The 144179-nt window shown below is 39.3% G+C and overlaps 3 protein-coding genes across 6 annotated transcripts; all 3 read right to left on the bottom strand.

The window, feature by feature from the left end:
• Window positions 1-20386: 20386 nt before the first annotated feature.
• GTF2A1L (general transcription factor IIA subunit 1 like) lies at window positions 20387-39713 on the bottom strand. 3 transcript variants are annotated; one of them, XM_070734718.1, is made up of 9 exons: window positions 39580-39713; window positions 35701-35802; window positions 34735-34852; window positions 32994-33061; window positions 28586-28682; window positions 26507-27054; window positions 24848-25135; window positions 22353-22442; window positions 20387-20698 (listed from the first exon to the last, which is right to left on the bottom strand). In XM_070734718.1, exons 1-9 carry the CDS (start codon window positions 39673-39675, stop codon window positions 20591-20593), a joined length of 1515 nt encoding a protein of 504 aa, XP_070590819.1. In that variant the 5' UTR covers window positions 39676-39713; the 3' UTR covers window positions 20387-20590. The 3 variants fall into 3 exon arrangements, with proteins under 3 accessions (XP_070590819.1, XP_070590822.1, XP_070590820.1); XM_070734721.1 differs by having other exon boundaries at window positions 26765-27054; XM_070734719.1 differs by lacking the exon at window positions 39580-39713 and adding an exon at window positions 38910-39089.
• A 34877-nt stretch (window positions 39714-74590) lies between these two features.
• STON1 (stonin 1) lies at window positions 74591-95830 on the bottom strand. 2 transcript variants are annotated; one of them, XM_070734716.1, is made up of 4 exons: window positions 95342-95830; window positions 79170-81108; window positions 77810-78012; window positions 74591-76279 (listed from the first exon to the last, which is right to left on the bottom strand). In XM_070734716.1, exons 2-4 carry the CDS (start codon window positions 81055-81057, stop codon window positions 76205-76207), a joined length of 2166 nt encoding a protein of 721 aa, XP_070590817.1. In that variant the 5' UTR covers window positions 81058-81108; window positions 95342-95830; the 3' UTR covers window positions 74591-76204. The 2 variants fall into 2 exon arrangements, with proteins under 2 accessions (XP_070590817.1, XP_070590818.1); XM_070734717.1 differs by having other exon boundaries at window positions 95235-95369.
• A 5898-nt stretch (window positions 95831-101728) lies between these two features.
• PPP1R21 (protein phosphatase 1 regulatory subunit 21) lies at window positions 101729-138770 on the bottom strand. The gene is made up of 22 exons (XM_070734690.1): window positions 138550-138770; window positions 137305-137373; window positions 136321-136467; window positions 136067-136168; window positions 134140-134304; window positions 133082-133140; window positions 130827-130921; window positions 130358-130410; window positions 129004-129153; window positions 127227-127328; window positions 127043-127131; window positions 124855-124991; window positions 123372-123464; window positions 122564-122691; window positions 118858-119010; window positions 115336-115428; window positions 113268-113516; window positions 112826-112861; window positions 112177-112293; window positions 107061-107159; window positions 105039-105167; window positions 101729-103223 (listed from the first exon to the last, which is right to left on the bottom strand). Exons 1-22 carry the CDS (start codon window positions 138607-138609, stop codon window positions 103194-103196), a joined length of 2355 nt encoding a protein of 784 aa, XP_070590791.1. The 5' UTR covers window positions 138610-138770; the 3' UTR covers window positions 101729-103193.
• Between the last annotated feature and the right edge of the window lie 5409 nt (window positions 138771-144179).

Below are 144179 nucleotides of genomic sequence, written 5' to 3'. Positions count from 1 at the left end.
TCCTGCCCCAATAATAGTCGCTCTAGAAAAGTGGTGCAGAAAAACATAGCAAGTGTGGAGAAAGTTGCTAGGGCTTCTGTGGCTATCATCTCCTCCTCTTTTTCTCCTACTCCTCTGTGCCCTTCCCATCCTGTTTCCATTAACCAGTTGTCTGAAATGGTATAGGGCGGTGATGATGTTCTGTCGGGCTCTCTGGTACACTCCTCCCAAAAAGTCGCAGGTACAAATTTTAGACACACACACGTTTGAAAATTCAAAACAATGTTCTTTATCATGAAAAGTCACTTAAACTAAGCCCTCTTTTGGTATAGCAAAGAGCACTTGTCTCCAAACAAACTGGTAATTTGTACAAATCCCTTATCAGTCCTGTGATACTTAGCTTGCAGCTGTGAGGCAATTCACAGTCCTTCTTCTTTCACAAAGTTTGCTCTGGTTTAGTTTCAAAGCGGGGAAAAATCAGCACACAAAAGGTCAAAGTCAGTAAAGCAGTCACGAAACACAACAATCAGATTATCCTCCACAATGGCCAAACCCACAGGCTGCTATTTATAGCAGCCTCACTAATTACCACACTCCCACCCAACCACAGGTGGCCTCATTTTCTTTGATAATAATCTCTCAGTTGTTGTTGCCTATGCATCGCTCTCCGCACGTATGGCTGTATCATTAACTCTTGTTCTGAATCCAAGGAGGAGCTAGATAATTGATCTCCTTCTGAGCTGTCTGCCACACTCTCCTCCTCCCTGTCACTCATGTCTTCTTGGTCAGAGGAGCCTTCATCATCAGATTCCACCGGGGGCAAAACAGGCCTGCAGCATGTGGATGTCTCCCCCACATCGACAGTCCTTGGGGCAGGAGCTGGGGCAGAGCTAACCACAACAGATGATGAACCTTTTTTTGCTTGGGTGCCAAAAGGGCAGTGATGGGCTCCTACGGGAATGGTCAGGAACGCAGTTCCAGTAGCAAAATTTGGAGCTCCACCCCAGAGCACCCAATTTGCACTGAAAGATGTTGAAACAAAATGCATAAGCCACACCCATAGTGTGGTAGTAAAAATTTTGGTAGCCCGTCACTGCAAAAGAGCATACACATGTGCAATAGTGTGCTCATGTGTGCCCACACCCATAATGCCATGCCTTCCCCTTGCACATGCACACACAGCATGCTGCCCTCCTGCGCATGCACACAGGCCTCACTGAAGCCTCCAGACTTCAAGCAGGCCCGTTGGATCCATTTTTTGCCATCCACAGGTCCCAGAGGTTTTCCTAAAGCCTGAGGAGGGTGAAAATGGCCTTCATCCTCCAGAAGGCCAAAAATCAGCAGGCCAGCATGTACATGCACGCTGGAGCTGACATAGGGCAACACCTCACGTGCCCTCAGATATGGCTCCACATGCCACCTGTGGCACATGTGCCATAGGTTTGCCATCAGGGTATAGGGCTTCCTGTCTGAAAAGGGGGTTAGACTAGAAGACCTTCAAGGTCCCTTCCAACTCTGTTATTCTGCTTCTATTCTCCCTTCTGCCTCTAGTTGCCACAGATTTGGTGGGATTCACATATAGTCTCTTTCATAATTGAGAACCCCATCTGAGTCCTGAGCAATATTTCAGTCTTATTCACTCAGATGTTAGTTCTGCATTATATTCAATATTCTTCTACGTCCCTCCTTTATTTTAATTATGAAGAAAATAAAATAAATAAATGTAGATGACAAGCAAGAATAGCAACTAATTCCACATATCCGGGCAGAAATTGTGTTTCAAGAAGCTCCTTTAGCTTCTTAAATAGCTGAAGTAATTCACATTTTACTGCCAAAGGATTAATCCAGAATATTTGGAAGTGAGTTACATTAACTTCTGTGGAATTAGCATCTGGAGTCGCTTTGGAGAGTGAGATGGACAATATATAAATTAAATCAATACATTTAATAATTAAATCTGAATAAAATGTGCCAAGGAAGGCAGCTGAAATGCAGTTAAATCTTATTTGCTCAGTAGCTACAGAATCTCTCACCAGACTGAATCACACGATGTTTATTTGTTTTATAGATTTTTGTATAAAAATACAAAATAAGGTAGAGAACTGAGAATAGAACAGAAACAAAAACAGTAGTGACTTCTGACTATTTTTTCAGTGCAATAAGATACCCCAAAAAAACCCTTAAAAACTCAACTTTTTCCTTTACATTTAAAAACATTCCAGGCCATTTGCATAATGATAAAATAACCCCAAATTTCAAAATCTAAAATCAAAATTTTAGTTTTTTCAGTTTTGAGCAAAATGTCCAGAAGCAGTTTCCAAATAGAAGCAGAACTCAATATATTCTTTTCTGTGAGCCAGTCTTTCACATCTTGAAGTGAGCTACTAACAGCACAGTGGAAGGAAATCAACAAAGGCTTATTTGCCATATAAGAAAAATGGCTTAAAAGAATCCATCACTTTTAAATAAGTGATAGCACTGCATAAGAACAATACACCACCAAGGTATAAATAGCCTTTAGTCGGTGTATGGGTTCATAGAGTAATAAGCAAACCCATTTTTAATTCTTTGGAATTGCTCATTTCAAAATAATAGTCCTGGTTTGCTAGTGTGCTTATGATAGAATTTGGAGATTTTAAGAAGATCTGGTTTGAAATAGGAAGATACATTGGCTTACCATAGAAACATGGAAGATTGACGGCAGAAAAAGTCCTCATGGTCCATCTAGTCTGCCTTATACTAATTCCTGTATTTTATCTTAGGGTGGACATATGTTTATCCCAGGCATGTTTAAATTCAGTTACTGTGGATTTACCAACCGCTTCTGCTGGAAGTTTGTTCCAAGCATCTACTACTCTTTCAGTAAAATAATATTTTCTCACGTTGCTTCTAATCTTTTCCCCAACTTACCTCAGATTGTGCTGCCTTGTTCTTGTCTTCACTTTCCCATTAAAAACACTTCCCTCCTGAACCTTAACATATTTAAATGTTTCGATCATATCCCCCCTTTCCCTTCTGTCCTCCAGACTATACAGATTGAATTCATTAAATCTTTCCTGGTAACCATGCTTAGAATTAGTGACTAACCGAGTGGCATGTCTCCATCCACCTCCAATAACTTTCATATGTTAATTACACCACCTGTCCTTGCTCAAAATTATTCACTAAAGTTGGGCCGGGGGATTTTTCAACAAGAGCTTCCAAATGGAACAAGCTATGACATCTCTGCATCTACCAAGATATCCCATTTGGGAGAAACTTTCTACTTATAGCAAAGGACACTTGATAGGGCATATCTTTGTCCTACAGATAACAGCACTTTCATACTGACTAAAATGCCTAGGATTTCAAAAGAAAAATAGAATCAAGCCCGAAAGAACATGCTAAATGGAATTATATAGGACATCCATCAGATTAGCACAGCAGTAATGGGAGAAAGAGGGGAGGAGAGAAATATACCAAGCAGAACACAGAGAAAGCATTACTGTTCACAACCATTGCAAGGTCAGAAAAAAGTTAATTTCTAAACATATTAAAATAGAGTGGGTGATTTTTAAAAAAGGGGGGGGAGCAAGAGAATGTAACGAGTGAAACTCAGAAGTATTGTAAAAATTTAATATGATCCTTTTGTTAAGACTACCTTGGGCAATTTATGACCCATCAAATTAAACACAGCTCACAGGTGGGTTCAGGAATCTCTGCTTGAATTGCTATGGGACAGCAATCCCCAACCTTTTTGGCTTTGCGGCCGGGTGGAGTAGCAGGAGAGAGGGAGGAAGGCATGATTTCATATGTGCAATTTAATCCCACGCATGCACAAATAAAGCTTTTGGACACTTGCCTGTCACTTACACAACCCATTGGGCTGCAGACCAGTACCAGTCTGTGGCAGGGGTGGGCTGCTGCCCAGACAGGGGGGGGAATGCAATGGGGTAGCGAAAATGGAACTCCATCCCAGAGCACCCAATTAGCACTGAAAGATGTTGAAAGAAAATGCAGGGCGTCTTGCATAAGCCACGCCCACAGTGTAGTAAAAATTTTGGTAGCCCTTCACTGGTCTGTGGCCCAGGAATTAGGGACCCCTCAGTGAAGGGCTACCAACATTTTTACTACCACACTGTGGGGGTGGCTTGTTTTGTGGGGGTGGCTTGGTGGTGATGTGACTGAGTAAGAGTGGCTTGCCGGCCATGTGGCCAGGTGGGAGTGGCTTGACAATCATGTGACTTGACCAAGGATTTTTCAAGAACCTCAAAACAATACCCATATCAATGAACTCAAAACAAGCAGGTCATCAAATTCACCCACATCCTAGAAGTGAGCAGTGAAATGACAGAAACATCTCCCTTAGAATTTTGAAAGCACATTTGGAGCATTGTCATAAAGGTGCCTGCCTGATTAAAATGGCCACTCACAAAATAATCACTTACTCAAAAGTGATTCTTGCTACTTTCACAGCCTAAGTGAACATCACAAAATGCTCCATTCTACATAACAGCCTTAACCCTCCTTCCTACCGTCTACCAAACAAAATCAAGGTTTTTGGCAAAACATTAGGTTTCAAGCATTATTCATTTATTTTTCTAGAGCAGGGGTCCCCAAACTTGGCAACTTTAAGACTTGCAGATTTCAACTCCCAGAGTTCTCCAGCCAGCTATGAAGACCTCTGTTCTAGAGAATACCATAGCCATTTGGAAAGGAGGGGGAGGCAGAAACCCAGATCACATAGATACTATCGTTTGTAGCAGAATTATCGGTTTTGGGGTTTTAAAACGCTTTCGGGAAGAACACAGAGGCTTCCCCAAGAGGACACCCTGGATTTTCTTTCAACATCTTTTGGTGTAAATTGGGTGCTCTGGGGTGGAGCTCCATTTTCACTACCCCACTGCGTTTCCCCACCCCACCCCGTCCAGGCAGTAGCCCACCCCTGAGCCCCCTGCTCTAAGAGGCTGTTGATCTAGATTCATCTTGATTGTCCATCAAATGTTCAAGCTGGAGTTTGGAAAACCAAGCTCTACGTTTAAAGCTTTTGGGGAAGTTACAGTATACATATATAGTAGCTGTCTCAATGGTAAGGGCAGTTTGACAGTGAAACCAATTTTCTAGATGCTTGGCATGCTCTTTTTGCTGGAAATATTTTCTGGATGCCATTATTCCATTTAGAGCCTAGTGACCCTTTCCAATTCTTTGCTTTAATTATTTAGAAGAGAAGAATTTTATATAGAAATATGCACAGAGGCTCTTGCAGCTGACTTTAGCTATCCTGCACCATAGGTACATTATCAAATACCGGGGGGGGGGGGACAAAACTAACACCAGCCCAAATTCTAAATATAACAAAGTATTCTATGACATAGACCAAGGAGACACTGAAAAGCTCAACCTTTTACCACTGACAGAAGTCTGATCTATATAGCACATTTACCAGTAAGTGCCTACAAAAATGTTATTCATCCAATATTCTTACAATTTGAAATTTCACCGCAGGGACATGGAGGGATGCCTGTTTTATATTGTTAGCAAATGAAAGGAACAGAATTGTGATGCTTGGAAAAATATTGGCTAGAACCACCCAGAATAAATGGCTCACATTATTTCTCTTGAGCAATTACAAGTTTAAGTTCGTAATCATAGAAGAAAATAAGGGTTTTGTTTTTGCCCTGCAATATAATTTAAATGGTCACTTTGGGTGGGGGGATCCAGAAAATTGTCTAATTAGCAAATAGATTTCTGAAAAACTTGGGAGCACCTTATATTAAGGGCTTCAGGATGCCTGTGAGTGGTTAGATCAGCATACATTTATATTGCATGCACAGAAGCAAAAAATAGCCTAAATCTTTCACGGGCGCACGTCCTCTTGTGAGATTTTGCTTCCTGCGCATGCGCAGAAACAAAAACATGCTGGGACATGTGTTATGTTTGCAAGTTGTTAGAATAAATGTGATCGCTGATTGGAGCAGGCGCGACCAATAAGAAGCCCGCTAGCGCAACCAATGGGAAGCCGAGGCTCGACCAATAAGGAGCCTCCGGGTGCAACCAATAGGAAGCCCCGGCGCGAAGTCTTGAAACACTGTCACCAATCCCAGCACTAGTAACAAAGTATATAAGGTGCGGTTTTGGCCGCTTGTTTTTTAAGTCACTACCTGCCTGCGAGCTGGTCACTTTAGATATTCCTGATTATTAAATAAAGAGCTGTTATCCTCTTCATCGGCCTCCAGCCTCTGATTTAACAGTGGCGACGAGGGGTTCGAGCCTTCGCATTCCAGAGATGGCTTCAGCAATGCTGCACGCTTTGCCTTTATTCAACCCCGACGAGGATACGTGGACAGTATACATGTCCAAATTTCGCTATCAGTAGCTGTCCTTTACGGCAGTGTTTCCCAACCTTTTTTGAGCCACGGCACATTATTCATATTTTCAAAATCCTGGGGAACACTGAACGGGGGGGCGGGGGGGCCGCGCGGGGGGGGGCTAAAGAAAAGTTTGGACAAAAAAAAATCTCTTCCTCCATTTCACTCTATTTCTCCCTCCCTCTTTCTCTCTTCCTTCCTTCCTTTCTTTCTCTCTCTCCATCCCTCTTTCTTTCTTTCTCTCTTTTTTGCTCTTTCTCTCTCCCTCCTTCCCTCCCTCTATGTCTTTCTCTCTCCCTTACTCTCTCTCTGCCTCTCTTGCTATCTCTTTCATTCTCTCTCTTTCTATCTCTCTTGCTATGTCTTTCTTTCTCTCTCTCTCTTTCTCTCTCTGTCTCTGTCTCTCTCTCTGTCTCTCTTTCTATCTCTTTCTCTCTCTCTCTTTCTCTGTCTCTCTTGCTATCTCTTTCTTTCTCTCTCTCTGTCTCTTTCTCTCTCTTTCTCTATCCCTTTCTCTCTCTTTCTCTGTCTCTCTGTCCCTCTTGCTATCTCTTTCTCTCTCTCTTGCTATCTCTTTCTTTTTCTCTCTCTTTCTTGCTATGTCTCTCTTTCTCTCTCTCTCTGTCTGCCTCCCTCTTTCCTTTCTATCTCTCCCTCCCTCTTTCCTTTCTATCCCTCCCTCTTTCCTCCCTCCCTCTTTCCTTTCTATCTCTTTTCTTTCTATCTCTCCCTCCCTCTTTCCTTTTTATCTTTCTCTCCGTCCCTCAGCGGCGGCAAAGAAGAAGGAAGGCACGCTGCAGAGGGCAACGAGGACAAGAGCGCTCGCTCGCTCCCTCGCCCTCTGACTTCCCTCCCTCACTGCTGAAGAGACGAGCGTGAGGGTTTTTTTGCTTTTTTTTTCCTTCCCCCACCTCACGGGAAAGAGAGAGAGAGAAAGAGCAGCAAACTGCGGGATGCGGCAAAGGACTCCTTGCCAACCCAAAAAGGGGTGGGGGTGGCAAAGGCAAAGTCTGGGAGGCGGGGAAGGGAAGAGCGGGAGACCCCCAGACAGAACGGCTGAGGGGAAGGAAAGACAGAAGGAGGGAGGGATTGAGAAGCGAAGCCAGGGAGGGCTGAGAGAAAAGGGGAGCGGCGCGCGAGAGAGAGGGGGGCGGGCATTACTGAAACGAACGGAGAAAGCCCTCTCTCGCAGCGAAAGCGCTCCCAGCCAGGGGGCTGCGAGAGAGGGCTTTCTTCATCCGTTTCTTTCCCGAAACGGACGGAGAAAGCCCTCTCTCGCAGCCCCCTGGCTGGGAGCGCTTTCGCTGCGAGAGAGGGCTTTCTCCGTTCGTTTCAGTAATGCCCGCCCCCCCCTCTCGCGCGCGCGCCGCTCCCCTTTTCTCTCAGCCCTCCCTGGCTTCGCTTCTCAATCCCTCCCTCCTTCTGTCTTTCCTTCCCCTCAGCCGTTCTGTCTGGGGGTCTCGCGCTCTTCCCTTCCCCGCCCCGTCCCTCTCGCAGCCCCCTGGCTGGGAGCGCTTTTGTCCCGAGGAGCTGAAGCCGCAGCCGCCGCGAGAGAAGTCGCGCCCCAAGGCAGGTTGCGGCAGAGGAGGAGAGGGGGCAGATCGGGCGGGGAGCGTCACGGCACACCTGACCATGTCTCGCGGCACACCAGTGTGCCGCGGCACACCGGTTGGGAAACGCTGCTTTACGGTACTGGTAGCAACCCACTACTGTTGCTAGGCAGCAATTTGCTGTGAGTGTGCCTACTTTTATTGAACATTAATAAAAACAATAATAAACCAATGTCTATCACTTTATTATAACTATACTCTTTAGTAATGTGTCAACTTGAAAAGCTTTCAAGTTGCTGTAATCAGGCGGGGGGGAGGAGTTGACGGAGTGGCTCATTGTATTAACTGAAACTGCATTCCAGAAATGTTTCTTTTACTGATTGTGTCCTGGGTTACCGGAGTCAGCAGGAAGGGGTGTGAGTTTCACATCCCACCAATGTTTTTATTTATTTATTTATTCTTTGTCCAAAATACAATACATATGGAAGAGAATAGACATTAAGTAATATATATAACGATAGAAAGTAAAAAGAAGAGAAGTAGATGGGAGGGAGAGAATATATATGATATAAGAGATAAGGAGAGAATATATATGATATATATATAGATAAGAAGAGAATATATATGATATATGAGATAAGGAAAGACAATTGGACAGGGGACGATAGGCACATCAGTGCACTTATATACGCCCCTTACTGGCCTCTTAGGAACCTGGAGAGGTCAATCGTGGAGAGTCTAAGGGAGAAGTGTTGGGGGTTGGGAGTTGACACTATCGAGTCCAGTAATGAGTTCCACGCTTCGACAACTCGATTGTTAAAGTCATATTTTTTACAGTTAAGTTTGGAGCAGTTAATATTAAGTTTGAATCTGTTGTGTGCTCTTGTGTTGTTGCTTTTGAAGCTGAAGTAGTCGTTGACCAGAAGGACGTTGCAGCATATGATCTTTTGGGCAATACTTAAATTGTGTTTTAGGCGCTGCAGTTCTAAGCTTTCAAGACCCAGGGTTCATTGTAGAATGTCATTTATGACATGGCCAGTGAGGAGGGGGAAAACAGGGTCATGAGGTCATAATCTCTGTGAACTCAGTTCTGACTGCTCAGAGTATTGCCGAAATGTCGCTCCTAATAAATTGTTATATTTCTTTTGAAGTTTGGCTCATAGCTCATGAATTAATCAGGGCATCACACAATGCAGAAGGAAAGTATGCTTTTTGAAGCATGACATTTAGTCCACTTGTTACAAATACAATACTTGCAGGTAAAAAACATAAAGTACACTGCAAAAGAACACCTCAAGTCAGGAGAGGAAAAGCTCTGGCTTAGTAAAAAGTTTGGTAGCCCTTCACTGCCCTTAACCATTGCTTCTTTAATCCATCCCTTGTTTTCCATCCCAAACAGCAAAATCCCAGTCCTTCCCAGTTTGGTAACTCAACTGTATTAGTAATCAATCTATCAGTCAATTGGTCAAAACAGAAACAGTACATTTCTGTTTTATGTATTTCATTGAAATTTACACTGCACATTGCCAGAACTCCATCATTACCATACTTACTTTTTAAAGCAGAAATAGGTGTGGGTATTTGCCTGTCTTCTGTTTCAGCATTTATTTGTTTAAGCCCAGCTGGACCTGAAGGCTTGCACATTATGTTAACTCATAAAATCCTTTGTCTTTGGCCTTGCATGTTTTAGAAACTTAGCCAATTGTGGCTAAATTCAGTAAACACAACAAATTAATTCATGCCTTCACCCAAAGTGTGAACACAGCTTAAGAGTTGTTTGATGGGAGGAAAGTAGTTTGCCAATTAAGCTCTTGATTTGCATCCCCCCCAAAAAAATCCCAACTTCAGTCCACAAATTGCCATTGAATCCTGGTAAAAAAAGCATACTGATCTAGATCAATCATTGCTCTGACTAGACAGTTTCCTTAGAAAAGAAAGAAAGAAATTTAAATGCTCTGCCCCATGAAAAGCTTCAACTGCATATAAAATTCTCATGCAACAAGAGGATGGAATCTCTGCCCCACCCCATGGAAAGTCCAGGAACATGCCCCATCCTCCATTACCACTGCATTCTGATTGATTGATTGATTGATTGATTGATTGATTGATTGGATTTGTATGCCGCCCCTCTCTGTAGACTGGGGGCGGCTCACAGCAACAATAAAACAATGTACAACAAATCTAACTGAGGTTTGAAAATTAACAATTTATGGAGAATTGAACATCCCCCAAACCTGGTTACTTTTTTAGGCCAGTTGGAAATCCTGAACAAAATTCAACTTAAGTATTTTTCTATTTATTAAAAGGCAATACTGCCTGCCATTTTACAGGCTGGAAACAATAAATAAACACTTTTGTTTTTGAGAACTTGTTGGAGCTGAGGTGTTACCCCTAGGGAAATTCCTGCAATTTTTATTTCCTTGTCTTTCTCTCATTATATTATATTATATTATTGAACGAAATCTCTAAATGATTATACTTCAGACACATGAAGAATGATGTGTTTTATACTTACCTACATTGATCACAATTCCCTTTTCTCTCTTTTGGCTCAGGTTTTTAATTTAGATGCTGCACAAGCAATTTAAAGGGTCTATTACCCTGAGAACAATTGGACAGCATTTGGCAACAATAAAAAACAGAAAACCTAGATCCTGTCAGGATGCCGTCAGGAAGTCCTATATCTATATTGGGTATAAATGTGCTTCTATACATAAAACAAGAGTATTCTTTAAAAAAATAATTTTATTGAATTTTTTTTTTAAGTAATAAAAGACAAGACAAACTAAATGCAAAAATGAAAAGAAAACTAAATGGAGAACAGAAAGTACAAGATAAAAGAAAAAAGGAGAGAAAAAATAAGAAAAAGAGAAAAATATTTAAAGGAATTAATTTTACTTTGTATCATTACAAATATAAACAAATGTAATAATTCCTTACCCTCTGTAAAGTTACATGACATACAAATAGCATTTGCAAACATTTCAAAACCTTATAAATTCTTCCCTGCAAAATGTTAATGACCTCTACCCTTAAAAATGTGTTCTTTTCTTAACCTAAGCATAGCCCTCTAGTACCTTTAAGGATAGGAAAATACCTTACAGCAGGGCTGTCAAATTCATGGCCTATGGGCCAGTTGTGTCACATCTTGGCCACACCCAGGGCCCTTTAACAAAGGGAGGGAGTACCAATATGTCACATGACACTGCAAGCTTGACACCCCTGCCTTATAGGGATCGTCACTGAGTCCTTCAGCTGAGAATTACCTATCCATCAAAAGCCAGACACAAATCAGTCAAGAAAAGGCAGGAATCTTTGCTAGAATCAAGCTATATTGAAGATCGTTCTCCTCCATGCAGCAATAAAATATAGGGAATTGGTGAGTTGTGTGCATCCATACCAATGGAGGTGTATATACGTAGATAAAATGATGTAAGGAGGAAAATGGGTGAGTAGCTCCAATTACTAACTGTTTTGACCTTGCCAGTTGCTATCAGTCAGAATTCAGAAGATTATTTGTATCAGAATGGCTGGGGAAAGATATGGGCAGCTCTGCCTTAGCAGCTCCGTAAATTGCTAAGTAAAGGGACTTTCCTCATCCTGATATCTGGTAACTAAATCTGTTATTCTTAAATATGAATTATGTTCCCAGTTTGAACCTTTTCCAAGGGCTGTCAACGAATTGTTGATATTGCAACTTATCTTGCAAAGAGAACAATGGGGCTAAAAGGCAACCAGATGACAGGTAAGCTAATCAAAGGGTAAGTTCTTATTTTTCATTTTAAAAACAATATGACTAGAACTACTGGAATAAAACTAGGCTTTGTTTAGTTCGTCATCTCTTGATCTTCCTTGCTTGATGGACTTTTGGACCAATTTATTTTATTTTTTTATTTTTTTATTTTTTTATTTTGTCCAATACACAATGAGGGGTTTAGTGGGTATATATCTATATATACATAGTAAAATACACGATGAAGGTTATAGAGGAGATACTCATAGTAAAATATATCTATGAAAGAATAGAAAAGAAGATATAGTAATAGAACATATCAATGAAAGAATAGAAGAAGAGATATAGGAATAGAAGAAAGGTATCGGAGATATAGGAGAGCAATAGGACAGGGGATGGAAAACACTCTACTGCACTTGTACTCGCCCCTTACTGACCTCTTAGGAATCTGGATAGGTCAACTGAAGATAATCTAAGGGTAAAGTGTTGGAGGTTTGGGGATGACACTATGGAGTCCGGTAATGAGTTCCACGCTTCGACAACTCGGTTACTGAAGTCATATTTTTTACAGTCAAATTTGGAGCGGTTAATATTAATTTTAAATCTGTTGTGTGCTCTTGTGTTGTTGTGGTTGAAGCTGAAGTAGTCGCCGACAGGCAGGACATTGCAGCATATGATCTTGTAGGCAATATTTAGATCTTGTTTAAGGCGTCTTAGTTCTAGGCTTTCTATGCCCAGGATTGAAAGTCTAGTTTCGTAGGGTATTCTGTTTCGAGTGGAGGAGTGAAGGGCTTTTCTGGTAAAGTATCTTTGGACATTTTCAAGGGTGTTAATGAAATGTGATATGTGGTCTGAGATGTGATATGGGTTCCAAACAGATGAGCTGTATTCAAGGATGGGTCTGGCAAAAGTTTTGTAAGCTCTTGTAAGCAGTGTGAGATTGCCAGAGCAGAAGCTACGTAGGATTAGGTTTACAATGTTTGGGAATGAAATGGCTTTGGATATCCTGGTGGGAGTCCTGAGCAATATTCAACACCATTAATCATGGTAGCCTTCTGGCATCCTGGGATAAGTGGGTTTTTGGAAATCTTGCCTGGCATTTATTTTGTTCCACCTGATAGTGTGAGACTAAAGATAAATGTGCCACTTTATCTAGTATAGCAGATGTATCAAATTCACGGTGTCACATTGTCATCATGTGATGTAATGTGACTTTTCTCCTTCACTAAACTGGGGTGGGCGTGGCCAGCATGTGATGCATCTGGCCCGTGGGCCGTGAGTTGGATATCCCGTAGTATAGTGTGATGTGGAGGATGGATGGGTTGCATGTTTTTTCGTGGCTTATTCCTGACAAGCACTGTCTAAGCTAAACTTTGTCATGTCCCCAACAGATCCCAACAGATTCAGAGGAAGTGGAGTTAGAACCGGGGCCATCCAACAGGAATGGCACCAATATTGAATTCCTACCGGAATGATAGGGGACAATGTACCACTAGTAAAACTGGAGCTGTGCACGTAGCTTCCATTCTCTGGCGTGCGGGCGCATCCCAGCATAATTTTGCTTCTGCACATGCACAGAAAGCAAAATCTCACAAGGAGACACATATGAGAGTTTTTGAAAAGTGTGCGGAAGCTTCAGATCGTGCAGAATGCAGCTGCGAGAGCTATCATGGGCTTTCCTAAATATGCCCATGTCACACCAACATTCCGCAGTCTGCATTGGTTGCCGATCAGTTTCCGGTCACAATTCAAAGTGTTGGTTATGACCTATAAAGCCCTTCATGGCACCGGACCAGAATATCTCCGGGACCGCTTCTGCCGCACGAATCCCAGCAACCAGTTAGGTCCCACACAGTTGGCCTTCTCTGGGTCCCGTCAACTAAACAATGTCGTTTGGCGGGACCCAGGGGAAGAGCCTTCTCTGTGGCAGCCCCAACCCTTTGGAACCAACTCCCTCCAGATATCAGAGTTGCCCCCACCCTCCTTGCCTTTCGTAAAGTTCTTAAGACCCATCTCTGTCGTCAGGCATGGGGGAACTGACACATCTCCCCCGGGCCTATACAGTTTATACATGGAATGTTTGTGTGTGTTTGCTTTTAATAATGGGGTTTTCAGTGTTTTTTAAATTATTAGATTTGTTTTTTACATTGTTCTTGTTATTGTTGTGAGCCACCCCGAGTCTACGGATAGGGGCGGCATATAAATCGAATTAATAATAATAATAATAATAATAATAATAATAATAATAATAATTTGGTGGTTTATTGCTTCTACGCATGCGCGGAAACAGAAAAATCGCTGAAATCTCTCTCATGCGTATGTCCCCTCCCAAAATTTTGCTCCCTGTGCATGCACAGAAGCAACAACTCACTGGGATGCACGCACACACCAGAAACCCAAAGTTGCACGCACAGCGCACCGGTAGCAGCAATAGTGGCAATCCCCCTGTATGAAATATCTTGCCTGGAGTATCTTGGAGAGTCCACACACTCTAGGGAAGTTGGTTAACCAGATGGCGAGCTGCCTCCCCTCACAGACACATGGGAGGATCAGCCGCAGATAGGCAGTGGTGATGAGAGGCAGCAGATCCTCTGTGATGCAGATTAGCTGCTTCCCCCTCTAAATCTGAGGGCACAGAGAGTGGAGCACAGGAAGTTCAAAGGCATGAGAGGCTGCTGACCAGGAGGTTGTTCCACCCCTCCTCACAAGAAACACCTTGAGTCACACTTGAGTCACACACAGTCTTGGAAAAAACTGCTTTGGATCGTGTTTCTGCCTTGTGGACTCTTAACCTTGCCTTGTGGGCTCTGAGCCTTGTTTAGACTTATGGATCTTGCCTTGTAGGCTTGCACCTTGCTTTTGGACTATGGACTTCCTCCCTGCCTTGTGAATAGGCCCTGATGACTTGGCTTTTGTTTGTGGAACTATGTTGCACTGACTGTAAGTGGCTGCCTTTGGGAAAGTTCAGGGTGGAACTTTAGTGGCTGTTGTAGGGACATTTGTCACAGACGGCAGAGACTTTACGGAAGCCTGCCTAGGTGCCCTGCTCATAACCGGCATCTAGTGTAGTTTGCATTTCTACTCAGACCTGTTAACATGCAAGCAAGAGCAGGTAAAAAAGAAAACTAGGAATTGATAAAGCCCACCAATGTTTTGTTCATACGCAGGCACAGTTTGATCATAGCTTAATGGTCAGTAAAGTTTGATAGTGTTTCTCATGCCCTTTTAGATCTATTCTTCAAACTGCTACTTAAATTGGTGCTTCCCAATGAACTGCAAAAGCATCAGTCATGTATAAGAATGAAACTCCAACATTTGCCAATACTGTACTGTAAAATGATAAGGCCCCTTCACTGAAGGTATATTCATAATGTATACCTTCCATGATATATAATGTTGGTTCATTGTGGATTGGCTAGTACTGCAGTGGATGTTGGGACTCTTGGGCCTGAGATGATGATGATGATGATGATTATTATTATTATTATTATTATTATTATTATTATTAATTAGATTTGTATGCCGCCCCTCTCCGAAGACTCAGATAAAGTGACTCAGCCAGCATTTATGCCTAAGGGAAGACTGGAAACTGGCTTAGATGAGCACCTTAACCAGTACATACTGGTCCTCTTATTCTCATACATATACATACAAATATGAATGAATAAGTACCTAAAATAACTCCATGAGGACTTGACATACTGACCATGGAATTATGGCTGATCTTCTTGGTAGGGGATATGGAAAATTAGGAGTGACGGCAGGGAAAATATAGTAGAACCCATGGCCTTTTGCTATAGCTAGATCCCTGTATTGGGTACTCTCTCCTGGTAATAGTCTGTTGCAGGTTCCATTGTATATCCACAAACAAAAAGAATAAGCTCATTTCTGTTCATTTCGCATCTAAGGAAAATAATACATGGTAGAGCGGTTCCAGAATTTGTCAACTGAAGGAATACGTAACAAGATATCTATTTCTTTACAGAAATTCTAATAAAAATATAGATCTCAGTTTGTCATTTAAAAACCAAATGTGAATTGTGTTTCTAACACATCCTTCTTGTTGCCAAGCCTTAAGCTTTCTTTGTGAAATTCATGTATAATCTCATTACAGTGTTATTACACTTTCAGTTTTGATTAGGAATTTTTCAGTTCAGTCGGTCTGCAAGCCTGCAAACATGCTTGTGGAAGAAATTAGCAAGCAATTTCTTCCAAATCCAGAATGATGCATTGCACCAATACACTCTCAGTTTATAACTATAGAAAAGGGGAAATTAGCAAGACACTTTGCATGGATTTACTGGCGAATGAATCGACACTTCTGTAGATAACATAATGGAACATGTCCTTAATGCAAGAATACAAATGCCTTTAAAACGTAAATCAGAGTTAATTATGCTTCCATTGATTTCTTAACTGGGAACTTAAAAAGTTTTAATGCCACAGTTAAAAAACTGCCAATAAGATCCGACTGGTTTGTGACAACCTGCTGCAACAGCAGAATGATGATACATTTGAATGCTTTGCAACTGCCCACCATAACACATGTTTGTGTTGTAATTTGAGAATATAAAAGTTCTTTAGCAAAAGATCAGGTGAAATACTCTCGGTTCGCTCCTGCCTGTCAGTTGTCGGAGAGCTAGTCGTGAAGGCAGCGCAAGGCTCCGCCTACCCACCCATACACCTTCATCTGGGTACTTTTATCCTCTGCGCATGCGCAAAACATTCTATGCAGGCGCAGAGGGTAAAAGAACCCAAATGGTGGCGTCTGGGCAGATAGGTGGAGTCTTGCACTGCATTTGCAACCAGCTCTCCGTCAACTGACAGGCACGAGTGAACAGGAGTGAACCAACTAATCCCTGGATAGTTCAGTGGATTTCAAGCTGGCTGAAGCATAGACATCAGAGAGTTATTGTTAATGGCGAGTATTCTGAGCAGAGACAGGTTACAAGCGGTGTGCCACAAGGGTCTGTTCTGGGTCCTACTCTTTTTAATATGTTTGTGAGTGACATAGGGGGAGGTTTGGTAGGGAAGGCTTGCCTATTTGCCAATGACTCTAAAGTGTGCAATAGGGTTGATATTCCTGGAGGGGTCTGTAATATGGTAAATGATTTAGCTTTACTAGATAAATGGTCAAAGCAATGGAAACTGCAGTTTAATGTTTCCAAATATAAAATAATGCACTTGGGGAAAAGGAATCCTCAATCTGAGTATTGCATTGGCAGTTCTGTGTTAGCAAAAACTTCAGAAGAGAAGGATTTAGGGGTAGTGATTTCTGACAGTCTCAAAATGGGTGAGCAGTGTGGTCAGGCAGTAGGAAAAGCAAGTAGGATGCTTGGCTGCATAGCTAGAGGTATAACAAGCAGGAAGAGGGAGATAGTGATCCCCTTATATAGAGCGCTGGTGAGACCACATTTGGAATACTGTGTTCAGTTCTGGAGACCTCACCTACAAAAAGATATTGACAAAATTGAACGGGTCCAAAGACGGGCTACAAGAATGGTGGAAGGTCTTAAGCATAAAACGTATCAGGAAAGACTTAATGAACTCAATCTGTATAGTCTGGAGGACAGAAGGAAAAGGGGGGACATGATAGAAACATTTAAATATGTTAAAGGGTTAAATAAGGTTCAGGAGGGAAGTGTTTTTAATAGGAAAGTGAACACAAGAACAAAGGGATACAATCTGAAATTAGTTGGGGGAAAGATCAAAAGCAACATGAGAAAATATTATTTTACTGAAAGAGTAGTAGATCCTTGGAACAAACTTCCAGCAAACGTGGTTGGTAAATCCACAGTAACTGAATTTAAACATGCCTGGGATAAACATATATCCATTGTAAGATAAAATACAGGAAACAGTATAAAGGCAGACTAGATGGACCATGTGATCTTTTTCTGCCGTCAGTCTTCTATGTTTCTATGTTTCTATGAGTATTTCACCCCTGGAAATTCTGTTTTGAAAATTCTAAAAAAAACTTTTTCCACTTAGGTCAGAATAAGCTACCCCTCCTTGGAGTCAATCATTGCATCAAAGTCACAATTACGCTAAGATGTGACCTTAGACTGCCAGAAACCTTACATGATTTTAGACAGGGCATTTCCAGTCCTACCTAGGAGTGCCAAGCACTGAAATTGAATGTAGACTTATGAATTCTGTATCTCGGCAGGAATCATTTCATTTCTATCGCTCTGTGGTAGAGACCATTTCTTGGTGTTATCATCCTCTTTTATTCACTGCTAAGCAGCTACACCTGAATTAGACCATTCAAAAGTCATAGAAACTTTAGCATTCTTGCTCTGCGTGGTGCAGCTTTATGGTGCATGTTCTCTTCCCTCCAGGCAGATCCTTGATCTCATCATTTTCACCACAATCGCTCTCTCTCGCTCTCACTCTCTTTTTACCATGCCCCTACTTTCCCTTTCTTTCTTGTATTTCCCTACTAGCAAATTTACTGAATTTTCTACAATGTTTCTCGACCTTAGCAGCTGGCTGGGGAATATTGGAATTCGAGATCCACACCTGTTAAAGTTACTGAAGAAACGTAGATACAAATGTGAATGCAAGGCATGAAAGGAATATATTGACAATGGTTTGTTTATATAGGAAGAGTGAATAAATGACTGAATTGCTAAACTAATACTATGGAGGAAGAGTCAAGAGGTCAACAAGAGGAACAAACTTCCAGCAGACGTGGTTGGTAAATCCACAGTAACCGAATTTAAACATGCCTGGGATAAACATATATCCATTGTAAGATAAAATACAGGAAATAGTAAAAGGGCAGACTAGATGGACCATGGGGTCTTTTTCTGCCGTCAGTCTTCTATGTTTCTATGTTTCTATGTCAATAGAGAGGGAAAGAGTGAGAGAGCTTTTCTTGTATAGAGCTGAACTCTATACATTTTAAAACTGCTAAAGTTGGGAAACACTCACTTAGAGCTCAGCTGCTTCCATCCTACTTGTAACCAGACCTAATCTTGCTTAACTTCCAAGCCCAGACAAGGTCAGCTAGGCGTTAGCTGGTCTGTAGGTCTAGTATTCAAATATGGAAAGTAGTGATCCACAATATTTTTGAATATGAAGTAAGCATCTTACCTTTGCACCAAACAATCCAAATTTATAGTTACACTAAAAATGCTACACACAGAGACCTATCATTTGATGCCCCAAATTTTTAAAAAACAGCATTTTTCCAAAGGGAATTGTATGTATTGTATGCTGCATCCACAATCACCTTCTACACTGATAGCTTGCTATAACAACTGATCTTTTCAGCTTTGCTCCCTGTATTTTTTACCAACTAAGAAATGTGTTTACACAAAAACTGGGTGACAGCTACCAACTTAAAAGTCTTCAGACTTGCTCTAAATGGAGTTGGGTATATTGATGGTCATAGAACTATCTCCCAGCAATTATGGTATACTTCCATAATAGTCAAATAATTTACTAAAACTGTATTACTATCATTATTCTTTTCCTTACTAGTATCTATCTCTTTCCAGTTATTACTATAACCATCTGTTTTTATCTTTCAATTTATATTGTTTTTACTTTTTCCTAGTATAATTTGATAGCTTGTAAGTAACCATGATTATCACTAAGTGTTGTATCCTTTTATTCTTGATTAATATATTTATTATCCTTATGTACACTGAGAGCATGCACCAAAGACAAATTCCTTCTGTGTCCAATCACACTTGGCCAATAAAGAATTATATTAAGCAGATAATCATTTTAGTTCAGGGTCTATGCCATCTGAAAATAGATTGTCCACACTGCTTATGAAGGAAGAAGCATGAGAAATGCACTTTTAGATAGCCATATATAGTATATATTACATTTTGGTTTGGGGAGGGGGGGGGAATAGAATATTTTAAAACAAAAATATGTTTTTCCTATAATTATAAACCAATCCTTTGTACCACCCTCAAATGTAAATCACTTTTTTTTAATGGAAGGATAAATAATGAAAGATGACTACAGAGACCAAGCTCAGCTTTGTTGGTCTCTGAACCTCATTGGTGCAAAAGATACATTGGTGTATGTGGTATATCCTCCATACCAGGGGTAGGCAAAGTTGGCTCTTCTATGACATGTGGACTTCAACTTCCGGAATTCCTGAGCTAGCATGATTGGCTCAGGAATTCTGGGAATTGTAGTTCACAAGTCATAAAAGAGCCAACTTTGCCTACCCTTGCTCCATATTAACCTACCCAGGCTTCATGCTCTGGAGAACCAGAGCATGATGCTATGGTCTTTTGAGACTGGAAGATGCCAATGCAATATGTGGCATATGAAGCTGGCTCACACCAGCCTGTGAGAGCAGACTAATATTTTTGAAATGTTTGCAAGCCGGTTGAAGCTCAGACACCCAGCGCACTATCATCAGCATGGCGGTTAACAGCAGCAATGGAGCTGGAAGAGCTAATGAAATAGTTTTCAGCACACTATTGCATGTCCATCTCTTTTTATGAGCATGCCAAAAGTCTCTGGTGAGCCATTGCAAGAAGCAAAATACTTGCTTCAGACTGGCCCTTAGCAGCAGAGGTATTCTTGGGTTTTTATGTGCCACCTCTCTAGAGATAATATCACCAGAGATAATGTAAAAGTTTCTTGTCTTTGCCCACTAAGATTTACTAGATATGTTTTCCATTTTTTGTCTTCAAAATGTTTTCAGCTTTTTATATTGATTCCAATTGCTGTAAGCCAACCTGAAAGACCTATGTGCATTTGGAGGAAAGAAGAAGTGTGTGAGAGAGAGAAAGAGAGAGAGATGGAGAGGGATACAGTCTTTACTTATTTATACAAATTAAATGGAGCTTAATCAATACACACAATAACTGTCAATGCTGGATTTTTTTATACGGTCACATACTTTCTTTATGTGATTTTTTTTTTCAGAACACAAAAATTTCAAGATTCCCTTACTGAATTTTACAAACAGTTTTGAAAAATACTGCAGATATTTCTGAAAAGTTTCACCACTCTGCATCTCCAATGGCTTTGGAAAAAATGTAGTCCTTTCCCCCAAAGCACATCACACCATCTTTCAAGTAGAATTTCCATCTGTTCTTACTTCGCTGAACCTAATGAAAGACAAAATATCAGCTCCCTTAGTCATGGCTTTGAAAACATTTGCATCCTGGTGATTAGAAAGTCCACTAAAAGAAAAGATGCTTTCTTTCATAAGCAATGAGAAAGTTACTTGACATACCAGTCTAATATTAGAACCAAAACCCAGGGGTCCAAGTCAGCAATGTAAACCTTACAGTAATTTAGAAGCAGGAAAAACACTGCAGAAAGAAACCACCTGTTAGAATTCAAGTCATGATACCTTCTGGGATACTCTATTAATACATCCTCCATTTTGATCCCTGATTATGTTCATTTAGGTTTATGGAGATGAGAAAAACCCTCAAACGTTTCCACTGGGTAGCAAATCTGATACTTCCTCTCAATTTGCTGCTCTCTCTCACTCTCTGCCTCTGTCTCTCTCATAATGTAAGGGATAGCACTTGCATGATTTTTATGACAAGACCTTGAAAAAGTACTGAGAAATCACATTAAAGATGCTTTCTGCCTTTCTCACAGTCATCAAGCTACTATTCTCAAGATCTCCTGGGCAACTGAGAAAAGTGTTAGATCAGTTTACCTCGGTGTGCATAGATTTGTTTGAACATCACTTGGGCCTTTTATGAGTTACTTTTTTCCTCTCTCACTTAATCAGAATTGTCCCAAGCAAGCTTTTGGAAATAAGCCTTGCCAGCTCTGAAGCAGAGAGAAATGAATCACCAACACCTGTTCAAGCACCTGTTCATCTCCATTATGCCAAGATCTGTTTTCCATTTATCTAATTCTTATCTCCTCAGTCCCGTATTATTATTATTAGTGTGTCTAAAGGCACATGCCCATGATAACCAGTTATCTATTATGGAAAAATTCACACTTAAGATGATTAGAATTCTTAATGAATCAAAAGGTTCATTTCTTTTAAAGAATGGCAACATTTAACCAGGGGTAGGTTCTGGATTCTCCCGCTGCCAAATCGCTCAGGGATGCATCTCGTGGGTGCATGTTCAGTACTTTTTTAAAAAGCATGCACAGAAGCAAAGAACAAGATGTTACCACCTAAGGAGGCTCAGGGGCGTGGCAGGCCTGGGTCAATGCCAGTTCCAGTGACCCAGGCTGCCAAGTTACAACCAGTTCTATAGAACCGGTCCAAACCAGGAGGAACCGACCGCTGCATTTAACCACATGGTTCTACCCAGTTTTCATTCTATTTGCGTGGCTTTGTGAAACCTCAGCAAGCATATAAGAGATTTCAGCTGCATAATTCCATAAAAAGATAACATGTGACTGAATAGGTCATCATTCACCATAGACTTGTCACGTTTTTTGCTGTAATTCTTCACCAGCTCATTGGCATGGAAATTAATAAGCATGCTGTTCAATTATATAAATACAAAAGAGGAATTAAGCAAGCATGTTATTTGCTTACTTCTGTGTCAGTTCTTATATACAACATATATTTGGGCACAGAACCCAAGAACCAATTTTTAACTATATGCCTAAAAATATAAATGTATTGGAGCCCTGCCCCAATCTGGCACTATGGAGCTATATCTGTATCGTCTCAAATTTCCCATCACCATGAGAGGAGTACTCCTGGCATATTTGATATTAAGGAAGGTTGACTTGAAGTCTCAGGGGTCATTTAAAAATAAAAATACTTAAACATACCTTGTCATATTGGCATACAATTATATTATCAGTGTCAAAAACATCAGGTGTTTCTTGTTCACTAACATCATCACCGGAATTTAGAGGATCCTGCAAAGAAACAAATGCCCCAGAGGTTTAACCTAAAGAGTTTTCACAAACATTTAACTATTTTATTAAAATAAGCTGCACCTAAAATTTAGCTATTCTATTAAAATAGGCTGCACTGTCATTACAGTGTACTGCAGTACAGGAATAGAGAGAGCTGTTATATAGAGTATTTTTGGTTTTTGACTCTACACCAAGGATCAAAACAAATTCACAGGGTTCTTTTGTCCACTTTGGTACCTGATGCAGAATCTGCGAAGCAGGGAGCCACTCAGACGGCATCCCAAATGGTTGCCAGACTCTAAAAATATAGCTGGTGCCAAACAGAACACATCACTTCCTCAAGGGCTCTGTTGTGCTTTTTCAAGTAAAAGTTCAGGAAACTGCCCTGCATCAGTACTATACTGACAGCAGCTATGTTGCAACTTGCACCTTCCTGATGGCACATTACTGAACATTGTATCTTTTCCTTCAATTTTGCAGATATTAGACAGAGCTCTAATATGCTTCCCCAAAAGAGCTGCTGTCTGCTTTCTTTCTATTAAAAAAAAAAAAGAACCTTCTGGAGGGTTTAGCACTAAATGACTTTAGATTACTTTTTCTGCTAATACAGTCAGTTCAGCTCGCCTCACTTTCATCCTTCAAAAGATGCATGTCCTGTCTCAATTACTTCTCCACTCCCCTTTTTGCCTTCCGGAAGGTAAATTCTGCACACTTCATGTTTATTAATCAGGCGTTTGCACATTTTTCCCAATTAAATATTTTTCAGCACCAATACTCAATATTTTTGAAAAGAAAATGCAAAATTATTTTGGAGGAACCAGGACAAGGAGCAGCTTCGGGATTTGCAGGGGCCAAATTCATCTATGTTGTGCACAAACAAATGCCAGAAGCAATAAGGAACAAGTTATTTCCAGGAAGTTGGAAATCTAATTAAAAGAGAGCATAAAATGAGTTAGTATCTTGCCCAGAGATGAACACTGCAAATTTATAATCTCCCCTCAAGATAGATGATGTATAAACAATACATGTAGATTTCCCATCATTGTAACACAGGTAGTCAACTTATGACCATAACTGAGACCAAAATTTATGTTGCCCACAATTGATGTCTCACTTAGTTTTGCCCAATTTTATGACCTTTCTTGCCATACTTGTTGAGTGAATTATTGCAGTTGTTGTGTTAATAACATGGTTGTTAGTAAAACAGGCTTCCCCTTTGACTTTGCTTGTCAGAAGGTCACAAAAGGTGATCACATGACCTTGGGACACTGTAACCATCATAAATATGAGCCATATGTCAAGCATCTGAATTTTAATCACATGACTATGGGGATACTTCAATGGCCAAAAGTACGAAAAATTGTCATGAGTCAATTTTTCAGGGTTGTTGTAACTCTGAGTAGCCATTAAGCAAACTGTTGTAAGTCAATGACTATCTATAAACTATCTGCACTACATGTGTATTCAATTGTGAGTGTTAGATTTGAATGGGGAGAACTGAGTTCTCCTCAAATTATTATTATTATTTATTAGATTTGTATGCCGCCCCTCTCCGAAGACTCGGGGCAGCTCACTACAATAATAAAAACAATATAACAGTGAAACAAATCTAATATTAAAAAATAAAACATATCTAAAACCCCAGCAATTAAAACCATACAACACATACATACCAATCATAAAATATAGAAGCCTGGGAGAGGATGTCTCAATTCCCCCAAACCTGGCGATAAAGGTGGGTCTTGAGTAATTTGCAAAAGACAAGGAGGGTGGGGGCCATTCTAATCTCTGGGGGGAATTGATTCCAGAGGGCCAGGGCCGCCACAGGGAAGGCTCTTCCCCTGGGGCCCGCCAAACATTTGGTCGACAGGACCCGGAGAAGGCCAACTCTGTGAGACCTTATCGGCCGCTGGGATTCGTGCGGTAGGGAACCTTAAAGGAATTATATGAATTTAATCTACAGGATGGATGTTTTAAGATGTGACCTGATAGCCATGTTCAAATAATAATGAAGAACTTCACAGAGATGACATGCCAAACTGGTGCTCTACGGCTACAGAGAAAAGGCAGCTATCTAGTGCTGGACTCCGACACCCATTAAGGCCCAAGCAGTATAATCAAAGCACCATCGAAATTATAGTCAAAAATATCTGGAGGGCTCTAGGTTAACTAATAGGTTTAGATTACAAGAAAGGAGATCTGCACTTAACATTAAAAATGATGCCCTATTCATTAGTGGAAAAGAACACCTTCATTAGAGTCTTTATAGCTGAAGTAAGGATTTAGTAATTCATCAGTGGAGGAGCTGGACAGCTGTAAAAGTCCATTCTAATTCTGTTTTCTTAATGGAAATTAAGACTACACTGCAAAAGTGAAAGCAAATCATTATAAATATTAAGTTTTACCTCCTCAACAATATCGACTGAAGAGTCATCAGCATCGCTGGTACTGTTGAGAGACTGATTGTCTGAAGTGCTGTTTTCACCTTCCTCCTCTTCTTCCTCATCCAGGACTTTTAAATCTTCAGCATCAATTATACCCACAAGCTCCTCATCTTCTCCATCTCTTGGAATTTCTATCTCTACTTTGGGTGAGAGATCACTTGTCCCATCTAGTTGAATGATTTCTTCGATGTCATTGGAAATATTTTTCTGGGCCAGCAGATCTGATTCCATTTGCACACTGGTATCTAACTAAAAAGGAAGTGAGGATATGAAAGGCTATAGAGAAGCACACAATCAAGAGATAACATCTTTTTAAAATTATAGAATACTTCCTTCCCCCACAACACATTAAAAATATCAAGTTTGTTCAATTTTACAGTGGTACCTCTACTTAAGAACTTAATTCATTCCATGACCAGGTTCTTAAGTAGAACAGTTTGAAAGTAGAAGCAATTTTTCCCATAGGAATTAATGTAAAATCAAATAATGCGTGCAAACCCATTAGGAAAGAAATAAAAGCTAGGAATTTGGGTGGGGGGGAAGAGGAGGAAGAAGAGGAGGAGGAGGACAGTCATTGCCAAAGGAAGAACGTGAGGTGAGGGGGATCCAAAAAAATGCAAAACTTTAAGGCTTAAATAAAAAAAGAGGGACTCTGAGGCGGTGAAGAGGAGATGTGCCTCCCATATACCCGGCGGAGGCTGCCTTCCATACACTGCGCCAGAGAAACAAACCCAGGGGGGATGGCAGGAAACTGGCCGGGCCTTCGTGCCGTTCTCAAATTTCTTAGGAAATATTTCCGGGCTCAGGTTCTTAAGTAGAAAATGGTTCTTAAGAAGAGGCAAAAATATCTAGAAACGTTCTTAAGTAGAGGCGTTCTTAAGTAGAGGTACCATAGTTCCCTCTAAGCTGAGCAGTGAGCAATCGCTCACTTAAAAATCATCATCAACTCAGAGTTTTCCAAACCTGCCCAGAAGCCGAGAGGGAAAGAGTGAGAGGGAAGGAGAGAGAGAAGAAGAGAGGAAGAGAGAGAAACAGATAGAAAAAAGAGAGGAAGGAAAAGAGAAAGAAAAAGAATGGGAGTAAGGAAGAGAGAAAGAAAATCAAAATCTAGTTTGAAACTAGCTCAACTATTTAAGTGGCATTTTGATATTGATAGAGTTGCCCTATTATGAGCTCACTGTTATAGACACACAGTACAGTATTTTATTTTGAAATTCTCTGAGGCAAAACAGGGTGGGTTTTTTATTTGTTTGTTTGTTTGTTTGTTTATTTATTTATTTATTTATTATTTCTGTGCCGCCCAGTCCCGAAGGGACTGCCGCTCAGACACCATACTTTTCCTCCCACCCCCCAAAAAAATTAGAGGGAACACTGAGAGGTACTGTAATTAAATCAACAGGTATTTTGCTATTGCTTTTAAATGGAGATGGATTTTTTAAATTCATTTATTACCTTTATAAGCCACCCATCTCACTCTACAAAGCAGCTCTATGATGAAGCTCATTCCACATTTCTATTCAAGCTGCATATAAATACATTCTTAAAATTACATCTACAAGCTCTCTTCAAGAAGTTATATTAAAAATCCTTTGTTTATTTATTTTTTTAAAGCAGAGTTACCTCTTCAACAAAAGAGAGGCTGGTTTCATCAGAGAGAAGGGAGGGGTCATCCAAGTCACTGCCCATAATTATCAGCTCAATTATATCATCAGGTTCTGGAGGCGGATCAACATTCACAGACAATTGTCCCCCACCAGATGAAATGCCTTCTCTTGCTTCTCTAGACCTGGGGTTGTCTACTCCAGTTGACTTTGCAACAGGAACAGCTGTAATGGCTATCTGGGGAGTCTGCAAAGAACCTGAGGGCTGCAGGCTTACCAGGGTCCCTAGCGCAACTTCCCCCTGACTTCTGGTTGCTTCTAGTATGGCAGCAGTAGCCCCAAGCAAGTCTTTATCCCCCATCTTTAGGGGCACAGGCGGCTTTGAGGTCAGCAAGCTACCATTGCTGGTTTCTTGAAGAGAAGACATGTTTGCCTGTATAATATTGACTGGGGATGGTTGAGGCATCAAGGATTGCTTCCCAACTTGCTGGAAAATTTGCTGAAGTGGAGTTCCTCCACCAGTAGCTTGAGTGACAACCACAGGCATGTTGACTTTATATAAGTGGCCTACAAGAAGAAAAAAGCAGAAATTGTGAAGTATACGACTATGCAGCATTTTCAGATTTAGCCCATAAAGGTCGTTCAAAGCATGCAGGAGTGAAAACACACCAACTTTTCAGGGGTGACAAACTCTCATTGCTACAGCATCATCAAAGCAGTGGAAGTGATGTGCCGGTGCCTGGAGGCTGTTGGGGCCTGGATGGGTGTCAACAAACTCAAACTCAACCCAGAGAAGACGGAGTGGCTGTGGGTCTTGCCTCCCAAGGACAATTCCATCTGTCCGTCCATCATCCTTGGGGGGGAATTATTGACCCCCTCAGAGAGGGTACGCAACTTGGGCATCCTCCTCGATCCACAGCTGATATTGGAACATCATCTTTCAGCTGTGGCAAGGAGGGCATTTGCCCAGGTTCGCCTGGTGCACCAGTTGCGGCCCTATTTGGACAGGGAGTCACTACTCACAGTCACTCATGCCCTCATCACCTCGAGGTTCGATTACTGCAATGCTCTCTACATGGGGCTACCTTTGAAAAGTGTTCAGAAACTCCAGATCGTGCAGAATGCGACCGCGAGAGCTATCGTGGGGCTTCCAAGATTCGCCCACGTTTCTTCAACACTCCATGGTTTGCATTGGCTGCCGATCAGTTTCCGGTCACAATTCAAAGTGTTGGTCATAACCTTTAAAGCCCTAAATGGCATTGGACCAGATTACCTCCGGAACCACCTGCTACCGCACAAATCCCAGTGACCGATAAGGTCCCACAGAGTTGGCCTTCTCCGGGTCCCGTCGACTAAACAATGTTGTTTGGTGGGCCCCAGGGGAAGAGCCTTCTCTGTGGCAGTCCCGGCCCTCTGGAACCAACTCCCCCTGGAGATTAGAACTGCCCCCACACTGCCTGCCTTTCGTAAAATACTCAAGACTCACTTATGCCGCCAGGCATGGGGGATTTAAGATATTTCTTCCCCCTAGGCCATTACAAGTTATGCATGGTATGTTTGTGTGTATGTTTGGTTTTATAATAATGGTTTTTAGTTGTTTTATTAATTGGATTGTTCCATGTTGTTTTTTATCATTGTTGTTAGCCGCCCCGAGTCTACGGAGAGGGGCGGCATACAAATCCAATAAATAATAATAATAATAATAATTTCTTCCCCACACTGCAGTTTTCTCTCTCTTCAAAGAATCGGGAAAGCTGAAGATTTTCATGAGGTGGGAGAATTTCTTAAAACAAGCGCTTGAGCATTACAAAATTCATTAAGAGGGAACCAGAACAAATAATTAGGCATTAGGTTTGCAGAAGTTTAATTATTAACATTAACATTTCTCTATTTCCCTGTTGCATTTGCTTGCTAAGTTGTTTTTATTGTTATTGTTATTATGCATTAATTATGCTCAAGGCCAGTGTTTCTCAACCTCGGGAACTTTAAAATGGGTTGACTTCAACACCCAGAATTCCCCCAACCAGCATAAAGTCCACCCATCTTAAAAATCCTGAGGGAGAGAAAGACTGATGAAGGTTATACTATTAACTCTTACCAGAGGTTGTCTGAAGAGTCACCCCAGAAGGTATCTGGATAGGATAGGTAAGGCCAGAAGGCAGAGAAAGGACAGCCCCACTAGACTGGGAAGACTCCTAAATAAAAGAAAGTTTATCAGGAAAAATCATTAAATTACTATATCCAAAGTTGTAGTAACCTACCACAGAGTAGCCTATGTTTCATTAACATAAATTTCATAACATAAATGCTGGCCCTGTTAAAAAGGGCTATTGCTAACATGTTGTAACCGCCCTGAGTCTAAGGAGAAGGGCGGCATAAAAATCGAATAAATAAATTATGCAACTTTATTTTCCAGAGAAATCGGAAATCAGGCATAAAAACTTTATTTCATGTGGCAGGAAATCCTATTCCGTTCTTCTTTGCTACCTCTTTTGGAATTCTTTTTCTTATCACTATAAAAACTAAAACCGCCCAGGAGGTTCAATTCTGCAAGAGGTGGTTCCTCTGATATGAAATTATTATTATTATTATTATTATTATTATTATTATTATTTATTCGATTTGTATGCCGCCCCTCTCCGAAGACTCGGGGCGGCTAAACAATATTTTATTCCTGCGGCTATGGCTTTGTGAAAACACCTTTTCCTTTATAGATTTTCTCCCCAAAAAAATAAAAAAATCCCTGTCATTTAAGAATGCTATCTCCATTAAGGAGGGGTTTTTTTCCTTGAGAAGAGTTGCTTGAACATGTTTCAATCATTTTAGAGGAGCTGACTGGAAAATGAAATTTAGGGAAATTGAATTGATTCTATTCATCCAACAATCTTAGAAACATAGAACATAGAACAGTGATGGCAAACGTTTTTTTTCCTTGGGTGCTGAAAGAGCTGAGGTGTGCGCTATCACACATGTGCAAGTGCCCACACACCATAATTCAATGCCTGGTGAGGGTGAAAACACCCTCACTCCCCTGGAGGCCCTCTGGAGGCCAGAAACGGCCTGTTTCCCAACTTCTGGTGGGCCCAGTAGGCTCGTTTTTCACCTTCCCCAGGCTCCAATGGCTTCCCTGGAGGTCTTCTAGTCTCATCCCCTGCTCAAGCAGGGAACCCTATTCTTTTCTGGACAAATGGCTGTCCAGTCTCTTCTTGGATTAATTATTATTATTATTATTATTATTATTATTATTATTATTATTATTATTATTATTATTATAGAATTGAGGAGAAGCAGCTAGAGAAATTAGTGAAATACGAAGATCTAAAAATCAAGCTGCAACGACTCTGGCATAAGTCCGTGAAAGTGGTCCCAGTGGTACTTGGCACGCTGGGCACAGTGCCAAAGTATCTCAGCGGACATTTGAAAACCATTGGAATTGACAAAATCTCCATCTGTCAACTGCAAAAGGCAGTTTTACTGGGATCGGCAAACATAATTCACCGCTACATCACGCAGTCCTAGGTGCTTGGGAAGCGCCCGACTGGTGATGAAATACGAAATCCAGCATAGTGATCTCGTTTGCTGTGTTGTACTGACATCATCATCATCATCATCATCATCATCATCATTATTATTATTAATTAGATTTGTATGCCGCCCCTCTCCGAAGACTCGGGGCAGCTTAATTAATTAATCTAGATGCATTGCTTCATTGAATCATGGAACTGCAGGCACCATCCAATTGCAGTCTTAAATGCTAGAACAGACCCAAAACTCTGTAGCCTTTGCCCAAAGACCTCCGGGGAGGGAGGTAGAAGACCTAAATATTTAACTAATAGAAGTTCCCAAGAATATTTTTGCAATATAATGCTGTCTGCATGTTTGTGTTCTTAATATAGACCCTTGCAGTACTTATATTAATGAAAATAGGTACATAGCTTTGTCTGTCTCTCTCTCTCTCTCTCTCTCTCTCTCTCTCTCTCTCTCTCTCTCTCTCTCTCTCTCTCTCTGTGTGTGTGTGTGTGTGTGTGTGTGTGTGTTGTTCAAGTGCTTCACCACACTGGTTTTATGGGGAGCCTCATTTGTAATCCATCCATATTTTCTCACAGTTTCTACCATCTCTTCACAGAAAAATAATTCTGCTAACCCTCCACAGGAGTGTGTTAAAGTGCAAACTGTTAAAGTGCAAAGAGTTTTATGCCAACAAATATACAGTTGAGCAAGAAACTTTGATGTACAGGTTGGTGATCGGTGTATAACTGATTACCCATGAGAAATGCAAGATTCTGCATAATTACCTATCATCATTGTACAAGCACCATTTCACTTAAAACTTTATGATGAAAAACAAAGGCATACATAAAAAAGAGAAATACCAAATGAATGTGAAAGGCAGAGAAAAACAAAATCACATAATTGCCAATAACAGAGCAAGAAAATACCAAAACGATTAATAGCCAGATCAACAGGGTTGGAAGGGACTTACAGGTCATCTCACTCAAGCAGGAGACTCTGCTATACCATTTCTGGCAAATGGCAGTCCAATCTATTCTTGAAAGTCTAAAGTGATGAAGTTCCCACAACTTCCAAAGGCAAGCTGTTCCATTAGTTGATTGTTCTCACTGTGAGAATGTTCCTCCTTATTTGTAGGTTGAATCTCTCCTTGGTCAGTTGCCATCTATTATTCGTTATCTGGCCTTCAAGTACTTTAGAAAATAGGTTGACCCCCTGCTCTCTGTGGCAGCCCCTCAAATATTGGAACAAGATCATGTTTCCCTGGATCCTTCTCTTCACTAGACGAGCCATGCCCAGTTCCTGTCACCTTTCTTCACATACAGTGGTCCCTTGACTTTTGCAGGGGATACGTTCCAAGACCGCCCGTGAAAGTCAAATTTCCACGAAGTAGAGATGCTCCCTCCCTTCCTTCCTTCCTTCCTTCCTTCCTCCCCCTCCCTCCTCCATTCCTGGTTTTACTTACCCCCAGAACCCGCAGGGGCAATGGGGCGGCAAGCTGGTAGCTTTGCTGTGCTCGCTGCGGCGGCAGGTGGCAGTAAGGCTCAGCTTCAAGTGGAGCGTACCAATGCTTCAAGAATTAAAGGGCAGGGATCGGGAGGCTGGGGTGGAAGCAGAACTTTTATTTAAAGAAGCAGGACGGCTGGGGTGAGTGGGGAGGAGAGCTAAAACACACAGTATTGTACATCGGGCGGCCCCGGAAAACCCTTGGTGTACAAAAAAAACACAGAGTATTTTTTTAATAATATTTTTTGAAAACCCATGCTATAGACTTTCCGCGAATGTCGGACCCGCAAAAGTCAAGGGACCACTGTATTTCAGTCACCAGTCCCCTAATCATCCTGGTTGCTCTCCCTCTGCATTTTTTTCTAGAGCTGTGATGGCGAACCCTATGGCATTTGTGTCACAGGTGACATGCAGAGTCCTCTCTATGGGCATGTGAGCCATTGCCCAGCTCAGCTCCCACTGCTCATGCATGTGTGACTCACACTGGCCAGCTTATTTTCCAGGAATCTGCCACTGATACGCAGAGGATGGGATGCATGCGGGAGAGGTGCATGCATGAAGCAGGACAGCATGGGAGGCGCAGCGCCCCCCTCCCCCAAGGCCAATTAATGATCCCAGGAGGCTACAGGGAGGCCTGCTAGGCCCAAAATGGGGCTTAAGAGAATGCAGCATCCCCATGCAGCCCATTTCTGGTCCCAGGAGGCTGCAGGGAGGCCTGTGAGGCCCAAAACGAGGCAAGGAGTCATGCATGTATGCATAGGGAGAGTGTAGGATGGTCGCACACATGCAAGGGGGCAGGGGGAATGTGGAGGGTTTTGTGACCATGCATGGGGGTGGCACACAGAGGTGGTGTTGCATGGGCATTGCCTTGTGGGTGTCAGTATATGGGCTGTTGCACACTTTCAGCCTGCAACAAGAAAAAGGTTACGCATCACTGGTAATATGGACTATATTAAAGCTATGCAGGTAGTTCTCAACCTATGACCACAATTGGGACCAGATTTTGTTGTTGTTGAGCAATGACATGGTTAACCAAGATGTCCTGTGACCACTTCGCTTAACAATTACAATCCCAGCACTCTCAATTGTGGTTGTTGAGTGATCTTGAAGCTGTTTCAATAGATAATCTCCCAGGTAAGGACACTCGGGTGTCTCAAAATAACAGGGAAGATCCTGGAAGGCCCTGCAGGAATGGCATACAATTTGAGGGGTGTTGAGGACAAGATTCTCCACTTTGATGCTGAAAATCCTCCCTGAGATGAAGAGACTTGTCTACAGCACCCCACAACTCATGTGTGACCTGTATCAGACCTCTTGGAACTGTCTCCAGTCTCCTGACACACACCCCATACTTCTTATCTGGGGTTTTGTCCAATTTTGGCAGAAGGTATTTCCCAGCACAGACACTTGTGTTTCCATCCAGGGCTGAATCTACATTTTTGCCTTTTTTTGAAATGCTAAAATTGTATGGAAATAACAAAGTCACATACTAGTTCAGCTGCTACTGCTGGTGTTGTACAGTTAGAGAACTGACGCATCCCTCTGCCTGCAGTAACACCTAAAGGGATATTATTTAAAATAAAAGATTAAACATCATTAAACAATTGCATTTTTATTGAATTGCCTTTTCAACTTCAGGTACGTCTGATGTGAATTTATAGCTTTATCATTCCCAGCAACATTTATCTACTAACCAAATTTAAATTGCTGCCCATCTCAAATGAATGCCCACTACGTATAAAAAGAAATTCTGAGAACTGAATCATACACCTTTAGAGGTTGCCCATATAAGAAAGAGCTGCTCTTGAATGTTTAAAATGCACATTTTACATACTATTGGTGCGTGCCTTCTGCCGCATGAATCCCAGCGACCAGTTAGGTCCCACAGAGTTGGCCTTCTCCGGGTCCCGTCAACTAAACAATGTCGTTTGGCGGGACCCAGGGGAAGAGCCTTCTCTGTGGCGGCCCCGACCCTTTGGAACCAACTCCCCCCGGATATCAGAGTTGCCCCCACCCTCCTAGCCTTTCGTAAGCTCCTTAAAACCCGTCGTCAGGCATGGGGGAATTGATACTTTCTCTCCCCCTAGGCTTATAAAATTTATGCATGGTATGCTAGTATGTATGATTGGTTTTTAAATTGGGGTTTTAAATTAACTTAAACTTAAATATTAGATTTGTTTACATTGTACTATTATTGCTGAGAGCCGCCCCGAGTCTGCGGAGAGGGGCGGCATACAAATCTGATAAATAAATGAATGAATGAATGAATGAATGAATGAATGAATGAATGAATGAATGAATAAATAAATAAATAAATAAATAAATGCAGACTGACATTAGAATTTGTACTTATTGTTAAAAGAGAATAAGCCCAGAAAAGTTTCATTTATTTGTCACACTTGACCAACATTAGAATGAGACCCCTCATTGTAACTATGCTTTGTTATAAAGTTACTTATAGCTTAGGAGACGAATGAGCCATGGTCTCTGGTTTCCCATATTAGGTAGCATTTATGATTTGCTAGGTCTATTCCACAGGCAGGAGTCAGCAGGAGTAAACCAGTAGCAAGCAAAGAAGACTTCAAAATTCAGGCTTATCTAACGTGCAAATACCACCATTACGAGTGACACTAGATTTGAAAAAGGGAACACTTTTATTGAATTATTTTACCATTAGATCCTGGCTATATTTTTTATATCTACAAGAACATTTCTATTACACAATAGACCAGTGGGCCATATGCTACAGGCCAAATGTGGCCTCCGGTACCACTTTAGCCTAAATCATTGGATTGAAATTCATTGGCAAATTTGCTTTTCCTTTCGTTTTTCTTCAAAAGAAATAACTTTCCAAATATTATGTTAGATTTATCTTAATGCACATTTTTCAAAAATAAAATAACCCTTAAGACTATAAGCCCAAAATGGTAAGCCCCACTCCTTCCATCAGGAATGGCACGTTCCATGAAGCTTTCCAAGCTCAAACATTTTGTTAAAGGCAAAGGCAGCTCTGGCAAAAAAAAAAATTCTCCATCATGTTAAGCAATTAGCAATAATTTCCCCTTGAGACACCGAATGATGTTAAACTTGGTGTTAGTTATCTCTGAAAAAGGCAAAAAAATTTCTCTCGCTTCCTACTCATTCAGGAGCTGAATTGATGTCCATGGTTTTACACTGAGCAATAAAATTCCTCTCTAAGACAGTCTTTGCTGAAAGAAATCAGTCATCAACCTGTAGTCTGCAGGGCTTGGAAGCTGGATGGAAGATGCAAGGTGAACTGGGACAAGACATGATTGTGGTGGAAGAAACCTTCAGTTGCTTTAGACTGCATCAATTTCATTTCCCAGCGCTGCAAGAAAAAGAAATTAAAACACAGACACAAAAATGAAAAAAAAAGATCATCCACTTTAAAGTTCAGTGAATTTTCTTCTTTGTTTATATAACTTGTATTAAGAATGTTAAAAATGAGATAAAAATTAACAGTGGCCAATATAAAGTGAAGAAAATAAAGGAAAAAAGAAAACAAAGAAAAAGCAAAGCTTATTAATATATATATATTTCCTAATCGTCAAATCCATAATTGTAAGTTTATTTTTTTCTGTTGCATACAAAATGTGTATAAGGGGGAAACCTTATAAACATTATGGGAGGCAGACAGTTTCTCAAGTAACCACAGCAAAAGCCATGCAGACCTTTAACCAAGCAGACCTTGAATCACACCAATCTTTGCTTAGTTCTCCTTTGGTTTCTCTGTCTGCAGGAAAGTAAACTTTGTTGGCAACAATCAATGAAATAAAGGCACTAACCAATTCAACTACTTTCTCCAAGTAATTTCAGTAGAATTTCAACAGCTAAAAGAACTTACATGGCAACTGAGATATAGGGGGAAAATATTAATTCAGCCCAGAATCTTATTTGATGTTTGCAAAGCTTATTTAGTCCCAAATATATATTGTTGGGGAAATGTTTCCATAATTCCATTGTAAGAAAAAAATCCATAAATGGATTTTTATGGATGACTAAGATGACTCATCTTATAATCCTATGATATACAGGAGTATTTTCAAATGTTCAACATGGACAAAACCACTGGCAATTGAAGAACTGGGCACATCTACCAAGAACAAGTGTGTTACTATCAACTAGAAAGGATAAAAAAATATAAGATAGGCAGGAGAAATGGAATGATCAACAAACCCGCTTGAGCTCCTTCAGAACTTGTTCATCTACACCTTCTTCCAGAAAAACATCACGGACTCCTTCAATCACATCACTGATGACCGATTTGTAGAATTTAGGCTGTACAATACATAAATTGCAGGGAGATATATAAGAGGGGAGCTGCTGTTGGGTCCTATATTCCATTGAGATAATACATTTAGGAAATAAGAATTTGGTGCAGAAATGGAGGATCTCCAAATGTTGTCTTTTGTTAAGAATAAATGGGTTAAGAATAAATGGATGCTGAATGGAGATTGAATACCAAAATTCAGTGACCAGAACAATGGTGCTATGTATAAATTGTTTTAGCATGCTTCTTTTTTTAATCTCATGCCTTTAATTGTTGGCAACAATCCTGGGCTTTTCAATGAAATAAAAGCACTAAACCAATTCAACTACTTTCTCCAAGTAATTTCAGTAGAATTTCAACAGCTAAAAGAACTTACATGGCAACTGAGATATAGGGGGGAAATATTAATTCAGAGATTTTGTGAGCCGCCCCGAGTCTACGGAGAGGGGTGGTATACAAATCTAATAAATAAATAAATAAAATAAATTATTTTTGGCTTAGTGTTTGTTACTCCTTTTCTGTAGTTTGCATAATTATCCCAAAAAGGGAATAGTTTTATGAGTATACCCATAAAACACAAAGATGCCCAGTCCCAAAGAATACACAGAGTCATTTAAAGAGAAGTTCCATAAGAGAATATTAAAACCCAGGTTCCAGATTTCCTACCTGTTCCACCCCCAATTGTGATGATAACAGAGAAGACAAAAGAGTTAACGTTCATGTAATTATCCTCAAAAGATATCAGTGCAAAAGCTGGCTTGATAGTGTAATTCGCTCAGAAAGAGGGAACAAGCTGAATCATGCACAGGCTGAAGTTTTAAATATTCCACCGGGTTATTTTACAATATGTTGTTTATCCTATCAACAAAAGCCACTCCCTCCTTCAATTATTAAGTGAAAAAAATCCTTAATTTTTCCTTTCTCAAAAATGTTTTTTTAAATAATTGCATTATCCAAAATGAGGAGATGAGCAACAATCACTTTCCTTTTAAAGATGGTTTCCTTATCAAAACTGGCTTCTGAGATGCAGGCAAGGAATTCTTGCCAATAATTCTTAAAGCTCCTTGTTGTGTGAGAACAAAACAACTGAAATAGAAGAGACTTTGGTGGTCTTCTAGTCCAACCCCCTGCTTGGGCAGGAAACCCTACATCGCTTCAGAGAAATGGTTATCCAACCTCTTCTTTAAAACTTCCATTGTCAGAGCATTTACAATTTCTGAAGGCAGGTTGTCCCACTAATTAATTGTTCCAACTGTCAGGAAATGTCTCCTTAGAAATAATTATAATCATATTAAGGTTGCTTGTCTCCTTGATTAGTTTCCACCCATTGCTTCTTGTCCTGGTTTCAAGTGTTTTGGAGAATAGCTTGATTCCCTCTTCTTTGTGGTAGCCCCTGAGATATTGGAACACTGCTATGTCTCCCCTAGTCCTTGTTTTCATTAAATTAGGCATACCCAGCTCCAACAACTGTTCTGTATATGTTTAAGCTTCCAATCCTCTAATCATCTTTATTGCTCTTCTCTGCACTCTTTCTAGTATCTCAATATCTTTTTTACACCAGATATTTCTTCAACTTCTCAATGTAGTCTATGGCCCTGGTTGTCTGACATCCAAGTACTGACTAGGTCTGATTCAGATTAGCCAATGCTGTTAAGGCTGCTACACCAACTGTGACTTGTTTGACTCATTTATATAATGTTTCTTATGATATGCATATTTATCTATCTATCTATCTATCTATCTATTTATTTATTTATTGGATTTGTATGCCGCCCCTCTCCGTAGACTCGGGGCGGCTAACAACAGTAATAAAAAACATCATATAAATCCAATACTAAAACAACTAAAAAACCCTTTAAAACCAAACATCCCTACAAACAAACATAACATGCATAAATTGTAAAGGCCTAGGGGGAAAAGAATATCTCAGTTCCCCCATGCCTGACGGCAGAGGTGGGTTTTAAGGAGCTTACGAAAGGCAAGGAGGGTGGGGGCAATTCTAATCTCCGGGGGGAGTTGGTTCCAGAGGGCCGGGGCTGCCACAGAGAAGGCTTTTCCCCTGCCCTTTTACCTGCCCTTTTCTTTCTTTCTAAAATGGTTTTGCACAAATTGTAGAGACATGGTTTGCCCATGCTCATTTATATACACATTTCTCTTTAATATCTACCCTGGATCCTAAGATAACAGAATCATAGACTTTTTACATTAGGCAGTAATTATTAATTTTTGAATGGGATGAACTACATACTAATGCCACAATAAATAAATATTGGCATTTTATAATGTTAACTGTACAGTATTGCAATTTTTAAAATCTGTTCTGAAATGCAATGCAAATCTGGCCTGATTCTGTTTTGCATTCAGATCCAAACTATATTCAATTTAGATCAGAGTCATTGTAAAAGATAGCAAATTAATTTAAGCATGGGCTTAGTTTGATTCTTTTATGTACTTTTCCATAAAGCAGACCTTCTGTTAACTACAGCTTTCCAACTATATGTCTTCTGGGCTTTTTTATCATTTATTATTTGGGTGAACAGAAAAACAAGGCAGACACTAAATTATACACACACAACCTCAAACAAGCAATTTTAAGCAGATGACCTTTTAAAGAAACAATGAGCATTTTTGTGAACAGCAGGTATGTGTCTGAACTCTAAATTTATTGAATCAAAAAACCCAAAACACTTCAGATACCTGCTCCATGTTATTTTGGTACTGCAATAGTCTGAAGGTCAGAAGTATCAGCTGAAAATTTCAAATTTGAAGTCAGCACTAAATTATGAGGTGTTCTAAGGTAAAAATCATTATGGTTCAACATCCTTGGTTATAATTAGTGAAATAATGTGGCATGAAATTCTTTGATGCTCAAAACACAAGTAAATTATATTAAATATTATTCCTCCTTTAACTTTCAACATATTTCCTGATGAAGAAAAGAATTATTATCTAACCTAGTAAATGAACCTAGTAACCCACTGAAATAATCTGAAATTACTAATGTAGTAAATGAAGAAGATGCCTACTCTTCAGACCAATTCAAAGAGGATTACCCTGCTATATTTTTCCAGGGATATTTCAAAACTTATTCTACACTTATCCCCAAACTACTTACAAGGGATGGGTGGGGCTGATTTACTTCTGAATGCAAGGAGATGCAGGCCACCTTCATCATTAGGTGGAGGTTAGATTACTCAGAGAAAGGAGCCCTTGAATCAAGACCTTATCCAATTCTTTATCCTACTCAGGGGAAATTCACAGTCAGCCACTACTACCTATAGTCACCTAGGCCAGTGTTTCCCAACCTTGACAACTTGAAGATATTTGGACTTCAATTCCCAGAATTCCCCATGCTGGCTGGGGAATTCTGGGAGTTGAAGTCCAAATGTCTTCAAGTTGCCAAGGTTGGGAAACACTGACCTAGGCAGCCCATTATCTTACCATGTGAATAGGAATCTACAGACCAACTGCCCAAGTCTGAGCCTATCTATCCCCTTTCACAGCCTTCTCAAACCAGCTGGGCTCTGTATTATCCTGTGTCACTTCACTTTTTCTAGGCATTTAGTCCTTCCTCTTCCTCTTTCCCCCACCTACTCACCTACTGAGGCCAGGTAAAGGACAGCAGATGTATTTGCTATTATGCTCCGTTTATATTAATCTTAACTGCGATAGATTAGCCTACAAACCCGACTCTGCTCGTCCACGTATTATATACCTCCAAAAAACCTGGTTTTCAATCTTTTTTTTTCCCCTTCCCAGCCCACCCACACTTCTATCACCCTCACCACGGGGTTGCCGTGAGCCATCGCTTCTCGCTCTCTCCTCTCCCTTTCTTTTTCTCTTTCCCTTGCGACGCCTCCGGTCTCCGCCAGCGGCTCCATGGAGCCCTTTTAAGGCGCCGCCGAAGTGCCCCAACGCTCGTCCTCGCGCGCCCCCTGGCGGTTCCCCAGGCAACAGCCACGCCTCGCCGAAGTCTGGCGCTTTCGCCGCTAGCGAAGTGGAACTTTCGAGGGGGGGGAAGTAGAACGGGATTCGCCCGGAGCCCGAAAGGAGGAATCCCTGATGTTAAGAATACAATGAAATAACAATAGACAGACATTAAGTACGTTTTAGAGGGAAGTGTGTGTGTGCAAGTTAAATTCAGTTACTGTGGATTTACCAACCATGTCTGCTGGAAGTTTGTTCCAAGAGTAGTAGATGCTTGGAATAAACTTCCAGGAGACGTGGTTGGTAAATCCACAGTAATTGAATGTAAACATGCCTGGGATAAACATATATCCATCCTAAAATAAAATACAGGAAATAGTAAAAGGGCAGAGTAGATGGACCATGAGGTTTTTTTCTGCCGTCAGTCTTCTAGGTTTCTAAGGAAAAGGTTCTAGAACAGGTTGGTAGTATCATAATCATAACAACAGAGTTAGAAGGGATCTCGGAGGTCTTCTAGTCCAACCCCCTGCTTTAGCAGGAAACCCCACCTAATCAAATTATCTCCTTCCTATATGCCAGTGTTTCCCAACCTTGGCAACTTGATATCTGGACTTCAACTCCCAGAATTCTCCAGCCAGCATTCGCTGGCTGGGGAATTCTGGGAGTTGAAGTCCAAATATCTTCAAGTTGCCAAGGTTGGGAAACACTGCTATATGCGAAGTAAAATGACTGGCTGCATCATTTTTGAACATGTTCTGGGTGCATTGACTGTCCAGGATGGATTATTGACCAGATATCATTTTTGGGAGTCCTGCCCTAGATTATAAAGTGCCATAATTATCTTCCTTCTCAATAGTGTATGAAATGTTGCTTTTAGATCAATTTGGAGACCAGTATTTTAATTTGGATCAATTTGGAGACCAGTACTTTGTTTAAAACAAAGGCACATTTTTAAACGCCATTGGGAAAGTGTCGCCTGGCCAACAACCACATTTTAAGGCTAGCTTGTTGCAGAAATCCCAGCTGATGTGGATCATTCGTGGTTCAAGGCAGTCATTGTGGCAATACAGCCATACAAAAGTAAGCCACGAGATTGTGCTTATCCTGAGAGGGAATCTGAATTGAATATTTTGCATTCATCGTCTTTCCCTCTTTACTGCCATCTTGTGTTGTCTGGATTTTGGAAGCCAATGTACGCTAGCCCTAATTGTTTTTGAAGTTGTCAACCCCCACAATTTTGCTAAACTACAATTCCCAGCATTCCTTACTACAAAGGTTGAGCTGTTGAACCTCACCTGTTGCCCTTCCTGCGAGGCTTAACTTTTTAAATTAGAAGAAATTTGGGGAGGAAAGTTCTGTAAATTTGGGACATTTTGTAACTCTTCTGAAGAATTACAGCTTTTCTTGAGATAGTAGAAACTGAAACAACACTAATTTTGCTGTTCCCATTTCTGATCTGAGTGGACCCAGGGACAGGATTTTCCGAATGCCAGGCATATAAAGAAAAAAGGGAAGGTGCTCTTACTGCCTTTCACCATTCCCAATAGCAGCTGGAGGGAAGACCACTCCCCAATCACAACACATGGATCCACTAAGAGGACATTTAAAGGGATAAACTCTCTTCACTGATTCAGCTATATCACAACCAGTGTTCCCTCTAATTTTTTTTGGGGGGGGGCGGAAAAGTACAGTAGTCCCTCGCTATACCGCGCTTCACCTACTGCGGCTTCACTTCATTGCGGGTTTCTGAGGAAGTCGATCGGCAGATTTAAACAGCCCGCCGAACTCGATCGGCAGGTTTTTCAAAAAAAAAATATCTAAAATTGTAAATACTGTATTTAAATACTGTATCTAAAATAAATACTGTGTGGGAAGGGTTTATAAACACTTAAAACAATGAAAACTTACCAAATAATTACAATATAAATACTTAAATAAGTACTATCAGTCGATAAATTCCCCATCGCGGATTTCACCTATCGCGGCCAGGTCTGGAACGTAACACCAGCGATAGGTGAGAGACTACTGTATACTGTCTGAGCGGCAGTCCCTTCGGGACTGGGCGGCACAGAAATAATTAAATAACTAAATAACTAAATAACTAAATAACTAAATAACTAAATAACTAAATAACTAAATAACTAAATAACTAAATAACTAAATAACTAAATAACTAAATAACTAAATAACTAAATAAATAAATAAACAAACAAACAAACAAACAAACAAACAAATAAAAAACCCACCCTGTTTTGCCTCAGAGAATTTTAAAATAAAATACTGTACTGTGTGTCTATAACAGTGAGCTCATAATAGGGCAACTCTATCAATATCAAAATGCCACTTAAATAGTTGAGCTAGTTTCAAACTAGATTTTGATTTTCTTTCTCTCTTCCTTACTCCCATTCTTTTTCTTTCTCTTTTCCTTCCTCTCTTTTTTCTATCTGTTTCTCTCTCTTCCTCTCTTCCTCTCTCTCTCCTTCCCTCTCACTCTTTCCCTCTCGGCTTCTGGGCAGGTTTGGAAAACTCTGAGTTGATGATGATTTTTAAGTGAGCGATTGCTCACTGCTCAGCTTAGAGGGAACTATGATCACAACTCAATATTCCTGCACTTGGGGGAGCTAGTGGCTTTTTAAAAGGCTCTTTCTCCGCCCCCCCCTGCTCCCATCCCAACTCCTGGGATTAGAGATTTGGGGAAATGAAGGGAGGTGGACCTCTACTTTCACCTGACTGACCATGGGGGAGGCTGCCCGGTACCTGGGTTGGTTGGTTGGTTGGTTGGTTGGTTGGTTGGTTGGTTGGTTGGTTGGTTGGTTGGTTGGTTGGTTGGTTGGTGAGTTGGTGGGTTGGTGGGTTGGTTCCTCTTTCAAACCAAATTTCTAAATCAATTGGTTTGGAGCTCTGGCAATAAAGAAATCAGCCCACACCTGAAAGCCTAGGGGCCAGAGGGACAGACATATGCGGTCCGGTTTAAAGTTGCCAACAGGCACTGATCCATAGGGAGTCACATGCTGCACAGAATGGTCAATGAAGCGCACCAAACTTTATCCACATCAAAAGCTGTATTTGAATAAGCCCACAATAGTTCTCAACCTTTCTAATGCCGTGACCCCTTAATACAGTTCCGCATGATGTGGTGACCCCCAACCATAAGTCTAGCACCAATTCTCCCAACAGAGCTTTAAGCTGATTGGCAGGAAGGTCAGAGGGACACCCCGACTGTAAACGCCTGATTGGTCGGATTGTAAAAATATGTTGCAAGGCACCAGAATAGAAGCTTTAGTTCCTAACACCATGGGAAATTTGTCTTTTCCCATGGTCTTAAGTGACCCCTGTGAAATGGCTGTTCAACCCCCAAAAGGATCGCGACCCCCAGGTTGAGAACCATTGGAATAAGGGGAAAACACTAAAGCCACAACAGACAAAGATAATCTCTCTGAGATAGCAATGGTATAAAAAAAGCATTTACTATGGTTAAGGACGACAAGGAATGATTGCTGGAAATCATTCCCTGCCCTGCCTGGATATGCCAAGCATTCAAAGTAGCTTCCAATGCACTGTGGCTGCTGTGTGAGTTGCAACCCTTTTGTTATATTTTTTGTAAGTGAAATAGCATAGGTGGTGTCTGGAAGAGCCTCACTGGGGTACATTAATGAATACAGTGTTCCCTCGATTTTCGCGGGTTCGAACTTCGCGAATAGCCTATACCACGGTTTTTCAAAAAATATTAATTAAAAAATACTTCATGGTTTTTTTTCCTATACCACGTTGTTTTTTTTTCACCTGGTGACGTCATACATCATCACCAAACTAATAATTTTTGCAAATAAATAACAAATAATAATAATAATTGTTAATAAATAATTATGTTTATAAATATCAGGATCACTAAGTGTCTTATTCAATGGTGAGTACCAGTAATAATGGAGAGTAAATGGTTGTTAAGGGAATGGGAAATGGTAATTTAGGGGTTTAAAGTGTTAAGGCAGGGGTAGGCAAAGTTGGCTCTTCTATGACATATGGACTTCAACTCCCAGAATTCCTGAGCTAGTATGATTGGCTCAGGAATTATGGGAGTTGAAGTGCAGAAATCATAGAAGAGCCAACTTTGCCTACCCCTGTATTAAGGGATGGTTTGTGATACTGTCCATAGCCAAAAATAGTGTATTTACTTCCGCATCTCTACTTCGCGGAAATTCGACTTTCGCGTGCGGTCTCAGAACGCATCCCCCGCGAAAATCGAGGGAGCACTGTAATGCTTTTTTTCCTGTGAATCTATCAGATCCTGTTTTAAAGTATGCTAAAATATTTTAACACTTCTCATGATAATAAATTCCAGTTACACATTATGTTTCCTGGTGCAGGTTTTTGACTGACCTGCAGTCATTTTCAAAGCATGAACAGAAGCATTGTTTCATCACAGCCCAGGTGAAGCAATCCAAAGTCTCACGTGGCTGCTATAGGGGGAGATATGGGATTGAAGCAAATCATCAAACTCGCCTGCTCCTTTGAAAGACCAGCTCCTTTGGCCACCTCTTCTACTGTACCCCAGTGTTTATTTATTTATGTTATGTTATGTTATGTTATGTTATGTTATGTTATGTTATGTTATGTTATGTTATGTTATGTTATGTTATGTTATGTTATGTTATGTTATTTATTTATTTATTTATTTATTTATTTATTTATTTATTTATTTATTTATTTATTTATTTATTTGATTTGATTTGATTTGATTTGTATGCCGCCCCTCTCCGCAGACTCGGGGCAGCTAACAACAATAGTAAAAGACAATATGTAACAATCCAATTTAATAAAACAACTAAAAGCCCTAATTATAAAAAACTAGACATACACACAAACATACCATGGCCTAGGGGAAGGAATATCTTAACTCCCCCATGCCTGGCGACAAAGGTGGGTCTTGAGTACTTTGCAAAAGACAAGGAGGGTGGGGGCCGTTCTAATCTCTGGGGGGAGTTGATTCCAGAGGGCCGGGGCCGCCACGGAGAAGGCTCTTCCCCTGGGCCTTGCCAAACGACATTGTTTGGTCGACGGGACCCGGAAAATGCCAACTCTGTGGGACCTTATCGGCCGCTGGGATTCGTGCGGTAGAAGGCGGTTCCAGATGTATTCTGGAGGCTTATGTTGTGTATACAGAACTTCTACCAGAGTGTGTTTTCTTCCTCTGCTTTCTTTTTTCTCTTTCTTCTTAGATAAAACCCTAAGGGATTATTTTATGTGTGTTTGTACATGTTCTGAGCCACACTATTGATTGGACAAATTAATCAAAAATGTTTTTAATAAGGATTGTGAGTGTGAATGCAATAGAAATAACACCCTGATTTCAAAACTAAAAGTCAAAAATCACTATGAATAGATTAAACCAGTGATGGCAAACCTATGGCATGGGTGCCACAGGTGGCACGCAGAGCCATATCTGCTGGCACGCAAGCCGTTGCCCTAGCTCAGCTCCAACATGCAAGTTTCAGCCTCCAGAGGGCCTCCAGGGGTTGGAGAAGCTGTTTTCGTCCTCCCCAGACATTGGATTATGGATGTGGGCACTCACACATGTGTGATAGTGCACACCCACACTTTTTCGGCACCCGAGGAAAAAAAGGTTTGCCATCACTGGACTAAACCAATCCTATAATTTACTTAGCAAGGTTTTCAGTCACTGGGTAGGGCGGAGAGTCAGTGAGTAGCCCAAGGTCAGCCTGTGGAAGTTAGGGGAATTGAAATAATAGAGTTCTTATGGAGAAGGAAACTAAGAGAAGCTGGACATTCCATTTTTACTGATAGTATTTGGAAAGGTGGGTCAACAGCTTGATGAATCCTATAGATTCAACATGGATAGTAGTTAAAGTATTGAATCTGAATAGAGCTGGAATGGACTTGGAGGTCTTCTACTCCAAACCCCTGCTCAAGCAGGAGTGGAGATCCTATACCAGTGGTAAGCAAAATTGGCTCTTCTATGACATGTGGACTTCAAGTCCCAGAATTTCTGAGCCAATCATGCTAGCTCAGGAATTCTGGGAGTTGGAGTCCACATGTCATAGAAGAGTGAACTTTGCCTACCCCTAGGACCATTTCAGACAAGTGACTGTCCAGTCTCTTTCTTAAAAACCTCGTGATGAAGCACCTCCAATGTCTGAAGGCAAACTCTTCCACTGGTTAATTGTCCTCACTCTTAGCACGTTTCTTCTTAATTCCAGGTTGCTTCTCTCCTTGATTAGTTTCCATCCATTGTTTCTTCTCTTGACCCCATCCTCTTCGTGGCAGCCTCTCAAACATTGGAATACTGCTATCATGTCTCCCCTGGCTCTTTTTTTCCCCTCTAGACTAGCCAAACCCAAATCTTCCAACCAATTCTTCATATTTTTAGTCTCCAGGCCTTTAATCATTTTAGTTGCTCTTCTTTGTACTTTTTCAAGAGTCTCAACATCTTTTTGGTATTGTGGAGACCAAAACTGGCTGCAGTATTCCAGGTTTGTGGCTCTACCAAGGCTTTATAATGGGGTACTTTATAAGTTTACTTTATAAAGTTTTGAGGAGATCCAGATTCAAGTCAGTCCTCAGCCATGAAAACTCATTTGGTAAGATTGGACCAGTTACTACAGGTAGTCTTTGACTTACAACAATGACCGTATTTAGTGACCGTTCAAAGTTTCAACAGCATGGAAAACAACAACTTATGACCACTTTCCACACTTATGGCCAGTGCAGCATCCCCCATGGTCATGTGATTTACATTCGGATGATTGACAACTGGTTCATAGTTATGACAATTGCAATGTCCCAGGGTCATACTGTATGAACACATTTTGTGACCTTCCGATGAGCAAAGTCAAAAATTAAGACACATTCACTTAACAACAGAATAGAATAGAATAGAATTTTTATTGGCCAAGTGTGATTGGACACACAAGGAATTTGTCTTGGTGCATATGCTCTCAGTGTACATAAAATAAAATATACATTTGTCAACAACCATGTGGTACGACCCTTAATGATTGTCATGGGGGTCAAATAAGCAACGAAGAAGCAATATTAATAAAAATCTTAGGATATAAGCAACAAGTTACAGTCATACAGTCAACATGGGAGGAAATGGGTGAAAGGAATGATGAGAAAAACTAGTAGAATAGAAGTGCAGATTTAGTAGAAAGTCTGACAGTGTTGAGGGAATTATTTGTTTAGTAGAGTGATGGCGTTCGGAAAAAAACTGTTCTTGTGTCTAGTTGTCTTGGTGTGCAGTGCTCTGTAGCGACGTTTTGGGGGTAGGAGTTGAAACAATTTGTGTCCAGGATGTGAGGGGTCAGTAAATATTTTCCCCGCCCTCTTTTTGACTTGTGCAGTATAAAGGTCCTCAATGGAAAGCAGGTTGGCAGCAATTGTTTTTTCTGCAGTTCTGATTATCCTCTGAAGTCTGTGTCGGTCCTGTTGGGTTGCAGCACCAAACCAGACAGTTATAGAGGTGCAGATGACAGACTCAATGATTCCTATGTAGAACTGTATCAGCAGCTCCTTGGGAAGTTTAAGCTTCCTGAGCTGGCGCAGAAAGAACATTCTTTGTTGTGCTTTTTTGATGATGTTTTTTATGTTAGGTGACCATTTTAGCTGTTACTAATTTAACAACTGCAATGATTCACTTAACAACTGTGACAGGAAAGGTTGTACGATAGGTCAAAACTCACTTAATAATTTTTTTCACTTTGTGATTGTAACCCAAAGACTACCTGTGTCTCTCATCCCAAGATTAACTTCAGAAGACTATATTAGCATGGTGATAAACCTGGAGAAAGCACTGCAAGCACTGTGATCCCATAGATCAGTGTTTCCCAACCTTGGCAACTTGAAGATATTTGGACTTCAACTCCCAGAATTCCCCAGCCAGCGAATGCTGGCTGGGGAATTCTGGGAGTTGAAGTCCAGATATCTTCAAGTTGCCAAGGTTGGGAAACACTGCCATAGAGCACCGGTGAGACCACATTTGGAATACTGTGTTCAGTTCTGGAGACCTCACCTACAAAAAGATTTTGATAAAATTGAACGGGTCCAAAGATGGGCTACAAGAATGGTGGAAGGTCTTAAGCATAAAACTTATCAAGAAAGACTTAATGGACTCAGTCTGTATAATCTGGACTCTGGAGGACAGAAGGGAAAGGGGGGGATGATCAAAACATTTAAATATGTTAAAGGGCTAAATAAGGTTCAGGAGAGAAGTGTTTTCAATAGGAAAGTGAACACAAGAACAAGGAGGCACAATCTGAGGTTAGTTGGGGGAAAGATCAGAAGCAACGTGAGAAAATATTATTTTACTGAAGGAGTAGTAGATGCTTGGAACAAACTTCCAGCAGACGTGGTTGGTAAATCCACAGTAACTGAATTTAAACATGCCTGGGATAAACATATGTCCATCCTAAGCAAATAGTATAAGGGCAGACTAAATGGACCGTGAGGTCTTTTTCTGCCATCAATCTTCTATGTTTCTAAGACACACACACACACACAAGGAAAGGCACAACATAAATGTAAAAACCAACCTAATTTTGTCTAAGTAGATGATGATTACAAGAATTTGGATGCGAGGCTTATCTGAGTGTTGCCTTGAAACAGCTTGTGTAGCTATTTAACACATCGCCCTCCAGATATGTTGCACTTCAGCAACCTTGATTCCTAGCCAGTGACAAATACCATGTGAAATACATCGATCAAACAGATTGCAAAAAGCAGCTTCAGCTGCTTTAATAATAGTCAGGTTTCCTGCAATTGACCTGGTTGTTTTTTTGTTTTTCTTTGCTGTTGTTTGCTTGCTGGCTTCATTTCCCCATTTTATCTAAATCTCAAATTTCTTTTAACTTCTGTAAATTTTTTTAGACCTTTTAAGCTACTCTGTTTAGTTCTCTTTTATTATTTGCTGTTGAGTAACTCATGTATTCTTCAGTCTTGTTTGGAACTGACCAACTGCATGAGTTTTTTTAATGTCTTGTCATCCACTCTGGAAGCGTTTTATACACATGGGTCAGGACAGAACATCAGTTTTCTGGGTTTCCCCCCAAGAATCAATCAGTACCCTGTGAACTGCTAAGCTGTTTAAAAGTGGACTCTTTGTGGAATTCTTCATAAGTTCCCATGCACATTCTGTAAAATTATGTAATGTTTTGGATGAAACCTGCATAAGTTCTCTCTTTTTGAGGCCAGACCCATCCTCGAATACAGCTCATCTGTTTGGAACCCATATCGCATTTCAGACATTAACACCCTTGAAAATGTCTAAAGATACTTCACCAGAAGAGCCCTTCACTCCTCCACTCGAAATAGAATACCCTATGAGACTAGACTTTCAATCCTGGGCCTAGAAAGCTTAGAACTAGATCTAAGTATTGCCCACAAGATCATATGCTGCAACGTCCTGCCTGTCGGCGACTACTTCAGCTTCAACCACAACAACACAAGACCACACAACAGATTTAAACTTAATATTAACCGCTCCAAACTTGACTATAAAAAATATGACTTCAGTAACCAAGTTGTCGAAGCATGGAACTCATTACCGGACTCCATAGTGTCATCCCCAAACCCCCAACACTTTACCCTTAGATTATCTATGGTTGACCTATCCAGATTCCTAAGAGGTCAGTAAGGGGCAAGTACAAGTGCACTAGAGTGCCTTCCGTCCCCTGTCCTATTGCTCTCCTATATCTCCTATACCTTTCTTCTATTCCTATATCTCTTCTTCTATTCTTTCATTGATATGTTCTATTACTATACCTTCTTTTCTATTATTTCTTAGATATATTTTACTCTTAGTATCTCCTCTATAACCTTCATCATGTATTTTACTATGTGTATATAGATATATACCCCCTAAAACCCTCATTGTATATTGGACAAAATAAATAAATAAATAAATAAGCAAGAACACTCATAATTCAAATATCATGTCACCAGAAGTGGGCTGCTAAGATGGAACAGTGATGTGTGCTCGCCCCCATGGCTCTGAGTGTTAGCGGAGTCCAGCGCAATTATGCTACTGTACCTGAGCAGGTACCGAAATCTCATGCAGACACGTAGAGGCACCCCTAACCATACCAAAACATGGGCACAACTGCATGTCCTCACACAATTTTGCTATCTGCCCAGGTGCAGTAGCATAATTGCGCTGGACTCCGCTAGCACTCAGAGCCACAGGGGCGTTCCACCATAGCAGCCTACCTCTGGATGTCACCCTTTGTGTAGACCCTGACTGCTTGTGGGCTTCTCAAAATCATCTTGTTGTACCAGTGTGGAGAACAGATGTTTGACTTATCAACCTTTATCAGAGACTATTGCAGCAAAACTCCTGTTTTCCTGTTAAGAAGTGAAATATGCTTGCACAAAACTCCTGCATTGTCAGGGCTCATTAGCAAGAAGCAATCAAGTGTCATTTCTTTTCTTTTTTTTAAGACAGTCATTTTTTTACTTGGCATAGGTGTTTCCTGCAACATCTGCCACTTCCTTATAATTGGAGGTACAATACTGCCATCTGCCAGCTGAAGAGAACGATGTTTTGTTTTATTTTGTCAAGTACATATTTGTAATATACATAGATATAACATTATTTATATACATAAGATGGGTACTGATAAGAGGGAACAATTGGACAGGGATGATAAATACACTGGTGCGCTTATGCACACCCCTTACTGACCTCTTAGGAATTGGGTGAGATCAACAGTGGACAGTCTAAGGGTAAAGTTTGGGGTATTGGTGATGAAACCACAGAGTCAAGTAGTCATTAACCACTCTGTTGCTAAAGTCATATTTTCTATAGTCAAGTTTAGGGCGGTTCACTTTGGGTTTGTATCCATTATGCGCTTGTGTATGGTTGTGGCTGAAGCTGAAGTAATCATTGAAAGGTAGGACATTGGAGCAGATAATTTTATGAGCTATGTTTCGCAGACAAAAATAAGGTTGAAGGTGTCAGTGTTTTGTAGGAGGAATTCGGGCATTTTGTTAACTACACTTGCATTGATTAGTTTGCATTTGAGATTAGTATTGGATTGGATTGAGGAAGTAGGAGTGGAGACACTGTTTTACGGTGGTTCTCCTCCTACCTCTCTGGTCTGCTGCAGTCGGTGTTAGCAGAGGGTCAGAGGTCGACTCCTAGGTCCCTCCCTTGTGGGGTTCCTCAGGGGTTGGTCCTCTCCCCCTTTGCTGTTTAATATCTACATAAAACCGCTGGGTGAGTTCATCCGAGAGCATGGAGTGAGTTGCCATCATTATACTGATGATACTCAGCTATACATTTCCACCCCGTGTCCACTCAGTGAAGCAGTGGAAGTGATGTGCCGGTGTCTGGAAGCTGTTAGGATCTGTATGGGTGTTAACAGACTCAGACTCAACCCCGACATGACAGAGTGGCTGTGGGTTCTGTCTCCCAAGGACATGTCCATCTGTCCTTCCATTACTCAGGGGGGGATTTTGACCCCCTCAGAGAGGGTACGCAGCTTGAGTGTCCTCCTTGATCCACAGCTAACTTTGGACCATCATCTTGCAGCTGTGGCAAGGGGGGCATTTGCCCAGGTTCACCTGGTGCACCAGTTGTGGCCCTATTTGGACAGGGAGTCTCTGCTCAAAGTTGCTTGAGGTTCAACTACTGCAATGCATTGCAATACTGCAATGGGACTACTTCTGAAGAGTGTTCAGAAACTTCAAATCGTGCAAAATGCAGCTGCAAGAGCAGTCATGGGCCTCCTAGGCATGCTCATATTTTTCCAACACTCCGCAGACTGCATTGGTTGCCAATTGGTTTCCGGACACAATTCAAAGTGTTGGTAATGACCTATAAAGCCGTACATGGCATTGGGCCAGATTATTTGCGGGAACGCCTTCTGCTGTATGAGTCCCAGCAGTGGTGAGCTCCTAATGATACGATCAGGTACGCAGTACTGGTAGCTGTAATAACTGAGATGCACAAGTTCTAACTATTTCTTCTTTATTCACAGCGGGAGGTTAACGAGCGGCTGTAACACTTTCACTCCGGCTCGCGCTCAGCAGAAAACGCGTAAGACCAGGAGCACTCCTATTTATAACATTTAGCCCAGCAACAAGCGGCGGCTGACAGCTATCTGATATTGGCGCCAAACTACACCAGCCAATAGGAAACAGGTAAACAGTTCTTATTACATTTGATGATTTCTGCTTAACAACAACTATTTAGAACTTTGCCTAGATACAATTCTTTATATAAACTTCGGACATAACAGTAGCAAAATTTTGGTCAGGTACACAGTACCGGTAGTATAATTTTGATTATTTTTTTTCTTTTTTCCCCTTCTGGGCTCTGGATATGTTTTTCCTATCACAGTAAATGAGGTTGAAAGTGTATAATTTTAGAAGGGCTGTGCGTGCATGTGTGTACATACACTTTATATAGTAGATAATCAGGAGTGGGCTACTGCCCGGATGGGGGAACGCAGTAGGGTAGCGAAAATGGAGCTCCACCCCAGAGCACCCAATTTGCACTGAAAGATGTTGAAACAAAATGCATAAGCCACGCCCACATTGTGGTAGTGAAAATTTTGGTAGCCCATCGCTAAGTCCCAGTGACCGATTAGGTCCCACAGAGTAGGCCTTCTCCAGACAATGTCGCTTGGCGAACCTATGGCACAGATGGCACGCGCAGCCATATCTGTTGGCATGCGAGCTGTTGCCCTAGCTCAGCTCCAACATGTATATGTGTACCGGCCAGCTGATTTTTGGCTCACACAGAGGCTCTGGGAGGGTGTTTTTGGCTTCCAGAGAGCCTCTGGGGGGATGGGGGAGTGCGTTTTTACTTTCCCCCAGCTCCAAAGAAGCCTTTGGAGTCTGGGGAGAGTGAAACACAAACCTACTGAGCCCAACAGAAGCTTGGAAACAGGCTGTTTCCGGCCTCCAGAGGGCCTCCAGGGGGCAGGGAAACTATTTTTACCCTCCCCAGGCATTGAATTATGGGTGTGGGCATTCACGCATATGCGATAGAACGCGCCCATGCTCTTTCGACACCTGAGGGAAAAAGGTTTGCCATCACTGGCCTAGGGGAAGAGGCTTCTCTATGGGGATCCCAGCCCTCTGGAATCAGCTCCCCCTGGATATTTGCACTGCCCCCACCCTCCTTCCATAAGAGTTTAAGACTCACCTATGTTGCCACACTTGGGGCAATGAGGTCTCAACCCTCTGGCCAACGAAATGAGATATATGTTGTATGATTGAACTGATAGGATTGTTTTTAAATATTGCATTTTTAGATTGTAATTTTAAATTTAATTAGATTTGCCCTTGTACTGTATTGTTATATTATATGCTGTTAGCCGCCCTGAGTCCTCGGAGAAGGGTGGTATACAAATCAAATCAAATCAAATCAATAAGGGGCACGCTTACTTAGTCTTGGTTGGTGGTGTGTGGGATGTTGTGTTGTTGATGTGGGAAGTTGTGGGATGGATTGTGGGTCTTGTTTTGATGCGCTCGATAGGGTAATCTATGTCTAACTTTGTTTGACCCAGATCTAGTCATATTTTGAGCTCCATATAAAGTTCATGGGAGTGGATATGTTTCTATAGAGAAAGATCCGATCTAGATCTAAGTTTGCTGTGATTGGTATTTTTCCTGGCAATGGAGTTTATAGTGTGCATAAGTTTCCATTTGCTGGACTCATTTTCACAAATCACTCTGCAGAATTGGGGCGAGGGGCATCAAACCGTCATTATTCTTGTGCTCAGGGCCATCTCTGGAAACTTTGATGATTTCTTCGGGGTTAATGGTTTGTGTATGATGGCTGATGATGATGTTGCATACTATGTTGATGTCAGACTCGTTTTCTTCTAGTCCTGATAGAATTCCATCATGACATTTTGCTCATGTTCGATGGTGTCTTTGACTATAACAGAGATGTCAGTGGTTGAGTTGGTAGATCCTTGTAGTTGTTGTTGAGGTAGTATTTGAAGTGGTTGTTGTTGAAGGTATTTGGTTTGTTGTGCTAGGTATTTGGTTTGTTGAGTTTGCATTTTTCTGTGCTTGGATTTTTTTAAATCCAAAGATGTATTCCACATTTGGAATACTGTGTTCAGTTCTGGAGACCTCACCTACAAAAAGATATTGACAAAATTGAACGGGTCCAAAGACGGGCTACAAGAATGGTGGAAGGTCTTAAGCATAAAACGTATCAGGAAAGACTTAATGAACTCAATCTGTATAGTCTGGAGGACAGAAGGAAAAGGGGGGACATGATCAAAACATTTAAATATGTTAAAGGGTTAAATAAGGTTCAGGAGGGAAGTGTTTTTAATAGGAAAGTGAACACAAGAACAAGGGGACACAATCTGAAGTTAGTTGGGGGAAAGATCAAAAGCAACATGAGAAAATATTATTTTACTAAAGGAGTAGTAGATCCTTGGAACAAACTTCCAGCAGACGTGGTAGATAAATCCACAGTAACTGAATTTAAACATGCCTGGGATAAACATATATCCATCCTAAGATAAAATACAGAAAATAGTATAAGGGCAGACTAGATGGACCATGAGGTCTTTTTCTGCCATCAGACTTCTATGTTTCTATGTTTCTATGTAAAACGTGGTTCTAGGTACGCCATTAGTCATGATTCTAGGCATCCCAATAGTCATGATTCTAATTTTGTTTCAATAGTTTCTATGGTTGTTTGTTGGGTCTTTGTGGCTGCTGAAAGGCATGGATCCTGTCTGCCATAGCAATATTGTGCAAAGCAAAAGCCTCAGTCTAGTTGTTGATTTCAGCTAACCAATCTGAAAAATAAGTTGCTTTTTTAATCATATAATTACATAGCTTCCCTGTGCCCTGGGGCAGTAGCAATAACAATAATGCAACAAATTGAACCAGTGGGACAGAGGAAGGCCAGTCTTCCCGTGAAGCAGTTCTGCATTGTAATCACATTTTCTAAACCAGTGTTTCCCAACCTTGGCAGCTTGAAGATATTTGGACTTCAACTCCCAGAATTCCCCAACCAGCGAATGGTGGCTGGGGAATTCTGGGAGTTGAAGTCCAGATATCTTCAAGTTGCCAAGGTTGGGAAACACTGTTCTAAACGATACTGTCTAGAATCAAATTGGATGCTGTTGCTGGTTAATTCTGGTAAAGCATGTATTTTGCATCAATAGCTATAAGCCTGAGTCACAATGCCACTCTGGTTAAAATGCAGCATTGCGGGTTGACTTTGCTCACCACCCAAAGTTCGATCCTGACCTCAAGGTTGACTCAATCATCCACCCTTCCCAGTCAGTAAAATGAAGACCCAGATTGTTGGGGGCAATATGCCAACTCTGTAAACCACTTAGAGAGTACTGTAAAGGACTAGTAAGCTGTATATAAGTCTAAGTGCTATTGCTATTTCTCTTCAAAGCTGAGAATACACATTGGACTAAGCTGCAGTTTTGTTTAATCACGGTTTATTGACTGAATTATGGTGGTTGATTTCACACATCTCACCATAAATTTACAACATTTACAAAATACAGTGGATGGATTCCCCTAATATTCTAAGCTACAATGAAATAGTACTATATACTTCAGCTTCAACCACAACAACACAAGAGCACACAACAGATTTAAACTTAATATTAACCACTCCAAACTTGACTGTAAAAAATATGAGTTCAGTAACCGAGTTGTCGAAGCGTTGAACGCATTACCGGACTCCATAGTGTATCCCCAAACCCCCAACACTTTACCCTTAGATTATCTATGGTTGACCTATCCAGATTCCTAAGAGGTCAGTAAGGGGCGAGTACAAGTGCACTAGAGTGCCTTCAGTCCCCTGTCCTATTACTCTCCTATATCGCCTATACCTTTCTTCTATTCCTATATCTCTTCTTCTATTCTTTCATTGATATGTTCTATTACTATATCTTCTTTTCTATTCTTTCATAGATATATTTTACTATGAGTATCTCCTCTATAACCTTCATCATGTATTTTACTATGTGTGTGTGTGTATATACAGAGCTGGAAGGGATTAGGTCTGATAGCTCAACTGCTAATTCTCTGCCTTACAAGGCAGAGTCCACCAGATCAAATCCCAGTAAGGAAGGGTGTGGCTAGCTGATGAGGCCAGAACAAGGCCGAAATGGGACCATCCTAGTCTCCCTTAATTTTAAAATTCTCATTGTGTATTGGACTAAATAAATGAATGAATGAATGAATGAATGAATGAATGAATGAATGAATGAATGAATACGTACATACGTACGTACGTACGTACGTACATACATACATACATACATAATTTAGTGTAACTCTGGTAGCAAAGATTTGATCACAAAACATACTAACCAAAAGATTCACCAGCTGCTATTCTGAACACTGTAAAGTATAACACCTAGGACCTTGAAAATATTCCTGTCTTGTCTTTTTTTTTTTTTTTTTGCATGCTGCATGAAAAGCATCCATCTCAAGCATAACCTCTAAGTCAACAACGGAGAACAAAATTGTTCAAACATGTTGGGCAAACATGCCTTCTCTCTCTGGCAGTCTACAGATTCTTCTGTTTTTTTGGATTGGCAACTTCCAACATTCCTCAGCTTAGGGATCGTTCCAATATAGCAGGTACCTGCTTAAATAATGGATCGTAAAATACCATCTTAGGGGATCCTGAGGTCAAGTTTCCAAATGATACTTTGGGGGCAATCTTGTTTAATACTAGCATGGAAGTTATTTGCTAAGCTTGCACCTATTAAATATGGAAAAAGAGATTCCTTTAATAAAGGGAGCCAGAGAAGTTATAACTAGCTTAATTGTACAAGATACCAGAGGTGGGTTTCAGCAGGTTCTTACCAGTACTGAAGAACTGGTAGCAGAAATTTTGAGTTGTTCGGAGAACCGGTAAATACCACCCCTGACTGGTGCCACCCCATCTATTCTCTGCCTCCTGAGTTCCAGCTGATCAGTAAGAAATGGGGATTTTGCAGTAACCTTCCCCTGGTTCGAGGAGGAGATGGAGACTTTATAGTATCCTTCCCCTACCACACCCACAAAGCTATGCCCACAAAACTGGCAGTAAAAAAAATTGAATTCCACCTTGCAGTGGGATACTAATCTGGGTAGGTTTGCTTTTGGTAGTACGTTTTTTTCAATGTAGTTCAAAGGAGTGATGTAGCATATACCAGTCCAGTCCATTTGCTTAGTTTATGGCTTAATTTACTATGCAAATACAGATATTGGGTCAATTCAGGTATGTTGTTAAATAATGCAATGGTAGGCTTTGCAGGCGGGGGGGGGGTTATTCTGGGCCCTTCACTAATAGCCCCCAGTGAGTTAGGAATGCAAATTCAAACACACACACACCATCACAGAAGAAATGAAAGTAGTTTATCCAAACAGTTTTGTGAGCACACACTCTAAAAAACACCAAATTTCTCTCACTCAGATAACAGTCCTGGAATGCGGCAAAAGACAAAATAAACAAGCAATTAAGGCAGTGGGTCCACAAGAATTATTTAACTGTGAAGTGTCCAAAAGTCAGTAGAAGTCCTGAAATAATCCAAACTGTAGCAATGGTCTTTCTCCACACGCACACTCCCCAATGCCTATAATTTATCACCAAACACATTAACCTAATTGCCCTGCAACAGGTTTTCTCCCTTATCTTCGAGGACGCCTGCGCAGTTGGTCCCTTCTTGCCATGAGCCTTCGCACATGGGCATCCACCAGCAGATCCTCTTTCGAGTCTGACGTCTCACTAATGGGATCATTAACTGATGGGCTGGCTGCACCCATCTCTCCGTCTGATTCCCCTCCCCTACTGTCTGTTCTTAGCAATGAATCTCCACTATCAGAATCTGCTGGCAATAACACACATCTCTGTGAACCCAAGAATTCCCCTGAAGCAATGTCCAAATTCCCCGTTGCAGAAGCTGGCCCAGAGCCAACCACAATGGGTGGGTGGGGGTGCTAAAAGAAAGCTGGTATCTCATTGTTGATACCAGAGCTCGGAAGTGAGGATACTTTACAAGGATCTCTCTTGCCATAGGGATGAATCTTTTTAAGTGTCAAGTTCCAAATTCTAGCAACAAACATACATTCACTCTTTAGAGACCAGTAAATAGAACTATATTTGCACAACATACTGACACACAAAATAGCCATTTTTAACCTATGCTTCACATAGACCCAACCCTTATTGTTAGTTTATGGTTCAGGATATTATTCCAATTCCACATTGGATCAAGTAGACTAAGCTTCAGAAAGCCTAACAGAATGCTGCCTCTGGTCAAAATGGTTTTAAGTCAACGGTTCAAATATTTAGTCTGCAATCTGGTATTATTTACTTGGGGATATAATTTATTAAACTTAAGAGGGTTTGTTTCTGATTAGACACACAGCACTGAGAGACAGTATAAGCAAGAGAGCAGGCTGTTTCTTATTAGTTTGGTTAACAGTTAATTATATGCAAGAATGAATTGTTCCTTACTTAACTACTATAAGAGGCTGAAGTTAAAAGGTTGAAAATAAGAATGGGATTCAGAGTGAGAAGCTTTACCCATTGGTCATATTCAGGGGCTGTTCATTTTTAATTATTTCTTGTTTATACTGTGCTTGAGAGCTAAATATGATTTATATTTAATGTCAGATTTTATTTTTTTAAAGATAAATATTGCTGTTTTTGAAAGCAGTGATCCATTTAAAAAATATTATTCTGATAGATAGCTGATGCCATCTTCTGTTTTAAAGAAGTACTGCTATAAAGTCAAGGAAGCAGCTGGTTGTTAAAGAAAGTCATACCTTATGTTACAAATTCAAAACCATTCAATCTGAGTAATTGGCACAGCCTTAAAACACTTAAATAAAGAGAAAACATGATATGATCTCTGTCTGTTGTCCCTCCAGTTGTGGCCCTCTTCCAAAAATGTTTAAATGTAGCCTCAAAAGATTGCATATCACTCATACAGTCCTTTACAATCTGCAGCAGTTTTTTTTTCAAACTAGGCAATTTTAAGATATGTGGGCTTTAACTCTCAGAAGGTTGAAAAGACTGAATTAAACACCCTCCCTGAGGAATTCTTGAAATCCACATATACTATGTTTGAAAAGCACTGATCTACACTAATCAACATTCCCTGACTAGTCACAATTTTTACTGTTGCCAAAGTGTACTTTAATGGCAAGGCAATTTAGAAACACACATGTAACCATTGAGAGTTACTTGTAGCTACTGAAATAATTGTTTGCCATGCTTTGTTTTGTTTTGTTATGACCTGTAGTAGCGCAGTGGTTAGAATGCAGTATTGCAGGTTAATTCTGTTGACTGCCAGCAGTTCGATTCTGAACGACTCAAGGTTGACTCAGCCTTCCATTCTTCCAAGGTCAGTAAAATGAAAACTCAAGATTGTTGGGGGCAATATTTGTAAACTGCTTAGAAAGGGCTATAAAGCACTATGAAGTGGTACATAAGTTTAAATGCTCTTGCTATTGTTTTGTTGGTCACTTTACGCCAACATTGAATAATCCATGCAGTTTTCTTGACAAGATCTTTTGGAAGTGGTTTACCATTGCATTCTTCCTAGGCTTGAGAGGGAGTGTCTGGCCCAAAGTCATCCAATTAGTTTTGTGACTAACGGGGAACTCGAATTCATTGCCTCTTGGTTTCTAAGGTTGATGTCCTAACTCAGAGGTCTTCAAACTTGGCAACTTGTGGACTTCAACTTCCAGAATTCTCCAGATAGCATAGCACAGTCTTTATAAGGGTCTTCAAACTTGGTAACTTTAAAACTTGTGGACTTCAGATTCCAGAATTCTCCAGCCAGCATAACTGGTTTGAAAATTCTGGGAATTGAAGTCCACAATTTCATTTCATTTCATTTCATTTTATTGGATTTGTATGCCGCCTCTCTCCGTAGACTCGGGGCGGCTAACAACAGTAATAAAAACAACTTGCGACAATCCAATACTAAAAGCTAAAAACCCTTATTTTAAAAACCAATCATACATACAAACGTACCATACATAAATTGTGGAAGCCGAGGGGGAAAGAATATCTTAATTCCCCCATGCCTGACGACACAGGTGGGTTTTAAGAAGCTTGCGAAAGGCAAGAAGGGTGGGAGCTATTCTAATCTCTGGGGGGAGTTGGTTCCAGAGGGCCAGGGCCGCCACAGAGAAGGCTCTTCCCCTGGGTCCCGCCAAACGACATTGTTTAGTTGACGGGACCCGGAGAAGGCCAACTCTGTGTGACCTAATTGGTCGCTGGGATTCATGCGGCAGAAGGCGGTCCCGGAGATAACCTGGTCCGATGCCATGAAGGGCTTTATAGGTCATAACCAACACTTTGAATTGTGACCGGAAACTGATCAGCAACAAATCCTAAAGTTGCCATGTTTGAGGACCCCTGCCCTAGACATACACCAAACTTACTCTCACATTGTCATGGTAACATGCTCTTAATTCCACTTTACTTTCTTGTACCTACAGTATATCTATTCAGTGGAACTTTCTGAATATTATTCAAGAATATTCCCATAGAAGCAGCAATTACTCCATAATAAGAGAAGGTGGCAGATGTGCCCAGATGGGGCTTTCCTGAACCAGGAGGTTTTGCTCCTAGTCACTCCTGCTTTAGTTGCCTTCCAATCAGACAATTGCAACAGGTTGTATATGAGGCAGCTTGAAGACCATCTGTTCTGTGTGGGTGCCCCCAGACTTCAACACCAATGGGAAAAAGCAGCCAGACACGCTGGTAAAAGCAAAAGCACTTTATAGTTTGAAAAATAAACACAGAGAAAAACCTGTTCTTCCCAACAGGCAGGCTATGAGGCTTCACAGCAAAGTCCTGACGGCCAGACAATACAGCAGACTTCTTGCTGGCACACACACCACTGTAGAGAATAAGCCCCCACGCCTTTTTCCCCAAGGTTTCAGCCTTCAAGGCCACAAGTCAGAATCAGAGACGCCAAAGATCACAGCCAGGTCCCAGGACTCCCAAAGATACTACTCCACAAGACAGGAAGGGTGGGTCTGCCTTTTCAGCCTTTCTGGGGAGAACCACACCCAAACCCAGCTGTTACCTATTTAGGACTGGAAGTACCTGGCTAATTGTCCCCTTCGTTGTTCTGCTCTTCTCTGCCTGTGATCGATGATGGCTTGAGCATTTTCATCTAAGGACTCCAGGCTGCTTGCTGGGGAGAGCTCCACCCCGGGGGACTCTGGCTGTTCTCCCTCTCCCTCGGCCTGATATTCCTCCTCCCCTTCTGCCTGGGCCTCCTCCTCCTCCTCCTGTTCCTCATCCTCCCCCTCTGAGCAGGGAGCCGGCAGAGGTTCAGCCGTTCCCTGAGGAGCCTCAGACGGAATCACAACACCATCCAGAAGCAATAGTTTGTCCAGAATGAAGCAGTTGAGTAATTATGGCTGCAGCTTCTTATGCCCATGTGACACTATCCTATTTGGGTTGCATTGGCTCCCAATAGGCTTCTGGGTATGATTCAAAGTGCTGGTTATCAGCCGTAGATGGCATAGGACCAGATATTTGTGGGATCTCTAAGAATTGTCCCAAACATTCTCAGAGGAAGTGCATGCTCTAAGTTCCCTCTTTTAATTTATTTGATTTATATGCTGCCCAATCCCATGGAACATAAACACTGTTGTCTCATGGGAACTAGGAAATATGCCTCTTCAGTGGTTGATACTATTCTCTGGAATGATCTCCCCAAATATGATGGGTCCAAACTCTGCTTACCATTAGGAAACCTATTAAGACATAGTATTTCCCCCAGATGTTTGGTTCCAATTGAGTGGAATCCTCTTTTAGTTATTTATAATGTTTATCATTTTACATTTTATATATTGGTGTATTTTTGTAAAGATTATGGCTATTTTTTATTGGCCATTTTTTTTGTTTCTCACCCACAAGCACATTGTTTGAGTTGGGTAGCATCATAAGCAAAGATAGTAAATCACCTCTCTTATATATTTCCAGTAGGTTTCTGTGACTGAGAATGAACTTGAATGTCAGGTGATTCCATTCAAAGTCCAGGAAAGAAAGACCCCAATTTCCATGTTGATAGAGATAAGTACTTCAGCCAGACAAGAAGTGATAGCAAGAAAAGGAAAGCAAGTTCTGAGGCAAAAGGCACATAAAATGAATATACAAGGAATCCCAAATCCCGCCCTCATAACTCCCCTAGGCAATTCATCCAATCTCCATGTTCCAAGATGTCAGCTGGGTGCACTGAACGTTTAGTCTTCCACATCTGGTCCGAAGAAGCTGTTGGCCTTGAGCAGGCTATAAACATACCCATGTAGCCTGGCAGCCCACAGTAAGAATTTACCTCCCTAAGCCTTCTCTGTGGCGGCCCCAACCCTTTGGAACCAACTCCCCCCACATATCAGAGTTGCCCCCACCCTCCTTGCCTTTCATAAGCTCCTTAAAACCCACCTCTGTTTTTGTTTATGTTTATGTTTATTTAGATTTGTATGCCGCCCCTCTCCGCAGACTCGGGGCGGCTCACAACAAAGTGAAAAACAATTTACAACAAATCTAAATTTCTACTAAAAACATTTTAAAAACCCCATTCTCTAAACACACATACATACACACATACCATTTATAAATTGTATATGCCCGGGGGAGATGTCTTAGTTCCCCCATGCCTGACGACACAGGTGGGTCTTAAGGAGCTTACGAAAGGCAAGGAGAGTAGGGGCAGTTCTAATCTCCGGGGGGAGTTGGTTCCAGAGGGCCGGGGCCGCCACAGAGAAGGCTCTTCCCCTGGGGCCTGCCAACCGACATTGTTTAGTTGACGGGACCCAGAGAAGGCCCACTCTGTGGGACCTAATCGGTTGCTGGGATTCGTGCGGCAGCAGGCGGTCTCGGAGATATTCTGGTCCAGTGCCATGAAGGGCTTTAAAGGTCATAACCAACACTTTGAATTGTGACCGGAAGTTGATCGGCAACCAATGCAGACTGCGGAGTGCTGGTGAAACATGGGCATACCTAGGTAGGCCCATGACTGCTCTCGCAGCTGCATTCTGCACGATCTGAAGTTTCCGAACACTTTTCAAAGGTAGCCCCATGTAGAGAGCATTACAGTAGTCGAACCTCGAGGTGATGAGGGCATGAGTGACTGTGAGCAGTGAGTCCCGGTCCAGATAGGGCCGCAACTGGTGCACCAGGCGAACCTGGGCAAACGCCCCCCTCGCCACAGCTGAAAGATGGTTCTCTAATGTGAGCTGTGGATCGAGGAGGACGCCCAAGTTGCGGACCCTCTCCGAGGGGGTCAATAGTTCCCCCCCAGGGTAATGGAAGGACAGATGGAATTGTCCTTGGGAGGCAAAACCCACAGCCACTCCGTCTTATCCGGGTTGAGTTTGAGTCTGTTGACACCCATCCAGGCCCCAACAGCCTCCAGACACCGGCACATCACTTCCACCTCTTCGTTGACTGGACATGGGGTGGAGATGTAAAGCTGGGTATCATCGGCGTACTGATGATACCTCACCCCATGCCCTTGGATGATGTCATCAGGCATGGGGGAATTGAGACTTTCCTTTCCCCCTAGGCTTATAGAATTTATGCATGGTATGTCTGTATGTATGATTGGTTTCTTAAATTAGGGTTTTTAAATTAACTTAAATACTAGATTTGTTTATACAGTATTGTCTTATTGTTGTTAGCTGCCCCGAGTCTACGGAGAGGGGCGGCATACAAATCTGATAAATAAATAAATAAATAAATAAATAAATAAACAAACAAACAAACAAACAAATAAATAAATAAATAAGAGGATTGCAAAAGATGGATAGGTCTACATACTACCTACATTTGCTTTATCTATATAAAACCTGCATGTACAGATAGTCCTCGACTTGCAACAGTTCATTCAGTGACAGTTCGAAGTTACAACAGCACTGAAAAAAGTGGCTTATGACCATTTTTCATAGTTACGACCTTTGCAATATCTCCATGATCATGGGATCAAAATTCAGATGCTTGGCAGCTGGTATTTATTTATTTGATTGTTTGTTTGTTTGTTTGTTTGTTTGTTTGTTTGTATGCCGCTCACTCCAAAAGGACTCTGAGCGGCTACCAATCGGAATAAATACAACAAAAATAAAAACAGTTAAACTCTAATAATAAAAGTCAACATTAACAATAATATAAAAAACATACATCCATACAATCAGCCTAATTCCAGGCCTTCCAGAAAAGCCAGGTCTTAATGGCTTTCCAGAAGACTGGTAGAGTGAAGATAATGCAGATCTCTGGAGGTAGTTGGTTCCAAAGTGTCGGAGCCACCACAGAGAAGGCTCTTCCTCGAGGTCCCGACAGTTGACATTGTTTGGCAGACGGGACCTGGAGAAGGCCAACTCTGTGGGCTCTTACTGTTTATGACTGTTACTGTGTCTCAAGGTCAAGTGATCACGTTTTGTAACATTCCGACAAGCAAAGCCAATGGGAAAACCAGATTCATTTAATGCCCGAGTTACTAACTTATCAACTACAGTGATTCACTGAGGCAAGAAAAGTTGTAAAAACAGGGCAAAACTCACTTGACAAATGTATTGCTTAACAACAGAAATGTTGGGATTAATTGTGGTCCTAAATCAAGGACTACCTGCACTGTGATTGAAAACTCGAGAAATAGAAAGGGAACACCAGAGTTTTCATTTGGGGGGGGGAGTTAATGGCAATTCAATCTAGATTTTAGTAAACTGGGTATTAAGTTCCACTAGCTATTTCAATCATCAGGAATCAACTCAGTGATTGCCATTATACATGCGAGGTATCCAGGCCTTGGACATGTTCCTCTGGCATTGACTGCTGATCATTCAGTTCTCAAGATCAAAGGTTGCCCTAGCTTTACTTCATTTGTATCAATTCATTTAAATTTTCTTCTCATATTCTTTAGTTTTTGCATACTGACTCCTGTCAGAATGACACAGTATGCATTGCAACAAGAAATCAGAATAGAAAGATTATAGTCTTTATGCAGGACTGAGTGTAAACATGCAATCTTACAGTTGTAGATGTCAACAATAGGCATTCACTGTGCCAGGTTTGTCAATCAGCGCATAACATGCATTCAGCAATCATGGTATCGACAAATAATGGCAGATTAGTTTTTTGATAAACACACTGCAGGAAAACCAACTTCTGCCAAATGAAATCATTTCTCAATAAAGAATCAGGGGAGGAGGAAAATTGCTGATAATTCCTCGTATGATTCAAAATGTAAATATAAGACTTGGTTTATTTTGCCCCCGAGCTCCAAGTGATGCAGTTTCATTTTTGAAAACAGGATATTAAAATCTATGGGAGACAACAGATAATCTCTTTACCCACTATTTGAAATGTGTATATATCCTATTTTTCGGCTACGAATATAATGTGTTCTCTAATAACCACATTATTTGTCAATACATTTAGGTACAGTGTTCCCTCGATTTCCGCGGGGGATGCGTTCCGAGACCGCCTGCGAAAGTCGAATTTCCGCAAAGTAGAGATGCGGAAGTAAATACACCATTTTTGGCTATGGACAGTATCACAAGCCTTCCCTTAACCCTTTAAACCCCTAAATTACCATTTCCCATTCCCTTAACAACAATTTACTCACCATTATTACTGGTACTCACCATTGAATAAGACACTTAGTGATCCTGATATTTATAAACATAATTATTTATTAACAATAATTAGTTTTTTTTGTTATTTATTTGCAAAAATTATTAGTTTGGCGATGACATATGACGTCATCGGGTTGGAAAAACCGTGGTATAGGGAAAAAACCGCAAAGTATTTTTTAATTAATATTTTTTGAAAAACCGTGGTATAGGTTATTCGCGAAGTTCGAACCCGCAAAAATAGAGGGAACACTGTATTCCTTGTTTAGCACCAGTAACTCCACTGCTAAGCCCCAGTCACTAAGCATAAAATCATGGGACTATGATGGACTTACTATGTCACTTCCCAGTTAGTTAAGTGAGTCATCATAACATTAAATGAAACATCATATGATTGTGACTTGCAATTTTACTTCCACAGATTCCATTAACTTTGCTTGTTGCAAGCCAATTGTGAGGCAGGCCAGTTGGAATTAGCTGATTGAGGATGCTGCAATGGGTGTAAATGTGTAGCAATTACAATGTGCCCAAAGTGGCAATCACTTTGACTGTGGGATACCGCTACTGTCATCACGAGTCTACGGAGAGGGGCGGCATACAAATCCAATAAATTATTATTATTATTATTATTATTATTATTATTATTATTATTATCATCATCATCATCATCATCTCTGCAAGGATTGGTTGCAGAGCTATTTTTTACACCATTGTAACTTCAAATGGCCTTTGAATGAGGCAGTCAGTAAACAAGGACTACCTACTACTGTTCGTAGCAAAAATTATTTAGGACTTCATTGGCAGAAGACAAAAAGTGAAGCTGAACAAGCTGAACATGTGTAAGAGCATATATCAGGACTAACGGTAAGGAAAGATTAATAAAGTACAGTGGTACCTCGTCTTACAAACGCCTCATCATACTTTTCGAGATACAAATCCGGGGTTTAAGATTTTTTTGCCCCTTCTTACAAACTATTTTCACCTTACAAACCCACTGCCACCGCTGGGATGCCCCGCCTCCGGACTTCCATTGCCAGCGAAGCACACATTTTTGCGCTGCTGGGATTCCCCTGAGGCTCCCCTCCATGGGAAACCCCACCTCCGGACTTTTGTGTTTTTGCAATGCTGCAGGGGCATCCCAGCAGGGGAATCCCAGCATCGCAAAAACGAGCGCTTCGCTGGCAACAGAAGTCTGGAGGTGGGGTTTCCCAGCGAAGAGAGCATCAGTGAAATCGCAGCATCACAAAAAGACAGAGGTCCGGAGGTGGGGTTTCGAGGACTTTGGTGTTTTTGTGATGCTGCGATTTCACTGATTTCACTGATGCTCCCTTCGCTGGGAAACCCCACCTCCGGACTTCCATTGCCAGTGAAGCGCTCATTTTTGCGATGCTGGGATTCCCCTGCTGGGATTGCCCTGCAGCATTGCAAAAACACAGAAGTCCGGAGGTAGGGTTTCCCATGGAGGGGAGCCTCAGGGGAATCCCAGCAGTGCAAAAACGGGCGTGAATTGGCAAAAGGGGTGAATTTTGGGCTTGCACGCATTAATTGCTTTTCCATTGATTCCTATGGGAAACATTGTTTCATCTTACAAACTTTTCACCTTAAGAACCTCGTCCCGGAACCAATTAAGTTTGTAAGACAAGGTATCACTGTACAATGACTCCAACCTTATTGCATTAATGGACAGCAACCCAGCAGGCCTGTTTCAGGAGAACAGGTCGCTCCAAGTTAAGAAGGAACATGGGATGATCCTGTTATCTGGGTCACTTGTACCCTGGACCTATGTCCCACCTGATTAGTTAAAGCCTCTCAGGAGGTGGCATGTAGCTGAGTCCAAGCAGTAACTAATGCTTCTTTGCAGTAGGGGGTACTACTATCTACCTTGAAGGAGGCATGGTATACCCTCTTCTGAAGAGGTCATCCTTGGAGCCAGTTGTATTAGATAAATTTCTTCCCATTTCCAATTTTCCCTTTGGAGGGAAGTTTGTTGAAAGGGTGGTTGGGAGCAGTTTCAGAGAAGCAGATTATATATATCTGGGCCCCTTTTCAACCTGGGTTCAGGCTGAAGATTACATTTGCATGGAAGCAAAAAAACCCCAGGGAATTGGAGAGAAGACTGGCCAGCCTCCACCGCGCCACTCGCCCTCGCTCCCCCTGCCGCGCCGCTCGCCCCTGCTTACCTGGATCATCTCCTGCAGGGGCCAGGGCACAGGGAGCAGGCCGGGTTGCCCCAATTGTGGCCGCGCGGCCTGTTCTGTGCTCTCCCATGCCGCAGGCATCTCTCCTGTGGCCAGGAAGATCAAACAACAGGCCACACGGCCGGAGCTGGGGCAGGCTGCTTTTGCTGCTGGTCCCAGCTGCCGTTCTAGGCGCAGCAGCACATGTGCAGCAGCCGAAATCTCTTTCTGGCAGCATGTGCAGAAGAAAAAAATGGTAATTTTTACTGGAATCGTGCCAGTTGCACGTGCACAACAGACAGCAATGGAGCGAGCCTACGCGCTCCATTTCCGTCAATGGAATGGCATTCCCACCGTTCCGCTTTGTAGCCCATCCCTGGAGCACCGTTTTGGGGTGATTCTCTTCCTTTCTCTGTGACTGGTTCCAGTCTGTGTTGGTGGGTGAGGAGAGGTCGAGCCAGAGACCCTGCAGTGTAGAAAGTCTCAGGGCTTGGCCTTTCCTCTGTCCTTTTGAAACCATTGGGTGAAGTCATCTGACGGCATAGGGTACAATATCATCATATGCTAAGGATACCCAATTATATACATAGAAACATAGAAACATAGAAGACTGACGGCAGAAAAAGACCTCATGGTCCATCTAGTCTGCCCTTATACTATTTTTTGTATTTTATCTTAGGATGGATATATGTTTAACCCAGGCATGTTTAAATTCAGTTACTGTGGATTTACCAACCACATCTGCTGGAAGTTTGTTCCAAGGATCTACTACTCTTTCAGTAAAATAATATTTTCTCATGTTGCTTTTGATCTTTCCCCCAATTAACTTCAGATTGTGTCCCCTTGCTCTTGTGTTCACTTTCCTATTAAAAACACTTCCCTCCTGGACCTTATTTAACCCTTTGACATATTTAAATGTTTCGATCATGTCCCCCCTTTTCCTTCTGTCTTCCAGACTATACAGATTGAGTTCATGAAGTCTTTCCTGATATGTTTTATGCTTAAGACCTTCCACCATTCTTGTAGCCCGTCTTTGGACCCGTTCAATTTTGTCAATATCTTTTTGTAGGTGAGGTCTCCAGAACTGAACACAGTATTCCAAATGTGGTCTCACCAGCACTCTATATAGCAGGATCACAATCTCCCTCTTCCTGCTCGTTATACCTCTAGCTATGCAGCCAAGCATCCTACTTTCTTTTCCTACTGCCCGACCACACTGCTCACCCATTTTGACTGTCAGAAATCACTACCCCTAAATCCTTCTCTTCAAAAGTTTTTGCTAACACAGAACTCCAATACAATACTCCGATTGAGGATTTCAAAGCATAATCAAAATTGCAGAAAAAACAATTGCTACCTGCCAACCTGCCTTCCATTGAGGATCTCTATATTGCAAGAGTCAAAAAGAAGGCCGTGAAAATATTTTCAGACCCCTCACATCCTGGACATAAATTGTTTCGACTCCTACCCTCAAAACTATCAGGATCGGGGCCTACCTGATGCAATACAGTGTTCCCTCGATTTTCGCGGGGGATGCGTTCCAAGACCGCCCGCGAAAGTTGAATTTCCGTGAAGTAGAGATACAGAAGTAAATACACTATTTTTGGCTATGAACAATATCACAAGCCTTCCCTTAACACTTTAACCCCCTAAATTGCAATATACTATATTTCTACCCCAAGCCAGGTAGGTGATGCTGTTGAGGTGTGTCCAAGTACCTGGAGGCTGTAAGGGTCTGGATAGGGATAATGAACCAACTTTGGCTCAACTTGACAACATGAAGTGGCATTGGGATTTTGGCCTCACATCCTTTCTTAAATGTATTATGGGCATAAATACATGTTACTACTGCCTCAAATAATTCTAGAACGCTTTGTCTACTGTGTGTGTGTGTGTTTGTGCATGCGCATGCAGGGCAGTGGTTACTAGTCAATGGAATATTCTAATTCAATTGATTTTTGAGTCTCCCAGAATTAACAGGACAAGCATTTCAGAATGTATAATGTTTGGTGGCTCTAGGAGCATATGCAATGAAGGGATACCAAATTTTTTACTACCACACTGTGGGCGTGGCTTATGCATTTTCTTTCAACATCTTTCAGTACAAATTGAGTGCTTTGGGGTGGAGCTCCATTTTTGCTACCCCATTGCGTTCTCCCCCATCCGGGCAGCAGCCCACCCCCAAGCATATGCTATTGTGCTGCTCTGTAAGTGATCCAGCACAGAATCCAAATAAAGAAATAAGTGCATTGTATTATGTATTGTTTTCACATAGTTATAATTTTGTATAATTTATCCCGCCCTGAACATCCTAAATCTGATTCCCACCTCTATGTATGGGGGGGGGGGGGGGGCACAGAAAAAGCTGCGGTTTATATGTTCGCCACCAGATGGTACTATAGCTTCAACACCAAGATTTTCAAGGCTCACTGTCTAACTTCAAATTTACTACTCCCCTAGTCCACTTTTTATCCCTGTAAACAGCGCAGAAAGAAAAGAGAAACTCTGGCACATCGTGCACTCATTCTACATTGCTCTTTCACAAGTGAAAAAAATGGAAGAGTGTTTCTTTCTATTTTGAAAATGTGTAATTTTCTTAATTAGTAGTGGGAGTTTATCAGTTTCATAACCTCTTTCTGTAGAAGGAATACAGAAAATTAGTTTTATTTTTCCCACTTTAAAAAATTATGGAGGACCCTAAGAGCTCTTCTAGATACGGGTTATAGAGATTAATGTTTACCTTACTATGAAATTATTGTTTCGTGGGATTTTAATATTGTACTACTGTACTTTTCAACATGACTACAAAAACAAAATGAGCAATATGGCATCCAGAATTTTAATCAAGTAGGACTTCAATATATATCCCAGATTCTGATTATCTCACTCCTCTTCTACTCTCAAAGAAGGTTTTAAAATGTCACTTCCTGATTCATATGGAAATGATTTTGAATCTAAGAGATCATCCATGGATCTAGATTGAAGCTATATAACTCCTCTTCTGTGGACCAAGATGCTAATATCAACTCCAAAGATCTTCTGGCTAAAATAATAAGCCACAAAAGGGAAGAGTTTGGAGAATATCCACTGAAGATCCATACAAAAGCTTAAAGTGAAATAAAGCTATACAGAACAAAAATAATGATTTGGTAAACAGTATTAAAAACATGTCTTTGTGTGGGATCCAAAACTCTTGTCCAATCATAACTCTAAAAAATGCAATGTCATATTTTATATATGCAGTTAATAAACTGGCTTTAGGAAACCAAAGATATTGAAATTTCCCTTTCTTCATATTTTGGCATGGTAAGCTATAATCAATTCAGATATAAATCTTGAAAAGACCTTTTTGAAAAAATGTTCAGGGCTATAGAAGGACCAGCAGATTGATAGATGTTTCAAATCTTAAACAAAGGCCCACAAAATCATATGCTATCACCAGAGGCATTTTGTTTCTTCCAATACTGCTGTGGATAGCACCTGATAATCAGAAGGTTCAGTAGGAATATGTACAATAGATCTCAATGCCATCAGGTAATTTAAAACATCTGCTGTTTCCATGTCTGAATAATTGATCACTGGAACACCTTGCCTCCAGAAGTTGTGAATGCTCCAACACTGGAAGTTTTTAAAATGTTGGATAACCATTTGTCTGAAGTAGTCTCCTGCCCAAGCAGGGGGTTGAACTAGAAGACCCCCAAGGTCCCTTCCAACTCTGTTATTATTAACAAAAATGACAAAAAAAATTCTTGAAGTGAAAGCCAAGCTGGTAACAGGCAAGCCAAAATGGTTTTTCCTACTTATAGATTTATTCAACTTGGCCTATTGTGAGGCTTTGAATGGTTTTAAGTGGCAAAAGGAGAAGGTGATGTTGGCTTATGCTGGAAGGATGCTTGCTTGTCTCATGGAAATATAAGATTCTGTTCTATTTTTAAGCATCACTATTACTGCAAGTCATGTGATTATTAAGTTGAGAATGTGCTGATTTTAAAAAAAGGCTAATGACAGCTTGGCCAGTCACTGTTCTTCAGAATATATATTGTATTTGAACTCCCAGAAAGATAAGAAGCTCTGAATCATCTTTTTGCAATCTGCTTTCCAGATCCTGAAATTCCTGCCATCTGTTATTTCTAGAACATAAGAATACCACTTTGGTTTGCCTTCCTTGAATATTGGAATTTCTGGAGAAATTTCTGAACAAGATATGGTTGGTATGGTAGTAAGTTCACTGCAGATCTCAAAGGTGAAACTTTGTCCAAGAAACCATATTAATCCTGATTATTAATCCCTGTCAAATAATTTGGACCACAGCACTGAGATGAACACATACTGAATAGCATATACAAATATACAAACCATGCTTTTTTTAAAAAATGAACCTCATATGCAGAAAATGGTACGCTTTTTTAATTATTTATTTAGGTTGACCAAAAGTATGGTCTCTCCCAATTAGAGATTATTGTATTAAGTAGTTGTACAAATACATTGGTCTACAAGGAGAAACCTCAGAAATAAAAGTGGCTTGATTTTAATTGGCTCCAGTATCCAAGATACAGCTTCAGATTAAAATTGCATCAAAATAATTCTAAATTACAAGGGGAATGTTTGATTATGCTCCATATTTTTTCTAAAAAATGTGATATAGCAATGGTAATGGTGCCACACCAAACATTTTTGCATAAAACTGACACACTCTAACATCATATTCAACAAGATTTCAGCTTTATTCAGTATCTAAACCGCTTTTCGGCTTTTCTCTTGTGAACTGCAGCGGGATCATCCCTGGGGAGATAAAAAGAAAAATGTACACACTTCTATGAGGTACCATTTTCATTGTTCTACCACACTTCTTTATTATCATTAGACGCCTCCCTCTCATTGCAGGCAAATATACTCGCGCCTGTGTATAAATCTTTATATCTTGAAAACTTTAGCCAACCAGCCCCTTTATCACGTTTACTAATTTACCTAATCAAAATATGTAAAATTAACATATTTTATCTCAGGGGTCGATAATTCCCCCAAAAAATGTAGACCAATGATATCAGAAACCATTCTTTCGCACCATTGGGCTCAGGAGGAACTCATTAGGTTTTCTGAAGAAGCTATAAGATTGAGAGGGGAGGACTGAATGTTGGAAGTGAGCCATCTTACAATAAGTTCTGATAAATTTGCTGTGGTAATTGGTTGTGGAATAGGCAGATATTCTCATCTCTTCAGGGAAATTGATGCATGACTGATTCCATATAGAACTTGCAATAGTGTACATTAGTTTACCTAATTCCTCTTTTAACTATAAAGAATTTTCAATAAGTATCAAACTACATCAGAGCTATAGCTCGGAGGTTGATAAGACTTTCAGCATCAAACCATTCTGTGAGGATCAAGGCCTGAGAGTTGATACAAAATAATGAGGAATTTGAACAATCTATTATGCACTTCTGATGGGTATCTACAGTGTAAGTCGTCTGCCATATGAATAAATTTTGACTCCTTTAATATTTTTTTACCTCCTATGGGGAAAAATAGCTATGGAAAGATTTGACTTGAGGCTGATGTCTTGGTTGAGTCATCCCAAAAAGATCTTGTTCTCTTGAGATCTGGGAACAGGTTTAATGGCTGAACAGATACTTGACAAGAAGCTCTTGAAGCATTTGAAATCCCAGGACATCTGATCAGGTCTTTATCTTATCTTTGGTTTCCACTTAAATTTCCTCAAATAGTGTATCGTAGAATAACTTGTCTTGTTGAATGATCTCAAATGTACTGCAGCTTTAAATTTGGAATCAATATTTTATTATTTCAGCCAGACACACTCTGCAAGTATAATAAGATGGTTGGGGGAGAGCCAGTCTGATTGATTAAGTTTTCTTTTACCCTTTTCTGAGTATAAAGGTGACTATGAGTTCTCAGAACAGCCTGGAAGAAAAGAAATTGCCAAACAGCTTCAGAAAAGAAATCAATGTAGCCCCCTTCTCCTATTTGAATGGTCATCAGCCAAGATTGATTTTTTTCAGCCCTTGTGTTTTTATCAGTGATAGGCAGCCAGTGAAAGTGAAGGGAGCAAAGAAGTGAAGGCAACAGGGGAAAATACATGACTGAGGAAACTTTCCCTCTTACAGGGAGCGGCAAAGAGGGTGAACCAAGCCAAACCAAACCAAACCAATTATTCATGTAATTCAGTTGCAAAATTTGATGTGATGACTGTCTGCTCAATTAAGGCTCTGTTTTCATCAATGGCTCAATTCCCTGAACTAATGTGTGGGAACAAGGTCAATGCATGAACTACATGTTCCTTGGTGTAGTCCACTGGTTTTGCAGTAATTACTCCCTCAGAAATGGAAGGGAGCACCCATATGGAACATAATCCCCTTGGGGCTTAGATTGTACAAGTCTCACAGACCCTTCTGGAGTGACCTTTTGAGGCATCCAAAACCAAGACAGACTCATAAATGTTCTGCTTTTGTTCTGCTCTCCTCATCTGGATATCTACAAACAGTACTAGATAGTAGAGCTACTCTCTTAGTATGGCCACCACAGTTAGGCAGAAGAAGAACAGAAGAAGGCTTCCTCCACCAATGTGTATTAGGTGTAATTGTTGCTTTTATCAGAATACATGGGAAAAACAATCCCAAAAATACTGTGGGAAAACAGAATTAGATCTGTGAATACTCATTTACATTAAAAGTGTTGCTTTTGGGATTAACAGTGTTTTCTTATTTTAAAAATACAACGTAATTCTCTTTCACCAAAAAATCTAAATGGAACAAGCATTAGAATCCCAGCAGCGCAAGAACAGGCGCTTCGGGTGGCAACGGAGGTCTGGAGGCAGGGATTCCCAGTGGTGCAAGGAAAAGGGGTGACTTTTGGGATGAGTTTGCACATATTATTTGCTTTTACATTGATTCCTATGGGGAAATTTTTTTCTACTTACAAACGTTTTTACTTACAAACCTGGTCACAGAATGAATTAAGTTCATAAGTAGAGGTACTACTGTATTAGCATATGTAATTAAATCCTTCTTAATGTACTTGTCTTCTAAGTTTGACAATAATGTTAATTGTGAAATTACCAGACAGATCCTTATTTTTAGATGATTCCACATTTTTAATAAACTTTGCCTTATCATATGTTCCTTCACATACTTGTCTTGTTTTGTTACACCATGAATATCTATTAAATCTATTGACTACATCAGTTCCTATTACAATTGATATTCTGCTGTTTAGAGATTTTATCTATTCTGTTATACACAATGAACAGCTCACTTGATAATTCAAATCCACCTCCTCCTTTTGAGTCCTGTAAAATTTGGATCTTACTTATTAAGTATCTTAATATTAAATTCCATAACATGTTGAACTGAAAATACAATATAAGATATGGTTTCCCAAATTAACTGAGTTCAATTTAATTTTCAATAATATTCCCTGTATTTAGTATCTGCAGCAAGAATAAACGTGTTATGTGAAATGAAATGTGCTGTTACAGTTTTATTCCAGAGTTACATGAAACAAAAATAAATGTGGAATGGTTAAAATTAATCAGAATGCAAGCAATATAAATTAAAACATCTTAGCTTCCCAAATATTCAGTATATATACCTCAAGATTAAAAACAGTGATGAGTCCTCTTCTCAAATGTCCAAATATGTCTAAATAATAAATTTTAAAAATAAGTTCAAAATAGCCCAAAGGGTAAGTTGATCATATTAGGTATAGCTGTTTCCCTTAGAGCCAGGTACAATCCACTCCACACTCCTTAAGTAAACTTTAAGCTCATCTTGCAAAGCAAAAGAACATTTTGCTTTTCATTTTCATATGAGAGACCATCTTCTTCAGCTTTTATGAAGAACAAATGAAGACACATATGTTCTTGTGGGAGGTTCAAAATAATTTTAAACCAATGGCAAAATATTACAAAGCAAAATCATTTTCACCAAAAGCCCAAAATATGGGAACAGTTCAAATTATTGCAGTGCTTCCACTAGGTTAACAATTTTGGAAGGAAGCAATGGATTAGCTCTCTTTTTTTGCCAACAGAACTACCCTGAAAGATATCTATGTCATATTCCAATAAATCATTTCCCACACATGTACTTTTAGGTAGCAAAAGAACATATTGAAGTACTTACAATGTAAAAAGGTTTAATTTACAGTTAAAATTCTAAGCTTGCCACTGAATCCACCAATAAATATAGTTTGGCCTGTATATTTAGTGAAAGTTTGAAAAATAAAAGGTTTATACAGACAGATTTTATCTATATCTTATAATTCTTTACATCAAAAATTAAAACATTTGGATGCTAACATGAAAAAGATTTGTGATCCACCGACTTTGAAGTCATATAAAATATGGTTACTTTCAATATAGTATGTCCTTTAGGTTGAAAGGCAGAAGGTTGTTTAGGAATATACAAGAGTACAAATGGAATTTATTGCCGTTTGTTGCAAGCTACAATTGCTTCAGTTTGTTTATCCACAAACTGAAACAGAAGCAATTTATAGTATTTACTTTTATAATGTTATAGTTAATATATTAAATGTTTAGAAAACAAACTGACAATTATGTACCTAAACTTTTTACATGACAATTTGAAAATTATGTACTGAAATCCATTCCTTTACTGCATTTAAATTATTCTGCTTACATTAAAATATTTCTCACAATCTCAAAAGGAATCCAGATTATTCCTCTCTTTTACTGTATGTCACAATTTCTACCCTTGTTAGGATCTTCTCCCTCAAGTCTAATCCATTTCTTCTCAATTTCAACCTGTAGTATGAAAGCAAAAGAAATGGGTTTAAGAAATGTTTATATTATTAGTGACATTCCTATCTAATAATAACCTTTTTATTGAAATAAAATATAAATGGAATATTAAGAGAACATGGCAGATAAATATACAGAATTAAAAAAGAGTTCCAGTGATATTGACCATCTCATTAAAAATATAAATAGTATAAATATAAAAAATATAACTAGTAAAATTATAGTAACTGTATCCATCCAATGTAACACCAGCTGAAATTTACATGGTCTACTTTACCTGTTTTACACAATCAATAGATTGTCTATATTATAAATATGCCATATTTAGTAAATATTTAGGATTAAAATGTAACGAGTTTTGAAAGCAGTCACAGAATTATTAATATATTAATATTAATATATTAATATTTAATATATTATTAAATCTAAAACTTACAGAAAAATTAAAAATGGGGTTGTTCTGAGCTGTGAAAGCATGGTGTTAGTTGAATGAGCCCACCGACACAATCTTTTGTTCCATAATATAGAGAGAACAAGAATATCTCCGGGACCGCCTTCTGCCGCACGAATCTCAGTGACTGGTTAGGTCCCACAGAGTTGGCCTTCTCCGGGTCCCATCAACTAAACAATGTCGTTTGGCGGGACCCAGGGGAAGAGCCTTCTCTGTGGCAGCCCCAACCCTCTGGAACCAGTTCCCCCTGGAGATTAGAACTGCCCCCACCCTCCTTGCCTTTCGTAAACTCCTTAAAACCCATCTCTGCCGTCAGGCATGGGGAAATTGAGAAATCTCCCCTGGGCCTATACAGTTTATGCATGGTATGTTTGTGTGTATGTTTGTTTTTAATAAGGGGTTTTTAGTTTTTTAAAAAAATTATTAGATTTGTTGTACATTGTTTTATTGTTGCTGTGAGCCGCCATGAGTGTGCGGAGAGGGGCGGCATACAAATCTAATAAATAAATAAATAAATTTTGAGGCTTGTTCAGAATCTTTGCTTGCTATAACTTAAAAATTAAATGCATACATAAAGCAAAGCTTATATTAATCTCTGTGCATGATCATGCCACCTGGCTGTTTCATTCTGTATGAATCTACAATAGTTACCATTAACTTGTTTAAATACATATTGTCTTGCCTTGGTCATGACTCTCAAGCAGACAGGCAAGTTTTAAATCATGACTAGTTTCTCGTTTATTTTTTCTGGCTGGCATAATAAAAAGTTGTGGACAGGTCATGTGATAAGCCAATTGCTCCGGTAGATGATATGGGAGGTTTTAAGACAGAGACAACTACTGGAAAGGTTTGTGCAAATGGAGAATTAAGGTAGTTGATACAACAGGATGCACTGACAACTAAAGCTACATTTTATGTTATCCAAACACAAGCATTATGCTGGTGGTGGTGAAGGTTCCACAGAATAGTAGTTACATTATCAGACGCATGCCTTAGCAAAAGACATACAATGAAATAAATTTAAATACGACTATGGTAATTGTGGGTTGGCATTTGATTAAGCAGGAAAAGAAAGACATTACCTGGCAATTATAACATGCTTTCTGAATCACATGTTTCTGAGGCTGTACATCCCTATCAATTCCCCATGATTTCACTTCAGTTCCTGAGGCGCATGCATCGGACACAACGAACTGCACCACAGCGAAAGGGCACCAGTCAGAAGGGATTTCTTGATCTGAGCCAAGTTCTAGTTTGAAAGACAAACTGTGCAGATGGTCTGGATCTTGGAAAGAAAGAGGGGAAAATATTATAGCAACCCTCTACAAAGACAGCTGGCTGAGAAAACAATCAAGCCATTGAAGTTTTTGGAAAGACTGGGTAATGCGATTCTATGGGGTAGTTAAGTAGTTTGACAGGAAACAACAATAATGAAAGGTTACTAAATGGGAATCTGTGGGAATATTTGCTCCATTCTTAAAATTTGACCTGTACCATTTTTTTTAATCAAAACATAATATGATATTAGCAGATAGAATTAAAGTTTGTTGGGCAATCATAACAAACATAGAAGTGCCCAGCATACCAAATTCTTGATATCAAAGTATTAATTCTGGAAATAGTATATTCAATATATTCTCTGTTCAAAAATAATTCAAAATATCAGCTGGAAAATATATTTACTTCATTTCCATTTCAATAAACATAATTCTCATCTTACATTAAGCTAAACATAAAACTATTCATTATTTTGAATATATTTGAAGATATACAGTAAATGTAGCTATGATCTGATAAGATTTCAAATTTATATTAGCTACCTAATAGGTACCTAATTTATATTAGCTACCTCAACAGGAGAGAACATTTTCTAGTGGAACTTGCTATTCTATTCTGTGCATATTTTTGTTTTTCAAGGCTAATGCATGTTTAGTCACTGTATTTAGAAAATACACTTGTAACTATTATGGGGAGAAGTATACTTGGATCCAACTCTTAACATATAAATATTAATAAAATATTTCCTCTAAGGACACATTGTAACATACTCTGGGGCCCTTTAAGAAGAAATGTATAAAACAAGTTTGTCAATCAACACTGGTTTTATAAAATATACAATGTTGTGATTTGGCAAGTTTTATGTTTTGCATAGGTGAATAGAATAGTTCCAAATTTGAGATTAAACAGGCAGAAGCAATTATATACATTCAAAACGTAGCCTACTTACACTAAAATGGTGTCTACTATATATTGTCCTAGTCACTAATTGTAATGGAAATATGCTAGCCACAATAAAATAGGCATGGTCTTCCACTAAATCATCTATTTTATTTACTTGGCCATTAATTCTGCTACTAATATCTTATTTCTGTCACATTACTAAACTACTGAAATAATTCAATTCTCTTTCAGCACTTTTTATTTTATAAAAAAAACATTTACTTGAGTTTTTATCTGGTAGTCTGTCAATTTTCCACACAATAGCTCTATAGGCACTTTCATACTTGGCTGTTCCAACTGAAACATGAATAACAGAGTCAGATTCAAGCTCATTTAAAGAGCCAAGACAAGTTCTTCTGTTCATTTTCGCTTTCAGGGACCGTTGTCTTTGGAGGTTCATAGTCCAAACAGTTTTGTTCCACTGCGAGGGAACAGGAAAATGAACCATTACATTCTCACAGTGTTTTGTAGGACACGAATATGATGAGGACAGGTTTATGAAAGCTTGCAGTTCGACATAAGCTCCTTGAACAACTAACAAGGCTTTGACAGAAAATGGAAAATCCAATCCATTATATTGTGTCCTATAACGCATTAGTTCTACTCTACAGCCATCTGGTGGTGTAAATTTAATGATTCTTGATTGCTCAAATTCTTGTTTCTTCACACATTGGTGAAAGTGATAGTCATTAATTTTGATCCATTTTTTCTTATTGTCTGACTCAAAATAATGTTCATCCCTCTTTTGAAGCTCCAAGTCATTTAGTGTTATAAAGCACTCAGAATTACCATTCAAAAAGTTCAATGAATAAATATGAGTTATGACAGCAGTTTCAGTTAACCTGTCTTCTGCTTTACTAATTGTCCCCCAAAAATTATCCACTATTTCTAAGATCATTTCTTGTTCTTCATAATGTCTCTTTGGTTTTGAAAAAGCAGGAAGCTTCATTAACTCTTCCTCAACTATCATTAGGAAGTCAGTGAAGTCACCGTAATCAGTTGTTCCCAATTTCAGCATCTGTTCCATCTCTGCTTCATGGACCACTTCAGTTTTAGGGTACTTCTTTTTCTCTGTATATGTCACATATTCAATTTTCACCGTATGGATTTTCCCAGAGATGTTGCAATTCTCTAACTTTGGTTCTGACAGCCTGCAAAATGGTTGCAGCTGGAATTCTTTGAAAGGCTTTTCAAGACCTTTTTCATAATACATTTGTAGGATTCCTCCTGGTAAAACCCGGAGGTAAATAGGACCCCACTGCCTTGATGACATCATATTTTTCTTCTCAGGAATCCTCAGCATGAAAGGCCAGCCATCTTTTCTCCTGCTGCTAAAGAGACTGCTTGGAATAAACGAAGAAAGGCCATCTCTAGTGCACATACACGGAACAGGCCTCAAAGCTCTTTCGGTGTTTGAAGTTTCTGTTTTCAAGTGTTCAAGCCTCTCGCAAATGTAATTGAATGAACCCTGGTTTAAGCTTTTCTGATCTAGCCAGCTTTTCTTTCCTTTAAAAGAAAAATCACTTTCAAAATCTGACTCTTTTCCATGTCCGTGAAAGCTGGACGAAGACACAGTGGATGAACTTTCTGACCAAAATGGATTGGAGAAAGCAGACTCATTTGAAACATTCTGAAAAAAGGTTTGTGAGTCTAAGAGATTTTCCAATTTCTTTGAGTTTTCCTGATGCATAACTTGTGCACCATATATTGGTTTTGCAGTAGAAAATTCTGAACTGTGCACAGGCTGAGATATTCCAAACAATTTTTGAGAAGGTGGTTCATTCAGTGAGAGATGATTATCTGACAATTCTGGAATAGGACTAAGAAAATGGCTTCCTGATTTGGGAAAGCAAGGACTGATAGGATACTCTCTGGTGGGTGTACAGAGTGGGGAATTACTGGGGGGATCAGGGCTATAGTAGTAGTCACTTATAGGAGATGAGAGAGAAGTACAGGTGGCGGAGGACAATTGGTTTGAAAACTCTTGAGTTTTAGGCAGGTTGAGTTTAAGCCCATTTGGTCTGCAAATGTTATCATTTTCTCTTGCTCTCTGTGGAGACTGGGATTCATCTTCAAAAGTAACCCAATTTGCGGTGTTTGCAGTAAACATCTTGCTGTAGAAATCTGGGAAAACTGAGCAAAAGTTTCATCTGTAATTCATCTGTTAAAAAGAAGAATAAAAAACAAGTAAGAAAAATACCTTTATATATTTATTTCAAATCAGTGTAATTTCAGGTTCAGGTTCAGTGAATTATTAGAAGTGAACACTTAATGCCATTAGACAAAAAATATCCATATTTTGTGTTTAAAAATACCAGTTATCAATAAATACATTCAATGTGCAATTGCTAAAGATGGGATGTCTAAGGAGATTCTCTGTCATCCAGGTCATTGTTGTCCCAAAGCTGCTTTTTTTTCAAGAGGCAACTGGATCTTCTGGAGGGGGGTTTGAAGACATTTTGCTTCTCATCCAAGAAGCTTCTTCAGCTCTTCTTCAGAGCTGAAGAAGCTTCTTGAATGAGAAGCAAAACATCTTCAAAGAAAAACCAGAAAGTCCAGTTGTCTCTTGGGAGAAAAAAGCACTTTGGGGGTAAAGTTTGAATGGATAAAGGAACTAGAGATTCCCATTTTGTTTAAATTCTCTTAAACATCAGTATTTTAAAATATTTAAAAATATCAAATCAGTATTTTCAATAGATCTTTGATTATGGCTTATTGTCCTCTTTATATCTGATATTGCCTCAAGGAGGAAGCAAGGCTTATAACAGTGATGCAGCACTTGGTCATAAGAATGAAACAATGAAAAATACAATAATATTATACTTAGATGTTAATTAGAATGGCTTTGTTAGAATTTTACATTTGTACGATTGTACCATTTAGTAAATAAGTACAAATGAAAAACTTTTTTGTTGTTGACTTAAAAATTCCTGATTTAAATGACTCCAATAAACCCCAATTCATTGACCTTCTGCACACACATCTGAAAATATAGTTCATAAACACAATTACCATAACAATTATTTTTAATCAATGCAAACTTTCTATTTTTTTAAGACTATAACAGTCAAATTTACAATTGTCAAAGTCCAAGCCAGGATTTTTGGAAGTTCATTAAAGAAACAAATAAGTAGTGAAAATATTACTGAATATTTTAAACAGAATATAAATAGAATAGAAAAGGATGCAGGATAACTCATACTCATATGTTTATTGTGAATGTTTGAGTTCTGCTCCTCTGCATACCATTACTTTAAGAATTCACTCTAATTATGAATATATAAGGATAATCTTACTTTTTAATGGCTGAATATTCTATGAAACATAGCAGTATACCAGTTTCCTGCCGTTTTTAATTATAATACATGATTATTTGTTTGCTGGTTTGCTGTAAATAAGTTTCTACTTTATGTAAATTGTAATAAAATATTTTGCTGTGTTTGCTATGAAATGTGAATTTTCATTTCTTTCAGCCATTAACAAAGCGAAATTGTATTCGACAGGATGATTTTATCACAAATACAAGGACATATTTTAATGTGCTCACTGTTTCTTTTCTTTTCACGTTATTCCCATATTTCTCTAAGTAGTCTAAGTTAATAGCAAGAGGAACATGCCTGAAAGCAGCTCAATCATAAATAACAATCCATTCAGGATTTTGGAAATATTATCAATCAAACAAACAAACCTTTATTGTCAAGGCACATGCGTACAATGAAATTTATTTCTACTGCTCAAACCAGATAAATGTTTCTTGTTCAAAATGTCAATTTATTGTATTCCATCTAAAAATAACTCTAAAAACGTTTGTTGTTTTTTGTTCAAAACACTCAAAACAGCTGTTCTGAGACCAAAATATTATGTACATCTTTAGCTTGTAATCTCTTGGGTTTCACAAAGCTGCTCAGTGTCAACAGGTCCTCTGAAAATGGATGGAAAATATAGCCTCAACGGGAATGGGCCAACTTGCCACTGCCAAGTCAAATTGCCATGGGACAATCTGCAGGACAAGTTAAAATTCAATTATTTAATATAAATAAAAATAAAAAATATTGTAATTTTTAATCATACTCCCCCTTCTTTTCCATCCTTTCTTTAAAGATTCTATTCCACCATTTCTTTGATATTAGTGTAAGTATGGGCCTCAGAGAGTTGTCCCACAATGAGTTGGGTGTGGCAAGTTGCCCTGTGGTGAGTTGTGCAACAAATTGGCTCTGGTGAGTTAGCTGTAGTGAGTTAGCCTGATGAGTTGGCCATGGCAAATTGTCATAGAATCTCCTCATCTACTATCAGGGAAGCTCATTTATCAGTAGTATCCAATATTATCCATTCATCAGAAGAATGGAATCTGGTAAAAAAATGGATTCTCTTTCCCTTTCAAAACATAATCTAGTGGTTTGGAAATTTAGCAGAGCATATCTGAGCAGACAAGGAAGGCAGGAAGCGAAATTCCCTACAAAAGCTGAAATTCATACACAGTGGTACCTCTACTTACGAACTGAATTCATTCCATGACCAGGTTCTTAAGTAGAAAAGTTTGTAAGAAGAAGCAATTTTTCCCATAGGAATCAATGTAAAAGCAAATAATGTGTGCGATTGGGAAAACCACAAGGAGGGTGGAGGCCCTGTTTCCTCCCAGGGGATTCCTAGAGAGGCCCCATAGAGGCTTCTCCCTGACTTTTCTGGTTATAGTTTTAGAGGCTCGGGTTTGTAAGTAGAAAATGGTCCTTGAGAAGAGACAAAACAATCTTGAACACCTAGTTCTTATCTAGAAAAGTTTGTAAGTAGAGGTGTTCTTAGGTAAAGGTACCACTGCACTCTGGAAATAGCCCTGTACTTTCAAACAGTTGTGATACTGAATTTTATTATATACAGAATATTGACTACATTGCATGATCGCAGTTATAAAATAAATAGCATGTTAGTTAATTTTTATTAATTTAAGAAAAATGTAGCAATATAAGAAAGGTGGTCTGCAGTCAGGAGTGGGTTCTGGTTTTCTTCACTGCTGGTTCACTCCTTGATGCACCACACAGGTGCACATGTGCAAAGCACACACAACTTGTGCGCATGCGCAGAAGCAAAAACCAAGATGGCACCGCCGAGAGAGAGTTGGTTCAGGGGCTTGGCAGGCCCAGGTCGCTGCTGGTTCCAGTGACTCAGGCCGCCAAGTTACTACCGGTTCCATAGAACTGGACCGAACCAGGAAGAACCCACCTCTTTCTGCACTTCATATTTATTGTTCATATGCAGTCATATTTCATTTGGTTTCCTCTGGAACATACCAGATGCATCTTGGCGATTTAATGTTAAGACTTGCAGAATCACTTCATTCTCTGCTGATTGCTTTTAAATCTGTCAGCTTCATAACATCTTTTCTTTTATACCTATGTATTAGGACATCTTGCTTTGAGTTGTTGGTAGTCATTTCAGTGTTGATGGTCATTTCAAACTAGCTACTCATTCTTAATTTGAAATGCATAAAAAGGTCATGAGATATACTTTTAATATAGGGGTGGGTTCCTCCTGGTTCACCCAAACCAGAAGCAAACCACAGAAGCAACCCACTGGTGATGTCATAATGATGTCACCAAACCAGATTGGTCAGTGCTGTCCATCTATTTTTTGTTTTTTCTTAAAAAAAATTATTTCTTTTAAAAAGTTCCTTTTGAGCATAGGCAGAAGCCGAGTTCCAGCACTGTGTATGCAGTCACCATCTTTTGGGGGGCTTTTTTTTTAAAAAAAAATTGTTAATGCGCATGCACATATGCACAAAGCACACACCCACGAGGCATGCTCACGAGGCGTGGAAGGGGCCAAACCAGCAACAAGGTAAGTTGGAACCCAACCCTGGAAGGAAACCAATATTACTGTAATAAAATGTTGGAAATATGACGGATACTGCACAAAACCTTAAAGCAGATATTTATGTTCCAGTACAAGTAGTCCTCGATGTATGACCACAGTTGAGCCCAGTTGAGTGAATCTGGCTCCCCATTGTCTTTGTTTGTCAGAAGGTTGCAAGAGGTGATCACGAAAGGTTATTATACCACTATTTCACAACTTTTTTACAGATAGACCCCAACTTACAACTACCGTATTTATTTATAGACCGCTTGAAGTTACTACCTCACTACAAAGAGTTACTTTTGACCATTTTTCATACTTACAACTGTTGCAGCATCCTCAGATTTCGTTCCTTGGTTCATACTTATGACGGTTGCAATGTCCTGGGAGCATGTGATCATCTTTTGCAACATTTGCAAGCAAAGTCAATGGGAAAATCCATGGTCACTTAACCATGCTATTAACTTAACAACTGCAATGATTCACTTAACAAATGTAAGAAAGGTTGTAAAATGAGGTAAAACTCACTTAACAAATGTTGTAGTCATAAGTTAAGAACTATTTGTACAATGGTAACTGTATTACTTATCTTTCAATCAGCAATATAGTACTGGGGATTGAAGCTAGCCAATTGTACATGTAAATCGGTTAGAGTATTTTTTTAGCAACAGTTTGCTTTGTTCCAAATACTCAAGATTCATAGGAACAGAATTCTTTTCTGTTATTAACTGAGAAAGGATTGGATGTTTATACGCATGTATTAAGTAAGAATGAAATGCCAGTCAGTTTGGAATTTCCTGTTAGTCTGATATGCATTCCAAATATTAAATTCAAATTCTGACTGCACTATGCAATGGCAGACAAACTATTTTTTTTCCTTACCACAACTATTTATACAGAGAACTAATGCCATATTTGTCATAAAAAAATAAAAGGAGAAAAACATTTCTTAAAGTAGAAACATACCATTGACTCAATTTTCCAAACAATGCACACATTTCCATTTTTTTCTCACTTTATAAATGTTGTTATCCTCAAGTAACTTATTACCATCATTAGTGTGTCTTGATTTCAAACAGCAGTGTTTTTTTACTTTAAAAGAAAATCCATCCGTACACATAATTTGATATTTTTACAACAACAGATATATTTATACTGTATATCCTTCTGAACACTACTAGAAATAGGTCAAAAATTCAGGACCACAGAATCCAAACAAAATGTAATCTAGATTTTTATCTCCACTATTTTTTTAATATAATGCTTGTAGAAATGGAATAAATAATTAGTTAAAAGCAATCAGAGAGACCCTGAGATCTACTGGATGACATGATTTAACTTGTTTAACCCAACTAATTCAATCCATAAACCACCCAGAGTTGCTGGAGATTGGCTAGCCTATAAATTTAGTAAATCTTTAGTTTAAAGCAATTTTCTTGAAAATTTGTACAGTATGTAAGCACTATACATGCATAGTGTTGTGTTTGGGACAAGTATAACCAGGAGATATAATATACAATTTAAGCTAGGGAAAAAAACATAGGAAAGAGGTAGCCATATTACTCCAGTGTTGTTTAAATATAAACAAGGAACCAACCTCAGTCTTAACAATGCTAGTTTAATAATGGTACTTCAGTTAGATGGGTAATGTCGAAGATATTTAAAATAAAGTTTGCATATATTGAAAACCAAGTTAGTATCTTTAGGAGGAGAGTTTCAAAACCCAGCAAAACTTTCCAATTTTTCCTGCTGTTTCTGAAGTTTATTTTTATTTCTTTATTCATTTTACAGTATATAGCCACACAGTTTAAAGCAGTGGCTTTGGGCAGCCAACAATGATAAAAACAGTTAAAACGCATAAAAAAAGAAATTAAATACAACTAGCAGCCAAGAGAAATAGAATCTCGCCTATAATAAGAAATGTAGAACATTATTAGACAAAATAAATACAGGTATAGCTCAATTTAGAACTACAATTGAGCCCAAAATTTATGTTGTTGAGTAAGAAATTTGTTAAGTGGGTTTGTTCCATTTTTCAACTTTTTTCGCCACATTTGTTAAATAAATCACTGTGGTTCTCAAATTTGTAACACAGTGGTTAAGTGAATCGAGTACAGTGATACCTCGTCTTACAAACTCCTCGTCATACGAACTTTCTGAGATACGAACCCGGGGTTTAAGATTTTTTTTCCTCTTCTTCCGAACTATATTCACCTTACGAACCCAAGCCGCCACCACTGGGATGCCCCGCCTTCGGACTTCTGTTGCCAGCTGAAGGCTCCCCTCGCTGGGAAACCCCACCTCCAGACTTCCATTGCCAGCAAATCGCCCATTTTTGCACTGCTGGGATTCACCTGAGGCTCCCGTCCATGGGAAACCTCACCTCCGGACTTCCGTGTTTTTGTGATGCTGCAGGGGAATCCCAGCAGCGCAAAAATGGGCGCTTCGCTGGCAATGGAAGTCCGGAGGTGGGGTTTCCCAGTGAGGGGAGCCTCAGCGAAATTGCAGCATTGCAAAAACACGGAAGTCCGGAGGTGGAGCACTTTGGCTGGCAAAAGGTGTGAGATTTGGGCTTCCATGCATTAATCGCTTTTCCATTGATTCCTATGAGAAACATTGTTTCGTGTTACGAACTTTTCACCTGAATAACCTCATCCTGGAACCAATTAAGTTTGTAAGACAAGGTATCACTGTATCCCGATTGACTCGAAGGGCTGATTCCAGGGTGCTACAACCGTCATAAATATGAATCAGTTGTCAAGCATCCAAATGTAAATCATGTGACCTGCATCTGACTATGAAAATTGTCACTTTTTCAACGCTGCTGTAATTTTGGACAGTCATTAAATGAACTGTTGCAAGTTGAGGACTACCTGTATAGCAACATAACTGCTTAAATTGCACAGTATAAGCAAAAACTCAATGACCTTTGGGGCCCCTTTCAACTCTAACAATAAATAAATAAATAGCTTGAGGGCTTTTTGATCCTAATTCAACCACTGAAATGAGAAAAAGAGGGTCCATAAATCCAGAGAACTTGCCTTAGGCTTTATCCTCATTTCCAAAAACATTTTCCTTAATACTGTATATTATGTTAATTATATTTGTATAATTATGTGTGTGTGGCTATATGTAATTATATAATAATTACATTAGTGTAATATAACATAAAAGTATAAGCAAACACTTTATAAACATGTTCAAGCTGGCTTCAGAAGGGATTGTGGCACTTGTGATCATACTGCAAATGTATATTAGATCATAGAAAAAAATCTCAAAAATATTAAATGAATATCTATATCTATTAAAGCCTACTGGCTACAAGAAAGCCTTCAATTTGGTCAATCATGACAACTGTGGAGAGTTGGGAGTGCCAATACACCGGCTCAGGCTGATGCAGTAGCTGTGCAAAAATCAGGAAGCCACCGTGTAAACTGGTACGGGCCACTCTATAGCTCTGGTAGGGAAAATAGAGCTGCACGCGCAGCTCCAACTGACCGGCATGCGGGTGTGTGCAGATTTTGCCAAATTTTTGTGGTTTTTTGCTTCTGCGCATGCACAGAAACAAAGAAAGTGCTGAAAATCAGTAAATTCTCAAATGCGCGAGCATCTTCGTGTGAGATTCTGTTTCCTGTGCATGCGCTGAAGTCAAATCTTATGCACACAATCTACATACATACATACATACATACATACATACATACATACATACATATTCAACCTATATTCTGAAGTGATCAAGATGAATCTGAAGAATCAAAAGTTGAATTGGAGGGATATAGTTGACATGCTGATGATACAACTTTCTTCTGAGAAAACAAAGTAGGTATGAAACATCTCATTACAAAACAAAAGCAAAACAAATCTAGCCTCTTTTTGAACATCAAGATCATCAAATTCATGACCATTGTGAGGAATGGAAATGTCAAAATAAAAATTAATGATGAAGAGATCAAATGTGTGCAAAAATTCATTTCCCTAGGATTACATGTTGATCAAAGTAAATCATCGAATCATGCTGGGTCACACAGCAATAAGCATAGATTTAGTGGAGGAAAGAAGTACATGAGCCTGGCAACTAAATGGAGATTACTTCACACTGTTGTATTCCCCGTTAGTCTCAGGACTATGAAAAAACTGGACAGGAGAAATATTGATTTGTTCAGGCTGTGATGTTGAAGAAGATTCCTACGCATACCTTGAACAGCAAAAATGGCAAACAACCAGGTACTGGAGCATATAAAGCCAAACATATTGCTGAAAGGCAGAATTACAAAATCCTACCTTTCTTATTTTGGCCATTTCATGGGCTGAAAGCAGGGGTGGGCTGCTGCCCAGACGGGGAGAAACGCAGTGGGGTAGCAAAAATGGAGCTCTACCCCAGATCACCCAATTTGCACTGAAAGATGAAAGAAAATACAGGGCGTCCTGCATAAGCCACGCCCACAGTGTGGTAGTAAAAATTTTGGTAGCCCTTCCCTGGCTGAAAGTCACTGAAAAAGGCAGTTATGCTTATAATGGTCAGTGGTAAAAGGAAACTATAAAAAAACATAGTGGATAGATGCCATCACAGCCAACACCAGTTTCAGGAGAAAAAAACTAAAAAAATCTGTACAAATTCAGAAAATGTGGAAAGGGTTGGTCCATATCAGATACAACTGAACAGATACCATCTTCATCATGATCATATATAAACATTCCTGAGGATTATTTGTGAAAATATATCTGCCTAGTTCTTGCCTCATCCACAACTTGTAAGAGCTACAGGAAAAGCAATACAGTGTTCCCTCGATTTTCGCGGGTTCAAACTTCACAAATAGCCTATACCACGGTTTTTCAAAAAATATTAATTAAAAAATACTTCGTGATTTTTTTTCTATACCAGTTTTTCCCGCCCAATGATGTCATACGTCATCGCCAAACTAATAATTTTTGCAAATAAATAACAAAAAATAATTGTTATTGTTAATAAATAATTATGTTTATAAATATCAGGATCACTGTTTTATTCAATGGTGAGTACTAGTAATAATGGTGAGTAAATGGTTGTTAAGGGAATGGGAAATGGTAATTTAGGAGTTTAAAGTGTTAAAGGATGGCTTGTGATACTGTCCATAACCTAAAATGGTGTATTTACTTCCGCATCTCTACTTCGCGGAAATTCGACTTTCGTGAGCGGTCTCGGAACGCATCCCCCGTGAAAATTGAGGGAACACTGTACTGTATAGAGATAGTAATAGCTTTAGCATTTAGATTTATATACCGCTTCATAGTGCTTTACAGCCCTTTCTAAGTGGTTTACAGAGAGTAAGCATATTGCCCCCAACAATATGGGCCCTCATTTTACCAACCTTGGGAGGATGGAAGGTTGAGTTAACCTTGAGCCTACTGAGATTCAATCTGCCAAACTGCTGGCAGCCAGTGATCAGCAGAAGTAGCTTACAGTACTGCACTCTAACCACTGTACCACCGATAGTCATCAATTTATGACTTGTCGCTTAGCAACTGTTTGAAGTTATGGATGTACTTTGGGGCTAATTACAAAACAGATATAAAGTTCTAATGGTCACCCATCCTACAGTCACTTGTTTAAACTTCAGGTGCTTGGCAACACAATCATTTGCAGCATCCTGTAGTCACATGACACTGAGCTTCTGACAAGGCCAAACTAACTGTGCCAAGTTGAAGAAGTTTCTTGGATGAGAAATGAAAGAAAAGCCAGAAAGTTCAATTGCGTCTTGAAAAAGGATGACCTGGATGATTGAGAATCTCCATAGACATTTACAGTAACTACCTGCATTTACTTTCTAATCTGATTCAGAAATCAGACACTTCCCTTTTTGAAAATTACAATTTAAAAGATATTTCCTACACATATTTCTCTAAAACCTCTACCTTCACAACAGTTTATATTTCATTTTACTATTATACTTAATAAAATGAAATGTTAATGAATTTCACACATAGCACAAAAATCTTTCTTAGATATTACACGTCTATACAGTTTACATTGGCAAAAGTTATGTGAATTTGATTTTCTTGGCTCTTTTGTGGTTTTTGCCCAGATACTTGCATAATAAGTACTGGGAAGAAAATATAGGTTTTCTAGCCAGCCCAATGTTTTGCCAAGCACCACTTCAAGGCATGATGGGCTGAAAAACATCATGTATTTGTCAGATAGCAAAGCTACCATTAACCTTTGGGGAAAGGCTGCCACAAACACTGAAAAGCAGAAATAAATATCAGTACTGTAATTCAAAAACCCAAGCAGTACCTAATAATAAGGCTGATTTAAAAACAAGGAAATTGGCAACTGCGTAGGAATGTTGAACAGCAAGCAAAATACAGTCATTTTTTCCAACCATTTTCCAACCCTTGTGACTGCTTTAACCACAAGAAATCATGTCTGACAATAGAAAATTGTCAAAAGAAAATACTTTCAATTTCAGCAATTTGCAAAAACAAAATGAAAAAAAGACCCTTTAACTCAGGCCTTCGTCTTCTCATTAGCAAAACAAACATTCTCCATTATTATTGTATCAAGAATTAACTAACATTTAATCAATGAAGGCTATCATGATGCATTTGAAGAACATGAAATTTTAGAACCTCTTTTTTCTGCAGCATTTTTCGTAGCCGCTATGTTTCTACAAAACTTTGCAATGGCATCAACTACGTTGTGGTTTGGTTATTTGTGCCAGTTGAGAATTTAGGCCCAAAATTTGTAACCTGATCGTCAGAAATTGGCTTTGTATATCCACAACATTGTTTCCTCACCAGCCCAGCCTAGCCCAACAACATCTTATCATTTTCGATGAGACAGAATAAAACTAAGTCTAAATGTTTGCCTACTACAATAATACTAATAATAATAATTTATTAGATTTGTATGCCGCCCATCTCCATAGACTCGGAGCGGCTCACAACAAAACAACAGTGTAACAAATCTAATATTAAAAACATCTAAAACCCAACATTAAAACCATACAACACAATCATACCATGCGTAAACTCTATAAGCCTGGAGGAATCTCAATTCCCCCATGCCTGGTGACATAGGTGGGTCTGTAGCAACTTACAAAAGGCAAGGAGGGTGGACACAGTTCTAATCTCCGGGGGGGAGCTAGTTCCCGAGGGCAAGGGCCATCACGGAGAAGGCTCTTCCCCTGGGGCCTGCCAGACGACATCGTTTAGTCGATGGGACCCGGAGAAGGCCAACTCTGTGGGACCTTATTGGTCGCTGGGATTTGTGAGGCAGAAGACAGTTCTGAATTGTGACCAATTGGCAGCCAGTGGAGTGCAGCCAGTACAACTTATATAAATCACATTTTAAAAAAATAAATGTAGGATATCATTGAATTCATAATGTAATCAAGAGCAGTGCAATATTTCAATTAAAATTGAATTGATTTACTCTAATTGGATCTGCCTTTGCTTCACTAGAAGATTATTCATGGTAATATTTAATATTTAATATTTAATCTTGCAACCAAAACTACTCCCACAAATGTCTTACCTTGTTTCACTAGAACAGAGTTCTTTTAAAAAAAAATCCTCCTATTATGGTTAATAAATGGAATTTACAGTAATATCATATTTATCATATTTCTAACTATTAAGTATTGGAGGGGAACAGATTGCACACACTTCTTACACTTGGGGCTGGAAGAAAAATTCGCAAAATTTTATTTCCCAATAGACTTTTGTGTTGTTTTCTGCATTATTGGGTCCCCTTCTCCCTCCCCACAAAATAATTGTTTCTTATGAACAGTCCCTCTTTGCAACCTAAATCATGCATTCTCTTTAATTACCCAGATTATTCCTTCATCTAGATCAAAGGTGGGGAACTATGGCCCCTTTATGACTAACAGACTTCAACTCCCAGAATTCCTGAGCCACCCCTGATCTAGATAAAAAATACAACATGCAAAGTTAAGAGCTAAACTGAGAAAGAGTTTTTTCCAATCCATCAATATTTCAAATATCCTATCCATCTTTGAATCTATCCATGCCTAAAGGAATAGATATTTATTTTATTTAAAAGACTAGTGTGAAACTATACACATACATGCACACACATGCACAAGCATCAAACAAAAGGTAAAAACAGAAAACTATAAAAACAGAAATCTGGCACCACAACCAATTCCCATCAATACAGCCAGCACTGGCATCTTCAGGCTCCAACTCATCCTGTTTGAGTAGTTAGGGGAAGTACCGGATCTTTATAACTTTCTAGAAGGTCAAGCATGTGAGTGGCCACCAGAACATAAGGGGAAGAATTCCATAGAGCAAAGACTGCCTTAGAAAAACAATAATATAATAATAATTTATTAGATTTGTATGCCGCCCCTCTCCGAAGACTTGGGGAGGCTCACAAAAAGCATGCTTCATGGGTCCCAATAGATGGCAAAAAATTGTGGAATGGGACCTGGAGCATGTTTGAACTGGTGCAACAAGCAGATACCCTCAGGGAGTTTTTCAAATAACCTGGCACCATGCCATGTAGAATTTAAAGATGATAACCAGCAACGCTCCATTTCCAAACCAGTTGCTAAGTTCAAGGTGGTCTTCAAGGGCAGCCCCATGGACAGCAGGCTGAAGTAGTCAGCCAAGTAGCCAAGAAACAAATGACCATGAACAAGATTTCCTGGTAGGAGATCTCCCAAAATTGTCCAACCCTTTAGTCCAGTATTGTTTCCTCCATCCAGAGTATAAAATAACACAACAGCAGCCATGGAAGGTCAAAAACAGACTATTGCATCTTGCCAGGGTTGAGCCAAACTCAATCCTTCTGCACCCAGACCTTCACAACTTCAGGCACTGGGTCCGCAACTACAACAATATCAACTCGTCAGCCCAGGGTGCAGATATATAACTGATATTATCACCATCTAGCACTGATTCAGTAATTCTCTGCAGGGATGATGTCTAGGCGTTTCTGTGCTAATTGATGAGGTTAGGAATCAGAAATATTTTTAAAACTGAAGACATTCTTGGACTAGAAATACATTTTGCTAATATTTTTTAAAATTCCTAGGCACCAGATCAAATTCTCTCTAACTTCTTCAAAGTAGCATCTTTTAAAACAAAAAAACAGAAAACAAAAGGCACTCATTGTAAACATGCAGTATTTGACGTACAAGCATTTCGCTATTGAAAGAACAACAAAATCTAAAGAAAAACAAGGAATGCTGTATGCATTTTGCATAACTATATAAATTATAGACTGGTCCAGTACTTTTTTGTGAATAGCTACATCCCCTTGGCAGCCATTTTGTGAAAACCATGCCCTTATGGCAGTTATTTTATGTTAATGCCACTGAAAATTTTCCAGAATTTTCCATTTTTAATAAGTGGGATCAGGATATAATTTTTCATGTTACAGTGACATTGATAAACATTACTTTTGGACTACAGCCATTTTATCTTTCTGATCTGAAGCATGGAAACAAAAATCCAGAAGGCAACAAGATGTCCTCCAGATGTTCTGGACTACAATTTTCAAACCCCAACTGTCCAGAATGTCAAGTCTTATGGAACTCTTCTTCAAAACACACAAAGGGAATCAGATTGCGTAAACTGCTCCACTTACAGTCTTATCTTTTCATTCTTAGGATGAAATTCTGCCAATATTAGGAGAGTTGGTGAATAATAAGAACTAGTAATGCCAGATGTTCTATAGAGTTAACTGAAAATAAGAATGTTCAGGAACCAAGAAAGTTAGGAAACCGGAATCAACAAGCTGGTCATTTTACAGAGAAATAACTAGTTAAAGTTGCATCTATCCCTCCCATTTACAAATATGACCATTCTGGTGAATGGAAAGAATTAGATGTACATCCTGAATGAAAGAAGGATTTAAGTCAGTATTTTCAAACTTTAAGATGTGTGGACTTCAACTCCCAGAATTCCCCCGCAAGCATGTTGGAAAATTCTGACTTTTAAGTTAAGGGGGATTTTTCCAAAGGAATCCGAGGCGACCAAGCCCAGAGGGGGGGAAAGTGCTACTTTGTAAAGCAGCAGAGCAGTTTCTAGGAAGTCCTCTCCCCCGCGTACTCTTTGAAAGCTGGGCTGGTCCCCGCGGTCCTTCAGCCCGGACGTGGGCGCCGCCACAGTTTCTGGACCCCGGAGCGCATTTAAATCAAGAGCCAACCAAACGCCATTCCCAAGGCTAAACCGGCTCCGGGGCAATGTTAATGCAAGATAGAGATGAAAAGGGAAAACAGCACAAGGTTTTTTCCCCCTCACGGGCGTGCATAAGTGCACCTTTGTGCTTACTGTTCCTGTCCTAATGTCTTTTTTTTATCTTTTCTATCTCTACTTTATACTTATGTTAAACATACTACAATACAATACTATATTTGTATGACAAATAAAATAAAATAAAAAATAAATTTTCCACAACAAATGCCCCCCCCACACACACACACATACTACCTTGAAGGAGAGACACACTAACACTCCAGTTTGTCCAGTTTAGTTGCCTCTTTCTCTCCCCCGCATTGACAGACGCACAAACGGCGCATCTTGCGCCCCCTTCTTACCGGCCTGAGCGTTGAATCCTCAAATTGCGGGGGGAGGGAGGGGGGCGGGAAAGCGGGAGAGCTTCTTGCCGGCGAAAGAAGCGAAGGGAAAGGAAGAGGAGGGGGGAGTCTGAGGGCTGCCTCCTTCACTTCCTCACCAGCCTGGCCCCGGTCCCAAACTCCGGCAACGCTCGGGCACCAGCGAGTGGGATCCCGCGCCCGCCGACCTCCCCTCCTCCGGGCAACCTGTCCCTCGCCTCCCCCGCAATTCGTAACTGACGACGACGGAGCCTCGCTGCTCCTCCCCGGCAAAGGGCGAGCCGAGCGCGTTCCGCTAACCCCCGCGGGGCATCTTTAATCGACGTGGAGGAAGGCCAGGCTGGGCGAAGAGGAGGGTACCGGCTAAACCCCGCCTGGCTTGTTTGGGTCTCCATTCCCTGCGCAGGCGCGGTAACTTTCAGCCGCGTGGAAAGGATAACAAGCGGAGCGAGGGGGTGAATCTCTTGGGAGGGGGCAGGAGGAGGAGGAGAGGAGGGTTGGACCAGTGAAGGGCTACCAAAATTTTTACTACCACACTGTGGGCATGGCTTATGCATTCTTAAATCCAAACATCAGCACCCCATCTTCCTTTTCCCCCAAGATTTTAATTATCAGGAAGTCCCATTTAGCCCAAATGATCTTTATTTCCAGAGCAATAGGCGGAAGAGTGCAGTCCAAATTGTTTATGGAAACTGATTTTTAAAAAGTTGGACAAGTTCTAGCTATGTTCTGTCATTTTAAATAATCAGAATTTATTTTAAAGAAAATACATGCATACAACTAGAAGGGATTCGATAAAGGGACTAGAAACCAAACCATACGAGGAAAGGTTCAGGGGGGACATGATAGCAGTCTACAAATACTTGAGGGGCTGCCACAGTGCGGAGGGGGTCATACTGTTTTCCAAAGCACCAGAGAGCCAAACAAAGAGCAACAGATGGAAACTGACCAAGGAGAGATTCAATCTAGAAATAAGAACTTTCTGATGGTGAGATCAATCAACTAGTGGAATGGCCTGCCTGCAGAGGTCGTGAATGCCCCAACACTGGAGACCTTCAAGAAGAGACTGGACTGCCATATGTCTGGGATGGCATAAGGTCTCCTGTACCAGCAGGAAGTTGGTCCAGAAGACCCACAGGGTCCCTTCCAACACAAACTATATATGGTATATAAAAAAACTCTTACAAAGCCTCAGTCTCTCAAAAATTTGCCTATCTGACTGACATACACAAACAAACATTGGAGCATAATTGATTTTCTCCCTTTTAATTTTTTTCTTACAGTAAACTACCACTTTCTTTGATAAAGAGACCTTCTGTTAAACTTCAAAGGTTAACAGCATTGCCAAAAAAGCATTAAGAATTGTAAACCTAATCTTAGGTAGCTTCTTCCCTAGAAACACTGATTTATTAACCAGAGCATACAAAACATTTGTGGGACCTATTCTAGAATACAGCTCACCTGTATGGAATCCACACTGCATATCAGACATTAATACAATTGAAGGAGTCCAGAAATATTTCACAAGAAGAGTCCTTCACTCTTCCTCGGGTAATAAATTACCCTACTCCTCCAAACTTCAAATACTACATCTCGAAAATTTACAACTATGTCCTCTCCGAACTGATTTAACTGTTGTTCATAAAATCTTACATCATAATGTACTCCCTGTTAGTGACTTCTTCATGTTTAACAACACAAGAGCGTGTAATAGATACAAACTGAATGTAAATCGTTCCAAACTTGACTGCAGAAAATACGATATCAGCAATAGGGTGGTCACCGCCTGGAACTCATTACCTGACTCTGTTATTGTTTCCCCCAACCCCAAAATCTTCAACCTTACATTATCTACAATTGACCTCTCCTCTTTTCTAAGAGGTCTGTAAGGGGCGTGCATAAGTGCACTTTTGTGCCTAATGTCCCTGTCCTACTGTCTTATTATCTTTTCTATTACTACGTTCTACTTATGTTATGTTAACATATACTATAATACTATACTATAATAATAATAATAATAATAATAATAATAATAATAATAATAATAGATAAAGTGGTGGCAGGTTTTAAGTCTTAACAATTTAGCTGCTTCTTACAAGGTGACCAAGTTTACTGGGTTTTTTTGTCAATTTAATGGCCTCTCCAGCTTCTAACTTTCCTTATTGCAGAAAGGGGGACATTGGGGTAAACACACATACACACCCTTTCCTCATAATGGATTTCCATCTCACTGCTATCACTCCCATTCCACACGGCTGAAGCCAATCCAATCCAAGGTGTTCTAGCATGAAGTATTTTCATTGAAAAATGCAAGCCAATCTACGATCCTATTTCAACAAAAAGTAAACCTTTCTCCAATCTCTGTGTTATGGAAAACCAGTATAGTGCAGTATTGTCTCATATTAAATTAGACAGGGCAACAGATTAGAAAAAACTATTATCTGCTAATCAAAGTTTTGGAAAACTGTCATTAACATTGTCATTTTCAGTTTTTAGTTTTTTTATCCCAATACAGTAACAAATTACAAAAAAAATAAAATTTAAATGTGTTCTTATCCCAACAGTTGAAGTATACAAATAAATTGAATAAATAAATACAGTACTCCACTGGCTTGTCAACATATCTTCGTTAATTAATGTAGTCCTTAAATGTTGCAAAAATAATTTAACTGGATCAAATTCCTTTCATATCCAGACATAGTGGCTTTTCTGTTCTCATTTACAATCTCAAATTCCAAGCTGAGATAGAAGCAAAAATGGATTTCTAGAAGCTTCCGCTTCTTTGTCCAGATAAGAAAAGCAGACACTTTTGAGCCATTGCAGGACACTCAAATTGACAAGAGATTCAGCATTGTGAAAGAAACATTGTGCACTTTAAAAATGTGTAAGGTTCATATCTTCTTCCTAATAAGTACATGGAGAACATGGGTGATGCTCCAGTGAGCTTATTTTTTTATATCTTAATTCTTAATAGCACAATAGGTTTAAGCGCATTAATAGCGGCTTAAGTAATTTCAGGAGTTGATAAGAGTAATGGGTTTATTGGACTGTGCTAATAGTTTTGGGATATACACGGTACACTGATATTGTGTGAATGAATGCCAAATCCAAGTGTTTCATATATATTAAATATATAAAAGATCGCACAGACTGACTACAAGCATAGACATGATACTGTGGCACAGATGATCCACTGGAACTTGTGCCGGAACTACCATTTACCAGTGGCAAAGAACTGGTGGGATCATAAGCCCGAAAAAGTGGTCAAAAATGAGCAAGCCAAACTACTGTGGGACTTCCGACTTCAGAATGACCGAATTCTGAAGCATAACACACCAGACTTCCTGATTGTGGAGAAAAAGAAAGTATGGATCACCGACATCACAATCCCAGGGGACAGCAGAATTGAGAAGCAGCTAGAGAAATTAGTGAAATACGAAGATATAAAAATCGAGCTGCAACAACTCTGGCATAAGCCAGTGAAAGTGATTCCAGTGGTACTTGGCACACTGGGCGCAGTGCCAAAGGATCTCAGAGGACATTTGAAAACCATCGGAATTGACAAACTCTCCATCTGTCAATTGCAAAAGGCCGCTTTACTGGGATCGGCAAACATAATTCGCCGCTACATCACGCAGTCCTAGGTGCTTGGTAAGTGCCCGACTGGTGATGAAATACGAAATCCAGCATAGTGATCTCGTTTGCTGTGTTGTATTGAAATAATAATAATAATAATAATAATAACAACAACAACAACAACTTTCTGCCAAATTGTTTGGAAAATCTTCAACCAACCAACCAGATCAGAGGTGGGGGTCTAACTTACCTTACTGTGGGTTCACTTCCTCCAATGTTACATGGCTGCATGCTTTGCACAGTGGCAAAAAGTTTTTTTAAAAGCAGATAACAAGATGTTGGTGCATGCGGTCCCAATAACTCAGCTTCTGTGCATGCAAAAAATCAATTTAAAAGAATTCCCCCCAAAAGATGGTGCTTTCATGGACTGGTACCGACAGAACCAGCTCTGTGACATCACCAATGGTTTGCTACCAGTTCTGTAAAACAGATGCAACCGGGAGGAACCCACCTCTGAAGCAAATCCATTAGGCAGCTCAGGGAGACCTTGCTAATTGGCTCTATCATTTGGAAAATCCACAGGTCTCACTAAACCATAGTTTAGGAAGTGATCTGGATGAAAATGATCAAAGACAATGTCTTCCACTTTCAGATATGCTATTTGCTGCAAAGCAGTAGGCACCCATTTTGTTTCAAAGGCATTCAAGAGCTTTAACATTTGAAGAGCAAAACCTATCCTTGAAGAGCCAGTGTGGTGTGGTGATCAAGATGTGGACTAGAAACTAGGCGACTGAGTTGTTGTAGTCCCACCTTATGCATGAAAGCCTGTTGGGTGACTTTCGGCCAGCCACTTTCACTCACTTCAACCCTCTTCATAGGATTGTTATTGTACAGAAAACAGGAGACCGGTTATTATATACTGCTCAAAAAAATAAAGGGAACACTTAAACAACACAATATAACTCCAAGTAAATCAAACTTCTGTGAAATCAAACTGTCCACTTAGGAAGCAACACTGATTGACAATCAATTTCACATGCTGTTGTGCACATTCAACTTTGTACAGAACCAAGTATTCAGTGAGAATATTTCATTCATTCAGATCTACGTGTTATTTGAGTATTCCCTTCATTTTTTGAGCAGTATATATTAAGGCGAGATAAGTCAAATACATAAATACATTTTCACCTCTTAGCATCCCTCCAAATTTTCTTCCCCAAATCTTAAAAAATAAACAAAGTTGCTATTCCAGAAAGTTTTATAGGGTGCTTGTGGTCCACCAAATTGACTTGTGGAGTCATAAGATCTGTGACCCAGCTATTGTAGAAAATAAATGAAGGATAAAACAAGCAATGACTCGCCATGACAAATAAAGAAAACATAGATAGATAGATGGATGGATGGATGGATGGATGGATGGATGGATGGATGGATGGATAGATAGATAGATAGATAGATAGATAACTAGATAGATAGATAGATAGATAGATAGATAGATAGATAGATAGATAGATAGATAGATAGATAGATAGATAGATAGATAGATAACTAGATAGATAGATAGATAGATAGATAGATAGATAGATAGATAGATAGATAGATAGATAGATAGATAGATAGATAGATAGATAGATAGGTCAGCAGTTGGGAGGTTAACGGAGCTCTGAGCACTTGCGACTGTACCATCCTGACCAATAATGCCCTCAGAAACTAATTGAAGCAGATGAAAGATCATTCACACTAATACGGCTATGTTTGTGTTTAGCCACAAAACTAAACATAAAAGTGCATCCCGGCTAAAAAAAAATCTACTTTTTCTAGGACATGAGCAAATAAGAGGATTGTTTCCCTGCATAAATATGCATAAGAAAGGATTAAGCAAATATATACTTCAACATGAGAAGCCCTAACAATGCCACTGCTTTGTGATTGATTTTCATATACAGTATTATGGGCTTGTTTATGCTACTTTTAGCTAACCTATTTTATATCATTCTAAGTAAATTCAGAAAAACAAAAATCAAGAAAGAAATAAACTAAGTAGCAATAGACATGCCCCCCGCCCAAAAGACCTTTGGAGATATGTACTAAAATGTTTCAGACTTTACATATTTCATGAATTATTTCACAGTATTGTATAAAACATTTGATTATAACTCTAAACCAAAGCTTCCCAGGTTCAATTTCTATATAGAAATGAACAAGAAATAAAACAAGTCAGCTGGCAGTAAATAAAATAGTTCCCAAACTGCAGATGTGGATATTGGATGCCTTAATGTAGGATGAACAATATTAAATAGGTAAGAGTGGGTAAAAACAGAGAAAGGGCCAATTCAGAAATTGCTGCAATATATTTTGCCCTTTAAAAACACAAAGAATACGTCGTTCATTGGTATTAAAAAAAAAAACCTGCAAATGTAAATCAGCATACTATAAAATTGTGAGCAGTTTTTTCCTCTATGCACGTTCTTTTCATTAATCTTCCTTTACCAGATGTTTTCTTTTTACCCAGCCCCCTTTAAACAGCTGCCTTATTATCTTAAAGGCTGAGAAAGAGATAACAGAAGGATTTCAGGAATCAACAACATAATATGAAAATAGCCAAGGTCACGTCAGCTAGTCCTTTTAAAATCCATTCTCTTAGATTGTATTTCAATCTAAATAAATCTTATGGATTTTCTAGACAGTTTGGGGTGATTCAAGGGTAATTCCCTTTTTACAAGTATCAGTTTAACATTTTTTTTTTGGGGGGGGGGGACACATTATTTTCTTCAATGCATAAAATCCTCCATGTTTCCATTAGTCAAGATTTTTAATATTTGTTCCAGTCACTGTAGTACAGATATATTCTTAAAAAAACATAGAACATGAGATACAAACTTACTCAAGACAGTGTTGTTCAATATTACATCGATTGTGAAATTGTGGACCACTACCACCCTTCAAAAACATCTAAAGGGAATATTTAACTGGCAGTGTATTTATTTTACATTCATAAAGCACATTGATGTAGTTAATAGAGTGGAGTAACCTGATGGTAGAACAACTGTTTCTTATAGATTAGTAGAATTAATACAGCAGTGAATGTTTCTAGTAATTCCTGGTTTGAGGGAACCCTTGCAAAAAGAAAAAGTGAATGGAAATATTTGTATATTTAGATGGCAATTTTAAATTCCATAGAGCAATTAACCAAGGATTGATTCAGACTCTAATAGGGCCAGATCAGACTTTTAGAAGTCTGCTAGGATATGAAAACAAATATCTCTATGAAAGAAGTAGTGTGAATCTCAAGATTCAAGCCACCATTCTCAAGAGGACTTTAACAGGATAGGGAAAATAACAAACTCTGATGTAAAAATGTAGGCAGAGCTGCAAACAAATCCCCAAATCACTGCACTGAACCTCTTGGAGTGTATTCTTGATTCATCAAATTCCACAACAGTCCTTCTGTACACACATTTTACTAATTCAGTAACTTATTATATCTTATCTTATCTACCAGCCTTTATCTGATGACCTTTTCAGTGTTTTTCCTCTGGATGATTTCGTAGTAATCACTTTTGTGTGAAAAATAAGTAAGATAAACAAAAATAAGAGAAAGGTCCATCACAATTTTACAATCCTTCTCTGGCCCTCTTTCTCTCCTTCATTTCAAAAGACAACTATTGTACATATTCAGTTGTTCATTACAATTAGTAGGAACTTGTATTAGTCACATTGTATTGAATGTTTCAGTATAAGCATTTGAGGCTTCCTCTCTTAGAAAATCTAAAGTCATTAGAAGACATACTACAATAATTGTACAGTTGGACAATGCCAAAAAAAGTCTTGATGTATCTGGTTTTGTTGGTTATTTCTTGTAAACAAAAATGAATGAGCAGGAATGAAGGAAAAGACAACTACTGCATTGATGCCCAGTATGCATGAAAATCCACAAGTGAAGAAGTTTGTAGATGGAAATTAAAACTTATCCAAAGTGTATGATAGAAAATTATGGTTAAGGTCTATGCATGCTATCCATACAATATTCATATTCCAGCCCGCATTTCATTTTCCAGCCCGCAGACCACACCAAGTTCAGTTTAGATTTTGCTGGATAACAAAGCCAGTGTGGTTTCAATTTTATGCATAACATCAAAGCCTAAACTGAATTATAGCCATATCCAGGCAACAGGTGATTTGACCAACTGAAATCCAGTCCCAGCATCGATGTTTTCTCCGCAGCAGCATAATTGTAAACACAGTTAGTCCACCAATACTATCGACTTTTGTTCTTCTTGGAATTTCCCTAGATCAAAGAAAAAACACATGATAATTTTTAAAAATGACAGAATACTGCTGTATAACTAAATTGGATTCTGTACTTCCAGGTTTTAGATGGCAACAATTATGCATGGATTCTTTTAAAGTTTTTAAATAATTTTTAAAATTAATTTTTCCAAGAAGCTGGCCTTAGGGGGGGAAAAAATCACCATTACAAAAGCCACAGGTTTAAGTTTTAGTTACAAGCCAGATTTTGGAACTTGCGAATTTAGCAAGGAAGTACCAGATTCCATACATGAAGACTGCTGAGAAGACAACTGATATGGCAGCAAAATCAGATTCATATTACAAATTTGCTAGTGCATTTTCTAGCTAGTCAACTGGTAATTTTTTTTAGTTATGTTAAGTGACATTATTAAATGGTTGCAATTTTATTTCAAAAATTGTTTAGCGCAGAAGCCTATTATAAGCAAACATATAAACAAACAAACAAATAAATAAGCTATTATTTAACACATTTCAGAAATGAAGCTTTGCTCACAAGACGCTGACTATCTGGAAAAAGGGGAAGTCTTTTCATTAATGAGGAATTATAAAATGAGGGTTTGGAAACTAAATTAATTACTTTCTTCAAGAATTTCACAGTACTGATTTACAAATCAGTGTATGGTTGCTTGATTTCATGTCATACTTAATTTGAATGTAAGATTATACATTATACATGCTATGTAAATTTTCAGGAAGCCTTCTGTTAATAAAAGTAGTAAGTACCAGTAATTTTAAAATTAGAAGGCAGAAATTTTATTCAGACCTGAAGGGTTATAATTAGCCTTTCCATAATAAAACTGCTTGCATGTTTTCTCATTTATGTCTCATCAAATTAACTCACAATATCACCATGCCTGAGCAGACAATGGATTCATTTCAGCCCAGAAAAACTAGGTTCAAAGTTCAAAGTTTAAGATAGAGACTTTATTATCAGAATTCCTTCTAAATGGAGAGGTCAAGGAGTGAGCCTAAAATCATCTAACTGTGCTATGGCTCACAATTTCAAAGCTCAATAAAGTCTTTGTCCACTCACTCAAAAAAGTGCTTTCTCTATTTCTCTTATTTCAGTCCTTTGCACTTGCTACTCCTAGGTATAAGTCAATTTCTTCACTTATTCATCTTCTCAAAACATGTATCTTTAAACTTTTCTTCATGTCATCTTAATTTATTGGCTTGTTTTGTGCTATCCATCCTGTTACCCTTTATTCCAAAAATGATATCTCTTTCCTGATCACATCTAAACACTTAGTGTAGAATATATTCCTTCTGAACGAAACTTGCACCTTGTACACCTTGGACATAATTAAACATTAAACTACAGACCATCTTAGAAACATAGAAGTCTGCCGGCAGAAAAAGACCTTATGGTCTATCTAGTCTGCCTTATACTATTTTCTGTATTTTATCTTAGGATGGATATATGTTTATCCCAGGCATGTTTAAATTCAGTTATCTACCACGTCTGCTGGAAGTTTGTTCCAAGGATCTACTACTCTTTCAGTAAAATAATATTTTCTCATGTTGCTTTTGATCTTTCCCCCAACTAACTTCAGATTGTGTCCCCTTGTTCTTGTGTTCACTTTATTACCAAATCAAAACTCTCAAGCTTATTTTGCATAATTTACAGACCAGACTCTATAGTGTACTCATCTGTTTATCTTCCTTGTGAGGCCTAAGGGTTAGGGTTTCCACATATCATTAAGTTAAACACCCAGAAATGCACAGAACAATGCAACACTCCAACAAATTGCACAAGAAACCAAACATCACACGTGGCATTGAGATTGCTTACTTTGTTAGCCTGTTTTAATGTATCTATCTCTTCCCGTTGTTTGGTTAAGGTTTCATTCATACTGCAAAGGTGGTCACTCATCATGCTTAACTGATCTTCATAGCTTCTCTTGGTTGTTGTCAGCTCATCCTAAAATCCAGAGAAGGACAGCTTTAGGTTCTGTCCAATATTACAAAACAATGACATATTGCCGCACGAATCCCAGCAACCAGTTAGGTCCCACAGAGTTGGCCTTCTCCGGGTCCCATCGATCAAACAATGTCGTTTGGCAGGACCCAGGAGAACAGCCTTCTCTGTGGCGGCCCCGGCCCTCTGAAACCAGCTCCCCCCAGAGATCAGAACTGACCCCCCACCCTCCTTGCCTTTCGTAAAGTTCTTAAGACCCATCTCTGCCGTCACGCATAGGGGAACTGAGACATCTCCCCCGGGCCTATACAGTTTATACATGTTATGTTTGTATGTATGCTTGCTTTTAATAATGGGGTTTTTAGTGTTTTTTAAATTATTAGATTTGTTCTTACATTGTCTTTGTTATTGTTGTGAGCCGCCCCGAGTCTACGGAGAGGGGCGGCATACAAATCTAAATAATAATAATAATAATAATAATAATAATAATAATAATAATAATAATAATAATAATATTGCTGCAATCAGTAATGTGAGAGGTGGAAAACTGGGGTTTGCTTATACAGTGATCCCTCATTTTTCGTGGGGGATACGTTCCAAGACCACCCATGAAAAACGAATTTCAGTGAAGTAGAGGAAAGATATTTTTTTATGTACTTAACGAGTATTTGGACTTATAAAACCCACCCTCTGCATTAAATAGTCATTCTATAATGTTTCTCAGTTGGAACTACTTGTGATATCCTACCAGTTTCTTTAATAGAGTACAGTAGTACTGTAGAAGAATTTTATGAATTTTTAGTGGATTTAAAATTTTCAATGGATTTAATGGATTTAAGTTCCCTTTGAAAACCTGTGAAGTAACAAATCCGCGAAAGATGAACCGCAAAGTAGCAAGGGATTACTGTATAGCTCTCAGAAGGATATTAGGCCTTAAAAAAATATCATCAACCAAAATTTTAGACAGAAAGTTTGCAAAATGTATCAGAACTATTTTTATCCTGCTGAGCTGTTCCAGTGAAATGTGATTTTGCAAAGTATGCAGTTTTGAGATATATTTGGAATTAGAATATTGAAACTGTGAGAAATAGGGAACTGAAACTAGATGAAGGCAGAGGTTTGAGATGAACACGGGTATATGTGGAAACTGTCTGTCACTAAATTGTGACATGAGTGCAGAAAAGTATACAAGAATGTCTTGGGATGAGTTCGGCGCCTCTGACCGTAGCTAATCCTTGCTGGATGTAGCTATGACAGTGGGCCTCATTGCAAGGGGTGGTTGATGCAAAATGTAAGTTGTATCTTTAATGATGGCTTTATCCCATGTTCTCAATTGCTCATGGAATAAACCTCTGAATCTCAAAGTTAGATTAATTATTTGTGATTTGTCTGTGTTTCCCTTTTTTGTCGGGAAATGTTTTCTCACAGTAAGTAGCCCATAAAACACAGAGAAAAAGACCCCAGCTTCATATTCTAATATTTATTGTGATTTTGCATTTCCTTTAAGATGTTGATCAATGCCTGTTTTAAAGAATTACATTGGAATTACACTTATTACTAGGGGGATGGCTAATGGTATTGAAGACCAACCACTTTACAACTGGAACTCAAAGAATTTTTTTTACCTGAAGAACACATAACACAACATGCTTGGAAAAGGGACTCTAACATCATCACTTTACCCTGCCACCCACCCACCCCAGTTATGAGAAATTCAGTGAGATAAAGCAGATTTTTAAAAATCCAACCAGCAGAACTGAATCGTCGATTGGAGCTGGGCAGCTACTATAAATTCTGATAAAATAATTAAACGTTCACCAATTGGACAATGCTAAAAACCATAATTAAAAATACAAAATTATTTTAATGGATTAATGAAGTTTTTTAAAAACTTGCCTGTAACTTGCTGATGTTAAGTCTTGTTGATTTCATTTTTTCCAATGATGATTCTTTTGCGTTTTCTGCTAGAGTAAGCCGTTTTACAAGTGCTCGGCACTATTAAAAAAAAACACCAGTAAGTTAAATTTCCAACAACTGTAGCTACAGCATATACTTATGCCCCAGAAAATGATGACTATTTGATCTCCTAATAATGCCTCTTATTCTTCCTCTGATTTTTCAGGTATGTTCATGTTCATGATGTGCTGTGAGCCGCCCCGAGTCTACGGAGAGGGGCGGCATTCAAATTTAATAAATAATCTTTAATAATTATTAATAATCTCTAGCTGCTTCTCCTCAATTCTCCACGAGACAGCAGAATTGAGGAGAAGCAGCTAGAGAAATTAGTGAAATACGAAGATCTAAAAATTGAGCTGCAACGACTCTGGCATAAGCCAGTGAAAGTGGTCCCAGTGGTACTTGGCACGCTGGGCGCAGTACCAAAGGATCTCAGCGGACATTTGAAAACGGAATTGACAAAATCTCCATCTGTCAATTGCAAAAGGCCACTTTACTGGGATCGGCAAACATAATTCGCCGCTACATCACGCAGTCCTAGGTGCTTGGTAAGCGCCCGACTGTTGATGAAATACAAAATCCAGCATAGTGATCTCGTTTGCTGTGTTGTACTGACATAATAATAATAATAATAATAATAATAATAATAATAATAATAATAATAATAATGATAGCCCATCTGATCCTACTGCCTCCTGTCACTTTTCCTTAACCTCTTTCTTCCATTTCTAGCTTTGAACATAGCCCAATACTCTTCTGCCCCCAGCCAGGTCCACTACTTTAGGTTCCCTTTTGTCTTGAATTATATTTTTGTTATAATTCAATAACAAAAAGATTTGATTTATGCTGGTAGTCCTTGACTTATGGCTACAATTGACCCCAATTTCTGTTGCGATGCAAGACACTAGTTAAGTGAATTTTGTCCATTTAATGACATTTCTTGTCGCAGTGGTTAAGTGCTTAACAACACTGCAGTTGTTATGTTAATAACAGACTAGACTAGACTTGAGTTGATTTGAATTATTTATTGGCCAAGAATGATTAGACACACAAGGAATTTATACATTCTTAGTGTATATAAGGAGAATAAAATACATTAATCAAGAATAAAAATATACAACACTTAATGATTGTCAGGGTAAGTTATCAAATCTTACATTAAGTGAATGTGGTTTCCCTGTTGACTGTGACTGTCAGGTGGTCACAAAAGTGTAACCCATGACCCTGGGACACTGCAACCATCATAAACATGAATCAGTTGCCAAGGTCCCAAATTTTTATAACACAGCCATGAAGATGCTACAACAGTCATATGCTAAATGGTAATAAACCACTTTTTACAGTGTCCTTGTAACTTTGAACAATCACTAAACCAGTGTTTCCCAACCTTGGCAACTTGAGGATATTTGGACTTCAACTCCCAGAATTCCACAGCCAGCAAATGCTGGCTGGGGAATTCTGGGAGTTGAAGTCCAGATATCTTCAAGTTGCCAAAGGTTGGGAAATACTGCACTAAACAGTTGTAAATTGAGGATATTTTTAGCAAAACCCCTGCAATTCTTTCTATCACCCATTTTCTGAATATCTTCTTAGGTTGTACATCCTTTCCCCTCTGCAACCTCAGCCTATCAAACAACTGATTTTTTTTTCAAAAGGGCTTTTTTTTCTGTTTGCAGCTTCAGTTTTTCATTATCAAGGCTTGACACACTTGCAGCTTTTTCTCAATGAGCTCTTGGCTTCCTGCCCTAATTTTGGGTTGTTTTTCAGTCATTTCCTCATACAGCTGAACACTGCGCTACAAAAGAAGGAAGAGTTGTGCAACTTCATTCATGGTAAGTTCATTCTTTGCGCTTTCCCTCTACCATCAGTCTGTGCAAACAATGCCAATTCATCCCGCTCAATGACAAGTGTTTTGATACCTTGCTCTCCATTCTGTTGAAGGATTTGCCTCTAAAGCCAAAGTGAATCCACCTTTACACTTTGTTCTCTCTTTAGATATCAACTACCATTATTATCTTAATCAAATCACTCCAAATACTTCTTTGATCTTGCCACTATATGTTAAGTATTATCCTTCATCCTCACCAGCCCTTTCTGTTCAGCTTTCAGACCCAGCCCTCCTTCGCTTTTTTCAAAAACAATGTATCCCACCGTTTCTTCCTTTACTTATTTTTATTTTTATTTATTTATTTTGTCCAATACACAATACATATTGAAGAGGATAGACATGAAGTATTATATATAAAGAAAAGATATAAAAGTAAAGGAGAAGATATATAAAAGGATGAAAAGATATTTGATATATGAGATAAGGAGAGGCAATTGGACAGGGGACGAAAGGCAGGCTAGTGCACTTATGTATGCCCCTTACTGCCCTCTTAGGAACCTGGAGAGGTCAATCGTGGATAGTCTAAGGGAGAAATGTTGGGGGTTAGGGGTTCCACGCTTCGACAACTCAATTGCTAAAGTCATATTTTTTACAGTCAAGCTTGGAGCGATTAATATTAAGTTTGAATTTGTTGCGTGCCCTTGTGTTGTTGCGGTTGAAGCTGAAGTAGTCATTGATAGGACGCTGCAGCATATAATTTTGTGGGAAATATTTAGATCGTGTTTTAGGCGTCGTAGTTCTAAGCTTTCTAGACCTAGGATTGATAGTCTGCTTTCGTAGGGCATTCTGTTTCGAGTGGAGGAGTGAAGGGCTCTTCTGGTGAAGTATCTTTGGACATTTTCTAGGGTGTTGATGTCCGAGATGTGGTATAGGTTCCAGACAGATGAACTGTATTCAAGGATTGGTCTGGCAAAAGTTTTGTAGGTTCTGGTGAGTAATGTGAGATTGCCGGAGCAGAAGCTGCGTAGGATCAGGTTAACAACTCTAGAAGCCTTTTTGGCGATATTGTTGCAGTGGGCTTTGGCACTTAGGTCATTCGATATTAGTATTCCAAGGTCTTTTACTGAGTGGGAGTTGGCTGTGAGATTTTGTTTATTATAACATTCAACATTTTCTCACTGTCCATTTTATTATTTTTGTACTTATTTATTTATAAGATTTGTATATCTACCCATGTTAGAACACAGCTCTGGGCAGTTCACTACAATATTAAAGGTATAAAACCATAAAACAGAAACTAAAAACTTGAGACTCAGTTCCATCCTCTGGACCATGTCTTAGACAAACCTGGATTATCTCTCAATTGCTATTTTCTCTCATTCTTGTACTTGCACTTGTTTTAGTTTCATCACATTCACATGCATGTGTTACCTATCTGTCATCTGGCAAAACCTTTCCTTTATCTCTGTTACTGGTTTTCTAACTATTCCTAATTGCATAAGCTTCCTGACTTCAAAATGGGAGTCATCTATAACATTCAGTTTAAGGACTATAATAGCCATTACAGTGTTCCCTGGATTTTCGCGGGTTCGAACTTCGCGGATAGCCTATACCACGGTTTTTCAAAAAATGTTAATTTAAAAATACTTTGCGGTTTTTTTCCTATACCACGGTTTTTTCCATCCGATGATGTCATATGTCATCGCCAAACTAATAATTTTTGCAAATAAATAACAAAAAAAATAATTATTGTTAATAAATAATTATGTTTATAAATATCAGGATCACTATTCAATGGTGAGTACCAGTAATAATGGTGAGCAAATGGTTGTTAAGGGAATGGGAAATGGTAATTTAGGGTTTTAAAGTGTTACGGGATGGCTTGGGATATTGTCCATAGCCAAAAATGGTGTATTTACTTCCGCATCTCTACTTCGCGGAAATTCAACTTTCGCGGGCGGTCTCAGAACGCATCCCCCGCGGAAATCGAGGGAACACTGTATATAACAGCCAACAGGCAGCAGATTAGCAGGGTGGATCCATGAAGACCAACTAGCAATTAGAAGACAAGATGAAAACTCCTTAATTTCACCGCACATGGACAGACTCAATCAGAGTTTCAATGAGAAACTCTGAGATCCTAGATCAAGCCAAGTCCAAAAATGCCAGAGAATTCCTGGAGTCCAGGCACTTAGACAAATCAGCTATCAACAGGCACATAGAGATAAACAATATCTACATACCATTCAAAAGAGACAATAAAAAGACAATTTTAAAAAAGGAAATAAAAAGATTAAAACACATCCTCACCAGCAATCAATACACAAATGAGTAGAAATTAACTCCCCTTTTTATGATGTTATAGTCCCTATGTAGGGTAGAAATAGGGCAACTGGGTGGAGTTGAACATTTACTGGCCGGATGTCCATCCTGATGCCTATGCAGTTTGCAGCAGATTTTTTTTCCCTTTCTGCCCTAGGAGAGAAACATCTGCTACCTAGGTTTGAATTCTCAGCCCTCTGAGTGGGAGCCGAGTGTCTTTACTTGGCCAACACATCATTCATATTAACACCAAGATTAACACTAGACCAAAATCAAATAAACAATACCCCAATCAATGGGTATACAGTACTATCAGCCCAGGAAAAAAACATGGTAAGCAACAGCTGATCAAGGAACCACAAAGAAAGAACACTCCCACCAATGCTGACAGGGCAAGCCGCTGGTATAATCCTACTCCCTTCTAGCACTGATGATGTTAGCTAGTTTGGTAATGGAACAACCTGAAGAAAACCACCAAGTTCAGAGAGCACCAAAGGACCCCACAGTGACTTCACCTTGTAAGATCTTCATGATCTTCCTTCTCAATTATTTAAAGCCTAATTCGTTTCTTAATATGACTCTAAAGTCTATTCTTTCCAACATCTAAAACATTTTCTTTTACAGTACTTGCTTTTGCTGCTGTTTATAGTTGGAATGCCCATATAGCAACTTCCCTTTTTTTATGTCCTGAAAATCCATCTTTTCTAGATAATCTTTTACTTGTCATCCTTGTCCTAATATTTCTTTATAGCTAAAGCAAATTAAAGGACAATCACATCTTATTCTCCTGCTTACCAGAAATAAATGGCAAGGAATTAGCCAATGAAAATACCTCTATAAGAAACAGAACACTTATTGTAACACTAAAGTCTGATTTCCAGATTAAGAAACATATTGCTCATTTACCTCTGCATGAAAATGTACAGACTTGCTATCAGCAAGTTGTAGCTGAGATGTAATCTCTATTATTCTTGCCATATAGTGGTTCTTTATCAAATCTTCCCTGGTATCAGCTTCTGGAATCTTCCAAGCAAGTATGTGGGGAAAAATGTAAATATTTATTCAAGTATGAAAAGCATCACAAATCAAACATGTCTTCCATTGCAATGAATGCCCGTGAAAGCCATAATTCAAACAAACAAATTGAGGAGTTGAAAAACTGCAAACAAAATTATGAAGCAACAGCTGAATTGTGAGAAAAGTTTTTCTGGGCTAAAAATGGCAAGGTTGAATGAGAAGAGCACTCACTGATATTTCTAAAATATGTAATATACAGGAAGTAGAACCTCAAATTAACTGACTGGTGAAAGAAAAACAAAGCATTTCTTCACACTGCACTTAGATAAGATATGGAATTTGCTTTCTCATAGTTTTCATTCTTCTTAAAGTTAGATAAAGCTACCAGAAATGGTTGCAGAAATAGTATTAGTAAAACTAGAGCAACAAAAATAATTGCCATGCAACTATATTGAACTGTTTTCATAATGATAATGGCCCAAATAATTTGCATTATTTGACATGCTAAATATAACATTATATAATATTAATGCTGTACCTCTTCATTTCCTGTGGTCACTGTTAGCATTCCAATCTTTAAAAAGAAATCAGGACAAGGTTAATTCAAAGTAGTAATTTCTTGTTTTAAAATCATTTATATACAGTAGAGTTTACTCTTAATTAGAATATGTTCTAAATTTTAAAAGCGTAACTGTGCTTAGTTTTCATCCATTTCAAAGGACATACTGTATATACAATATGCAATATACAATAATTCCTTCCCACTAGAATCAGTGGGGCTCAGTGAGGTTAATATGAAACATTACAACCTAAGAACCTCTGGTTTGATACTTTTTAAAATGTCCTTGTGGCATTCAAATGCAACTACTGTATTGTGCTAATTTCTCCAAAGTGCTAATTAATAAATTCATTGTTTCATGATAAACATCCATGAAAAAAATACAATATTTCACCACCTCAGTGGCATGTAAGACACTTACCAAACTTGTACTTTGAACTGGCTCTCTCAGTGCTCTTTCTGCACCATCATCCTTCTCTTGTTCCACTGCATTTAACACAAAGGAATTTTCTGTGGTTGCTTCAATTAGCTGGTTGCTTAAAGAAGTTCTGGCCTTTTCAAACACTTTTTTATTCTCTTTCTCTAGCTTAATTTTAGCTAGCTGGGCCTCCAGCATCCAATGCTCTTTTTCTTGTTCCAATTTTGCAATTTTTTCCAAACTTTGCTGGACCTGGGAATAAGGAAAATTATCACCATGAAGTAGCTACAGTAGGAGGGAAAACACTGCAGTGGACTGTTTGAAAAATAATTCACATGGAACTGTGAATTGCAAAAGGAGGTTGGAAGAACAGAAGATGCCAACATATAGCTTCAATATGCTGTCATGTGGCCTGCACATGTCCAAGCAGTTTGCACTGAAAAGTAGCTAGCAATCATAACCTCAAGAATAAAGAGCAAGGCTTTGATTCAAGTACTGTGTACCTTTCTATTCCTTCCTTAAAGGGAAGAGTATAGAAAACATTTTAAATAAATCACAGGCAAGTTTTTATGAAGCTGTAAAGTTTCCTTAATTTTAAAATGTGAGCATATGAAAGTAGCAAGTTGCACAGCTGGGTATGCAAGCCACAGAATTTCAACTGCAGAAGAAACAGATGCTTGTAATAGCTGATTAGATAACATTTTATAAATCACAACCAAAAAGACATTATTTGTTTTAAAAACCCTGAACAGTATGATTTAATTAAGATATGAGTACATTAGTATGATCTATTTTCCAAACTATAACAAGTTTTGGTTAATGGATTGTTCATTCTAGATAATGTTTTGCAGCTGGGAAAAAGACAGTGTGAAGTTATTCTCCAAAAGCCCCAACAGGAAGTACATTTTGGATATCTATTCCCATCTGTTTCCTAATTTCCTTTTTAAATTCTGATTACTGCAAATTGAATTATACTTGAAAACTACAGCAGGATCTCATAAATAATGTTAATTCTTTTAGCTGCTGTTTACAAGCGATCTTTTTACTCCGAAATAAATTTAACAAACAAGCTGTACATCAAATCCATAATAGTCTTATGAAGTACTAGTACCCAATCCCAGCCTGATTTCAGATACTCAAATACCCGAAAGAAGGTATTAGATAAATCAAATACAAATAGTAAAATCAGTACATTATTTCCATTTGCTGTACTCTGGGCATAGGGGGATGGCAGAGAATCAATCTATATTCACATCTATCTATCTATCTATCTATCTATCTATCTATCTATCCACCTACCTACCTACCTACCTACCTATCTATCTATGAAGGTCTTGGCATATTCGAGTTTCTTCCCGTGTAAGTTTCAGAGATTTCTGGTGAGGTTTTGATGAGGTCCCACTCGTCATCTTCAGGCTGGTGCTTTTGTCCTTGTGCTAGGGCGAACACAAGGACAAAAGCACCAGCCTGAATATACCTGTACCTGTGAAAATCTATGAAAACAACTATCTATCTATCTATCTATCTATCTATCTATCTATCTATCTATCTATCTATCTATCAATTTATCTATCAATTTATCCATCCATCCAATTTATTTGCTGCCCATCTTGTGGTTTGGGCAGTTCTGATGGTTTGTATCAGCTTCAATGGCATAAAAAGGATTTTAAGGCCTTTCTTGAAGTCTCTCTCTCTCTTACATTATATTCGCATAGGGTAATGTACAACAGCAGATGAGTAAAGTGTATGTCTAAGTATTATAAAACAGTGTTACTGGGCTTTTGCAGAGATAACTAGTTTGGGGACAAAAAGTTTGTTTGTTTGTTTGTTGATTTATTTCATTATTGGACTTATATGCCGCCCCTCTCCGTGGACTCGGGGCGGCTGGATTTGGATTGAATTTATACTGTAGGAAAGTTTAAAAACCAAGTTTCATTCACCCTTTATTATGGGTGTCTTCATTTAGACACCTAATAGCACATCTGATAAATGAAGATGTCTCCCCAGTGCAACTACCAAATATGGTACATATACCGTATTTTGAAGGGGCTGCATATCAGATCTTGAGTACCTGCTGTGCAAGGCCTTCTCTGCTCTCAGTGGAACTCAGAAGAATCCTGCGATTGGCCAAAGCTTCTTCATAAGGCACTGAATCAGGACAAGTCTGGAACCCAAAAAAAAAAACATTTCAGTGAACTAGACTAGGCAACAATTCCTTGTGTTTTTAGAAACATAGAAGACTGACGGCAGAAAAAGACCTCATGGTCCATCTAGTCTGCCCTTATACTATTTCCTGTATTTTATCTTAGGATGGATATATGTTTATCCCAGGCATGTTTAAATTCAGTTACTGTGGATTTACCAACCACGTCTGCTGGAAGTTTGTTCCAAGCATCTACTACTCTTTCAGTAAAATAATATTTTCTCACGTTGCTTTTGATCTTTCCCCCATCTAACTTCAGATTGTGTTCCCTTGTTCTTGTGTTCACTTTCCTATTAAAAACACACAGGTATCTTTAGGCTGGTTCTTTTCATCATCCTTTCCCCTTACTGACAAAAAAAGACTTTCCAGATGCTTTTCCATCCTCTTGGGGCAGAGGTCTGTAGCCATTATTCTTAGCATCCCAGAGTGGGACTTGGCAAAAACAGCAAAGGAAGGCATTTCTACTCCTCTATATAAAATCGCACCTCGACACAATTAATTAAACCATGGGTGTTATTCTGGACAAATTTTATGTTGAAAAAAATGGTATTAAACTGCAAGCAGTACAAAGATGGCAAAGACTGCAGGAAATGTTGGAGGGGGAGGATTATGGCTGTATGGGGGGGAAATTGCAATGACAGCTGGCCAAAGTGATAAAAGTCACAGATGAGAAATGTGTTGTTTTTTCCCCAGCTCCTTGCTACTAACAAACACAAATGAGTGTGTTACTCTTGCCAGTTTTTTCCAACCAGCTAAAACATGAAAACTCTGTTCATTAAATTAATGTTCACAGCAAGTGAGCCTTTAAGGCCCTTTGTAGCACTTCACAAGCCAAAAGACATGTGAATTGAAGTAGACATATTTTTAATCAACTCATTTTATCTTCTCCATGAATGTAGTATAATTCAAACCAACAGGCTGAGGATACACACATGATTAGATGTCTGAATCCTTCCTGGTACTTTTTATTATTATTATTTATTAGATTTGTATGCTGCCCCTCTCCGAGGACTCGGAGCGGCTCACAACAACTTACATATCGTGAAAACATTTTCTTCCATCAGTCTCCCCTGTGATATGTTATTTCTGTTTTCCTTATTCTTTTTATCATGATCTTCATATTGTAAACCCATGAGGTGGGACAGTCTTGTTTTAAATGGTCCTATTTAAGCAGCTGAGATTTCTTTTTTTAAAAAAAACCTTTCAATTTTTTTTTAAAAAATGGGTATCTGTTTCAGTATCCAGCACATTATAGTCTAACACAGTGTTTCCCAACCTTTTTTGACCCACGGCACATTATTCACATTTACAAAATCCTGGGGAACATTGAGCTCCAGACGTGTTGCTAGACGCCGTACATGCTGGCATTGCGCTGGGCATGGGCGTGAGGCTGGAGCCTCCGTCCCGATCCAGCCAGCAGGCAAGTGCCAGCCATGCAATGCCAGCATGTACGGCGTACAGCAACACGTCCAGCCGCCGCCGTCGGTGCCTCTGTCCTGGAGTTCTGGCTCACAGCCAACCACCCTGCTGCCACCCCACGGCTACTGACTGGTGCTGCTGCTGCCGCCACCCTCCCACCAGGCCCCAAAGCTCACTTGCTGCCGCCGCCAGGGAAGCTCCAGCCGGGCGGGGCGCTGCAGCTGCCGGAAAACTTGGAAGGCGCAAAGAAGGAAGCTCAGCTTCCGGTCTCACAACTTTTTGCTCTTTGCACTCTCAGCAAAAAGTTGCAAGACCAGAAGCTGAGCTTCCTTCTTTGCAGCACACCTGACCATGTCTCGCGGCACACTAGTGTGCCACGGCACACTGGTTGGGAAACACTGGTCTAACAGACATAAATATACCCATTATAAATTTAAGCATAATCCTGAAGTTACAGTTTTTGTATAGGTGCTCATCTATCACTTGGAAGATAACTCTTTTCAACTTTTTGCACTCTACAAAAGATTGAGGGATACACCAAAATTTTAAAATATACAAGTAGATATAATATGTGGAAGATAAACAAATTCAAACTGTGCAGGGGAAACCTGTTCAAGGGGCTAATATAAATGAACACAGCTATAATTCTAGCTTTCTGCAAACAGGAGAAAGCTTCTGAGAATTTTCTTATTATTTTGCAACCATTCATACTAATGTATAGTTGTTGGGAAGGGCTCAATGGAACTGAGCAGTAAATTTGTGGTTAGCACCAACTCTGCATACTACCAAAGAGGGAGGGGAAGAGATTTTGCCACAATATTACCCTGAGCTTTAAAAATAGGAAGAGTTACATCTCCCTGTAGCAGCACGCCATAAAAATATTCACAGCACAGGGCCTTGTTGCTTTCTACTCCTTCCTGGGGTTTGGCACAAGGTTTACCGTGTCACGGTAAATGACAAAAATATTCTTAAGATTGTTGGCTATAGCAATTAAACAATGGACATAAACATTAGGCATAAGAAGAGATACCCGTGGGCCTTACTGAGTCCTGCGGGATTGGGCAGCATAGAAGTCGAAATGAATAAAATAAATTATTGCTAAATTAGACAGTTCATCCCTAAGAATTTGCTCCTTCTGCTGACAATTAAACATGCAAGGTTTATGCCAAGTGTCTCATTAACACTCTATGGCCGTCTCCGGATCCCGTCGACCAAACAATTTCGTTTGGCGGGCCCCAGGGGAAGAGCCTTCTCTGTGGCGGCCCCGGTCCTCTGGAACCAACTCCCCCCGGAGATTAGAACAGCCCCCACCCTCCTTGTCTTTCACAAGTTACTCAAGACCCACCTGTATTGCCAGGCATGGGGGAACTAAGACATCTCCCCCAGGCTTTTTATATTTCATGTTTGGTATGTATGTGCTGTATGGTTTTTAATTGTTGAGGTTTTTATATATTTTTTATTATTAGATTTGTCCCACTGTTACACTGTTTCTTATTACTGTTGTGAGCCGCCCCGAGACTTCGGAGAGGGGCGGCATACAAATCTAATTAATAATAATAATAATAATAATAATAATAATAATAATAATAATAATAATAATAATAATATGATGTCTCAAATCCCCCTCTTAGAACCACTTGGATATCCCAAATATATTTTCTCCCAAACAGCCATAATCTCTATCCCCAAGTTTCCTACTTCTTGGAATTCCATTCAGTTTCCCCCACAGACTAACAGCAGGAAGCCTATTAAAACTCTCACGCTCATCCATCAATTTTTCAGCCTCTGCAATCTCTGAAGCGGCTTCAAACTAGGTAATATACCACTGAGCAACAAAAATGGTTCCATCTCTAACAAAGAACCTCTTCATAAGAGGAAAATATTTCAGTCCCACATGAAAGGACTTTCTGAGCCCACCCAAGGAATCCAAGTTGCTGCTGGTGTATCTATTGTATGTGAACAAGCACAAACCCTCTTCAGAAGTTTTATGTAGGCAGATGCTTTCTTCTTATACTGAAGCATGCAGTCAGCTGAGAGGGGGTTGATAAATGCCATTCCTCCTTTAGGTCCATAACTCAGCGATAAAGTGAAAGTATCTAAATTATTGCAGAAGAATGAAGCAATCTAGACATACAAAGGAGAGAGAGAGAGAGAGATTATATACTGGTCTGCTTTGGTACAAAATTAAATTAGTTTAATGTAAGTGAAATAAATCATCATCATCATCATCATTATTATTATTTATTAGATTTGTATGCCACCCCTCTCCGTAGACTCGGGGCGGCTTACAACAGTGATAAAAACAATATATAATGACAAATCTAATAGAATCTAAAATAACAATAATACATTTAAAACGTCTAAAAAACAAGGAACACCAATATATAAAAACATACATACAGTCATATCATGCACAAAAACTACATAGGCAGGGGGAGATGTTTCAGTTCCCCCACGCTTGACGACAGAGGTGGGTTTTAAGGAGTTTACGAAAGGCAAGGAGGGTGGGGGCAGTTCTAATCTCTGGAGGGAGCTGATTCCAGAGGGTCGGAGCTGCCACAGAGAAGGCTCTTCCCCTGGGTCCCGCCAGACGACATTGTTTAGTTGACGAGACCCGGAGGAGACCAACTCTGTGGGACCTAACCGGTCGCTGGGATTCATGCAATAGATTGTCAATCATCCGAGTCAATTTTTAAAAAATGATGGTGGCCAGTTACAAAACACCCAAAACCCAAAAGGACAATAGGTGAGACAGCCGTTATTGCCTTTAAGATAACACTGTATGGACACAAAAAAAACCCCAGCATTGGGTTACCTACCACAATTTTTTATTTTTTAACTCCATAGGGCAGTGAGGGCAAAACCTTTTTTGGTTTCCGAGCCAAAAGGGAGTGTGCACACCCACATCCATGCCCCCCCCTGCCGTGCATGCGCACAATCTCCCACAATGCAGGCACTCCCCTCCGTTGCACCTTGTGCATGCGCAAACGCCTCACAACTGACTCTTGAAGCCTGGGGATGGCAAAAAATAGCCCAATAGGCCAACCGGAAATTCATTTCCAAACTTCCTGGTGGCCCGTTGGGCCGTTTTTCACCATCCCCAGCAGTGTTCCCTCTAATTTTTTGGGGGGGTGGCCGGAAAAGTATAGTGTCTGAGCGGCAGTCCCTTCGGGATTGGGCGGCACAGAAATAATAAATAAATAAATAAATAAACAAATAAATAAAAAACCCACCCTGTTTTGTCTCAGAGAATTTCAAAATAAAATACTGTACTGTGTGTCTATAACAGTGAGCTCATAATAGGGCAACTCTATCAATATCAAAATGCCACTTAAGTAGTTGAGCTAGTTTCAAACTAGATTTTGATTTTCTTTCTCTCTTCCTTACTCCCATTCTTTTTCTTTCTCTTTTCCTTCCTCTCTTTTTTCTATCTGTTTCTCTCTCTTCCTCTCTTCCTCTCTCTCTCCCTCCCTCTCACTCTTTCCCTCTCGGCTTCTGGGCAGGTTTGGAAAACTCTGAGTTGATGATGATTTTTAAGTGAGCGATTGCTCACTGCTCAGCTTAGAGGGAACTATGATCCCCAGGCTTCAGGAGGCTTCCCTGAAACCTGGGGAGAGCGAAAACAGCTGAAAAGATTGAAAATCAGCTGGACAGGGCACACATGCATGCTGTAACTGACATAGGGCAATGCCTTGGCATGCTCTCCTATATGGCTCTGCATGCCACCTGTGACACGTGTACCATAGGTTTGCTACCACAGCCGTAAGCTTTGAATTTCTTGTGAAATATGTTAGGGGTTGATATTTTTCAACATTAGCATCCCACTTAATTAAAAGAACGAAACTGGTAATAATAAAAGTGGGGGTTGAAGGTGTGCATGTAAAGTAAATATGTAGAAGTTCCAGTCTAGATATATTGGCCTTTTTAAAAAGGATTGACCACCTGAATAGTATTTCTCAAAATAAAAAAAAAACCTCATCACAGTATTATTTATTTATTTATTTATTAATTATTTAGATTTGTATGCCGCCCCTCTCCGCAGACTCGGGGCGGCTCACAACAAAGTGAAACAATTTACAACAAATCTAAATTACAGTTTAAAAATATTTTTAAAAACCCCATTTTCTAAACAAACATACATACAGACATACCATTCATTAATTGTATATGCCCGGGGGAGATGTCTCAGTTCCCCCATGCCTGATGACAAAGGTGGGTCTTAAGGAGTTTACGAAAGGCAAGGAGAGTAGGGGCAGTTCTAATCTCCGGGGGGAGTTGGTTCCAGAGGGTCGGGGCCGCCACAGAGAAGGCTCTTCCCCTGGGGCCCACCAACCGACATTGCTTAGTTGACGGGACCCGGAGAAGGCCCACTCTGTGGGACCTAATCGGTCACTGGGATTCGTGCGGCAGCAGGAGGTCTCGGAGATATTCTGGTCCAGTGCCATGAAGGGTTTTAAAGGTCATAACCAACACTTTGAATTGTGACCGGAAATTGATCGGCAACCAATGCAGACTGCGGAGTGTTGGTGAAACATGGGCATACCTAGGTAAGCCCATGACTGCTCTCGCAGCTGCATTCTGCACGATCTGGAGTTTCCAAACACTTTTCAAAGGTAGCCCCATGTAGAGAGCATTACAGTAGTCGAACCTCGAGGTGATGAGGGCATGAGTGACTGTGAGCAGTGAGTCCCGGTCCAGATAGGGCCGCAACTGGTGCACCAGGCGAACCTGGGCAAACGCCCCCCTCGCCACAGCTGAAAGATGGTTCTCTAATGTGAGCTGTGGATCGAGAAGGATGCCCAAGTTGCGGACCCTCTCCGAGGGGGTCAATAATTCCCCCCCCAGGGTAATGGAAGGACAGATGGAATTGTCCTTGTGAGGCAAAACCCACAGCCACTCCGTCTTATCCGGGTTGAGTTTGAGTCTGTTGACACCCATCCAGGCCAAGTATGATATTGTGTTGTAAAAATGTCTCCAAGTTGGCTGATAAACTCCTTTTTTTTAACTTGCGGGGTTTTTTCCTAGTTGCCTTCAAGTTACTGTCAACTTCTGGTGACTGCCTGAAAAAGTTACTGCAGTTTTCTTGACAAGATTTATTTTATTTATTATTTATTTCATTGGATTTGTATGCCGCCCCTCTCCGAGGACTCGGGGCAGCTCACAACATATATAAAGAGACAACAGTAAAATCAATCCAATTAACACATAAAAACAATCCTTAAAAATCTACTTTTAAAAACTTCCATTACCATTCATCCAACAATCGTACTAAAAACATTGTCGAAGTGTGTGGCCCCACTATTTGAATCTTGGCTATTCAAAGAATAAACTTCTAAATGTACTGGGCGAAGGCAGCCAAAGGAGCATTGTACAATAAAGAAAATGCTCACTGAATTGTACACATTGAGCTTCGAGGAGAGTTAATAGTTCTTGTCGCAGGCTCCTGGCTATAGTTTACAATATCCGCCTTCACTACATTCTGTAACTGTTCTATTTTGGAAGTGGTTGCCATTGCCTGTTTCCTAGAGTTCAGACGAAGTGACTGGCCCATTGTGACCCAGCTGTTTTTGGGCCTAAGGTGAGACTACAACTCAACGTCTCCCAATTTCTAAACTGGAGCTTTCACCACTACTGGCTTTCCAGGTAAATCACTGCTTGAATTGAAAACAAACTTTACCTTGCCCGTTGCATTAGTTAATGCCACCAGAGAGGATAAGATACAGTCGTTAGTGGTGATGAGCTTTTGAGTGGCTATAGGGAGCTCATGTTCCAAGGTAGCTTTTTGACTAAAGTGCTTGGAAATATCTAAAATCAAAAGGAATTAATATGTATCGGTTATACATATAAATCACAGCACCCTTACCTTTAAGATTTATATTCCATCTCAAGAGAGTTCACATTTTCTTTCATTGTATTCCCATAAAAATCTTGTCAACACTCATATTTAAAGGTGAACTGGAAATCTTAAATTCTCAATTTTAACTGTTACACCACATTAGTTCTCCTTTCTTTTGAACCTCTCATTCTAATCCAATTTGAAAATCTATTTTCTCCTTGCTATTTCTAGCCTTTATTTTATAGTTATAGTTTATAGTTTATTAGATTTGTATGCCGCCCCTCTCCAAAGACTCGGGGCGGCTCACAACATAACAGTGATACAATACATTACAAATCCAATAATAAAAAGTTAAATCAATTTAAAAAACATTAATACATAGTAAAATCCCTAACTATACAATCATACACATTCAAAAAAAAATTCTACCCAAAAGAGTGTTTTTATAAGAAGATACATTTTACTTCCTGTTCACCATTATGGAGACCAATAGCTCCTATAAGTTGCTGCTCAGTAATCAATTTTGGGTTGTTTTTTTTTAAACGGGCTTTATTGCCAGGGGAAAAAATTTGCAATGCAATTGCTTCCCTCCCCTTCTCATTTCCTTGAATCAGGGTCAAGGAATCACAGCAAGTTCAAATGGTCTCACCTTTCATAACTTCATGAAATCCATTAAGAGCTGAAGAAATGCATGTAAACACAGAGTTGAAGTTCGTTCGAACCAGGTGATCTGCTTTTGTGCCTAGATTGTAAAACAGTAGTATATTGAAATCTGGTGACAAATACAATATTTTTTTAAAAAGCATGAAATGGGAAGAGAGAAATAGAAGAGTATTGAGTAAACAAATCAAACACCTCTTTTGAAATAAACCACAAACCTAACTTAGTTAAACAAGGTCATCAAAGAGCCCAAAAGGCAGCAACATCCAATTATAGTTTTTTTCTGCTTATTTATTACATTTGTACTCTCCTTTTAATCAAAATTAAGATGGCCCATAAAAAACATCTGAAAAATACTATATGGATTACAGTGATACCTCGTCTTACAAACGCCTCATCATACAAACTTTTTGAGATACAAACCCGGGGTTTAAGATCTTTTTGCCTCTTCTTACAAACTATTTTCACCTTACAAACCCACTGCCGCCGCTGGGATGCCCCGCCTCTGGACTTCTGTTGCCAGCGAAAAACCCATTTTTGTGCTGCTGGGATTCCCCTGAGGCTCCCCTCCATGAGAAACCCCACCTTCGGACTTCCATGTTTTTGTGATGCTGCAGGGGAATCCCAGCAGGGAATCCCAGCAGTGCAAAAATGGGTGCTTCGCTGGCAACAGTAGTCCGGAGATGGGGTTTCCCAGTGAGGGGAACCTCAGTGAAATCGCAGCATCACAAAAGCACAGAGGTCCGAAAGTGGGGTTTCAAGGACTTCGGTGTTTTTGCGATGCTGCGATTTCACTGATGCTCCCTTCGCTGGGAAACCCAACCTCCGGACTTCCGTTGCCAGTGAAGCACTCGTTTTTGCGATGCAGGGATTCCCCTGCAGCATGGCAAAAACACAGAAATCCGGAGGTAGGGTTTCCCATGGAGGGGAGCCTCAGGGGAATCCCAGCAGCTGAAAAACTGGTGCTTCAGCTGGGTGAATTTTGGGCTTGCACGCATTAATCGCTTTTCCATTGATTCCTATGGGAAACATTGTTTCGTCTTACAAACTTTTCACCTTAAGAACGTCGTCCAGGAACCAATTAAGTTCGTAAGACAAGGTATCACTGTATATTATAAAATATTCATATTAACTGCATTTTTAATTCTCTAATAATTGCTAGCACCCAATAGAATCACCTTTCAGTTTAGCAATTTAAACAAAATTAGAATCACCCCTCTGAGTGAGAACCCAAATTACTGAAGTTTTAGACCAATCCTATGTTAAATAATTCAAATCATTACATGGGATTAATTTCAACTATTTTACTTCATTTATTGAATTATTACAGTAAAAGATACAAATGTTGTATAGGCCAGCTCCCTAGGGTCAATTAAGAGAATGAATTCAGAATCTGTCTTCTTTTCTGAAGAAGTCAAACTTCATACATTGTAATAAATCCTGAATCTTTGTTGCCCAAAGCCCACACTTACTGGGTAAGGCTAGAAGACTAATGTATGTATGCAGCTTCTCAAAGATTGCCGTCAGCTTCTTCATATCATTTTGCAGGTTCATATTCATGGCTCTTAATGCAGCTGTGCAAAGAGAAGATTCACACTCTTCTTCCAAACTAGGAACATATGAATTTATGTTTTTGAGAGTGAGTATTATGATGGTGCTTTGATACTTTTTAAAAAAAAAGTAGAAAAAAAGAACATAAGAAGAGCCTGCGGGGTCAGGCTATAAAACCAATCTAGTCCTGCATTCTGCATTACACAGTGACATTTGCATAGATTTGGATATTAAGAGTAAGAATTCCTTTCCACTATTACTTTCCAACCTAAACATGCTCTTCCCGAGTAAACCATCATCAAAATCAGGAGCCATTGAAAGCTTGATCCTCCATTAACTTTCTCAGCCTTCATTCAGGACCACCCATATTGACTGCCATTATCAGACGTCTAAGCAGCAATTTCGATTCAGCTAGATATTTAAAAATCATTTTAATCCCATTATTATTTTTATAAATAACTCAAGGTGGCAAAGATATCTAATATTCCTTTCTCTTCTGACTAATCATGATTAATTGTAAATAATTTAATTATGTGTGGCATGAAAACTTATTCCCTCTTTGAGCCCTGAATCCTTCTGTATTAGGTTCAATGAATGACTAAAAATACTACATTGCCTAAGCCATGAATGTTTTTATATAGGTCTATCTTTCTTGTCTTTTCTTTCCCATTTTCATTTAAGCTAAAGAGTTGAGTTTTTCTAAGTCTTTCTTCATAGTCCAGCTTCAAAATAATTTTGGTGCCTCGTTTGTACAGATTTTTAGCTCAATAATATTGTTTTCAAGATGTGGTGGTAGCAACTGTACACAAAACTGAAATGATAGTTTCATCACAGATTGCAAAAGACTAGTAATCAAAGGTACTGCTAAACATAACTGTTTCTTAATCATTCCAAACTTTTTAAAAAAAGCAACTGCACAATGGTTGGACATTAAGCTGTCTCTCATGAACACCTGCTAAAAGTTGTGAACTATCATGATCCTGTTAAGGGCCAGGGAAATCAGGAGATTCGGGTGGTTCAAATGAATAAAAATATTTATTGCAAGCTTAGCTCTCTACAAGAATCTAGCCAAGTGACCATTAAGGGAATGTGCAAGAGTTAAGAAAGGAATTCAAGGAGGGCTGGATATAATAATAGTAATGATGATGATGATGATGATCATGGAGATTTGGTCAATTCCGATGGTTTTCAAATGTCCGCTGAGATCCTTTGGCACTGCACCCAGTGTGCCAAGTACCACTGGGACCACTTTCAATGGCTTATGCCAGAGTCGTTGCAGCTCAATTTTTAGATCTTCGTATTTCATTAATTTCTCTAGCTGCTTCTCCTCAATTAAATTATTATTATTATCATCATCATCATCATCATCATCATCATCATCATCATTATTATTATACTTGCACATTCCCTTAATGGTCACTTGGCTAGATTCTTGTAGAGAGCTAAGCTTCCAATAAATCTTTTTATTCATTTGAACTACCCAAATCTCCTGATTTCCCTGGCCCTTAACAGGATCATGATAGTTCACGTCTTTTAGCAGGTGTTCATGATTAATGTCCAGCCATTGTGCAGTTTTGGAATAATAATATTTATTCCATTTTTGGAATAATAATAAATAATAAATAATCCAAATCACTGAGGTCAATAAATCTGAAACACACCAGTCCAAAGAAAGCAAGAGTGCATTGGGTGCACCGATGGCTCTCAACTGCTCACTATTTATTGCAGCTTTCACCAACCTGACAGTCTCCAAATAGAACTATGACTAGTGGAATCCCCAACCAGTACAGATACCATTATAACAGAGGAAAACAAGCTAATGATGTTGAATTTCTTCTAAAGAAAATATAATTTGGTATTATAAAGCAACTTTGATGGGGCATGCTCTGACATATTAAATTTTGATGGGTATTCAAATATCACACTCCCTGCTTAATCTTCCTTATGACCACTGACATCACTGTAAAAGGGAAGAGCACAATCAAGTTTGCTTGTTTTCCTCTTTCCCTTCTCCAGAACTGGTGGAATAAAGATCTGAAAGGGGGCTTATATTCTATGTAATTGCTTTACCCAAATTGCTTTGGGGTGGGGGACAAACTCTGATAGTACCTTTTCAACTGATAAGGAAGAATCTTCCTGAGAAAGCAGACATAAGATGTTAAGTAGTCAGAAAAAGTTTTTAATTCCGTAGTTGTTTCCTTGCAAGAAAAAAAAAGAAGTTTTAGATATTTAGTACCAAGAAGCTTTAAACAGGGAGGTATAGCAACAGAATAACAATACAGTACAGTATTACCAGCACTGTGATGGTGTCTTCTGTGATACCCTCAAACAAATGCAGAACTCCTTCCTCCAATGGGCGAATGTAGGATGCATTTTCATGAAGATACTGTGAGAACTGAATGCAAAGAGATCTATTAGCTGGCACTACTGCAACATCTTAGTCATATTTACCTTCAAGGGTTAAGATACTTCACTGGGAAAGATTTTGCAGTTTATTTTATACTGCCACTTGGAACAGGGAGAAAAGAGAACACAACAAACTTTTAAAGGTTTTAATGTAAACAGATAATCTGCTCAGAAGGAATTTAAAAATTGAAGTCATTTATACAGCAGAGATATTTTAGAAAAGTCTTATGTTGAAAGAAAAGAATTACAGTCCTTTAAATATTTCAGAGACTCATTGTTGCCAAATGGTTTAATGGTTCACAGAATAATTTGGTCAAACTATTGAAGGACGGAGTTTAATTTTTCATCAAGTACGCAGCTCCAATAGTTCCTAACTACAAATAGGCAACTCCTTCTACACACTTTTCCTGATACAGAAAAAAGGAGCTTTGCATCGTTTGATCACTGTCATCAAATACAACATTGTTTCTAGCCGAAGGAAGTTCAGAAGGCACTTCTCTTTCCTTCTTTATAAACTTCATAAGTTTAGAAATATAACACTTTTCTCCAAATGTTTCAGTAGGAAAGCAACAAAAAGTCTTGAATATTAATAAATGCCATTTTCTGGACCTATATTCACTTTCTATGCAGTCACATCCTTAAGTGAGCATCTTTTAGCATTCCATCAACCACATTATCCACAGTTATCCCCCAACAAATTGTTTATTTTAGGGCAAGTACGTCCCAAAGTTATATTTATTCTTAATTCAAAAGGTCAACAAACTAAGGACCTCTTACAGTAAATTTAAAACAAAATAATAAAGGAGTACACAAATTTAAAATGACAAGTGCAGGGAAAACTCAGAAATAATTTTTAAAAAAACAGAAACCCGAAACCAGAAGATCCTGTACCAAAATACTATTGGAGACTGCCAAAGAAGCCACTTTTAGGAGAAAATCTCAAAGGTCTGTGTGTGTGCGTGTCAAAAGAGTGAGGGGAAGGATATACAGTGTTCCCTCGATTTTCACGAGTTCGAACTTCGCAAAAAGTCTATACCATGGTTTTTCAAAAATATTAATTAAAAAATACTTCATGGGGTTTTTCCCTATACCACGGTTTTCCCCACCTGATGACGTCATATGTCATTGTCAAACTTTAATCTGCTTTAATAAATATTTTTTTAATAAACTTTAATAAATAAACATGGTGAGTAATAATCTAAATGGTTGCTAAGGGAATGGGAAATTGCAATTTAGGGTTTTAAAGTGTTAAGGGAAGGCTTGTGATACTGTTCATAGCCAAAAATAGTGTATTTACTTCCACATCTCTACTTTGCGGAAATTCGACTTTCACGGGCAGTCTCGGAATGCATCTCTTGTGAAAATTGAGGGAACACTGTATATGAACAACTTTTTGAGAACTTAAGCAGTTTTCCCTACCATGTGCTGCTTTTTTTTTTTCATTTGAAGATGCAATATAATCTGGAATTGCCAAATTAGAAATAAAATTATCCTGACGAGATTAGAACAACATATCTCACCAATTCCGCATACTGAAGTTTTTACAAAAGCAAAGGTTATTTTAACAGCTTTGCTGTACTTGTCAAATTATAGAATCCTTAGAAGTAGCAGGTTATTATCCGTTCATTATATTTAATGATATAAAATTCCCCCAATAATTGTACCTTCTGATTTAATGGTGAAATGGTATCTGTGGCAGAATCAATGGGGAAAATCTGAATTCGCTGCTCAGTGTAGGTGTGGAAATTAAGGAGAGCTGTCACTAAATCCTGGATAAAGGTCAGAGCTTGACCAGCAAGATCACGAAGTTTCAACTGTAAAAGGATAGAAAACCAAGATACAACTTTATAAGAGCTTTTATACGACAGTGTTCCCAACTGAAGAATAGAAATGCCAGGATGATATTTAAAAGACCAGATATGCAAAAGCTCAGTAGCGTACAGTGACATTTCATATTAGACATGGAGTTAAATGTAAGAGGCACACAAATATATATATATATATAAGTGACTTTGCTCTTCCACTCTTCCTTAGAATCCCTTCTGAAGATACTTTCCACTTTAGAGTAGATTGTGTTACATATGTTTTTGCTTCAAAGGAATGGAATTGTTCCCAAATAGGTAGTACAGGAGCTGACGTAAGAGCTTTGGAATTGATTTGAGATTTGTCTTCCAACACTATACTCAATATCATATCTGCATGATATAGTATTTATTCTTCAGTTAAATACAGCATCTAGCTAGCCTTGATCTCAAAAACATAAGTAGAATGGACCTGATTAATACTTTGTTAAGAGACCATAAGAAAAACCCAGAGATGTAGAATAGACTGAAAAGCTGGAAAAGCATAACAGGCAAGAGTAATGCAAGTGGATGTATCAATGTAATCACCAGAAATTGAGTTCAACTCAAGAACTTTCTATCTTTTCACAAAAATAGATCAACCCCATAAACTACAGTTCAAAATGGGGGAACAAATTCTGGCATTATCTATTTATCTATTCATTCATTCATTCATTCGATTTTTATGCCGCCCTTCTCCTTAGACTCAGGACGGCTTACAACATGTTAGCAATGGCACTTTTTAACAGAGCCAGCCTATTGCCCCCACAATCCAGGTCCTCATTTTACCCACCTCGGAAGGATGGAAGGCTGAGTCAACCTGGAGCCAGTGGTGAGATTTGAACCGCTGACCTCCAGATCTACAGTCAGCTTCAGTGGCCTGCAGTACAGCACTCTACCTGCTGCACCACCCCAGCTCTTTATATTATGTGCTCCTGTCCTGCAGCTGTCCTGAATCCTGAAACCAATCCCTTCATTTCTCATTTAAAAGGAATCAAGCAGAGTTTCCGGCCTCTTTTCTTAAAAGAAAAACCATTTCTACTGTACTAGGTATTACTGAGAATCTGAAATCATTTAAACATACTTAATGGGGAATCAGCATCACATATGCAGTGATTCACAAATACCAAAGAAACACACATTTCTTAACTTAAGCACCCTTAATTATATTACTCACTTGCCTGCGTCGATTATGTAATGGCACATTCAGAGCATTATACTGGCTAGATCCTAGAAAGTAATCAATTCACAGTATTAGATCAAGTGTATTTCATCTTGCCATCTTTTTTAAAAAAAATGTTAGTTCATAAATCATCCAAGAGTGGGTAGTATCTTTACAACCTGCACCAGTAACTATATTTTAATATATATATAAATACATGTAAAATATATATAAATACATGTACTACTGTGTTTCCATGAAATTAAGACCCATTTTTTAAAACCCTGAAATAAGCATTTGGCCTTATTACCATGCATTCAAAAGCCCAATTGGGCTTATTATCAGAGGATGTCTTATTTTGGGGGAAACAGGGTAATTAAACATATATTGGTCAGAATAAGAAAACAATCTCAGCTTTTCAATTTTCTACTATTTTTTTTCCTTTATTCAACTGCAAATGCAATCAATTCAATTCAATACCTACTTGTATCATTGAAAGGTACTTTTTCACTTATAATTTGCAAAGACTCATCCAATCTGCTACTCAGGTTTCTATGAAGATGCTGTAGCTGCTGCTGGCTAGGAGGCAAAAATAAAACAACATTTATTTATTTGTTTGTTTGTTTGATTGATTGATTTTTATGCCGCCCTTCAACTTAGACTCAGGGCAGCTTACAACATATTAGCAATAGCACTTTTTAACAGAGCCAGCATATTGCCCCCACAATCCTCAACATCAACGTTTTATTCTTTGCTCATTTTCTTACAAAGCTGATAAAACAAAAAGGTATACTCCCAATATTACAATTCACCAAGAAAGCAAAACTTTTTATTAATATAGTACTAATTAGTACTACGCTATTATTATGTCACTGCTCCATTGGAGTCCAGTTTGGAGGAGGAGAAGGAGTTGGAATTGGAACCGTCCAAAAGGAATGGCACATCTCCCTTGGCATATTTGGAGAAACCAGGGGCTAAGGATGATGCTGTCCCTAAATCTGCACTACTATTAATCTTCTCACCATTCCCATTACCCATCTCCTCCCACAAATGACTGTATGACCCTAACTTTGTTGCTTGTGTACCTTATGATTCTTGACAAATTTATCTTTTCTTTTATGTACACTGAGAGCATATGCTCCAAGACTAATTCCTTGTGTGTCCAATCACACTTGGCCCATAAAATTCTATTCTATTCTATGAGGAACAGCTGTCTCCCCTACTCAATCCAAGGGCACAGAGAACAGAGCATAGAGAAGGGTTGCAAGGCTACTCAGGAGAAGATTGCCCCACCTCTCCTCACAAGGAACACCTGGAATGAATTGACTTAAAGGGAAGCCATGGGGAGTTACTCTTTGCCAGGAACCCTTGATTGTTTTGCCTTTTGTCTTGTTCGAGGACTGGTTTTGCCCTTTGGTTTGCCTTGAGAACTACTTTTTGCCTTGTGCCTTGTCTTTGCCTTGAGACAAATGTCTTTGCCATTTGTATTGTGCTTGACTTTGTCTCGTGGACTAGCTTAGCTGGGTGACCTGGACTTGGAACTCTGGACCTTTGCCCTGTAAGTGTACTTCTACTCTATGGACTTTCTTTGCAATCTACAGGCTGTTGTTTGGGAGATTGAGGGTGACTGCCTTCAGGGTAGCGTAGGATGGACCCTTACCTATCGTTGGAAGGCTGTTTGTTAGAACACTTACTGATAGCAATAAAGGATTTTCTAGGGGGCTGCCTTGCCTTGACCGCCTGGGTCATAACATAGTATTATATTATTGATACAGATCATCCTCGACTTACAACAGTTCATTTAGTGACTGTTCAAAGTTACAACAGCGCTGAAGAAAGTGACTTATGATCATTTCTCACACTTTCCACCGCAGTAGCATCCCCCTGGTTTCATGAATCAGATGCTTAGCAACTGACTCACAGTTATGATGGTTGCAGTGTCCCATGATCACATGATCACCTTTTGCGACCTTCTGGCTTCCCCACAAGTTGGGAAGCCAGATTTATTTAATAACAGTGTTGCCAACTTAACTGCAGTGATTCACTTAACAACTGTTAAAACAAATGGGGCAAAACTCACCTAAATGTCTCACTTAGCAACAGAAATTTTGGCCTCAATTTTGGTTATAAGTTGAGGATTACTTGTATTAGCACTGCAAAATACTGCAATGCAACAATACAGTGTCACAATACAAATATTCACATCTCCCTGCTGTAATGTACATATTCAATAGATTGCAGCAGTACTTTTCAGTCATTTGTTTATATTACTGCAAAACCAACTTAAATCAAAGTAACATTTGACCAATTTAACGGTTTGTTTTGTTTTTTGAGGTACAAATATTACATCCTAATCTTAATTACAATGACAAAAAATATCCAACAGTAACTTGAGCACCCACCTGTTGAAAGCAAAAAGTGGGATTTTAACATTTAGTAGCTCATGTGCTAGTATATTATTTTTGCATTTTATATTGGGCAGTAGATTTTTGGTGTGCTTCATGAAGCTAATGCAAACACTCACCCACTCCAAAACTTTTATAGGACTAAAAGGCAGTAACAGTAAAAAACATATCTGCAGAGTTTTAAAACTAACCCCTTATATATAATTAGGTATGCATTTAAGTTTAATGCTGGTGCTTCATGATCAAGGTGATAATAAATAGTGCTTGTTTAATTACAAACAACTTTCTCTAAGTAGACACTAATAGTATTTAATTTTCAGTATCAAAAGCATACCACTCTTCTGTTCGACCTCTGCAGTCCTTGGCTTCCTTCTCTAGGCTTTGAGATTTGATCTAAAAGAAAAGGCAGAAGATCAGAATTGGCAGTATGCATTTGCACAATCAATTATATTCCAAGATCAAAAATTAGCATTAAAGAACATTGTATACTAAAAAAAAATCTAAACTATCAACACATGCTTTCTTAAGAAACTAGACAACTGAAAATGTTATAGAATGAGAGAAATGAAGGAGCAAAATACAGTGGTACCTCTACCTAAGAATGCCTCTACTTATGAACTCTTCTATATAAGAACCGGGTATTCAAGATTTTTTTGCCTCTTCTCAAGAACCATTTTCAACTTACAAACCCGGGCCTCCAAAACTATAACCAGAAAAGGGCAGGGAGAAGCCTCCTTCGGGCCTCTCTAGGAATCTCCTGGAAGGAAACAGGGCCAGAAAAGGCAGGGAGAAGCCTCCATGGGGCCTCTCTAGGAATCTCCTGGGAGGAAACAGGGCCTCCACCCTCCCTGTGGTTTCCCCAATCACACACGTTATTTGCTTTTACATTGATTCCTATGGGGAAAAATGGCTTCTTCTTACAAACCTTTCTACATAAGAACCTGGTCATGGAATGAATTAAGTTCATAAGTAGAGGTACCACTTGCAGTACCACTGCAAGGATCATCACCATTTTTTAATGACCTAATAATCCCTTGTGTGGTGGAGTCTGGGTAACTGAATGGATCAAGCCGAGTATTTAATGGCCAGATGCCCTTCCTGTCACCAAAACTGTATGCAAGGAAGCAAGGTTCATTCTGGTCCCATCTTAAATTTAAAAGGTACAATTCTCAAACTGCCACTGCTTAAATCAGTGTTACCCAACCTTGGCAACTTGAGGATATTTGGACTTCAACTCCCAGAATTCCCCAGACAGCATTCGCTGTCTGGGGAATTCTGGGAGTTGAAGTCCAAATATCTTCAAGTTGCCAAGGTTGGGAAACACTGGCTTAAATCATTTAAGTCTCAAAAGAGCAGAGTTCTAGAACAGGGTAGTTATTGCTTTAAACTTACTTCTAACTTGGCTTTATCGTTTTGCAGCTTTTCTATTGTATCCATGTACTTCCTAGTAAGGCCATCCACCACAGCTTGATGCTGTGCAGTCTCCTTCTCTAAAAATTCAAGCCTGCTTCTCAGCTCACCTTCCAAGCGCTTATGTTGCTCATCTGCCTCAAAGAACTGAAATGAGAAGGGCAGAAAAGGTATCACCCATGTTATTAAACTCCGTCAATAGCTGCCAAGATATACAAATTGCATAATAAAATAATGTTGGAAATGCCATGAAACAGAAGGAATAGTTTAGTAAATATATACCATGAATACTAAACTTTAGTATATATGGAGCAGTATTTTTTTACAAAAAATTATTTAAAGTTTTGGAAAGAAATATGCAGCATCATTCAGAGAAATTTAGAAATCGAATCTGAACTGAAACCCCAATTGCTCTTACTAGGCATAATTCCAAAACATATTAAGCAAAATGGTGATTTGCCTATTTAGTATTTTTCATAAGTTATTGTTTCTATATCTTTCTAAGATGCCCTGTTGTTTCTACAGGTCGTTCTCAGTTAATCAGAGCAACTGGGTCCAGAATTTCCATTGCTGAGTGACATGGTTGTAAAGTGCAATATCATGTGACCATGTTGCTTAGCAACAGCAATACTGTCACTTCTGGTTGGCGTTGTTAAACAAAACCCGCAACATTATTAAGCACAATGGCATGTGGGCACCATCTGCAGCCTCCTGTCAGCATCCCCATTGATTTTGCTTGTCAGAAGCCAGCAGTGAAGGTTGTTAACGATCATCATGTACCCATGAGATGCTGTGATGTTGGAATTGTAAGCTAGTTACCAATTTGTAACTAGCTTACAAATTGGTACACAATCACACAGATTGTGATCATGTGTCTGTGACCATCATAACTACAAGCCAATTGCCAGGCACCCAAATCACAATCTTATGACTGCAGAGACACTGCCACGATTGAAACATCAGACTGGTGATAAGTACCATTAATTCAGCACCTTCATAATTAGATTGGGTTGCTGAACAAATGCTTGTTAAGTGAGGATCACCTGTACTGACATAAGCCAACCCATTTCATAGCATGGTTGTAGAATTGAATCAACTGGCTATCTTTGCTTAAGGTGTCCTGATGTTATATTCAGGTTCTTGTTCTAACTGCTTTATTTTAAGAAAGGGGAAACACTAACCTACAAGCCTAATCAAGCTTTCAAGACCATTTGTCCAGCCTATGGGGTAAGGTTTTTATTTAGTTAATTTATATACAGCCCACCTTGTTAACACCTAACTCAATTGAGATCTTTTTTCCCCATCCACATCCACTTATTTCAGAAAGATGGCCCCCAAAGACATATTTTCTGGGCCTGGGGGAAAATATTTCTGTTAACTTACTAAAATCAACAAGATAAACTTGAAATAACATTACTCAGACCAACTGGGTATGACTGGGGAGGGATACAACTGTTTCACTCAATTGTGCCCCCCAATTTCCTTACTACTTTCTGTCAAGAATATACCATATTTTTTGGAATATAAGATGCACTGGTGTAAAAGATGCACCAAGATTTCAAAGGGGTAAGTAAGAAAAGTTATTGCCCTCCCCCAGCCCTCTGGGGCACTCTGCAGCTCTCCCAAACCTTCTACACACCCCGTTTTTGTGAAAAACAGGCCATTTTCTGTCCCATTTTTGCAAAAGCAGGTGTTTTTTGCCCTCCTTCAGCCCCTAGGAACACTGCAGACTTCCTACACCCTCTGTACACACATTTTCACGATTGGCAGGGCTTTGGAATGCCAAAAAAGGCTGTATTCGGTGTATAAGATGCACCAATATTTCCACCCTCTTTGGGGCTGGGGAGTGTGTCTTATACTGCAAAAAATACAGTTAAAGTTTGGATGATGTATTAAAAAAGCAACCTACCTGAATATGTAACCTCTCATTTTCTTCTATCTTTTTTTGAAGATCTTCACCAAAGACGTTTTTCTGTTCTTCACTCAACTGAGATACAGCATCACCACTTTTCTAATCAAAACAAAAATATGCTTGTTTGCTGAAGACACTTTTCATATCATTATTTCCATGGAGTTTTACAATAAAATAATTAGTTAGCTAAGAATTATAACATTGTATTACTACAATAATACAATATGCTGGAAAACCAGCTTGCTACTTACCTTGTTCCTCTTGCCTTTAGATTCATTTAATGCAAGTTCATCTTGAAGGAGCTCTACTCTCTTGGCCAATTGCTGATTTCGAAAAGTCAAACTATCCATTTCCTGTTGCAGTTTCCTGAGTGATTGGTCTTTCATTTTCATTTGTTCCTGTATTAAGATGAAATGTTTCATCACACTGATTTCTAGCATGGATTGATTTTAACAATGCCTTGTCATATCCAATGTCTTCAAAACACGATCAAGAATCATGGTGTTTTATCTAGGATTAAAGCTAGTTAACTGATGTATTCATCATTTCTGTATGGAAGTAAGTATCAAAATAATATTTGATAGATATAAAATCTTTTTATGGCATTGACAAGCTGCCTTTAAAAAAAAACTCAGTGTAACTTATATGGGAGTGTCTCCCTAATATCTTCATAACAACATTTCTATGAAGCAGACTGGAATAAGAGCCTGACTGGATTACAAATATGGATTTGAACTGGGACTTTTTGCCTAGGATAATATTACACTACACTGACACTCTTACTACTTGGAGTTTTAAAAAATAATCTTTAAATAGGTTTCATGTATCAATTCAAAACAAACTTAAGATCAACAAATGAATATGATGCTTCTATATAGAAATTTAAGAGATTTGTTTTGACTGTTGTCAATTCTGTGATAGACGTTCAAAAAATCAAAATGTGATTTTTGTCCTTTCCAAAGTAAATGGCAGTTAGCAATTCTCCCACATAGATTTGCTTTCACAAGCAGTCACAAAAGAAGCGATGACAGATTTCACAAAGATTAATCTAAAACTTTCTGTGATACAATTTATTTTTAAGCTGAAAGAATATTTCACACATTACATATCATCTAACTCAGAATCATAGTAAACAATGTTTTGATGATAATGAATAGCTTGATTAAAAATAGACACTTCCCTATTGAGAAATGTTGTTTTTAATCAAGCTATTATTCAGTATTTTTATGCTATACCTTTAGAGCTACTGAGTTTGCTTGCTCATCCATTACACCCTTTTTCAATACTTGATTTTGAGCTCGAAGCTGCAAAACAGAGAAATTATTAACTCAGTTATGAAGCAATGTGGTCTTTGACATCCCTTTAGGAAAATATTACACTTTTAGAAAAATACGGACATTCAAAAAAGAAAGAAAAATTCCACAACAAATTTAAGCTTTGAAAACTTTAATTAACAGTATGCTTCTGTGAAAGGGCATTTCTTCAAACATAATTTGGTATAATTTGTATACCTATAGCTAAAAAAATATTTGAAAATTATCTATATGGTGAATTGAACAGCATTGTTCCAAAGAGAGTCTCAGTAAACAAGCAATGTTGAAGTAAAAGGATTCCAACCAGAGTTCTTGAAATATAACCTTATTAATCAATGAGCATGTACATTCTTTTAATATTATTTATTACATTTATAGTCCACCTTTTTTTTTTACAACTTAAGATGGTTAAAATATAAAGCTCTTATCTTCTATCCCCCGCCCCAAACAAACCCATTATATGAGGTGGTCTGGGCTGAGACAGACTATGACTGACACAGTCACCCACCAGTTTTCCAGAGAGGACCAGAACTTACGGTTTCATTAATCTCTGGCCCACTACACCAAATCAGATCACAATATACTGTAAGAGACTGGATAAAAATTCAAATTAAAAAAAAATCACATATTAACATTTACATCAGTGTTGTGCCTTCAATAAAATGCTACACTTTCTTTGTCATTTTGAACCCATGTTAGTTGTTGTCTCATTTTTAAAATACAGTCATTAATAAAAGCTCTTCAAACCTTTCTTTCTTAATTCCCCTCCTGTGAAACAGGTTCGATCCCAGCTATCCCCAAAAAGGGGAAGGAGGGTGGGGTGATGGAACCGAGAATAGAAAGGCTGATGAAGCAGATAAAGGAAATCCTCAGGCTAGACTCTTTTCACACCAGTTGCTCCCTGAATTGATTGAAACACCAGGGCGTGAATGCATGCAAACGAATTCGGTAAAAGAGCTACGTTTCCTTCCTCCACTGAAACAAGAGGCAGAGGAGACAAAAAGATACGCCAGCTTCAACATTTCAAATGGAAGGAGAAAGGCACCAAGTCTTCCTTGATAGCTAGAAACGACAGGAGGGGGACACATGATGGGGGCTGAAACCCCCGGCGGCGGGCCGGCACTTTTCAGGGCCTCGGTACTTTGGGGAGTTGGCACGTGCCAGTACCTTGGAATACTCCTGCGCTAGTTTCTGGTACTTCCCTTGCAGCTCGGTCGCTGCCGCCATGACTGCCCCTGTATATACGAGAGAGAAGCCGCTACCCGGAAAGCGACCCGTCTTCGCCTGCTTCAACCATTGTGGGGAGACGTACTTCCGGGTGTGGGCGGGGCGAACGTCAGACGTCACCCGACCCCGCCCACCGCAGCTCGGCTGTCCACCATCTTGAGCAGCTCTTTAGCTTGAGGAGCCGAGCTGGCTTTTAGCGCGAAGAGGCGGGAACTGAACATTGGCCCCGCCCCGTTTTCTCTTGCAAGGAAAAACGGCACGACGGACGGAAGGCGGCGGGAACGGGGAGGGAGATGTGCAGGCTACTTGCTCTTTACAATGGCGGTAGAAGGAGGGATTTCCCCCCCTTCGCCCGTTTTGGTCAGTTTCAAGGCGGTTCCCTGCAGTTCAGTTTAGTATTTTCGTGGCAGCCGCCGGTTTCCCCCCCTCCCACAACAAAAAACAGATTTCGTTCTTGCTTGTCTGCAGGAGCTTTAATTAATACAGATGGAAACATGACAGGAAAACGTTTAAAAAATTGTGGAAAAACCACTGGTTTTAAAATGTATTATGTCTGGGTGATGAACGTAACTAATTAGAATAATGCAATGCAGGAAACTGAAGCGTTGCGTAGGATTGTATACTGTGGCTCCCTCCAATGTATATTGTGGCTACCCCTTATAAAGCAGGTAGAGATAGATAGACAGACAGACAGACACAGAAAGAAAGAAAGAATACCTGGGAGGGGGAATCTGGCTTTTAGTAGCTTTACAGAAGTACAAGAAGATTGGCACCACCCAAATTTCGGGTAGAGGCTGTTCTATAGGAAAGTTGCTTTGACAGAGAAGATGAAGATATTATACTTCTTCCTTCAACATGGCAATATTTGACAGAGGAATCTTGGAGCATGCCTCCCCCTCCTCCCCCCCCCCCCAAAAATCTGGTGAAATAGGCAAAAACTACCACAATGTTTAGTGGTCCCACAAGTAAATTGGCACATCCCATGTAAGGATGTGAAAGTAATAATTAGCATCTTAGGTTGAAACTGATATAAAGAATAGAGTAGAATAGAATAGAATTCTTTATTGGCCAAGTGTGATTGGATACATAAAGAATTTGTCTATGGTGCATATACTCTCGGTGTGCAAAAAAGAAAATATACATTTGTCCAGAATCATGAGGTAGAACACTTAATGATTGTCATAGGGGTCAAATAATCAATCGGGAAACAAAATTAATAGAAATCTTAAAGATACAAGCAACAAGTTACCGTCATAAGTGGGAGGAAATGGGTGATGGGATTATGGAGAAAAACTAGTAGTAATAGTGCAGACTTAGTAAATAGATAGTGTTGAGGGAATTATTTGTTTAGTGGAGTAATGGTGTTCGGGGGGAAACTGTTCTTGTGCCTGGTTGTTCTGATGTGCAGTGCTCTATACTAGTGTCAGTTTGAAGGTAGGAGTTGAAACAGTTTGTGTCCAGGATGCGAGGGTTCAGTAAATATTTTCATACCCTTCTTTTTGACTCATGCAGTACACAGATCCTCAAGGAAGGCAGGTTGGCAGCAATTGTTTTTTCTGCAGTTCTGATTATCCTCTGAAGTCTGTGTCTGACTTTTTGGGTTGCAGAACCAAACCAGACAGTTATAGAGGTGCAGATGATAGATTCAATGATTCCTCTGTAGAACTGTATCAGCAGCTCCTTGGGCAGTTTGAGCTTCCTGAGTTGGCACAGAAAAAAAACATTTTTTGTTGTGCTTTTTTGATGACATTTTTGATGTTAGGTGACCATTTTAGGTCTTGAGATATGATAGAACCTAGAAATTTGAAGGTGTCTATTGTTGATACTGTATTGTGTACAGGAAGCCGACCCTCTGGAACCAGCTCCTCCCAGATATCAGAGTTGCCCCCACCCCCCTTGCCTTTCTCAAGCTCCTTAAAGCCCACCTCTATAGTCAGGCATGGGGGAATTGAAATTTCCCTTCCCCCTAGGTTTATAGAATTTATACATGGTATGCTTGTATGTATGAGTGGTTATTTAAATTGGGGGTTTTAAGATTATTTTTAATATTAGATTTGTTTACATTGTCTTTTTATATTGTTGTTAGCCGCCCCGAGTCTTCGGAGAGGGGCGGCATACAAATCTAATAAATTTAAATACAAATACAACTTGTGGTGGTGTTGCATCAGCACACTTTGGAGCACTCAAAATGATAGTGTACTGCTGCTTTCTGCACCAGTTGGAGTCTCTGAGTGGTCTTCAAGGGCCATCCACGTGTCACAGTAATCCAGCCGAGAAATGACTACGGCTGGGTTCAAGAACTGGCACAACTTTAGCTGCGGCTATGAACTACTCTTTCAGCAATGAGTTTAAGAGGACCCCAGATTGTACACCAACTCCGTCTAGCGCAGTGATATCCCATGTAGAATTAAACCCAAGGCCACTTGGTATTGCGAAGGTTGAACTACAACCAGTTATTCCCCTGCCCAGAAAAACTAATTTATTTATTATTTGGATTTGTATGCCGCCCCTCTCCAAAGACTCGAAGACTAATGCAGCCAGGGCTGGAAATATAAAACTACGTACCAGCATATTGATGGCATTTTACCCAAAGTCCTTCCCCATAGGTTTCATATAGTACATGCCTGTGCAATGGTAGAGGGAGAAGGACCACACAGATAATTAAAAATCATTGCAGGTTGGTGTGCCAATCAGCTGTTCGGCTGCTAGCAAGTGTCAGCAGCACTGGAGCAGACATTGGTGGTGAAACCTGGAGGTGTTAGAGATGCTTGGCAGCTCATCTTTAAGCGCAGCATCTGCAGTGGAATTTATTGATTTCCTTAAAAACACCAGTGGGTCACGAATGGCTGCTTGATGGGGTACAGAGTATATGTAGGGCTGATATATACACTAACTAGGAATCAAAGGAATATTGTACCAAAATCTGCAGGGAAATTTAAAAAGATTGTTCAACGTTTCCTCAGAAAGGTCAACTACAATTACAAAGGTTTGCTTGCCATCAGAAATAATAATACATTATGCGATAATGTAATTATATCTTCTCCATCAAAATTATTGCACCTGCAGAATGCCCTATCAGCATTTTTAGGAGTTTCACCATCTCTTGTGGGAGGCAAGTGGATCTTTGTGTAGGGCTCTTTAAATCTTGGGATAGGATTTTGCAGCTAAAATTACTCAGATTTGTTCTGGCTGGTCATCAGGTGGGTGGATTCAGAAGACTCATTGGTCTTGTGTTTTTCACTAGGGTTCATTTCAACATGGTGAATCCCTTGTTGGATTTTAATATGTGTATTTTTTGTATCTTTTTACTGCTCTTAATTTGAAGTTGTGAATAACTTTTGTTTTTGCCTTATGAAAGTCAACAGTTAGGGGACTCTCCCCTGCATAGCGAAAGTGATCTGATTTTTTACATTTACATTGGATTTTTGCTACAAAGATTTTGTATTCTATTACTTTTTAAAAAGCTTTGGTCTTACTTCTTTTAACCTCTGATGGGAACATCGACATCCCCCTTTTACTATTCATTTTTTATTTGGGAAATGTTAATTTTTCTGTTCTGCCATTGTTCATTAGTACATCTACTCCTAGCCTTGAGAGCAACTGTTTATATTTTGTTGTGAAAGATCAGCTACAAGAGCAATTTGGACTATATCAAAATGCAAACAATAAATCAAGGATTCTAAATACATCATATATTCTTTATAATGTCTATAAAAATAGATATAAAATTAAGACAAGAGCCTGATCAATTTAATGTTAAAGTCCTTTTGGGAGCCTTTGAAAAAATGTTCTTCAACTTACAAGTTCAAATTGAAAATGTAGATAAAAAGTTTATCTTAATTTTTTTTTAAATGAACCCAAAGATGGCACTGAGACAATAATAGTAGTAGTAGTAGTAGTAGTAATAATAATAATAATAATAATTATTATTATTATTATTATTATTATTATTATTATTATTATTTATTAGATTTGTATGCCGCCCCTCTCTGAAGATTCGGGGCGGCTCACAACATAACAATAATACAATATATTACTAATTTAATAATAAAATTTAAAAGTCAATTAAGAAACATTAATAGTCATAACCAGTGTCATAAAATCACCAACTACACAATCGTACACACTCAACCCAGTTCATCATATAACAAAGGTCAGAAAACACAATGAAAGGGGGAGGTAATCATCCCCACGCCTGGCGACAGAGATGAGTCTTCAGCATTTTACGGAAAGCGAGGAGGGTGGAGGCTGTTTGAATCTCTGGAGGGAGTTGATTCCAGAGGGCCGGGGCCACCACAGAGAAGGCTCTTTCCCTGGGCCCCACCAACCGACGTTGTTTAGTCGACGGGACCTGGAGAAGGCCAACTCTGTGGGACCTAATCAGCCACTGGGATTCATGCGGCAGAAGGCGGTCTCGGAGGTATTCTGGTCCGATGCCAAGTAACAATCGCTAAATCAGGCTTATAATTGGATGGATTGGAATGCAGTTTGTGTCTGGCAAATTTGAATGAGAAGGAAATTAAGTTTCAGAATTGCAGGTTTATTGGAAAAGACTGGATAGATTAGATTAGATTAGATTACTAGAGTTAGAAGGGACCTTGTAGGTCATCTAGTCCAACGCCCTGCTCATGCAGGAGTCCCTTCACCATTTCAGACAAATGGCCATCCAATATCCTCTTGAAAGTCTCAAGCGTTGGAACTCTCAACCTCTGCAGGCAAGCTGTTTCACTGGTTGATCGCTCTGACTGTCAGAAAGTTCCTCCTTATTTCCAAGTTGAATCTCTCCTTGGTCAGTTTCCATCCATTACTCCTTGTCTGGCCTTCTGGTGCCTTGGAAAACAGTCTGACCCAGTCCTCTATGTGGCAGCCCCTCAAGTGTTGGAACACTGCTATCAAGTCTCCCTGGTCCTTCTCTTTGCCAGACTGGCCATGTCCAGTTCCTCTCTTCATATGTTATATGGATTCAAAAGATTTGAAGATGATAGAATTGATGAATGATTGGACACTCTTAAGAAGATTGATGGGGAATGGACTTATATTTAATCAAAACAATTATCAAGAGATGCTGCATTTCAGTTTGTAGGAAAATTATTTGAACAAATGCTGTAGAAATATTTACAACAGAGATTTATTAGTATAGGGAATGAGATGCAATTGTTGGAAAAGATCCCAATAAAAAAATTAAGGAAGTTTTATCATTAAGAATCAATTGAGGATATTTGATCAGAGATAACAAATGCAGCAGTTTATGGTAGATCAGAAGCTATTGACTTCTGATCTACCATAACCATTGCAATCATTATCTCTGAATTAATTATCTTTGAGTTAATTAAAATATCTAAATTATTTCTATTAGTTAATTACAATAATAGATTGCTTTGAAGTTTGATTTTGGTTTTACCTGTTAACTATTTTTATATCTAATAGATTGATGTTAGGTCAAATTGGTTGGATAAACAGCTATAAAAGTTCATAAACTGTGGGCCTATTTCACAATTGGGGAGAACTGTTATCCTTGAAATATATTTATCAGTATTCAGTGAGGGGTACAATCTGTGTGTATGTTTTTT

Source organism: Erythrolamprus reginae, chromosome 1, assembly GCF_031021105.1.
Source record: "Erythrolamprus reginae isolate rEryReg1 chromosome 1, rEryReg1.hap1, whole genome shotgun sequence".
NCBI classification, from domain to species: domain Eukaryota; kingdom Metazoa; phylum Chordata; class Lepidosauria; order Squamata; family Dipsadidae; genus Erythrolamprus; species Erythrolamprus reginae.
Note: the sequence above shows the minus strand (reverse complement) of the source record. Positions and strands in the feature narration are given on the sequence as shown.

Bases quoted from the DNA above. Each gene is read 5' to 3' on its own strand.
- STON1 (XM_070734716.1), bottom strand. From the start codon at position 81,057: ATGTTTACTGCAAACACCGCAAATTGGGTTACTTTTGAAGATGAATCC. The intron at 78,013-79,169 runs GTAAATGTTTTT...TTTCTTTCCAAG, and splicing joins ACTACCAGATAAAAACTCAA to ATCCAGACCATCTGCACAGT. The intron at 76,280-77,809 runs GTAATGTCTTTC...TTCATACTACAG, and splicing joins AAGCATGTTATAATTGCCAG to GTTGAAATTGAGAAGAAATG.
- PPP1R21 (XM_070734690.1), bottom strand. From the start codon at position 138,609: ATGGCGGCAGCGACCGAGCTGCAAGGGAAGTACCAGAAACTAGCGCAG. The intron at 130,922-133,081 runs GTATGCTTTTGA...TTTGCCTCCTAG, and splicing joins AGAGGTCGAACAGAAGAGTG to CCAGCAGCAGCTACAGCATC. The intron at 115,429-118,857 runs GTTTGTGCTTGT...TTTGGGTTCCAG, and splicing joins ACATAAAACTTCTGAAGAGG to ACTTGTCCTGATTCAGTGCC.
- GTF2A1L (XM_070734718.1), bottom strand. From the start codon at position 39,675: ATGGAGCCGCTGGCGGAGACCGGAGGCGTCGCAAGGGAAAGAGAAAAA. The intron at 35,803-39,579 runs GTGAGGGTGATA...TGTATTGTACAG, and splicing joins TGGCTCACGGCAACCCCGTG to CCTAAATTCTACAAATCGGT. The intron at 34,853-35,700 runs GTTTGTTGATCA...TTTTTCTTGCAG, and splicing joins TTCTGAAGGAGCTCAAGCGG to CGCTGGGAAATGAAATTGAT.